At 49.4% G+C, this 121,896-nt stretch overlaps 1 protein-coding gene across 2 annotated transcripts; it reads left to right on the top strand.

Moving 5' to 3' along the window:
* The first annotated feature begins 54,683 nt into the window (after nucleotides 1–54,683).
* Unc5b (unc-5 netrin receptor B) lies at nucleotides 54,684–121,390 on the top strand. 2 transcript variants are annotated; one of them, XM_021652826.2, is made up of 17 exons: nucleotides 54,684–55,052; nucleotides 102,009–102,233; nucleotides 104,123–104,266; nucleotides 104,590–104,693; nucleotides 105,555–105,735; nucleotides 106,421–106,588; nucleotides 107,160–107,324; nucleotides 107,528–107,560; nucleotides 109,615–109,809; nucleotides 110,068–110,457; nucleotides 110,907–110,994; nucleotides 112,078–112,246; nucleotides 112,342–112,575; nucleotides 114,667–114,816; nucleotides 115,426–115,590; nucleotides 116,617–116,798; nucleotides 118,554–121,390. In XM_021652826.2, exons 1-17 carry the CDS (start codon nucleotides 54,974–54,976, stop codon nucleotides 118,717–118,719), a joined length of 2,838 nt encoding a protein of 945 aa, XP_021508501.1. In that variant the 5' UTR covers nucleotides 54,684–54,973; the 3' UTR covers nucleotides 118,720–121,390. The 2 variants fall into 2 exon arrangements, with proteins under 2 accessions (XP_021508501.1, XP_021508502.1); XM_021652827.2 differs by lacking the exon at nucleotides 107,528–107,560.
* Nucleotides 121,391–121,896: the final 506 nt, after the last annotated feature.

Consider the following 121,896-nt stretch of genomic DNA (forward strand, 5'->3'; position numbering starts at 1 on the left):
AGGCAAGAGGATGTCAAAGACAACCGAAGATCTCATAGCCTCTTGAGAAGAACAAAGATGTTCCTGGTGAAATGTCTCAGGGTGGCAGAGTTGAGATTGAAAGTACCAAAACACAGAAAGGAAACCAAGGCATAGTTCCAGGACCTGGGCACCTGTAAGAAACAGGCAGAGCAGCTGGAAACCTGTAGGGAAGGGGAAAAGGGAAGGAGAGATCACAGAGGATGTTGAGTCACCTGTTCCACACATTGTGATAAACTTGTGAAAATCCATGGTCCTGGGACCCCGTGGGTATAGCCAGAGACTACTCAGCATTGTTGTTTCTAACCAGAACTTCAGCTGGGCCATCCAGAACTGAGTAAAAACTGCTAGATCAAAGTTAGCTAAATGGCATGACCTTAGCAATCACTAGCCCCAACCAGTGGATCTGAGGACTGAGGATCTGTGTAGAGCCAGAAGCACCATTGTGCCACCAGGCCTGCCCCATCTCTATTCCACCCCCACGACCAATATCCAGGTACCCTTGAGCCCTGGTTCTCAGGCATAGGACACCTCCCAGGCCAGCTCAGGATTTCTCTGACTCATGCCTCTGTTGTAGCCCAGGGCTGTCATCACTTAGCACCTGTGATCTGTCACTCACTACCTCCAGCTCCCTAAAGACAATCCTTAAACTCTTTTCATACCTCCAGGCTATAGCAGATAGTTACTCCAGCAGATGGATATCAGGAAGTCTTTCTCAGGTTGGAAAGGTGAACAGACTCTTAAGTGACGTAGTTCATGGTAATAATCCTGAGGCATCTGGGACAGCACAGGGCTTCCTAAGTGGCCTTGACTATTGAGTGCAAGCAAAGTGAGGGAGAGGTCAGAACAGTTCCCAAGAATGCTATGGCTAACAGCAGGGACCTAGGCTACGTTTCTACCCGAGAACAAATGGGCATTTTCTGTGAACACACTGGCCCCAGCACCACCTCTACATAGAGAGAGCAAGAGAGACACACAATGTCAGAGTCAGCTTTGAGTCAGAAGTGATGCGGCTTCCACCACATCATGCTGAAGGTTGTTGGTGAAACCAACATTGCAAGGGGACTGGGAACAGTAGGCACAGATATATGGACACTGAGTATTGTTAAAATCAAGGTATATTTGAACACATGAACACGTGTCACAGCTACTATGTGTTGGAACAGAAACAAAAACCTTACCATACCGGCCAGTCCTGAGCAAAGTCAGCTCTTGGGGACCTTCCAAGAGCTGAAGGGGACCTTCCAAGGATGGCAATGGTAGTCTCATGCTCACAATAGCTGTTAGTTGGCTAGAAATACCAGAAGAGCAGAATCTTCTGGAAGCCAGCAGTTTTCATGAAAAAGCCTTTCATAAATTTCCTCTTTGGACACTGCTTACCAATACCAAGGTGAGACCTATCAGTGTGGTGTGCCAAGCCTAAGCAGTCTATGAGGAACACCACCTCAGCAGCCTCCAACATGGGGGACATCTGACTCAAAGCATCAGCACTTAAAGCTAAGGCCAACAGCCAGCCTTGGAGATCCCACAGGCAGAAGCCAGCCTGACAGAGGCCCCTGAAATACCTCCTCCCGAGCCTTGGCCTCACAAGCCATGGTGCCACACTGCTGCCCTTCACAGTTTTCATCTGGAATGTGGATCAGGTTGTCCATCCCCTCTGTAGTTACTGATGAACCCATGCTACCACGTGGACTTCCCACATGGCTGGGGGTGAGAACCAGCAGTTTTGCTCTGAGGACAACCTGTTGCAAAGTACTTGTCCCTAGGGGAGTCCTGTGGGAATCAACCAAGAAGACTGTAAATGCCAGAACTGCTGAAGAGCTCTTAGTAAAGAGAGGCTACCAGGTGTCAGCTGGGTCCTGGGGAGCAGGCTCCGTGTTCCGATTAGTTTAATTGTCTATTGACACATTTGGGGAGAGAGAAGGTCAACTGAACAATTACTTCCAATCAGATTGCCATATGGGCATATATGTGGGATATTTCTTGATTGCTAATTGATGAAGAAGGGCCCATCCCACTGTGGGTGGTGCTATTCCCTAGGCAGGTGGGCCCACTCTGTGTAAGAAAGCTAGCTAAGCATAATGCCAGCCAGTAGCATTTCTCCATAGTTTCTGCTTCAAATTCCTTCTTGCCTTGACTTCCCTCAGTGAGGGACTGTGACCTGGAAGTGTAAGCCAAACAAATTCTTTTCTCCCCAAAGATGCTTTTAGCCAGAGTTTTATCACATCAACAGAAATGAGACCAGAGCAGCTAGTGAAGGTACTCAAGCCAGCTCAAATGTGGCAAGCATGGCTCTGGCAGGCTTTGCACTTATCCCCAATTCCCTCTGCCTTGCTAAAAAACATTAGATCACATTCCTAAAGCTAGCCCCCAGGGTCTATCCCCTTATTTGGCCACTTCCTCTACAGGAAGCTGACTACCAAGATCCAGCTATCAAATTAGTGAAGTCCAATAGTCAAAAGCCCCCACTAGTTCACCTTATTAATCTGTCCAAAGAAAATTGAACACCTCATCCTAACACAGGGTTTCCCATTTTAACTTTGTAAGTGGCCTTTTTCCTGTACCTTGTTTTTCTCCTCTTTACACAGAGGCAGTCTTTTTGGCTTTTTGTTTTTAGAGACAGGGTTTCTCAGGCAGAATTCCAGGTAGCCCTGGCTGTCCTGGAACTTACTCTGTAGACCAGGCTGGCCTCAAACTCACAGAGATCTGCCTGCCTCTGCCTCCTAGGTGCTGGGATTAAAGGTATGTACCACTATTGCCCAGCCCAGAGGCAATCTTTTGTCCTCTGGGACAAATATTCATTTCTCTTCTCCTTTGTTCCTCTCTCCTTCCCCCTCATCCTCTAACTCCTGTCATTGTCTCTTATTACCTGCCCTCTGTACCTCTAGGGCAAATAAATCTTCTTTGTGCTGAGAACTTTGTCTTGTGGTCCCCAGCTAACATTTTCCCTTTCAGCTAGGCAGGATGTTTACATATAAAACAAACAGGTAGAATGTTTACTGGTAGAGCAACCCCAAAGGGGTGGAGAGGGAGTGCTCCCTCGAATACTTATGACTCACCATGTCTGCTGAGGTACATTTTGATGGGCCTAAACAGGAGCAGGAAATATATTTTTTCTTAATTTGGTTATCACTGTGTTTTCCAGAATGTATAACTCCATATCAAATATGTGTGAACCAAGACTCTTCATACTCATCGTAGAGATTTTCCTAGTGTAGACACCTTGACCCACACACTATTTAACGCATGCATCCTATCCCTTTTTGAGGACACATTCCTGTGTGGGTCCCATTTGCTTCAGTATTCCTTCAGCTTTCTGAAAGAATGACTCTTACTGCTGTGGAGGGCCATTGAAATCCAAGACAGGGGAAGTCCAGCCCACGTCCCTGTGAACAACACAACACACTAAAGAGGTCGCTAACCAGAATTATGCTGCGACCCAGTAGCTTTTTTTCTAGAAAAGAGAGTTGATTTCAGTAAGGTCTACCCCAGTATGTCCTAGTTTGCATATGTAAATTTAAAAGTCTATCAAGTGGTATTCTTCTAAATGAGCCTCCTATTTAGGAACTAGCAGATTTAGCAAGCCAGGAAAATGTATTTTACAAGATTTTAAAGGCATTCCCTTAAAGTCTAATAAGAGAATTAGCTTAAGACCATAAACTATTTGAAGTCTTACTTATTTCTAGATTACACTACAAAGTCAACATCATCTCAAATTCTTTTATTTAAATACAAACTTACTCTAAAGTCTATATAGAGAAAAAGGTCTACAAATGAGTAAGTCAACCACAAAGCAATGTGAAGGGGATTTGTCAGTAGGGGCCAGAGAGACAAAGCTAGTGAGGTCTGTGCACAAGGGTACACAAACCAGAGCAGCAGGGCCAAGATGCACACATGTGAAAACGGGACTCACAAATCTTGGTCCAAGGACAGAGTTGTTTAAGTAGGACAGGGAAGCCAGCTCACCACAGAGGGTAAAGGAAAGAACACTGACTACCACACCACTATATGTAAATCAGGCGTGGCAGCACACCTGAAATCCCAGAACTTGGAATGGAGAGGCAAGCGAATTGGAAGTTCAAAGTCATCCTCCATTACACAGCAAGTTAAGAGCCATCACTCCATGCATCTAATCATCTAAGGAAGCTTCTGAAGTTTCTTAGACATAGCCATTTTTTGTAAGAGCTTAGGTTTATTAAAAAAAAAACCTAAAAGAAGGGGATTGAAGTTATACATTATATAGCTGTGGGCTAGGAAAGAACTTTGTAAGACTAATGGCATAAACCCATAGAGCAGAGAAATGAATTTGATCAGAATAAACAAGTCGCTTCCATTGAGCTCAAAGTAAGGTTACAGAAGCCAGAATGACAGGTACTGTCTAAACTCAGTGAGGGGTCAGCAGCTATGACCCTCAATTAAATGCTTTTTTTTTTTTTTTTTTTTTTTTCATAAGAGTTGCTTTGGTCATGGTGTCTTTTCACAGCAATAGAGCAGTAACTAAGACACTCTGCCATTCAGTGTCTTTTTTGATGGTGCACACCTGTAATCCCAGTACTCAGGGAGGCAGAGGTAGGCAGAACTCTTGAGTTTGAGGCCAGCCTGGTCTACAAAGCAAGTCCAGGACAGCCAAGCTTCACAGAGAAACGCTGTTTTGAAAACAAACAAACCAAACCAAACCAAACAAACAAACAAAAACAACAACAACAACAACAACAAAAGAAAACGTTCTTTAAAATGAGACCAAGGAAAGCCAAGAGAAGAAAAGGCAAGATCAAAGCTATTCAAAGTGTTTCTTAAGAAAATGCTCTAAGTCAGAAATGCCAGTGGCACAATGGAATCTCTTCCTACCAATTAGGTGGCTGGGTGCTAGATAGCTGGATTATGTGGAATCTTAATAAGGATTTAGGGAGATAGGAATATGGGGGCCTTGCCCTGGGAATATGCCCTGGGCAGCTATTCCAGAGAACAACCTGGTATCAATTGTTAAGTTAAGCAATCTGACTCTTCTAAACAGTAGAAACCAAAATATTGGTCCTCTAAGCAGATAAGGCAAGGTTGTTTTCAGTGCAGTTTGTACTGAGAGATGGAGGCATCTGAGTGGACATGCCCAGAAGAGGAGCAAGGAAAGGCACAGTGAGATGACCTCTGTGGTGGTTTGAATAAAAATAGCTTCCATAGGCTCATATATTTGAATGCTTAGTCACCTAGGAGTGAGACTATTTGAAAGGATTAAAAGGATTAGGAGGTAAGGTCTTGTTGGAGGAGCAAGGACATTAGGCTCCCATGAACAGGATGAAGTCCCAAACCAGGTCTCAGCATGAGCCATGCTTTGCCCCATCTGTAGCTTCCTGTGAACTCCTTCAGGTGCCCCTTGGTTCACCTGAGCCTATCCATTCTATCATTTTCTATTACTGGGGGTGGGCTTTGAGGTTGCAAAAGCTATGCCAAGCTCAGGGTTTCTCTCTGTCTACCTAAGGATCAGGATGTAGCTCTCAGCTACTGTTCCAGCACTTGCTTGCATGGCATGTTCTCCAGTGTGGTGATAATGGACTAAATATCTGAAACTGGAGCCCTCAATTAAATGCTTTCTTTCATAAGAGTTGCCTTGGTCGTGGTGTCTTTTCACAGCAATAGAACATTACCTAAGAGAGCCTGCCATTCAGTGTCTTATACACCAGTTGGCCAACAAGCTATACACACACAAGTATGTGTCAGAAAGGGTCCATCTGGAAAGACATAGCACAACGAGTTAACATCTTATAAAATATTTCTTTCCCATTGGTTCCTAAGGGAGTTGTTGGCACCTGAGGGAATTCATAGAAAGCTACAGGTGGACAGTGACAAGAAATGACAAGACTGTCCTAACCCAAAGAAAGATGGCTATAGGTTGGAGAACCAGAAGACAGACAGGCACAAGAAAACCAGTTCAAAAGAAGCCTTCTGTGCTGTGGCACTATAAACCTCTCATACTACCATGTGGCCATCAAGTAGTTCCTCTAGATAACAGATATTCTGTGGGTCTCCATCTTGGACCTGCTTTCAGGCCAAGGTCCTGCCCACCTCAGTATAAACCACTACATGCTGAGTCAGGAGAAACCAAGCATACACGAACTGAGTTTGCTCACACTGACCAGCAAACCTACATGCCAGCTTGAGAAGGCATCATAATTAGGAATCTTGCAGTTCAGGACTCAGGTAGCCTCAGCTGGAGGAGATGGTCCTATACCCAGTTGGACATTAGGCTCCCATGAAGAGGATGAAGTCCCAAACCAGGTCTCAGCATGAGCCATGCTTTGCCCCATCACTTCCTGTCACTGCCCATCTGTAGCTTCCTGTCAACTCCTTCAGGTGCCCTTTGGTTCACCTGAGCCTATCCATTCTATCCCTGAGTGCCAACACCAGATTCCACCGTAGTAGCCTTTATGTCCTGTTCCCAGGGATTGAAGTAGATCCTGGGCTTGTCACTTCTTCCCAGGTACAGCCTGCCCACACCTCTGGGTGGTATGACTAGTTCAGTTTTAGAGAGGACAGAGCTACGTGAGAGTAGTCTAGGACTCTCTGGCATTGACTGCCACTGATGCTTCCATGGTGAGTGACTATGCACTGACTTTCAGGAAGTCTGTTTATCTCTGCTGCCACGAGAAGTCCAAGTTCTACCACAGGTACATTTTCTGCTGCTTATACGGATCTCATGTCCCTCATGAGCCTAGGACAGCAGAGCCAAATTTCAAAGTCTGAGCATTCAATGTCCTTACTAGATCTGTGAGTCTGACTCAGTGGAACCCAAGGCCTGGGACACAGGAAGGAGTGGACTAGACTGAGACAGCAAGAGCAGAAGGCAGTCCCAGCAGGATGCTCAAAGGGTTATCTCACTCCCACAAGCTGAAAGTAGGGACTTAGGGAGGCATGTGCCATATCCACCTCTAATACAGGCTTCATTCTTTGTCTACAGAAATTTTTACATGGGATCTCGGACCCTGACTAAAAGGGAACAGATCCATGGTCTAAAGGAGAGCAGAGTCTTATCAGAACCAAAGCTTTCTTGGAAAATCACTGGGCCTATGCTCAGCTAAGCAAGAAGAATCAAGCCGACAACAATCTCCATGTGAACAGCGCAGCTACAACTTGTCACCTTGGTTGCTGACCTTGGAAGTGTCAGGTAGAAGAGATGAAGGAAGGAGAATCAGGAGGGCTGGAGAGATGGCTAAGTGGTTAACAGCCCTGGCTGCTATTGTAGAGGACCCATGTCCTGTTCCCAGCACCCGCGTGGCAGCTTCATAACTATCTATAATTCCAGTTCCAGGGTTCTGGCCTCTGCAGACACAAGGCATGCATGCCGTGCACAAACACACTAGATATAAACATTCATACATGTAAAATAAAGAAAGGGGAGTCAACTCTACAAGACAAACACTGGATACAAGGAAGAGCAAAGAAGCATGCCCGGATTCTGAAAATAACCACTCTTGGAGGGAGACCCAGAACAGAGAAAACCTTCACAGTGGAAAAACTCCACAGTGCTGTAGGTCCCACAAGTGAATCTGGTCAGGGGCAGTCTTTAACCACTGAATGCCAGGAATCATCACTTCCAAGAGAGGCCTGTGGCCAGCTTCCTGACCATCCCTTTAGTCATAGATAGCAAAGCAGGTGAGGCAGGTGAGGCAGTCTACAGACAGGATGGTGTTTACAAACATGCTTAGTCCATCGTGGAGGCCAGCATTGAGATGGCAAAGCAAGTCGGTCTGTTCCTCCCCAACTCTAAAGAAGCTCACAGCATTACTACTTGTAAGCAAGTCGCCTGTCACATACTATGGTGGTTTGAGGAACTGCATAGGTGAACGAGATCTGCGGCTAGGTCCAATATGTACATCTATTTCTTTCATTGCAATAGAGTATGTGCATTGGCAATGCCTTTAACAAATGCTTGTGGGTATCATTTCAAGAATTCATCACATGGGAGAGGCATTTCTGTTGTGGATCTCCTGAGAGAGTAGGAACGATTGGTATTTGTAGTTGTACATGGATAAAGGCGATCTGGGGTGGTATGTTCCATATGAAGACAGCTACCGTCCCTCTCTTTCATAATAATAGTAGTGCATGTGCAGCGTTGAGGAGCCCATAGCCATTAATTCCTGAAATATTCATGTTCATTTATCCTGTTCTAGAAACATCTTTCCCATAGGAAGTGTCATCTATGGCTCCTGCGAGAACAGCCAGCACCTCTAGAGAAAGATCAGGGATGCTCTTTAAACCATCACACATGGAAATCTCCACATGAACACAAAAATAGATGGACATCTCCCAGGGCATATGGAGCAACAGCAGACAGTACAACAACCACAGATTTCAAAAGAGATTCCCCCGGGTCAGGGCTACCAGCCTCAGGGATAGACGCAGGAGAACATGAGAGCCTCCAGTTAGACATGACTACACCCCCCCCTGGCCAGGCTGAACCAATGACAATCTCAGTAGTCTTACCAAGAGGGCTGAGAGCGTGGAAATAGAGCCATCTCAGACCAGCCCTAGAGTTCAAGACAAAACCCAAGAAAACAGGGACACTGTCCAGGGAGATCAGAGATGTGGCAGGAAGGGCCCCTAAGTGGAGACATAGTCAGAACACAGAGCTCCCCAACAGGGAAATGAGGCTGAGAACTGTAGAGTCCTAATTGTTTGAGAAAAGCTAACAACAAACCAGAAGGAAGGAGTAGGTCTGTCACCCCATGACTTCTCTAGAGATGGCTACACCACTGGCCACCATGGGCCTTGACTCCTAGGATACTCTACGTGTTCTGAAGGACAGGAAGGTCTGATACCACTGAAGGTCATTGAAGGGCTCCTAGGGAACAATCCATAGAACTAAAGAGCTTGCTGAGAAATCACACATTTTGAACTTAATAGATGATAGACCAATCTCATGCCATCTAGCTACCATGAGTCACAGGCTGGTAACCTAGGGAGAGGAGAGAATGGGCTTATACTAGATGAGAACACTATAGTCAAGCTCCTGGTCTGCCCCAGCAATGAGACTCAGCTTCCCCTGCTACAGCTACAGGGAGAAAGGGGACTACTAAGACCATGAGTGATCAAGTCTTCCAAAAGAAAACAATCTGGTGTCTTGGACAATCTTCTGGAGGTACACCTTGTGTGTGGCTTCTACCTTAGCTAGTAAGTTCTCAGCCCCTGCTCCTCCGGTTGGCTCCCATGTGAACCCTGGACCTGGTCTGTAGCCACAGACTCATCCTCAGGCTTGGCTACACAGGACCAGAAAGTGTCAGCCTCAAACTCAGCTGACTCTCGGGCTCTACACCACCACAAAGTTCTCACAAGTTAGCAGGGTACCACACATCTGTAATCCCAGAACTCTGGGAGGCAGAGGCAGGCAGATCTCTGTGAGTTCAAGGCTAACGTGGTCTACAAAGTGAGTCTAGGACAGCTAAGGCTGCAAAGAGAAACCCTGTCTCGAAAACCAAACCAAACCAAACCAAACCAAACCAAAACAAAACAAAACAAAACAAAACAAAACAAAACAAAACAAAACAAAAGTTTCCACAAGGCTCCAGGCTGTCTTGGCTTGGTCTGAAGACACTGCTGTGACTAGCAATTGTTGGAGACACCTGGGATCTAGTATCCCAAGACCTGGGATGGTCTTGTTCTTCCAGGCACAAATAAATAAACCTTCTCCCAGCCAGAATTCCCCAGTAGACCCCTAAAAGGAAGACTAAAGTTGAGGTGGACTAGGAAGAGGTTGTAACACTGGGCCAGAATTTCTTCCATAACTAAGTGGAACCTCAGAAGCCTCACAGCCAGTAACATACAAGACTAATCAACAAGGAGACCCACTCCAACTGAGAGATACATCACAGATAACTCTGCTCCCACCCATGTTTGAGAAGGGATAGGAGTGAGAATGGAGGCACATGCCTTGCCTTCTCTGGTTTAGTCTAGAAGGACAATTAAACTATAATCCTACAAGACAAAACGGAGTCCAGAGATAGGACCAAGATGCCCCTTTATTGGGAATAGGAAAGTTGGACAGTCAGGGATAAATAAATCTCAGAATCGCAGGCCAACTTTGAGGAGATATGAGATTGTTAAGATTCCACAAACAAGAGGACATCTCTACCTCTAGGAAATGACAGGCAGGGCACCTGAAGGACAATCTGATGTCTTTCTTCCTACATGTGCTGGGCAATAGAGAAATGCTTTGGCCATCTAGTAGCTAGAATACTTTATCTCTGGGCATGAAGCCCAGGGAGCAACAAGGCCAGACAAAGACAGAAAATGGAGGAAAAAATCCATCTGGAAGGATTCCTAGCTGGAAGCAAAGCCAGGTATCAATTGTCAACTGCTGGAGACACTATGATCTATGATCCCTATGTCACAAAGATTATCTGGTCTACCTAGGCTCCAGTGAGTAACCCATCTCTCAGCCAGGTGCCTCACGCCTCAAGCTCCACTCTGGCAGAAGCTAAGTACCAATGGCTGGTTGTAAGTGATATGAACTCAGTGACTGGCACTTTCCTAATTACCAGCTGCCTTCAAGGCCCAACAGGCTCCTGGAGACCTTTCCCTTTACAGAAATAGTTACTGTCCCTGTGGCATGCCCTACTGTTAAGCTGATGATGATCTCTTATACCAACAGGTCTCAGCTTTGTACCTGGACCAGGTCCCAGAGGCTTCAGATTGAGACTTTGAAGCCAAGGAGAAGAATTTCAAAGCTGATCTGAACTCAGCAGAGATAACTAAAGTGAAGGCCTTGCAGGTGCTTGGAGGCAGTTGATGGGGCCAGAGAAGGTAGGGCCCAGGCCTGGCCCAAGTGCGGATACTAGGAATGTCAACCTCTCTGAGGCCACTTCCACACGGGATCTGGTGGAAAGCAGCAATGCTACGCAGAAAAACCACAGATGGACTTCCAGGACCTGAAGAGGGCAAAGCTGGTCAGGGATGAGCTTCCAGAAGAGGAGACATTACCATGCCACACCAAGGCAAGTTCATTGGAAGCTTTGGTGACAAAGAGCAAGGGAAAATGGTGAGCCAGGAAGACAGGGGTAATCCTGAAGCACATCATACTTTCTAATGTTGTCTATACAACTGACCAACCTGACCCCCTGCCATTTTCTAGGGTTGTGTCACCAAAGCCAAGGATATCAGACAAGACAAGTTGTAGAATTAGCACCACAGACCAGAGTTAGGCTGAGGCTGGACAGTTAACTGAGCCTCAGTGTGGCCTCTGGCTGGAGCAGAAGTCTAACAGCCCTTGCTGTACCTGTATTTGAAATTATAGCTTTACACAGGAAATCAAGTTAACTTGATGTCCTTAGGGTGAGCTGGAGTCCTCATGATAAGAAATCAGACTACAGGCATGTTTGAGCCAGTAGCAGTTAGGGTGATATTTCTCTACAAGAAAATAAGGCCTTGGCTAAAATTCTCTCTGAAGCTAGGCTGGAAGCCTGAGGCAGAGCCTCCTCACAGCCTTTCAGGAAGCTGCCTTCGAATCTGCCTCTGCCCTCTAGAACAGAGATGCCAGTCTTCTCAGGCCACTTCATGCAACTGTGGTTTATGGTGCTCGATGTCACCTCCACCAATTTAACATGTGCAGGAAAAGACTGGTACACAGAGCTTGACTGTGATAGCAGGGTCAAGCTCCGCTCCCACCTTCCTCTCTCAAAGAATGTCTGGGGAAGACCCCTGAGGCTAGAATACTAGAGAACCCAGACCTGACTTTGAGTCATTTGATAGTTGAAGTGGGGCCTAACTTAGGATTCACGTTCAAAGGTCAATAAGATGGCCTATAAGGACCTAAGAGAGACTTCCCTGGAGTCAACAAATCCTGGACTCAGCCAAGGAAAGAACAGAGCCTAGGCTCTAACTCTGCCATGACAGGCTCCAGCTGTCATGGCTCTTTCCTCTAAGAACCCCAGGATGCAGGATCAGGCAGAAGCAGAAAGGCCAACTCTTACAAAAACAAGACAGAAGAATCTTTACAGCCTTCAGTCAAGACAGAGCAAAATAAAGAGCCAGGACATGAGCCATGAGAATGTCATAACTGATCCACGGGGCTTCTGTCATCTCTGAGATGATCTCAGCACAGAACAAGGGTGAAGACCAGCCTGTCTGGTCTTGGAAATATATAGGACCAGGTTTCATATAAAGCATCAGATTCAAGAACAGATGAGAGGAAGGTCCTAGCAGGATTCATCTCTATACACAAATGACCATTGTATGAAAACATGAGGCCTCCAGCATGAACTCAGGCCCAAGTGTCTTACCTCACAGCTTCCATGGGTGTCCCAGCTGTAGTTGTCTGGGCTGCAAGGATAAGACCTTCAGTGTCTCCAGAACCAATCCAGAGACACCTATGTGAGGACCAGAGTTTTCAGGGCTGCCCTGGAATTGCTACAGAGGCTCTGAGACCATTGCGGGCTGTGTACAGAAAGGTCAAGTGTACACTTTCCTTCTTGAGGAGTCATGTAATCACGCCGGGTTCTGGTTGTAGGAGGGGTTGGGATTAGATATAAAAGAAATACCCACTAATACTGGCAGAGGAGAGCTCACTGAGGTGTCTGATGTAGCTGACTTGGGAGACAGTCCACTGCCACTTTTCCCTTAGCCCTCCAGGCCGCCGAGTAAGAAAAGCCAAAGCTACTTCCAAGGATATGCATCTGACTAGAAGCTGAAGATTGGAAATCTAGTCCAGCCTATTTTATAAGGGGCCACCAGGCTATGGGACCATTGGCCATGAAGCACATTCTCATTGCACTTCTAGCCTACAGAGGAGTCGATTCTTGGCTGAGAGAGCCTGACCACAAACATAGATATTCTAAGAACATGGAGTCAAACTTAGCCGTAGTAGCACCTTGAGCCTAATGGGGCAAAAGTCTCAACCACATAACCTAAGGCACAAGAATGGGGCCTGTGGACCTATCTATTAAATAAAGAGTGCCACTGACAGTCACAGGAGGGACCACGGTAAGAAACTGCACACTCTCTGGTCTCGATCACATGCTAGCCCCCCCCCCAGGGGCTGCTTCAAATTCTCTGCTACCAGCCAACCAGGGAGATGGATCTATATGTGTCTCCTGTCAGCTGACCTGCAATAAAGCTTTTTCTTGTTTCAAAAACCAGTACCACCATAGGGGCTGGAGAGATGGTTCAGAGGTTGAGTCCTGGCTGTTCTTCTAAAGGCCCTGAGTTCAAGTCCCAGCAACCACATGGTGACTCACAACCAGCTATAATGTGAGCTGATGCCCTCTTCTGGCATGCAGGCACACATGCAGGAAGAACATTGCATAAATAATAAATAAATCTCAAAAACAAAGCAAAACAAAACAGTACCACAGTAACAGGCATCCAGCCCTCACTCTGAATCATAGGCATAGTACCTACAACTGGTTCTTGAAAACCCCAGATGCCTCACCCTCTGCTCACTGCTGAAAGCTGCCATGAAGAGATCAAAGGCACCTACCTGGCTGTGGTAGGTAGACCTCACTGAAGCCGTTAGATCTCTGTTTCAGCAATAAGGCTATGAGCTGACCCCACTCCACCTCTTTCTCAGCACTTGCAAGCATAGGACTGCCTGATTGACAGAAGTAACTGTCTCAGGTGGGAGAGCCCAATACAGGCCACAGCCCAGGAAACACTGCTGAAGACGAGCACCAGACCAAAGACCCACAGTGTGGTCAGGGATTCTACCCTAATCTCATAGCACCTGGGTAGAGTGGCACTTAAGCAAAGAAAAGAGGTTCATGAGGAAAGTAGTCAAGTAGTCAGTCAGAGCCTAGGGAGCCTTGCTGACAGAGATCCAGCAGGGCAGCAAGTTCAGCTCAATCTAGCCATGTGCTACAGAGCCCAGTACAGCTTCCACCTACACTCTACACCCAGATCATCCCAATCAGAGGCCCAGCATGTAGCCCAGGCTGGAACTGCACACTCCCCTAAGGTTCTCAGCAGCTACACACCCCCACAGCCAGATTCCAGCATCAATTAGCACCATACCTTGCAGTACCTTCCAAGGTCATCCTCTTATGCAAAATGATCACAGACAATGCAGAATAATTCTTTCAAGTCTGCCAATACCAAGGTCTGGTGCAACTAGGGGAGTATGAACTGAATTGAAAGAGAATTGACTATCTGGGCAGTGGTGGCCTTTAATTCCAGCACTCACAAGAGTGGCAGCCAGATCTCTGCTGCCACTCTGTGAGTTCAAGTCCACCCTGGTCTACAGAGCAAGTTCCAGGACAGCCAAGGCTACACAGAGAGCCCTGTCATGAAAAATCAAAGAGAAAAGGAGAGAGAGACAGAGGACATATAGGCCATTGATCAGTTAGGTCCAATTAAATTAAAGAGCAGGCATGTTCTCCTATGATGAAGCTAAGTCTGAAAACACAGCAACATTCAAGCAACTGCTTATATTTTCTTCTGAAGACATTCTGAGACCAGAGCCGCACTCTAGGGAGAGAAAACAGTTCAGAACCTGCCTAACTCTGCAGGCTTCTCCTTCACCTTCAGCAGGCTTGGAGACTGAGTTGTTCTCCAGGCCTTTGCTGGCTGTTCAGTGTGAACAGAAGACCAAGCAACTATCTCATGACCTCCCTGATGGCTAGAGTACACCTGACCTCAAGAAGCAAGATAAGAGGGCTGCTTTCTAAGGAGCCAATGGGGTTTCAATGGCTGCTTCAACCCTGGCCACTGTGTGGCCTTCACAGGTGGGGATTATTTTGAGTAGAAGCAGGATATCCATAAGGAGCTGACACATGATGTGTTAGAGGTCAGTGGCAATGCTGTGCCACCTCCCTACTAGAGAGGAAACAAAGACAAGAGCCATCCAGTGGACCTGAGTTTCAATAGAAGCATGTTCTATGCCTTACCTGGCAAGTTGTCCCTTCCCTGTAGCCATGATGTCACTGGCTTCACTCAGGACAGATCTCAGAGGTCAACAAAGGGAAGTAACAGTGTGTTGTTTCTCAAATGTGATTAGAGTCCAAGAAACCGATAGCTTTCAAAAATGCCCCAAGATACCAGGTAAGGCATAGCTTGAGGCAGGCAAGAACTTCCAGAGTGAAGAATGGACCCCTTAGGAACACACAGGACCACTGGCCTCCTGGTTTCCACCCTTATCACTCTCTTTTTTCCTGGGCACAGGTATGCAGGTGCCATTCTTCCTGGGCTCTGGGCTCTGAGGCCCCAGCAGTGGCTACTGCTTTGTAAATAAGCACAGAGGAGCCATAAAGAAGGAAAATGTCTCTCAAACTGTACTCAGCCCTTCAGCCCCATTAGAACTGCCCCCTCTGGAGTAGGGAAGAGTCTAGGGAACCCTCAGAGAGCTTCACTATGACTTGGTAGAGATTTTCATTCTTCAAAAATGTTCTTAAGAACTGTTCAACTGGCACACGCGTTAGAACTGTGTTACGGTGGTGGTGTTGAAAATACATTGAGATGGGTGTGCATATTCCTGAAATTTCCTGTTCTTAACAGCTAAACTCACATCCTTTAGCATTTCCCAAAGTTCACTTCCCTGCCTCAATCCCGGAACCTTCTGCCAAAGGATAACAAACCTCCTAAGCATGGCTTTGGACTCAACTTCCTTTGAAGTCACTCAGCTGCTCTGAGGCTTTACAGTTTCACTTTTAACACACAACATTGGAAAATGAGTCATCTCAGAAACAATAAGTTAGTCAGGCTTAAAGGCAATAAAGTGTTGCATGTTCAGCAGTACTGACTCATGTATCCTGTTGTAAGAGCACTGGCTGTCTTAATAATGCATCTCGGTGGCTAAGAATTTGTTCTTTCACCTCTCAGAATAATGGAGATATTCCTGGCTAGAATCCCAGCGCTTGTTGAGGGGCTCAGCCTCCTTCCACATGGTGACTCTGCCCTCCATTGGGTCCTTGATCTTCACTGTAGATAAGCAAGAGAACGAGATTTGGGAGGCTTTCAAGTAGGAGACATTTCTTGGCATAGTCAGTTGACTAGAACTTAGCACATGTCCAGGTCTGAATGTGAGGTAAGCGACAATACAGCTTAGCCTATGGCTTTAGGAGCCAGGACCAACATGTCCCTGGTATAGGAGTACCATTTTTTCTGATTTGCTTTAAGTTTATTTTTTTAGTCAGGATGTCGCTAACGAAGCCTCGGTTGGTCTCAAACTCACCAATATTCTGCCTCAGCCTCCCAAGTGTTGGCACCAGACCAGTCTCCTCCTTAGTACTCTAATTTTAAACACTGATATTGCAGAAGTAACCAGAGGTTGCCTTCTTTAAGCCTGATAGTATTATTCAGGGAAGGTTTGTCTCCTGCCCCAAAGCTGAAAATTACACTGCAGGAGCTATACAAGTTAGTGTCCACTAACTCACTGTGTGAGTTCATATAGAGGTACTCCATTTTGGGTGGAGTTTCTGCATATACAATGCCACATCTAGTCACTGCTGAATGGTGGTCTCCACAACATCTGCTGTAAAGAGATCCATTGCTGCAAACATAGCATTCTACTCTGCTTCAGCGGGCAAAAGCTGTAGTAACTAACACCAAATTTGTTGGGCCAAGGTGTAAGAAGAAAGTTGAGTTCTTTCTGGCTTAAAAAGATAGATGATCCTGCACCTAAGCTCAGGGAAGAGGAGGAAAGACTGTAAATGCCAGAGGAACGGAAGTTCACTGTGAGATTATGTCTCCTAGAAATGTCAGAGAAGCTACACGCATGTACTCTTACCATGTGGCTGCCTGAACAAGGGCTGAACCAGAACAGCACCAATAGACATGAAAAGAGAAAATCGCATGGGCCCCAAAGCCTAGACAAAGAACTACAGGCAACTAAGAAATGTTGAGAGTGGGGGAAATAGGCTCTCCCAGAGATGAACCTCACAGTTGGTTATTCAATACTAAGTGGTCAGCTCTAAGATCATATGCATTCAAGTAACATTATATAGGCTGAGCAGGTTATGTTTACTTATTTAGGAGTGTGTCTGTGTCCGTATAACAAAGACAAAAGAGAAATGAGACAATGAATTTGAGAGAAAGAGAGAGAAAAAAAAAAGATGCTGTGAGTTAGACCAAAAGTGGAGGACTTAGCTTTGAGAGAGGACAGAAGGGAAACTACAGAGAAGGAAAGCCATTTGGGCCTTATGGTTAATTCTAATGGGCCGCCTCCCCACTTCCTCTCAAGAGGAATGTTTTACTGTGAACAAGCCATCAGATACCCATTTTGCTAAAGTCATCTACCCGATGTCCATCCCGATGTATTGAATCCAGCCTCGGTTACACTGATTTAGCAGCCTCTAAAGGCTGACAAGCTACACACTTTTGTAAGCCACACAGATGCCCCCATTCAAGTCTCCCTAGCCCTTTCACGTGTGACCACCAAACCCCTGCCTCTCTGCACATTCACCTATGCTGTTTTTCTATCGAGTATCCAGCTCCTTGACACTCTATTATGGCACCTCTGACATCTCTGCTGTTAGCTGTAACTATTCTTCCTAGCTGGGACTTTCCTTCCTGACACCAGCTACGGAAGAACTTCTACTGTCCAGACCCTACTGTCGTTAGTCCAGTGGCCCAGAGGCACCATGAGCCAGGCTTGCCCAGTATTAAAATGATCCTATTTCCTGTGAGTCTGAAACTGAAGTGTCTCAAACACTCCCCAGCCCGCATGACTGTGCTTCTCCTGGCTGTGAGGCTGAATATTTGAGCCTGTCCCTGTGTCCTGTTTACCAGTCCCTGTGACAGCTGACATTCCATCTGCTTTCCCTCTCTCCATTGAATGTCACCGCTATGCTAACTGGTTTCCTCGCTTATGCTTAGCCCAAACTCAATCCCCAGGGCCTCATCTATTTTGCCAGAAAGATCATTAAAGCTTAATCCACCTGCTTGCTTCAGTGGCTGTGTATACCTAACTTGACCTTTAGCTCTCTGGAGTCTGCACATAAGAAAAACCAGTAGAAGCATCAAATAAGAGTTGGGATGTCATGCTGGAAGCTCACAAAGGCCTAAAGAACAGATATCATCGTGACCCAGACCACGGGAACCAGGGACCCACTGCCACAGTTTCCTTCCAACACACTAAGGAGGCCCAGATCCTAGAACATCCCTGCAGGCATGGACTCATCCTGGGTTGCCAGCAGGTACCAGCAGGTGCCAGCATCAAGTGCCTTGAGTTGGCAGAACCCAGTTATGTTTCTCCTAGAAATATGGGAGACAAGTTCTCCATCTTATTATAATATTGTCACTAGGCTGTAACATGGAAATAATTCTGTATATTTAGCTTAAGCATTCATCAAAAATGGTAGTGAAGTGTAGTCTCCACCACAGAGCAGAGACCCTCCCTCAGCATCTTATCTCAGCCAGGAAGGAAATCATCCCAGAAGGAAGTCTAAACCATAAGAAATAAAAAACAAGAACCCTGTCTTAGAACGGCCATCCGAAAGCAGAGCTAGGAGCCCTGTTTTGTTTGGTTTCATTTCCGGGTTATCTCACTCAGGATTAGCTGCCATTTAAATTTCACAGTATGTCTTATTTAAAACCTGTGCTTTTGAGTCGGGCGTGGTGGTGCACGCCTTTAATCCCAGCCTTCAGGAGGCAGAGGCAGGCAAATCTCTGTAAGTTCGAGGCCAACCTGGTCTACAAAGTCAGTCCAGGACAGCCAGGGCTACACAGAGAAACCCTGTCTCAAAAAAAACAAACAAACCAAACCAAAACAAAAACCTGTGCTGTTGAGTAACAAGTAGATGGAAGAAGAAAGGCTTCAAAACTAGCCCCATTCACCTTAGAGGGGTGAAAACACAGCACCAACTCTGCCAACCATGACCCTGTTCAGGTTTAGGATCTCTGCTCCAGAACATTTTTCCTGATCCCTTAGAAACGTGTGGTGTTGAAGACTACATCTCTTAATGGGACATCTCCAGGCTGGTGGTCAGAGTCTGGGTTTTGTCCTGAGATCCCTAGCTTTGTCTTTGGATTCCTAGGCTGTTTAACACCAGGACAGAGAGGACTATGGAAGTCTGAGATAGTCTCCATAATGGTGACAGAAAGTGAAGATGCTCCTATCATCTGTAACACCTCACTTCAATCGCATCTGATCACTGGCTAGTGATAGCAGCAGAGAGCCTTGTCACTGGCCCATTCTTAGTTGAGCCCATGGAGGCCCAAGGTACAGGATAAGCTCAAGCCACCAAAAAAGCTTCCAGATGGTGAATTCCAAAGACCTCATCTAACTCCAGGTCATCCTAGAGATGAGAGGGCTTTCCCGCCATCTCCTTAGCCTTCCATTTTTCTCTGTGTGTATGTACACTATCTTAATTTGGGTTTCATTGCTGTGAAGAGACACCATGACAATGGCAACTAGTATAAAGGAAAACATTTAATTGGGGCTGGTTTACAGTTTTGGAGGTTCAGTCCATTATCATCACTGCAGGAAGCATGGCAGCGTGCAGGCAGACATGGGGCTGGAGGTGCTGAGAGTTCTACATCGTGATCCTCACACAGAAGAAGGAGCCTGTGTGCCACACTGAGTGTGGCTTGAGCATATCAGACTTCAACACCCACACAGTGACACACTTCCTCCAACAAGGCCATACCTCCTAATAGTGCCACTCCCTATGGCCAAGCATCCAAACACATGAGTCTAACGGGCCATTTCTATTCAAACCACCACATATGCCCAGACCCTATGTCTTTTTTCCATAACCTCCAAGTGAGAGACAGCTGCTGGCTGCCTCTCCCAGAGAGATGCCAAAGCAGCTCCCAAGGCTAAGGCTGAGCCTTGCCTTCTGAGAATTCTCTAGTGCAGCCTACACTGCACTGAGCTCAGGACTGTGCTACCCATCTTATCTTTATCCTCTGGGTGATGGGGTCTGCTAGACTCAGACAGCTGTTCTTTCATGACTCAGATAATCTCTTTCTAACAGAACACAGACTTCTGGGGTCCTGGACATCTTGGCAGAGCCAGAAACTTAAAAGGAAGAGAATGCAACTCACATTTGGGAAGAAGATGGTAAAAAACCTTCCAAGGTCATACAGCCTTGCCCACAAAACAGAGGGCACAAGAATCTCCCAGAAACATGCTGAGAGAGTCAGTAAATTATACATCAAGCTCTGCCCACCTTCTTCAGTGACCTCCTTGCTGTTTTTTGATATGCATCTACTCCTCATGACCAAAGTCCTCACAAAGCCACATTATTCAAAGCCTCATTCTCTAGTAAGTATTTGAGGGGCAAGGTTAGACCTGGTCTCCACATTGAAGATGCTGCTCTCCCCACCAGGATCACACCTAAAGAATGGGATGAAGAGCTGAAGGGGAAAAAATAAGAAGCCTTTGGGTTGGGGTTGGCTGACCCAGGGAAGGGACGGCTCTATCCCAGGCCAGCAGCAGCTTGACACAGCATGAATAGATGCAGGATCTTGATATCTCTGTCTCTCTAAATGTGCCATGAGGGACCCCTCTTCTAAACCACAGTAACAAAGGCCCCCCAGCCTTTATGAAAGCATCAGGCCCAGGCAGTCCAGAGAACAGAGGTGGGAAACTCAGCTGTTATTCCTTGACAAGGAAACCAGCATCTTACCAACTGTGCTCTGCAGAGCTGGCCAGTCACATCCTGATGCTGGCCTTCTCCACACCTCTGCCTGGCAGCTAGGGGAAAAACTGCCCCCAGGAAGCTATTTCCATATACCCTCTTTATGGGTGTTCTACCCTGTCACCTGGAGATGGATGGGTAGAACACCCATCCATCTTTAAGAGTTCAATCTTTAAGAGTTGAAGTCTGGCCTTCCCCACAGGCTTCAGTGGAGAGTAGCCAGCATCCATGGGAAGTAAGTGACTGGGAGCAAGCTAGGTCAAGGTGGCTCACTAGATCACAGAGGTAGCAACAGATGACAGGCTGGCTAGGGGGTAAGGGTAGCATTGGAACCCAGGGAAGCAGGAAGATGGGTGAGCAGAAGGTACAACTGATGTAGGAGAACTTACTTGCCTTCCTCAAAGTTGGGACTAACAAAATTCCCAGAGGAAGGGCAAGGCAGATGATGGAGAGGGGAGCTTAGATGGACAGAGTGGGTACATTTACTTTCCTCATTGCTAAGACAAAATGCATGACCAAGGTAACTTATGGAGAGTTTATTTTGGCTTATGATTTGAGGATCCAGTCCACCATGTTGAGGGGAGGCACAGACAGCAGCAGGAGCATGAGGGGACCTTGCATTCACAGTCAGGAAGCAGAGACAGGCTTGCATTTTCACACAGTCCAGAGCCATAGTCTACCAAGGCTCTTCCCATCTCAACCAATTTAATGTAGATAATCCCTCATCACCACACCCAAGGGCTTGTCTCTTCCACGATCCTGTCAAACTAATCATTAACATTAATCATCACCACTACCATCCAGAGGACAGTTGTGCCCAAAGATAGAAGCCAGGTAAAATACAGGCCAGAGACAAGAAAATCCCCATGCTCTAGGAAGCCGGCTTGGAGAGACTGTACCTCTTTGTGAGGAGTGGTGAGAAGCTGGGATATGGTGGAAGAGCTCAGCAGCCCTCGGGAAGGGGGAGGAGCCTGCCTATTGACAGCAGGCCTGCATCCAGAAAGCAGAGCTAAGAAGGGCAGCAATGCAGCCTCTTAAGAGAGTTACAGAGGCAAGATGTATCCCAGCAACAGAATCACATCTCTGCTACACCCTACCCCTGCTTCTTCCCTGCTCTGTGACCCAAGGCCACATACATCTGTAGCCTCACCTCTACAGATGACATTCAACTGACACCTGTAGTTGACATCTACTTGGTGTCAGGTCTCTTCAAAGGAGCTCCCTGCTGTGCTAGACTAGGGACTTTGATATCAAGTGGGATCCTCCATCATTGTCTCAGGAGTCATGTGACTGTAATGGTTAGCCTGCTTCCCAACATCCTCGCTATTGCTGACTCCCAGGGAACTCTTCAAGGACCAGGCTCTGGACCTCCCCAACAGGCATTTTGGAATAGGGCCCACACACCAGAACTAGGTGGCCTCAGGGGTTCAAAGGCTACCAAGAGATTTCACAGTGCCTACAATTATTCCGCATGAAGCCAAACCATGGCTTAAAGGCCCGGAATATTCTCCTCCAAGGAAGGCTTTGGTTCCAGTGTTAGACCTAAGTATGTGAACCTGGGCTGGGACCATTTCTGGAATCCTTGCCCTGATATCTACTATAGCTGTCAGCCCTCTGGAAGCTGGTGGGAGGTTGCCAGGGGCTTTGCTTCAGCATCCAAAGCCAACACTGTCTCTATCTCTAGCTAACCTCTAACTATCCAAGATCACCCAGCCCAGCATATAGACAGGCAGGCTGCCAAAGGCACTCAGACTTTAGACTCACAGCCTCATCCTATCTCCCAGTTCCTGTTTCACAAACTGTCAGCCTCCTTCCTAGGCCATACCAGAGGCTACCAGAATGCCAGCTTCCTTCTTTTTCTTCTCCAGCCTGATCCTGGAGCTGGCTGTGCCCCACTAGCTTCTTTCCCATCCCTGACCACTGGATAACCTCATGATGAGGACAAGTGGTCTTTTCACTAGCCCCAAAGCCACAGCTAGTCAACACTTTGTTGAGGTGACATCAAGTATCAGATCCTTACTCCCATCAGTCCTCAGCATTCACTTGTCACAGAGTCTCCCCCAGCCCAAGCTGGGCAGGACTATTTCCCTAACCAAATCAGTTCTCTTTGCTCATGGACAAGAAGTTCAAGAGGCACACTGGCTCACCCAAATGTAGATTACTTCAGCCTCTCACTGGGGACTTGCTTTAGTCAGAGATTTGGATAGAGAGACACATCCTCCAAGGCAGGAGGGCTGGCAGAAGGTGGGTGGGTAAGCAGGCAGTGGGCAGCAGGTAGGCAGGCAGGGCTCTGCAGGAAGGTTTTTACAGACAGCTGCGCCTGCCTTCCTCTCGACCAGTTGTCCTGGGCCCTATGGTGACACTAGAATCACCTGGAGGCTTAACACATGATTGCTGGGCCTTGGCCCTGGAGACACTGATTAGTTATGTCTGGACAGGACCTACAAAACGCTCTCCCAAGTGTTCCCAGGCAGCACCCAGCATGCTAGTGTGTGTCCAGCATGTTGAGAGCTACTGTTCTTGATTCTCCAGAGCTGTCTGGCCAAATGGCTTTAGCATTGGGGGAAGGGTGGTGGTCTTCCAGGTTTGTTCATATTTTACTATTTTATTTTACATTTTGTATTCAGTGTGTGTGTGTGTGTGTGTGTGTGTGTGTGTGTGTGTGTGTGCGTGCCTGTGTGTATATTGTGCCTTGGTACTTGTGGAGCCAGAGAACAACTTATGGGAGTCGGTTCTCTCCTTCCAGCTTGTGGTTCCAGAGAACAAAGACAGCTTGTCAGGCACCTTTAGCCTTGGAGCCACCTCGACAGCCCAATTTAATTTTTTCTGAAACAGGGTCTCATGTGTCCCAGGTTGACTTCAAATCACAATGTAGCTGAGGATGATCTTGAACTTCTGATCCTCCTGCCTCCACAACCCTAATATATGCACCACCACACGGGTTTATGCAGGACTGGGGATAAAACCAGGGCCTTGTGTGTGCTGAGCAAGCATTCTACCAGCTGAGCAATACCCCAGCCCATTATTTTGTTTTTAATTGACACTATAACTGTACGTATCTGCAGGGTGTACATGATGTTTAAGGCATGAATATATACACTGCAGTGATCAAATCAGGAGAGTTAGCATATCTGCCACTCAGGCACCCACTGAGTCTTTGTGGTGGTAACATTTTTAAATCCCCTCTTGCAGATTAATTTTTTTATACAGCATTGTTAACTATAGCCACCTACAGGACACCTGTGTGCTTGGCCCCAGCCTCTGGCACTGCCCTTCTCCCTCTGCTTCAATATGTGCAGCTTTGTTCAGTTGCACAAACGAGTAAGAGTAAGTGCTATGGTTGGTCCCTAAGACAGCAGTGCTGCTGTTCTTGTCAGTGGAAAAACAATGCTCGGTGCTTCCTGGATCACAGTCCCTGTGATAGAGAAGCAAGGTACAAGAGGGTGCAAGCATGGCCTATGCTTTCACTGTGAACTCAAGAGATTGGGTTCTAGGCCCAGCCCTTGGCTCCCTGGAGAAATCAGTGTCCTCCTAGATAGATTCCTGGAATCTAGTCTTGCTTCAGTGCTGTGGTGGGGCCACCATCCCCAGTTCTGCCAACACTGAGTAGATGTCAAGGTCTGTGCTAACAGGGTGAAGTCAAAGCCAAGGCCCCGTACTCAGCGAGGGTGTGCTGCCTGGCAGGGAGTGGCAGGGTGGCCAATTGGGGATCTACAAAGAGATGAACGACCACCAAGAGTTGTGGGTGGATGATGGCTCTCTGTGGTTCCTCCTAGACCAGACTAATGAGAAGATAAATGGCCGGTGGGGAAGGTTGCCTCAGCCGTTATGGGGAAGTGGGTCTCTCAGTCTGGTCTTGCTGTTTGTGTAGATAGGGGTTAACAAGAGTCTCAAGGGATATGATGCCTGAAGGCCCAGGCATCACTTATCCTTGGTGACTCTGGAAGCAGTTGCCTGGCTCAGGAGGAAACATTTCTAAAGAGCACCTCAGCAAGGATCTGGGAAGATGGAGCCCCTACTGGAGAGGATGTAGTGAGAGACAGATCAGGGATAAGGTAAGGTGAACTGTGTTTTGAAGAAACTCAAGCAAAACCGAGGAGGGTGGGGCAGGGAAAGAGTGTTCATGGTCAATGGGAAGCCATTAAAGGTCTTTGAGGAAGGGCATGGTATGATAAAGCTGAGGACCAACTTCAACAGCCAATGCTTCCTCCTGCTTCTTAAATTTTATATTTCAAACCTGACAAAAAGCTGGGGCCATCATTCTCATTCTAGAGCAATGTTTCTCAATCTGTGGGTCTCAACCCCTTTAGGTGTCAAAAGAGGTTTTCACAGGACTCACATATCAGCTATCCTGGGTATCAGATCTTTACATAACAATTCATGATAGTATCAAAGTTACAGTAATGAAGTAGCAATGGAAGAATTTTATGGTTGGGGGTCACTGCAACATGAGGAACTGTATTAAAGGGTCTCAGCATTACAGAACCACTTCTCTAGAAAATTCGGGGTTAGGAGAAATTCTGGTAGAGAGGAAAGGGAGTTGGGGTGCCCTGTGCTAAGAAATTAAAGGAACAATAACTCACAGAGCTGGCTCTTGCCTCTTTGAGACAATCGAGTGTTCACTGCATGGCCTTGGGTCAAAACATGGCTCCTTCTACCTGCCAGGAATGCAGACAGCGAGGAGGCATGCACCAAAAAAAAAAAAAAAAAAAAAAAAGCAGAACCAAGTATAATGTTGAGCCCAGTGGGGCAGGAGGTGTTGAGGAGCTGGGGAATTGGATGATGGGAAGAACATGTGAACAAGATCACTTCCTGTTAAGTCCCAAACCTGGGCCAAAGCGCCAGGGCAGGTGGAGCAAGCACATCCATTTTTCATGCACCAAGCTCAAATGTGAGAAATGGGTCGCAGGGGTGATGTGGAGCAGAGAACAGATGAAACATTGATAAAGAGCCAGGTTAATATTTCAGGAAGGGCTGGGCCACAGGTGTGCAAGAGAGAGGCGCGTCGCCTAGATATGGTGAATCAGAAAGGAAGCGACTGTGTGTGTGTTTTAAAGGGAAGCTGCCAGAGAACTAAGGGGCCCAAGTGGCCCGGATTCTGGCCAAGATTTGTCCTGCTCTGTGTCTGGGCCCCATCATTAATTCATCTGCTTTTTGAGGTTAGGCTACAACTAGACCCTGACTTGGGTTATTCACGCACGGCTCTGATCAGGTGGATGCCGTAGACTAGCCTAAAGATGATAAGGAAGAAGAGCTGCGGTAAGCGTGAGACTCCAGTGACTCACAGCTTCCTGCTGGCTCCCAGGCCCAGCTTAGCCTGAGAAGCTGGACTTCCCCATGCTCAGTCCTAGGCGTCTCCCCCAGGGGCTGCTGAGTTGCAGCTTCCTCCTGGGAGTCCCATTCTCTTCTGGGAAGTAGGAGTGCTGGTACATGGCACCGTTCTCAGGACCAGGGTGTGTGACTTTCAGCTTTCTGTGGACATTGCAGGGTGTGTTGCTCAGGGTGGGGAGGGACAAGTTTAGGAGTACCCTGGAGCTTAAGGCTGGGGCCTCACCGGGGTCTGTACACTCTTGGGAAGCTTTGCTCATATGGCCCCCTTGGACTGCAGCCTGCAGTCCAGAGCCTCTTTGGCTCCAGGGGGCAGAGACCCAATCACTAGGTTCCCTGAATCCAGAACAAATTCTAGGCCACTCTGTGCTCACTAAGAAATTCCTTTCTTAGGAAAACACAGACAGCAACCTGTGTGGGGAGTCTAAGTGGTGGCAGGGGCAGGTAGCCTACAGAAGGGTTTGCTTGAGGCACGCCTCAGAGACAGCTGCAGATTTTTCTTCCACTCTGATTTTAGTTTTTATTTATTTATATTGAAAATCATTTTCATCAAGATATTCTCAACACAGTTTCCCTTCCCGAATCTTCTCCAAATCTACTCCATCTCCCCAAGCATCTAACTCCACGCCTTCTTTTCTTTCTCTTTAGAAAACAACCAGGCAAATAAAACAAACCAGAATTGTTTTTATAAAAAAAGAAAGAAAGAAAGAAAAAAAGTATAAAACAAGAAACACACATACAATTCACAATACCCATAAAAACACAAAAATCAGGGGGCTGGAGAGATCACTCATTGGTTAAGAGTACTTGTTGGTCTTCTAGAGGGCCAGGGTTCAATTCCCAGCACCCACAACCATCCATAACTCAAGTTCCGGGAGCTCCAATGCCATCTTCTGACTTTAGTTGGCACCAGGCATGCACATGATGCACAGATATATATTCAGGCAAAACACTGATGTACATAATACAAACAAAAACTGAAATACCACAAAACCAGAAACCTTAATATACAAGCAAAGGACCAGTACAATAAAAAGACACAGAGCAATATGAGACAAAAAGATGATCTACAAAAATACCATTGAGTTCATCCGTGTTGACCACCTACTGCTGGATATGGAACCTGCCCTTAAGGATTCAACATAAATTTTAAAATAAAGCTTTTACATTGAAAAGCTACATCTGAAGTGAGTATGGCTCCATGAGTGGGACCCATGAGCTGCTGTCTCCAGTTTAGACAGGGCATGAGGCCCCTCTCTCCTATAGCCTCACACAGCCAGCCCCACTCACAGCACAATCCCTGCCTGTCCTCTACAGTCAGCCCCTTTCCAAGGAAGCTTACATGACAGCCTAGTACCTGAATAAACCCCAGACTTTTGTCCAGCCCTGGCAGCATGCAAAGTGCTCCCCCAGCTTCCTCCATAGAGTAGAGCCTTCGGGGAGCAGAGCAGGCAAGGCCACTGGCTCACAGGTGAGGTGGTGGGATTTACGTGCCTATAGCAGGGCTGAGCTTGTGGGTGCTTTGTGCCTGGAGGTGGAGTGTTTAAAAGGAGAGGCAGGAGCTGGTTGGCCCTGTTGGAGTCCTGCTTGGTCCCACAGAAGAAGCTCTCGCCACTGTACTAGAGTTTGGCCTGCTCTACTCTTCTCCTGAGCCCTGGGAGTCCTGTTAGGGGAGCTGCTGGGGGGCTAGACCTGGTTCCTTGTACATTAGGAGTAACACAATTGTGCTCAGAGCTGTAGAACATTATCGTGTGTACATTATTGATAGCGATTCTATCCTGCCAGCAATGAATTATTGACAGGCCAGAAACATGGCTGGTGAGGGGCTCCAGAGCAGCCAGGGCCCTGGGAGGGGAGGGGGTAGCAGTGCCTCAAAACTATGGGAAGGTGTGTGCTTTAGCCGGGAGTACCCAGGGCCAAAGAAATGTAAACATGAGTGTTTCTCTCAGCCTCTTACCCTCCTCCATGTTTCCTTGCCCAGTCTTCTCCCTTTTTCTTTCCCTACCCACTCAGCCCAAGTCCCACCCTCCCTCCTTTTTCCTGCTCCTCATTTGTGGGTGTGGAAGATGGCCACTGATGACTACCTCTGTGGACTAGCAGCCATCCATTGAGGCTTGGGGCAACTCTAAGTGCCCAGATACCCAGGGGCAGGGGTTACCAGATACACAGAGAGGCCTGATTTAGCAAGGTTGTTGAGACATCTGTCATCAGTCAGTGGAGGTAGCCAGAATCCCTATTATCATAGGCATGGATGACACTCTGGTCATTTTATTTTTCTTTGTTTAGTTTTGTTATTATTGTTGTTACTTGGCTTTTTTTGTTTGTTTGTTTGTTTGGTTGGTTGGTTGCTTTGCTTTGGTTTTTTGAGAAAGGGTTTCTCTGTGTAGCCTGGCTGCCCTGTAACTCACTCTGTAGACCAAGCTGGCCTTGAGCTCACAGAGATCTGCGTGCTTCTGCCTCCCAAGTGATGGGATTAAGGTGTGCAACACCAATACCCATCTCCCCTTTATCTTTTGAGACAGGATTTCATGTAGCACAGGCTAGCCTCAAATTTCTGATCTAGCTTAGGATGACCTTGAGTTCCTGCCTCCACTTCTCAGGTGCTGTGATCACAAGTATTCACCATACCCAGTCTCACTGAGCTCTTAATAAGTGCCAAGAATTTACATATTTTCTCTTAGTTTTTCTAGCAAGGCCAGGGGAGACGCATTATGCTCAGAGGCATGGATTGATGAGGTGTTTGTTCAGGGTCACAAGTTCTGAGACAGGGTTCCAGCCCAGAGAGTCAGGCCCCAGCTGTGTGCGTGCATGCGTGTGTGTGTGTGTGTGTGTGTGTGTGTGTGTGTGTGTTCAGACAGGGTGTCACGTAGTCCAGCTGGCCTCAAACTTTCTTTGTAGCCAAGGATGATCTTGAACTGCTCCTCCTGCCACCTGAGTTGTGGCACCACACCTGCCATTCCTGGATGGTAGAGCCCAAGACTTGATGCATTCTATACAGTACAGACTGTATGCGCTATGTCTGCAGTCCCTGCCTGCACTTGACCAGCACACTGGCTGGATGAGTAGTTGTCCCCCAGTGGGGAGATTAGGAGCTGGTTTTATTTGCCTTTTTTTTCTCCCTTATCTCTATTTTCCAAATTTTCTACAATGAATATGCATTGCTTTTGTAATCAGAAAAAAACACACATAGCAAATTATATTTTTAATAGCATTTTTTTCTCCTCCAGGGTCCCTGGATGGCTCTAACTAACCTCTCCTATCACCAGGACCACCTCTTTTGGCAGCCCAGCTCTGTCTCAGGCAGGAGGGGGAGAGGCATGTCCTCCCTGCAGTTAGAGGTTGTCACCATGGTGGTGCCACCTTCTCTCTTCACCTGGTCCAAGCTGAGAGCTATGACCAAGACATCAGAGGGGCAGATCTCTCCCATCTCTGCTAGGGCTGGCTGTTTCCTTTGCCTCCTCAGGGAATGGGCATCCCACCCTACCTCTATCTGCATACAGCAGCTGGACTGGCAGCTGGGCTAAGGCCAGACTAGTCCTGTAGAAGGGACTCTTGTGTGCTATTTCCAGCACCCTTTCCTCTGTCTCCTGCTGCCAGGTTGCCCTGGGCTCAGCAGCATTCCCTCACAGGGCTGCTCTAAGCTCATTCCGAAAAGCCCAGGAGAGAAATTGCTTGGTGCTTCTCTGTTGCTGGTTCTCCTGAACAGAGTAGAGCAAGCAGGACCCAGAACCCACGATAGGAGTCTTACTGAGAGAGGCTGTGTGCTGCCTCAGGCTGTCAGTGGTGAACAGAAGACACCCTGCCCTCCATACTCACATCTATGTCCCCAGCCTCTGTCATAAGGCTGATGTCAAGGATTCCGGGTGTTACCAAGGAATGGTGTTTCCTGTCTCACAAAGGCAACTGGCCTAGGTGGTCTTGAAGTATTGTCTAAATTCACTATGAATGTGTGTGAGTGCATGTTCATAGGCACACACACACACAGAGAAAGAGAGAAGAAGAAGAAGAAGGAGAAGAAGAAGAAGAAGGAGAAGAAGAAGAAGAAGAAGAAGGAGAAGAAGAAGAAGAAGAAGAAGAAGAAGAAGAAGAAGAAGAAGAAGAAGAAGAAGAAGAAGAAGAAGAAGAAGAAGAAGGAGAGAGAGAGAGAACATTCAGAGGACCAGATAAGCCAAATTACAATGCATCCCTCCTATAGAATGCCACTGCTGCCCCTCCCCCTTCTCCTTCCTCTCTTCCATTTTCCTCTCCTGTCCACCCCTTCCTCTCCCCTCCCTCTTCCCTCTTCTCTTTCCCTTCTTTCCTTCCTGGGTCCCTCTTCTCCTGCTTTTATCCCTCCTTTTGCCTCTCCCTTTCCTCCTTTACCCTTCAAGAGACAAACATCTTGATATATTGTCCAGTCTGCTCTCAAACTGCTGGGCCCAAGGAAGCCCTTTACTTCAGATTCCCAAATGGCTGGGGTGACAGACAGGGCCGGCTTTCCATGGTATATCACACAGGTGTTCCCACACAGTAGGATGCTAGAGTGCTCTGCACAGTAACTTGAATAACACTGTTGTCATGATACGAAGTGCGCACATGGTGCGCACATCCGGTTTAGTTTTAAAATGAGACATTTCAGTCATGTTGGTGTAAATCGACCTGCCTGTGTGATCTTAGGGACTTACTGAGAAATGTCCCCCAAATGCTTAGTATAGGAAGTGAGATAGCAGCAACAGCTAGGGAAGGTCAGGCCAGGGACAAATGGACATACCTTGGTTGGTCTGTATGAGGCCTTTTCTGCCCATAAACAACAAAACTATAAAAACGGACTGAATGGTGAGGCACTGAAGACCTATCAGCTATGCATCAGGGGTGGAGCAAGGCTGTGGCTGATTGCATTTGCAGGAAGTCCTGTCCAGCAGTGTCGTGCTCTACTAAGCGTCTTAAGAACAGATGGCCCTGGGGCATCTGGACAAGCCTGGCCTTGGTTCTGGGAAAGTTGTACTACTCATTCAGTACCCTGGGACATCTCTAGGGTGGCCTCCCTCTCTGGACCCTTCAGTCAGGTTTCCACTCTTCCCTGGATCTGCCCTGAGAGACACATCTCAAGCATGCTCTTCTGGGGGAATATCTTTGAATTGATATGTGTTGGGCTGGTACAAGGTGTCTGTTTCCTCATCTTAGTGTGGTCGCATACACATTTCTGAAAGCATGGGAGATGAAGGACTCACGAATAGACCTGGGAAGAGGTGGCCCTGTCCCATCTGAAAATGCATCTGTAGTCAGGCTGTAGTGGTGCACATCTTTAATCCCAGCACTCCGGGAGGCAGAGGCAGGCAGGTCTCTGAGTTTGAGGGGTCTACAAAATGAGTCCAGGACAGCCAAGGTTACACAGAGAAACCATGCCTTGAAAAACAAAAACAAACAAACAAACAAAAAACGAATGAAAGAAAGAAAATGCACATTTAACTCTCTTGTTTTTGCAATGCCTGGTGAGTTCTAGGAACCATTGGCTGGCAGCAGCTGCAGGGGACCCACAGAGAGTGAGTATTTCCCCCAAAAGGTTGAGGACATTGATCCATTTGACAGCCAGGCTCACAGGACACCCTCCAAGTTCATAGGACTGAAAAAGAAGAGACCTCCCAAAGCCAGGAGTGAGAGACAGGGGGCCAGTGTTTCTTTGGATGGGCAATCAATAGAGGAGGGACTAGGGACGAGAAAAGTCCTGTGATTCAAGGGGTCTCAGTTCCCACTGGACTGAAGATGTCCAAGGTATGACCAAGTGACTGCCCCTGGGCTGTTAGGGGCAATACAGGTGTGTGTTAGGTTGTGTAACTCACCCCAACTATCTCTTCAAAGGTCACTAGGCAATCTTATTGAGTGTGTGGGGAAACTGAGGCTCTGAGAGCTTGGAGGACCCAGAACTGGAGTGGAAGTTGCAGAGCTGCTGAAGTAGTGCCCTGCCCTGGAAGGGCCAGCCACTAAGCTGGTATTTTCTGGCACCCGGCTACTCTGTCCTCAGCCCCTAAGGGGTTCAGATCTCTGAAGATGGAGAACAAGACTAAGGAGATCTCACACACAAGCCAGCTGTAACAACCATGTGGTTGTCTGTTTGCAGGCTTGGCCTGATGCCAAAGGGAGGGGCAAATAGAGGACAGGGGCTGAGACCTGGGCAAATGGAGGGATAGGCTGTCCATGCTGTTGATGGACAAGTCCCCATGAGCTGCAGGGACAGGAAATAGCACAGGCCACAGAGAGAGACAGACTATTAGGCAGAGACACATCTGGCCCAATTCCTCCCACAGAGAATGACAAACCAAGGTTCTTATGGGAATGAGACCCATGAGGATGTAAGGTCTGAAGACGGCCCTGAGGACCAAGGACACTTGGGAAGCTGTCTGTGAGAAGAGGCTGAAGGTGGTAGCCAAGGACCTTAGCAAAGGTGGAGTGGAGTGGGGGCATGTTGCCAAAACAACAGCCATGGCCATTAATGGCTATTAAGCACCTGATACAGGACTGGAGTCATGAGGGACCCCAGTTTCCCATTCTATTTAATTTAACTCATTTAAAATTAAAAACAGATACTTGATTCACTTATTAGAAAACTTTTTAATATGTTTGGAAGAATGTGAATACTTTATTGAGGTAAATTTTATGAAATCTAAACACTGATCAAATAATTCTAATGAAATGATAGTGTCCAAATTGCAATGAGGTTTCAAGGACAGCACCAAAGGAATATAATAACCAGGAATCGTTTTTATATTGATCACGTGTTGAAATAAATTATATTTGGAACATGGTAAAAATTTACCCAAATTAACGCCACCTTAAAATTCTCTTTGCTTTTAATAATGTGACCACTAGGAAATGTAAACTTGGAGCTGAAGAGATGACATGTAAGCATGAGGAGTTTGATCCCCAGAACCCACTTAAAAAGCTGGGCATGGTTGGTGTCCTGTGCTTTGCAATCCCAGCGTTAGGGAAGTAGAGACAGGCATATCCCTGGGGCTTGCTGGCAGCCAGCCTAGTCTTCTCAATGAGCCCACTGAGAGACCCTGTCTCAAGAAAACAAGGTGGACCTCACCAGAGCTTGTCCTGTGGCCTCGTCATGCACATGTACACACATGCCTGTCCACCCACACATGCATATACACATGAACCACACACACACACACACACACACACACAACTATAAAAATTGTCTAGATAGGTGGCTTCCAAGAAACAACTTCCAACTATCACCTCCCTCTGGTGTCTGCTTTGGTTTTGTTGGGCTCTGACCTTTTCTTGATTATTTTCTTGTTTCTCTTCATGTCTGGTTTGCCTTGCATATATTTCATAACAAGCACATGTATGTTCATGCTTGAGATCAAACCATGAATGTTCTACCTTACATTGTCCATGATTCATTTCATCACCTGTTTGCTGATTCTTTTTCCCAGTCTTTGTAGGGTTTGTCATATGCTGGAACTATTTCCTCATTCTAAAGCATCCCTAATACCGCTGATAAGAAAGATCATGTGTCACTAGCGTTGTATTTACTACTCAGCAGTGCTGAAGATCTAATACTGGCTTTCACTGTCTCCTTAGAGTATGCATTAAGTGGCTCCTGTGGATGTGACCCTAGTCACCTATAGTCACGATTCCAAGGGCATGTAGCAACAACAGGAGGGGAAAGAATGCTTTGATTCTAAGCTTAGACGTATACTTTATTCAACTGAGTGGTGGTCTTTAATCCCAGCACTCAAGAGGCATATACAGAATGATCTCTGAGTTCAAGGTCATCCTACAGAACAAGTTCAGGACATCCAGGGCTACACACAGGGCTAAACTCTGTCAAAAGAAAAAAAATGTATACCTAGAATTAAGGGATGCAATGTAAGGGGTCTGTTTTCAGGTTCTGATGTCTCATTCCCTCTGATGTCTACAAGCCTCAGACCCAGAGAATTCCTGTGTGTGGTGTGGCATGAAGACCGAGCCTCAATCCCTTTAACCTAGGACCAGCACATGCACAGGACAGAGGTCACCGCCTGCCCACCCCTCCGCACTTCTTGACACCTTGGTAGCCTGCCTGTGGCTGGATGTTGGAGGAGGCACCTAGGAAAGCACAAAGCTGGAAAGTTCCACAGATGTGACCCATGTCACACCTGTCAGCTCTGATACTGCAGAATGGGGACACAGCCCAGTGAAAGACAACCCAGTTGAAACTGGATATGTCTGCATTCAGGTTACCAGCTCTAAAGCTCTAAAACCTGCCTGGAACTGCCCAGATCTTCCCAGTGAAGGGAGGCTAGTCCAGTCCATCTTAGGCTAGGAGAGAAACCTGATTGGCTGGCCTGGCCTTTTGCATTCTCTCTCTCTCTCTCTCTCTCTCTCTCTCTCTCTCTCTCTCTTTCCTTCTTTCTCTCTCTCTCTCTGGATTCTCCTTGCTTGGTTTCATGGAGCAGCTTCTACCACAGCTCTTGAAGTCACCTTTGAGCTGGTCATTGTCACAAAGAGAAAACCCAGGGACAAAGTTCTACATGAGTCCCTTATCTCAGATCCAGTGTCCATCAGACCTCTTTGGGGGGGGGGGATAAGTTCCATGGTGCCATCACATCTAGACATGTGAAGTTAGGCTGGGTGACTTCACAGGTGACTTCACAGGCCAGCAAAGGATTCAAACATTCTCCTTCCTGTTTCCCTTCAAACACTCCTGTTTGAACACAGCCCAAAGTGGGGTGCGGATGTAGCTCATCAGAAGAGTGCTGCCTGGTACAAGGAAAGGTCCTGGGTCCCCTCCCTAGCACTAAAAACACAAAACCAAAACAAACCATAATGGGAAAAAAAAAAGGACAAAAACCAAAAAAAAAAAAAAAAAAAAAAAAAATAGAATAAACCCATTTCATCAGTGCATTCAGTCAACAACCTCTACCTTGAAGCATACTAACATTTCTTCTTTAACTTCTATTGTGGGTACTGAGTATACCCAACCCCCACAGACCAAGTTCTTTTTATAGAAGATCCCAGACCACCCAGCCCTCCATGCCTGAGTCATCCCAGGGACACTGCACATGCTGCTTGTGCAGCCTCATGGAAGAGCACCCCTGTCTCTTCCATATTTGCAAAGCCTCCAACCACTCACATTCCTGGTCCATGCTCACTGTGGTCCCCAGCCTTTTACCTGTCAGTGGTGAGATTTTTTTCTTTAAAGAGGCCACACTGTATAAACCAGCTTGCCTGAAGGAGGTGAATGGGGAAGGAGTCCCTTGCCTAGCTGTCCTTCTGTAGCCACTTCTGGGCTGTTGCTGGGAGAAGCTCAGGGCTCCCTGGAATACAGTTTGCAAATTACTGTGCTCAAAAAAACCCAAGAGTCAGAAAAGCTGTGGGACATAGGCTGCCATCTTGCTATGTAACAAGAGGTGCACGGTCTTGTCCAAATAAGGGCATACATATGGATAGATCTGGAGGTGATTACAGTCCTTCCAGAGAGGACAGTCGCTATTTACAGAAGCAGGACAGCGACTCCACCATTCCCAAAACAGGTCGCTCAGGAGGCTACACATTCCTTCAGGTGGTTATCTTCTAGGAAATGAGTCACTACATGCCAGAAAGATGTCAGTCCCACTGAGACATTAACTGTCCCCACTTGCAGAGACTCACACCTATATATGACAAGGTCTGAGCAAAAGAGAGAGTCCAAAGGAGCCAAGGGCACGCAGAGATACAGCACAACTTTATACACCATGAAAAGGTGTGGGATAGACAAGTGGGGAATGGTGAACTACAGCTCTTGTTACAGTGATGTAGCTGCCTTTCAGTCATCCATGCTGATAGGAACCCTTTACTCATGCTCCTGTAAGTAACTCCAATGAACTCTGGTTCACCAACTTGGACTTTGATGGTATTGTTACTTTGGTCTATTGTCATTTCCCTATCTGGGAATAGTGGACATTTGTTCATATCTCCCTAAGCTAGTGCAGCACAGTAGCCACCATGCCTGACTTAGCCATACTTTAGAGTCTTTCATTATATGTTCTGTTTATCATGAAGCCCTGAAGGCAAGAAAAAAGTCCAAGAACCATCCAGTCTCTCATTTCACAGTCAGGAAAGCTGAGACCCAGAAGGGAGAAACAGCGGCAGCTTGGTAACCTTCTACTGCAATTTATTCTCATTGCTGTACATGTTGGCTTAAGTGTAGTTCCTGCCAGGCATCGTCACGCCTTCCTCATTGCCTGGAAAGACCTGGCAGAAGATGTACTAACACAGCACAGGACCCAGCACACAGCAGAGCTTAGTGGACAGCACTACCATGAGTACCAGGGCTGATTCACCTGCCTGAGTCACACCGGCAGCTAGGCCTCCTGGGGCCCTGTTCTCTGTGTCCAAGCATCAGCAATTTTCAAAGCAGTACTGGAAGAGGGGGAAATAAATGATGGTTACACAGTCACTAGCAGGTACCTGAGGATGTACTGTCTTCATAGCTGAACCTTTGTTTTCCCATGTGCTTTTTCTGCAGTTGGTCAATGGAGAAATAGTGACTGTTCAATAGGAAAAGACCAGACCAGCCCCAGAACTCTATCATCAACAAGAAGAGGATGTGTTTGTGCAGCCAGAACACAGTGTCTGACAGCATGAAGAGGCCGCAGGACAGAGGCCAGAAGCCCATGGTGGCAATAGACAGTATGACCCAGGGCATGGAAAGAGCTAGGCTTTGGGTCTCAGACATATATATCACATGACGCAGCTGAGTTATCCAACCAGTAGCAGGTCATCTGACCTCCAGGAGCCTCAGGGTCTAAGTCGATCTTGGAGCATCCTCCTGGTAAAAGAGGGTGTCTTACTCAGGGTTTTGTTGCTATGAAGAGACACCATGACCACAGCAACTCTTATAAAGGAAAATACTGTGGCTGGCTTACAGTTCAGCGGTTTAGTCCATTGTCATCATGGTGGGAAGCATGGCAGCAGGCAGACAGACATGGTACTGGAGAAGCAGCTGAGAGTTTTATTTCTGGATCCACAGGCAGCGGGAAATGACTGCCACACTAAGCATGGCTTGAGTACTTGAGACCTCAAAGCCCACCCCCTAGTGACATACTTAAGCCACACCTACTCCAACAAGTCCACACCTCCTAATAGTGCCACTCCCTATGGGTCTATGAGGACCATTTTTACTCAAACTACCACAGAGGAATTAGGAAAAATACCATAGTGACAGGTACACTAGCTATGGCCCAGGGAGGATACAGGAATGTATGCTTCCCTGTAGGTACAGATGCCCTGCGGGAGGGCCAGAGGTGATTGTTTAGAGAGTAAGAGTAGGACAGGATTGGGGGATGATGGGGCCAAAAAGGAAGAGAGGGATCTTGGAGCTGCTTTTCTGAAAAAGCCTGGTGCAACCCAGGGCAGGAGCACTCAGGTGAGGAGGCTCAGAGAAGGCAGTAAAGCACTTGTATGTGGCAGCATAGGAGGGCCAATATGAGTAACTTTTTCAGGGTTGACAAGAGGGCTAAGCACTTGCTGGCAAGTCTGACCACCTGAGTTCACTCCTCGGGAGAGATAGGAGAGAACAGACTCTTTGGAAGTTGTCCTCTGACCTGGACACATGCATAGTGGCACAAGTACCCACACGTGCTCCCACAATCAATATAGTATTTTAAAAAATCAATCAATCAATCAATAAAATAAATTTTAACAAATAAAGAAGTAACATTTCTAGGGATGGGACAGATGATTCAGTCAGTACAGTGCTTGGCATGCATGCGTGAGGACCTAGGTTTAATCTCCCAGAACTCACATGATAGAGCTGAGTGTGCGAGTATACACTTAGAAGCCTACCAGTGCTTGATGAGGTCCCAGGCCTACCCTAACATGGTATACATACTCAGTGGCTTAAACAGACATACTACATCACAGTTTAGGAAGCTCAAAGTCTACACTCAAGGCCAGGCTGTGTTCCCGACAAGTCTCCAAATCATGCTGGCCTCTTTCCCAGCCTCTCTATTAGCCAACTTCATTGGTGATGGCAGTCTGTTGGCCTTTGATGGAGCATCCTGACTGTTCACCTTCATCCATGTGTCTTCACACTGCCTTCCTTGTATGCAGCTGTGTCCAGGTTTGCCATGTTTGTAGGGACACAGTCACATTGGATCAGAGCCAGCCAATGACCTCATCTAAACATGGATGAAACTGTACAGACCTGTTTCCAAATAAGGTGACAATCCAAAGCAAGGGATTCAGTGTGCCTCTTGGGGTGGGGTAGGGGAGCAGAACATAGGTTTGAGGAAAATGTCAGCTGTCCACCTCAGCATGTATGACTTCAAATGATGACGTTGATGCAGAACAAGTAAAAACGATGGGGAAAATAAAGACCCTACAAGGCCCTTTGGCGCCAAGAGATAGAACTAAAGAGGCCTTGTCAGGAAAGGGAGAGTTCTGTTTTGGAAGGATGTAGTAACTGCCATTTAGGGGAGGGTCCTGTCCCAGCGGTCACTATGATGGCCACAGTGCCCACTCCCCATTCCTCATGAACAAGCATGAAAGGCAACATCACCTATTTCAATGTGCAAACTGAGTATGGATGGCGAAGTCTTGATCAAAGCTGCATAGCTATCAAGCAAAGGAGGCCTGTCATCCCAGCTCAGGCTGCTAAGACGGGGGGAACCACAAATTCAAGGTCATCCTGAGGTACAGAGTGAATTAAAGGCTGGTCTGGGAACTTAGTGAGACTTTGCTAAAATAAAATGTAAATAAAAGGACTGGAGATATAGCCCAGCAGTAGAGCCTCTGCCTAGAATCCACCAGTGAGGAGCTGGGGGTATGGCTCAGCGGTAGTGCGCTTGTCTGGCAATTTTGAGACTCTGGGTTCAGTTCTCAGTGGCAAAAATAAATAAATAAATTAATCAAATTACAAAGTCAGAAGAACCAGACAGAATGAAAACCCTGGCCCCACGACCTCTGTATTACCTGTTAAACTACACAGCTTTTGAGAAAGACAGTGGCAACATGCTGGACTTTCCCCAGCGCTGGCTTTAAGGTGCTGTCAGAAAGAAAAAGGGGGTTGACAAATGTGATATCATTAGCATCCATTGTTGGTTTTAAAGAGTCCTCAGCACACAAGGACTGGGGTAGTGTGTTTTTCACATGTAAAAAAGGGCACTAAGATACCTTCATTTTACCAATTGAGTGGGGAAGGTTGAGCGACAGAACAGGAGTAGCTGAGGGTGCTCACTCTTAGCACTTTTTTTTTTTTTTTACATTTTATTTTATTTTGTGTATATGGGAAAGGGTGTACACATGCCCTGTGTGCATGTCCTCCAGTGTGAAGGTCAGAAAATAGCCTTCAGGGGTCAGTTTTCTTCTTCCAGCACGTGAGTTCTGGGACCTGAACTCAGGACCTCAGGCTTGACAACAAGCACCTTTACCTGCTGAGTCCTCTCATCAGCCTGGTGCTCAGCTATTCAGGTTTTAGCCAGGTCCTTCAGGCAAGTGAAGGACCAGAGAGGCAACCAAACTGACAAGAAGTAAATAAAGCCCTCTCTACTAAAAATGACACACTTCTCTGTGCAAAAAAGAAATCTGATGAATCGACAGGAAATCTAAAGGAATTAATGTTTCACAATGTTGCAGAAGAATCAATGTTGCTAAGTCAATTGTGTTTCTGCATACTGACAACAAACAGCTGAAATTTTTAAAAATTTAAGTAGCCTGTGCCATAGCACTGAAATATAAGGTATGTAGAACTAAATCTGACAAAAGAGGTGACATTTCTGAACAGACCATATATAACGTTGCTGATACAAATTAAACACCTAATATCGTTAAGATACATATCTCAGACTTGATGTAGAAATGGAAGGCAATCATAGTCCCAGCAGGCTTCTTAGCTGATATCCACAGGCTGTCTTGAAATTTACAGGGAAATAGCACAGGGTCTGGAGTAGTCAGACCCCTTACAAAAGAAGAACCAAGCTGGAAACCTAATGCTGCAAGATTTCAAGATCGATTAACAAGGCAGCGCAATAAAAACAAAGCAGAGTAGGGTAAAGACAGATGGATGAAGAGGCAAGGTGTCACCCCACACATGGGTGCAGAACAGAGTTCTAATCTGGATGCAAGGACAGAATGGTCTCTTCAACAAATTATGCCAGGATGATTGGATCTTTAAAGACAAAAAAAAAAAAAAAAAAAAAAAGAGGAGGATGGAGAGAAAGAGTTGGGGAGACAGAGGACAAGGAGGACGAGGAAGAGAGAGGCCCATAACTTAGAGCCTTGTGCAATGTTCAAAAAAATGTAACACAGGGGTTAAGAGTACTGGCTGCTCTTCCAGAGGACCCGAGTTCAATGCCTAGCACCCACATGGTGGCTCACAATTGTCTATAACTCCAGTTCTTCTACCTCCTCAGGCACCAGACAGATACATAACATGGGCAAAACACTCATACACATAAAAATTAAAGCAAACACAGTAACTCAGAATGGATCACTGACCCAAATGTTAAACCCACAGCTATACATTTTCTAGAAGAAAAAACACATTTTCATGGAATTTTGTTTTCCCTAGTACAAACCTGAAGTTTGTACAAAATACCCGAGGTCTGGCTAGATTATAAATAATAGAAAATAGAAATACATGTCTTATAGTTCTGGAGAATGAAGAGTTCAAGGTCACATGCAGTGTGTGGGCAGTGTCATAGTTAACTTTTTTTTTTTTCTTTTTTGCACCTGGTAGAAACAATAATGCTCTGTCCTCACTTGGTAGAAGAGATGGAAGAGACAAGAAGGCCAAGATAATTCTCTGGAGGACAGAGCCCTGCTGACCTAATGCCTTAAGGCCTGTTACCTTCTAAACTCCTGCATAGCCTTCTGATGCCATTGCCTTGGAGACTAGACTTCAGAATATGAACATTAGAGGGGTGCAAACGTTATAAACACCTTCCACCTTGGATCTAGAGCAGGTGAAAATGGCCATTCCTGGCTCTTCTACCCAAGTGATTTTAGACAACAGAAAGCAAGAAAAAGAAATATCCTGCAAGATGATTGGGAAGGAACAGAAAATGCCTTATTTAATTCAAAGGCAATCAATTGTGTATGTCTGGCATAGAGAGCAAGGAAAGGCAAGGGAAGTCCTGAATGAATGTATATTCTCAACGTGACAAGAGTGGCAAAGCCCACTCATATGAGGCTCAGAAGGATGGCAAAGCCTTCTGGTCCAAGTGCAAATGTTGACAATGTGTGTAGTAAACATCCATCATAGCTTTCCGTCCCCAGATGCTAACTGCACGAAGACTGTTCCCCAACAGAGACTGCTCCTGCCGATTAGCTAAACCTGCCTCATTGTTTGCTTGTGCCAATCCTTCCTCCTTGTTCAGTTGTATGCAATAGCCCTGCCTCCCTGCCAGCCTGTGTAAAATAAATACTCAGAGCTTCTGAGGTACTCCATCAGAGAGCGCAGTCTACCAGGTCCCACTTTGCTAAGTCTCTCTGTGTCTGTCTTGTCTTTATTCCCTCCATGCCTTACTCAGGTCAGTCTCTAGAGCCAAGCTGGGTGTGGCAGTGTGGAATTCAAAGCACTTAAGAATGAAATGACCAGCACTGTTTAGCTGCCACAGTCAGATGAAGGGTCTACAAGCTCAACAAATAGAATTAATTGTATTCCACACACAATTAGGGCATAAAATTTAAAACATTTTGCTAGCATAAACATTAAAATATATTAATAATTGTAACAGAAATCTCTGTCCCGAGTTATAAAGCAACTCTGAAAAGAATATAAGAAACTAAAGAGAGGGGCTGTTTGTGTCTGGGACACTGGGTGCTAATATGTAATGTTAATAAATTGATGTCTATGTTCAATGCTATCTTACTGGAGTACCCAAAGTTATTTTTTGTTGATAATAATATTAATGTTTCTGGGCTCTGAAAAACAGCTGACATTCCTCCTCCCCTTTTTTTCCTGCAACCTCAGCTCCTTGTGTGATTGCATGAAGTAGCATTTGGGGTCGTCAGTTGAAGGCATTCATTGAAATTCTCAATGGACCCCCAGAATTAAAGTTCAGCTCAGGTGGGAGAGATCCAGAAAGAAGAGAAACAGATCTGAGGAACCTAGTCTAGTTGAATAGGGCCCAGTCTAGGAAATTTCCATTTGGGAAAGAGTCAAAGGTCCTCTGATTTTGGGCAGGTGATTAAGCAGAGACCTGATGCCTGCTAAAGACTCGGGGGCTAGCCATAGGGGTAACAACCAGCCAGAATCCCAGTACCTCAGGACATAACCCATCTTGTAAAAGCCTGGTACCTTTCCATGTGCCGCTTCTAAGGCAATTAATTAAGCCACAGCCCAGGTGCAGGCCCTGTCTACCTAGGGAAGCTCTGAGCTCAGCTGGCTCTGGGTCCAGGACAGACCTTCCATCACAGCTAAGCTGCCAGCCAGCATCTTCCCTTCCTTGTTCCAGCCCCTTTGTCTGCCCTACAGGACCCAAGTTGGAATGAATCCAAATTTCAGAGTTCCTCACTGAGGCAGACAGGCCCACCCTTCATTCTGGTCATGGGATCCATTACGTGCCAGTGAATGAGAGTCTTGAGACCAGCCCCATGACCTTACTGGGCTGAAAGGCCGATAAGATCTCTAATCTAGTCTTCCAGGGGCCTCCACATGTGATTTTTAGATGTTCTATGTTAATAAATAATAAAGCCTGATGGTCATGGGAAAGGCACTTGAGGTACACAAGCAGCATCATGAATTATGTTTTCCTGAGATGTGCATTAAAATACCACATGTGAGCTGTTAAGATGGCTCATCCAGTAAAGATGATTGCTGCGAAAGCCAGGTAGCCCAAGTTCCATATCCAGAACCCAAATAAAAGGTGGAAAGAGGGAACCTACCTTCAAAGTTGTCCTCTGACCTCCACCTGTGTCCCCTGCCACAATAATAAATAAAATTTAAAACTTATAAAACATGGCATATAAAATCCATACGGGTCATGATTGTCTATCTTATGGAGGTCACATACTTTTTCATGATTAGGAACCCATTACGATACAAGTGTTACTCATTTGAGGGCTGGAAATATGGCTTATCTGGAAAAGGTACTTGCCACCAAGCTTGAAGCCTTGAGTTCCGTTCCTGGAACCCAACACAGTAGAAGAGAAATCCAGCTCCTACAGGCATAGGTTGTAATGCGGGAGTGGGAGTGGGGATGCACACAGGAAAGAGATAAAAAAGTGTTACATGGTCATGAATAATGCCCATTTTGTTACATGATATCAAACCATCAGACAATTGTTCCTTCCTTTAACATGTTGTGACATAAGTTTGTTACATATTTTGCATTGTATATGGACATCATATTAATGGACTTATCTTTTTAGCACAGGAAAAACAATTAAATTGAGGAATTATCATCTTGCCATTGACCATGGACTCTATATACTAAGCAATGTCTTTGACTGATTTATATTTAGACAAGTGCACATTCCATTTATATTAAGATTCATTTTTACTGTAAAAACTTAACAAGCTGATTCCAAGAAAAACAGGAATTTAGACTATTAAAATAATATTGAAAGCTGCAAACAGGGTAAGAAACCTGAAGATGAACTCTAGACCTCTGTAAGACCAACAAGATGGCTCTTGCCTCCAAGCCTGAAGACCTGATATTGATCCCCAGGGTCTACAAGAAGAGAACTAACTCTTCTTGAGTACCAACCAACTCCAATTCCTCTGACTTCCACACATGGGTCATAGAACATGTGCCTCCCCCACTAAATGGATAAACAAATAAATAAATCTAATTAAGAAATCATAATCTACAATAACACATAGGAGTGTGGTATTAGGGTGGAGTAAGGTACCACTCTTGAAAGTCCAGAACAGAGCATAGTTCACTGGTTTGGATCAAAGTGTCCACAGAAACTCAATGGGGGAGGAAAATCTTTCCAAAAGATGGCTCTGGAGTCTCTGGCTAATCATGTGGAGCAAAGGCCACCTTGCCCTGTTCATGAAGGTCAATTTGGACTGCATCACACACTTAAACCTAACGCTGATTACCTAAAAGAAAACACAGGAGACACAAACTACCAAGATCACAAAAGAAGCATAAAGAACTGATCTCTACCAAACTAAAAATTAGAAGTAGTCAGAGGTGGAAGCAGAAGGATCAGGGGTTCAAGGCTAGTCTTGGCTTTGTAAGACCCTTTCTTTCTCAAAAAAGAAAAATGCTGAAACACTGGTGTTTTGAAAAACAAAAGACTCGTATCACCTCTAGCTGACACAGGTTTTGTATGCAGGGTATTTAAGGAACTCCTGCAAATCCGAAAGACAATAAACCCAATAGAAATGAGGCAATAGATTACAACAGACCCTTCATTAGAAAAATTGTATCAAGTGGCTGATAAGCACAAGGAAATGCACCCAACCTCAGCTCAGCAACCAGTGGGGAAGTAGCAGCTAAAGCTAAGTTGACATCACTTTCCTCTGCTGGCTAACAGGGAGGGATAGTTGGCTATACCAAATGTTGACAAGGGTGCGGGGCAACTGGGCTCTCACACACGGATGATAGGGGTATAAAATGGCAGTGACTTTTTAAATTTTTTACCAATTTTATTTTGTTTTTAAAAATTTATGGGGGATATGGAAGGATGACTCAGTGGTTAAGAGCACTGACTGCTCTTCCAGAGGACCTGGGTTTAATTCCCAGCACCCACATGGCAGCCCACAACCATCTATAACTGCAGTTCCAGGGGATCTGACTCTCTCTTCTGACCTCCATAGCATGCACACACATGCTACACAGACATACATGCAGATGAAACATTCTTACGTATAAAAATAAAAATTTAAAAACTTTTAAATGATGTTGTGTGTGTGCCATATGTTTGCAGATGCAAGTGGAGGTCAGAAGAAGGTGCCAGATCCCCTAGAGCTGGAGTGGGTGTGAGCTGCCCAATGTAAACGCTGGGAACTGAACCCAGGTCCTCTGCACTGTCAGCAAGTGCGTTTACTGCTGAGCTACCTCTCCAACACTTTGGCAGTGTTCTAGAAAGCTAAATATATACTCACCCGCTGACCCAACCATTTTCCCCATAGATATTCACTGCAGAGAAATGAGAACATATGTCTACAAAAAAATTGTATTTGCTCAAGAATATTTGCAGCAGCTTTGTGTGTGCTAGACTGAATTGGGAAACAATCCAAACGTCTACAGCTAAATGAACAGGAGAAAAAGAAGAAGAAAAGGAAAGGAAAGGAAGGAAGGAAGGAAGGAAGGAAGGAAGGAAGGAAGGAAAGAGTAAAAGAGAAAAAGATGAGGTGCACTCTAATAATTAATATGGCTAAGAAATAACAAAACATGAACTTGGGTGTAGGTGCTATCTGGGGATAGCTCAGGGTCACCTGCTATCTTCCACAGCTTGAGTGTGGTTGGGAAGGGGTTGGGGTTCTCTGAGAGAGTGGAGGTAGGTATTCCTGTCCTGATTGGGTTCTTAGTCCTAGGTGCTTGTCCAGATTCCACAGAACTTCACATTTAAGATCTGCATTTTCCTGTGTGTAAATTACACCTCAACTGTATTTTTAAGAGAGAAGGGGGTGGGAGTCGGCCCTGCCAGGAAAGACCTGAACCTGGTTATAATGGTTTTTTGACCCTTCTTTGACCTTGGCCTTCTGCACCCTTCTGAACCTTCGGGTTCAGTGAGCATCCACACTCAGCAGCATCTCTCCATATCTTTTTTGTTTTGATTATTTTATTTTATGTATATGGGTGTTTTGCCTGCATACATGTATGTGTACTGTGTGCATGCCTGGTGGCTGTAGAGGCCAGACTAGAGCGCTGGGTTCCCAGGTACTGGAGTTACAGCCAGTTGTGAGCTGCCATGTGGGTGCTGGGAATTGAACCTGAATCCTCAGAAAGAGTATCCTGTGTTCCTAGCCACTGAGCCATCTCTTTCCATCCCTGTCTTTTTAGATCTTAATTTCCACACAGTTCCTTGAGTGATGGGACTATCTTTGGTCAGTGGCCACTGGAAAATTTTTTTTTTTATAGATACCTTCATTTGCAGCCCAAGTTTTTACTTGTTGAAAATATCTTATCACACAATTTGTCATTTCAAAGAAATGAGTAAGTTCTGGAAAGCAGAGCCATGCTCAGAGGGAGCATAAACAGACACATATAACGACAGTGCAATCCTTCTTAAACATGCCAACCAGCATACCCATTTCAGAACAGCCCATCCACAGCCATGGATGAAAGCTAGACAGGGCCAAACCCACAGTCCAGGGTTGAAGAGATCTTGTGACAAATGAGCAAAGCTGAGGGAATTCTAAATATTCAGAAGCAGATGCACTGACTACATAACTTCCAATGAGAACAGATTCCAGTGCTGACAAAAGATGGGGAGCTTCCTCAGGGTTAGAGTTCAGAAAGGAGGGGTTTCACTATGTCTCCCCTTCTCTCTCTCTCTGGCATAATTTATTTTCTCTAAAATGTACTTAAAGTCACTAAACTGTTCGCTTATCATAGTGAGGCTTTTTAATGTATGTTTTTAGCAAAATGAAAAGTAAAATGGTCTCTGCTGCCAGCACATCCCAAGGGACTGTTCTCTACAGGAGGCTCTCCTTCTCCCCGCCCTTCCAGAAAGTGCCTGTGAATCAGCTCAGAATGGCTCCCACTGGAGGATGTGTCTGGTGCTTGTCCTGAAAAAGACAGTCCCTTATCTTCAGTGCTGGCTCAGTCTTCAAGAGAACCAATGACAGTACTGGGAACTCAACTGCAAGGAACATGGCAATGGAGGTTGTCTCTGCTCCAAGTCTCTTGCCTTTAGTTTAAGCTACAGCTATACCTTTGGTGACTGCCCATCTGCCTCAGTGCAAACCATACAAAACCACACTCCTCCAAGAAAGCTACATTTTGCAAAGAAGTCAATTTAAATATGAACCTTATAATGGATTATTGCCTTCTCTGAAAAGGATAGGCATTGCACTTAATTTGATAAACCATCTTTTATTTCGTGAACAATATTGGAAGTGTCATATAAGCAATACTGAAATTGGACATATTTGGCAGAGCAGAAGGAAGCTGTATTCCAAGAGCTGAATTCTTTTCTTTTTTTTAAAGATACATTTATTTATTATGTATCCAATGTTCTGTCTGTATGTAGACCTGAATGCCAGAAGAGGGCACCAGATCTCATTATAGATGGTTGTGAGCCACCATGTGGTTGCTGAAAATTGGACTCATGACCTCTGGTAGAGCAGCCAGTGCTCTTAACCTCTGAGCCATCTCTCCAGCCCCTAAGCTGAATTCTTATAGTTTTGAAATATAGCATAAGGTTACTCTAGATGGTTTTCTTAAATAAGGTATCTCACTGTTTACCTGAATGCATTGAAATTGGAATGTCTCAATAGTCAACTGTGAGAAAGCAGAAAAGGTCTGGTGTCTTTTTTTTTTTTTTTCTTTTAATAACTCCCACTCATGACTTATGAGAACCTGATGGACAGGGATGTTCATGAGAACACAGTATGTCCACAACAGAGACCTCAGGTAAGTCCTTTTCATTTGGGAATTTTACTTTACTTTCCATTAAAAAAAAAAAAAAAGATTTAAAAGATCGTTTTTATCAATGTGAGTATGTGTGTACCTGCTTACTTGTATGTGCCCATAGAGGACATAAGATCATCCTGGAACTGGAGTTCAAGCAGTTGCGAGCTGCCTGGTGTGGCTTTTGAGAACTGAACCCGGGTCTTCGCAGTAAGTACTCTTAACTGCTGAGAATAATTTTTTTCTCTTGGCATGCCTTTAACTTCAGCACTTGGGAGGCAGAGGCAGGTGGATCTCTGTGATCAAGGCCATTCTGGTCTACAGAGTGAGTTCTAAGATAGCTGGGACTATTCTCTCTCTCTCTCTCTCACTCTCTCTCTCTTTGTGTGTGTGTGTGTGTGTGTGTGTGTGTGTGTGTGTAGAGTTAGAGGAAAACCTCACCATCCAACTTATTTGAGGCAGTCTCTTGTTACATACACAGGGCTAGCTGGTCCTTGAGCTTCCAGGATTCTCCTGTCTCTGCCTCCATCTTGTCCCAGGAATGCCGATTTACAGATGTAGACTACACATCTGGCTTTAAGTGGGGATGCAAATGCAGATCTTCATGCCCTCATCTCAAGTACTTTACCCATTGAGCTGTCTTCCAGCTCCTTGGTTTCCATTTTAATGTGCTCACAATTAACATCTATCACCAAGAACAACCTAGCTGACTATTTGGGAAAGCATGTCCTAAATCAGAACATAGGGTTTTTCACAACCCTTCGAATTGTGTCAGGGATCATGAGCTCTGGAACCAGCTGCCTGGGTTTGAGCCTAAATAGGCTCATTTAAATCTCAGTTTTTCTGCTTTTAAAGTGGGGATGATCATGGCTCCCCATCTTGCTCATTACAGTGATTGGAGTCATGTGATGCTTCTGGCTGGATGCTTCTGGATGCTTTGCATGCTATCAAATGCATTCATCAGCCAGTGTCCTTGTTTTGTAAATGATGACCACTTCTGAGCACACCAGTCAATGCCTTGCTCACAGTTGTGTGCTGAGGAGTTCATGGAGACTTCGAACTCAGCATCCAAACCCCAGTTCAGCACCTCTCCCCAGCCTATACCCTCTCATCATCTCACCATTTCTCCAAGTCACCAAAGTTGTGGACAAAGTACAGGAGACTTCTTTCTCCTTCTATGTATTCTCCAGGTACACTCCCTTTATCCCTGAGACAAGGTCCTCTTGTTCTAAGACCACTCAGTGGTCACTTCCTTCACTGTCCATCCTCTCTCAGATTTTTGTGCCATACAACCCTAAAGATGCTCCCTGGCATAGTACCCATGAGGCCTTCTTCAGTCAGTCAGCAACTGCGACTCCCTGCTGCCTCCCTATCTCAGCTCTAGCACACGGGGCCAACCATGGCTGGGATGGCCCCTTCCAGGCTTTTCCTTCCGCTGATGTCTGGTCACAGGCTCTGGAACCAGTTGCCTGGATGTGAGCCTAACTAAGTGGTGTCATTTAGGTCTCAGCTTTCCCCAACCCTCCACTTCTGCCTCTCATTTTTCTGCCTCAGGGCCTTTATCACTGTCATTTAATACCTAGAATCCCTCCTCATTAATTTTCATTTCCCATATTTACAGCTTCGTTTTTACCCCTGGGTGTATCTCTCAGCACCTTGACTTTAGGACAGCGAACCCACCTAGGCTGTGTCAAGGCATTCTTGCTCATAACCAGTGCCCGCTGTACAAGCTGAAGTGTGGATAGGAAACATCAGAACGCCCTTTCGGAGATGATTGTGAATGCGTGTTAGACATAACAAAGGGGACTGCCTAAGGGACACGGGGAAGCTGTCTGTATTATACTATAAACTTTTCTGCAAATCAAAATCTTCACTAAAATAAAGTTTACTTTCATAAATTATCAATAAAAGAATGCTGAAGCCCAGCATGGCACTTGCCTTTAATCCCAACAATTGGGCAGTAAGACCAAAAAGATCAGGATACCCAGTCTCAAAATAAAACAAACTAGAGACAGTGGCTCCATGCTGGTTTTCCTCCTGCCTGGGGGCTGTCTCCTTTCAGCCCATGAAATCAGGAGAGGCTCCAGACAAGAAGTGTACTTGGAATGGCACTGTGCAGAGCTCACACACCCTGGGGACCAGCAGGGAGCTAGTTCAACTTTAATTCCAGAGAACAAAGGCTGTATACCTCTTTGGGGAGTGGGTAGGGGCTTCAAGAATAGGTGTACATAATTGGTTGGAACTAGGCACTTCAAGCATGCTTGGTTTGCATTAAACAGCACACTCCTATCACATGAATGGAAACTCAGTACCTAATCATAATATAGGCATGGGAAGGGGAGAGCTAGCAGGGAGCTGTGTCAGAGTCACATATCAAACGTGGTTAGGGGTGTCTGTGTCTAAAGACACTCTCCAGGTGAAGTCAGGCAGAGCAGGAGGTCCTCTGGGAAAGAGGAAGTCCTGCCTTTAACGCCAAGCTCAGAATGGCTGTGCTAACTAGTCGAACTACAACCTCACTCAGCAGGGTGCCCCCAAGAGCGCCACACAACTTTTAGGAGTCAGTGCTCTCCTCCCACCCTGTGGGATCCTGGGAATGAACTCAGGTCTGTCAAGCATGGGAGCAAGTGACTGAGCCATGCCACCAGCCATATTTGTTCATGTATCGTGTGTGGTATATGTGCTCATGTGTGTGCACTTGTGTGTGCATGGGTGTGGAGGTCATTAGGTGTCTTCCTTAACTGCTCTCCATCTTGTGTTCTGAGAGGGGAACTCTCAATGAACCTGGAGATGATCCATTGTGTAGACTGTCTAGACAGGGAGCCCCAGGGATGCTCTAGCACCCAGGGTCTAGAATCCTCCAGAAGCACAGGGATTTCAGGACTCGCAGAGCCCTGCTTTTTACTGGGTGTTCTGGATCTGAACACAGGCCTTCTTGGTTTTGCACCAAGTGCTTTACTGGCTGAACCATCTCTCCAGTCCCCTTATCTCAGTTTTTTAAAAAGTTGAGTTTCAGCTTGAGACCCACTCTGTTAGGGTGGGACTCTCCATTGCCCTTCCCTTGATCTCGGTCAACTTACTTATCTGGGTCTCATTGCCTTCATCTGTAAATGGGGTCCCCGTAGCACCTGCCTTGTACATGGTTACATCTGAAGGACTTAGGCCAGGGTCAGCTTTGGCTCTGCTAATATTGCAAACTGAGGACCTCAATTACTGCAGCTTACAAATGTCTAGGGGTCCTTCTGCCCCAGAGTAATCAGGAAAGGCCTCTTGAACTTAGCTCTCAAATCTTCCCACTCAAGATCCCGCATACTCCCAAGGAACAGAAATCTCTCTTGGGGAGGGTCCCAGAAGGGTGGACCCGGGACAGTTCCACAACCTATTCTGCCTTGCAGAGCTTACTGCGGCGCTGAGGAGGTTGAGGCCGCAGTGCGCCGCCTTGTGGTACCTGAGAGCATGGCCGAGGCTAGAGACGCCACGTACAAGCTGCCAGCCGCTCTTGCAGGGAGCCCCAAAGGCTGCTTTCAAATCATAATTGTTTTGAAATAGGTAGCTGTTATTCAGCTAGATTAGAGTATGTGTGCACATTCCCTTTGGTCCTGAGAAGTGGTTATTATTTTCCTTTTACAGCGGAGGGGACTGATGCCTGGAAAGGGTAACTGAATGGCTTGAGATCTCCCAGCAGGTAAGAACAGTGGAGAGTGGGATGGGGGAGGGCATAGGGACAGGAGTCTAGGAGTTACATCCATCAGCTCGTTCCAGTCCTACATACTATCCTGTTTGAAAGATTTGAGAGTGGTTCCAGAAGCATCTGCAGCTTCTATTTAGGGTCAACATTGGCCCAAGCTTTCAAGCAGTTATAACCCAACAAAGTCTGCCCTGCCTCTAGCCTCAAACATACCCAGCCCCTCCCCCCCAGCCCCAAATCCCCATAGGCATTCAAGACTTAGAGGTGGGGCCTTGGGGCTCCTTCTCATAAGCCTTGGGTCAGTAACCTCTCATTTTCTCTTGCCTGAAAGCATCCTACAATGTTCAGGAAACAGCATTAACGATGCCATGATAAATAGGAAAAACAGACACCAACTTTGGCATTCCAGTGCCCTTGCTCTTGCTTAACTAGAAGCAGCTCCCACCTAGACTGAGACCATGGCACAGGGTGTGGAGACACTTCTGGAAATTTCTGTACAACTTCTCTACTGTGTAACGCCTAGGGCTGAGGGCCTTGCACATGGGAGGGCAGTGGTCATTCTCAGTTGAGGGCCAAGATGAGGTTGCCTGGGATACAAGGGGGGCTCTCTGCAGGTGTCTGGGAAAGTCATCTTCCAGAGATTAACAGACAGAGGAGCCCAGGGGAGATGTGGAAGATTCCCTCAAGAGAGACAGACCTCTGGGAACAGATGTTAAGATTAGAGAGACTACTGTGGTGGTGCACGCCTTTAATCCCAGCACTTGGGAGGCAGAGGCAGTCAAATCTTTGTGAGTTCAAGGCCAGTTTGATCTACAAAGTTAGTTTAGGACAGCCAAGACTACACACAGAGAAACCCTGTCTCAGAAAACAAACAAACAAACAAACAAAAAAAACCCCACCAAAAAACAAAACAAAACAAAAAAACAAACAAAATATATAATTGGAGAGATTGTGTGGTGATGAAAAACAAAGGGAAGCGAAAAGGACACATGAGTCTTGAAAGAGAATATAGCTCTAATTGTTATGTAGTTTCAACCCTGTTGTAAATTTATGCATTATTTATTTATTTTTGTGTGGTGGATAAGTGAATAAAAAATGTAATTGACAGTCAAAGGGCAGAACCTGAAGGAAACTCTATGGCCTCAGAATGGCCATTCTAAGTACAGAGATGTTTGCTTAGATAGCTAGAGCTGGGATGCTTTTCTTTGTGAGTTAATTAGAATAATGTGATTTTGCTTTTGTAGAGAGAGATTCCAGACTGAAGGGTAGAAAAAGGCTAGGTAGGAGGGAGGAAAATGCTTGTTATCCCCCATCCCTCTCTCCCTAGCAGGAATTGAGTAACTTTTAAAGAAAAACCTCTAATATCCCATCAAGGAAGAGTGACCCTGCAAAGTTTACTGAGCTCTCAGGCATAGCCCCGCGTCCTGTGCCTCAGGTCTGAGCATGAGATGTGAGTGTTGGTACCCATGCACCCACGTGTGTTTCCTGCCAGTCTTTAAATATCCAAATACTTGTTTGTCTTTCCAGTCGGACGTCAGTGTGTATGCCTGGAGGTGTGTTTGGGGTTTTTAATCTCATAGGCTTTGGTCTGTGGGTGTTTTTCTAGGTGGATGTCTATTTGTACATAGGGTGTCTCAGGAAAGGTCGTCATGCACCTGTGTGTCTCCATTGTATACTTACTTGTAGGTTCGTTTGCAGGTTTGTGTTCAGGGGTGTGTATGGTTGCATGCTTGTAGTCTGGGATGGGTGGAGCTGACTGGGTGTGATCAGCCACCTTTGCTCTAGCTGTTCCAGGCCGGAATAAAAATAACCCATTTACCTTTGCCCACGGAAACCAAGTCCTGCCTTGGGCGTTCACTCCTCCCATAGTCACCCTCCTGGCCCTGGGTGGCCAGCCATGATGTGGGGCATCGCCTACATCCACTGCCGCCTATAGACTTCCGGTCTTCAGTATGTGGAGCTGGGATAGAGGGGGTGTCTAGAAGTCCTGCTTTCATGGCCCCCTCCCCCGCCAACAGAGCCAGGACGGGTCTTCTTGCTTCTCTGCCCTCACCCTACTGACCTTCTGGCCACCACCTACGGCTCCCAAAGCCTTTCTTCTCCAATCTAGGAATAACTCGGGAAGACTTGATTCTTTTGAAATCCCTACCACTACCACCAACTTCAGAGCCTGTCTAGGTTGCTGTCTTCCTGAAGAAGCAAGCTGCCTCCATAGTCGAAAACTTCCACTTCTGCAAAGAGGAAACCCTGCTTACGTGGTCAGGGCTAGGCGGCAGCAGGGAGACACTTGGTATCTGTCAGTCCTTTCTCAAAGCAAATCTAGGCCTGAGGGAATTACTGAGGAGACTCCAAGTGCTCCTCCAACCCCCCCCCCCCAATGTCTCACTAAGTAGCCCTGGCCTCATACTCACAGAGATCCTCCTGCTTCTGCCTCTTGAGTGCTGGGATTAAAGGTGTGCTCCACCATGCTCACCAGAGGGCTTTTTCAGTCTCATCTTCCCTTCACCCCTTCACTCAGAGCTGTGTCATCTTTACATCTCTGTGCCCCAGTTCTCTCCCTTACAAATCCAGAGCATATGGTACCTACTCCAGAGAGTTGTGGAATTAGCTGAAATGATGCCCATTAATGGGCTGCCATCTGATTCACAAATATCCCCCAAGCCTCATCTGGTCACATAAGCTTGTGGGCCCACCTTTGGATGATGAGGACTTCCCCTAAAGAATCTTGGGAATCGAGGCCACCATTTATACCTCACTTTCTTTCTATCTCCTACATTCTCTTCCTCCATTCCCTTTGAGACAGCTAAAGCATTACTCCCCATTGCACAGGTGACAGTGATAAAGACAGTTAAGCAGCTCCTTCAGGGTCACAAGTCTAAAGAGCAGAATCAAGTTTACACTGAGCTAAACACAGCAGCAGGCCCCACCCCACACACCTTCCTTTATCACTTGGGTAAGTTTACTGTATCCTAGGATGAGACATCCTTCTGGAGCCCATGTAAAGAGTTCTGTCTTAAGTCATGTAGAAAAGTAGAACCAATCATGATTCTAACTCATACCCAAATATCCACAAATGTAACTACCCCCAGCCGTCCCCTTCCTCTGCCCGAGCTCCACCAGGACATCGGTGTTCGAGATTTTACTTAAACCTCCCCACCCGTTTGAGACAGAATCAAAAGACAAAAGCGAAAGCTGATTTATATCCAAGCTGAGAAGAGCACGAATGTTTATTTTCTTTATTTTTGGAAAGAAAATTCGGTTGACTTCGCTTTCAGCACACCGGTTTTCTAGTGCTCTGGAGCCTACGTGCTTCAAGGATTCCCTCTGATTGGCCCCAGTTCGGGCGCGCCTACACAGTGGTAGGGTACCCCCTTCACTGGGCCCCGTGACCCCGCCTCCGCCGCCCAGGCCCCGCCTCATAGCGCGTGAGGCCCCGCCCCGGCCCGCTGACTCTAGGGCGAGCGCACCGCGGCGCTGGGCATTGTGGCCGGCGGCGGGGCGGGCGACGGCGCCGAGCCGCGGGGAGCGGCAGGGCGCGGAGAGGAGCGCGCACCCCACTCGGACAGACTTCGCGGCGCGGCCGCTGCGAGCGCCGCTGAGCGCACTCCGTAGGGATCGCGCAACTTCGGAGCTGGGCGCGGACGGCGCTCGCAGCTGGGGAGCTCGGAAAGGGCGCACCGGAGCCGGGAGCCCCAGCGGCGTCCGACTCCCGGAGCGCTCCGAACAGCCGGGTGGCCTCCCGGCGCAGCGTAGCTGCCGCTGCGCCCACAGAAGGCACGGGCTGGCGCTGCCGGGTGTCTGTGAGGACGGCGAGGCGAAGGCGAAGGCGGCGAGGCTGGGGCCCGGGAAAGAACCCCGAGGGAGAGGCGCCCCGGCCGGGCGACAGGAGCATGAGGGCCCGGAGCGGGGCTCGGGGCGCGCTGCTGCTGGCGCTGCTGCTCTGCTGGGACCCGACACTGAGCCTAGCAGGTAGGAGCGCGAGGGTGTGGGACACGGGGATGCGGACCTGAAGCGTCCCAGTGTCCAACAGCAAGTTCGGGTGGTTCTTGGCGGAGTCGCTGCGCTCCGTGAGCGCAGTGGACGCGCCCAAGTTAAAAGGCAGCTTCGGTGCTCGGGAGAGGGGGCAAGTCGTTGCCTCCTGGGATGCCATGTAAACCCGAAGCTCCCTGCTCCTGCCTCCAAGGGATATTAGCTTGCTCTTGGAATGGGGTCTGATTCACTTCCAAGTGACCCCTGATTACCACTGAAAAACCGTCGCTACCAGGGCCAGGTGTGTGTGTGCGCCTCGGTTTCCCTGCAACTTAAGTCTGAGTCCGGGCTCCTGTGGGCTGTGCGCGCAGCAATTCTGCGGGTCACAGGGAGAGCCAGAGACTGCAGATCCCTGGAAGCGCTTGTTTCACTCAGCCTTTGGGGAGCGGAGGCCCTGAGGCTTTGGCTACTGAAGGGGGAAGGGCCGAGTCCTGCACAGCCTGCTCCCCCGAAGTGCTGCTCAGGCGGGTTTGGAAGGGTTTGGTGGTTGTTGGATTGTTTCTGGGTTAGTAGAGAGTGGAGGGATGTAATGTCCCCTGTCGGCTTTCCCAATTTTAAATGGGTTATTCTTCTCAATGTCCGGGGAATAGACCAGTGAAATCGCCTCTGCAGCACACCTGGGCCTTGCAAGATACCTTAAGAGGGTTTGGTGGACTCCTAAGTTTTTAAGGTCTGCAGTCCTCCTCACTCACCGCGATCGTGGAAGTAAGTGTCCTGCAGCAGCTCGGTTAGGCGTTGCAAAGTGGGCTGCGTCTTCCTTGGAAGGAAAAAGTACACACTAGCGCCAACCTCTCTGGTACCCAAGCAGGTGAACTGCTGTTAGGGTGACTTGACACCCGGGGCTGGGTGGGAGCCTGGAGGGACACACTGAACAAAGACCCCTCTAAGCAAAGGCTGAGAATGGGGCAAGAAAACTGTAACAGTGCATGAGCTGACACATATCTCCCCACCCCACCTTCCTCAGCAACGATGACATCCACCTTCCCCTCCTCCCCACCTTTCTTCAAGAGCTAAAGGGCCCTCCTCTGGAATTAGTGATTCCCACGGCCAGAGCTTGCTTTTAGCACATCCCCCACTTTTTATTTTTCCCCAAGCCTTGTGCTGTAAAGTTACAACACTCAATCATTTGATCCAAGTTAATTATGATTTGGGCAGACTGGGGTATTTAACGCAGTGTTTGAAGGTAATGATGGGGAAGGGGGGAGGTCTTGTTTTAAAGGGTGCAGTTAGATGTGGGAGGTGCTGGATTGGGTGTTAGTTTCTGTTTAAGGTGTCTGGGGGTGATTGGAGGGTAGAGTGAAGTCTTTGGAAATGGCACATGGGCCAGGTTGCATCTTGGGAAACATTTTCTTTTTCATATATATCAGCTGAGTAGTGGGATCCGGAATAGATGGGAAGATTTCTGGGGGTGGGACTCCATTTGGAGAAAAATGGGACTGGTGGGTCTGGAGTTCGCTGGGTGGGTGGGCTGGACCAGGAATGCAGGAGATGGCCTGCGTTTTCTGCTTAACAAAGCATTCAGTTTCTTTCCCGGAAGAAACCCCAGGCCCAGGGCTTTGATGGATTTGGGCACGAATGGTGCCCAGTCAGAAATGGCCTCTAATACCCAGCTTTGATTTCTCACAAGTGAGCAGAAGCGGTGTTGGAATTGTGCTCATTACATAGCACGGTGGGAGCCGCCTGCCCACCAGCCTGGAGAAGGGCCAGCTGCTGGGGTCTGCCTGCAGCCTGCCTTTGCCCAGAATATGCTGCCCTTAGGAACCTGCCTTCTGGAGGGAGAGCATGCCTCTTCCTCCCACACTGCCTGGTTCCTCCAGTGCCACAGGTATGAGGCATCTTTCCACCAGAATGCTCTTAGGGTTTTTGCAGTGGCTCCCTCCTGATCCCATTTCCCTGATGGGAAGAAGTGAGGCCAGAACACAAGCTTCCCCCACATCTTGCCTTCGCTTCACGTGGATTTCAGGCCAGTATGCTGGGCTTCTTTATGTTAGGTAGGCCAACTTCAGCTATGGGGACAGGCATTCTACCTTGCTGTGATGGGATGTCTGTTGCTGAGGCAAGAGAGAGATTACAGGGAAGGCTCCAAAGTACAGCCCTCCTTTCTCCCGAGGATATGGCAGTAAGAAGACACCAGCTAGCAAGTGACTGGCAGGGAGAGGCCACTTCAAAAGCACTAGCAGCTTTGCTGTGGGAGTCTCCTTCTACCCCACGCCACCTCATCCAGCCATCCCAAGGCCTCTGGCTGGGACGGAAGGAGCTGAGTGCTGTTGATCAGTCTTTTAAAGGTGCAATTAAAGTGGGAGTTTTCCTAGTGTCTGAGCTGGTGCCGCTTGTGTGGCTTGTTTTGAGTCTCACCCTCAACTCCCCCTGTGCAGCACCAAGCACCCAACCTCACCTAAACAAATGGAAAATCAAGCGTCTTAATGGGCTTTCTCATTAAAGTGGAAGAACTGCACGAGAGGAATTTCTCCTGTAATCTTTCCGCTCTGGCCCACCCCCTTCCCCTCACAATGGGGAATTCCATAGGACCTAACAGCTCCCCTGTTTTTAACTGCTGGAGCTTCGGAAGGTGTTTGGAGTTGCCCAAGGTCACAGTAGAGCTCAGGAGAGTCAGGGTTTGAACTCAGGGCTCAAGGGTCTGCCTCAGCTAGTGTTTCAGGCTCCTTCATGCCTCCACCCTCACCTGCGGGCTGTCCAGCTTCCCCCCCACTGTGTGTGTGTGTGTGTGTGTGTGTGTGTGTCAGGATGCTAAATGAAACTGAGGCATCACCTAGGTTGGACTTGTAACAGGAATGGGAAAAGAGGGTTGATTGGGGAGTATGAATCCTGCTCAACAGAACATAGTGGGTGGGGAATGAGGCCCCAAGACCAGGTAGAAGCTCACCAATGACACCAATCCCAGGCACTGGTCCATAGCTAAGCTCCATGGCCTACAGGGTCAAATGGCAGTCACTTAGAGGGCCACATTTATTTGTAGAGTGGGGGACACTTTGGGAATCCATGTTTCTGCCGCTGTTTGGTTATGGAATGGTAGTATGACCCCCATTCCTGACTGCCAGGGCTAGGATGAGGTTTAGAACCCCAACATCCTTTTCCTGAGCACCATGTCTAGGGTGCCTATGGGCTGCCCTGGACTTTGGGCGACAAGCACAGTGAGCTATATCCCTTCATCCCAGGCAAGGTTGGTGTTACTGAGTGAAAAGAACTAAACTCCCTGGGGCTGGCCAGCCACTGTACTATGCTGGGGACTGTGAGTAGGGTTTTGGGTAGAAAGGAGACATACTGGAGCTCTGAGTTATACAGGAAAGGGCAAGGAGTTGGGTACTGGGCTGCGACTTGAGGTTGGGCCCAGAGAAACTGCTGCCTAGGCAGATGGCCCCCAGGGAGAAGGGAGGGGAAAGGCTGTTGCCAGGCCTGAGCTGGCACTTCTCCTGGCATCCTTCTCCACCTCTCTACCAGCTTCCTAAACAGCTTCCACAAATGGAGTCATTAAAGCTGTGAAGGCAGAATGAACCCAAACAAGTGCGGGCTGTGCTTTTCCCTCTCTCTTTTAAAGGAAATTTAAAATACCATAATGAGAATCATTCAGGGAGAAGCCTGTGTCCGAGCTCGGAGAACCCCGCTCCCCGCTGGATTGGCCGGGATCTGACGCCTGGGCTGGAGCGCCACCTCCTGCCCTTTTAGAGCCTGAACGCGCACGGCGCCTGGGATTCCTCCGCCACTCCCGCCCCCCTACCTCCCCCCCAGCCCGGGCGATTTTGGTGTGCAGCCCTTCCAAAGCCTTTTGGGAGAAGACTGGTACTCTGAAGCCGGCTGCCGGCTGTTCCCAGGGAGTTCGTTGACAGGCCAAATCTGAATGGTAGGATCTGAAAGCTGTGGATCAGAACGGAACTCCGCTGCCGCCCGCGGGCAGACAAGCCCAGGCTGAGCTCCCTAAGCCACAGGTCCCCACCCCCCACGCGCCTTCCTCTGGCTCCTGGTCTTCCCGAGGCTAATGGCAGGGAAAACATTTGCTGAAGTGCAGGCATAAATCAGCTGTCTGCCCCCTCCCTCCTTTTGTTTCCTTTTCCCTCCCAAAGCTCTGGGCTGCTGGGAGCTCCTGTTTGCCCCCTTTCCTACAAAGCCGCCTGATTAGCGGCTCCGGAGCTTGGGGGTTGGATTCAGTACAGTCACCTGGTGCTGCCAAGCACCGACCACACTGCACCAAAGCCATTCCTGTTCCCTGTGTCCACCTTTCTCCCTAGCCAATCTAAACTGGTCAGGATCTGCCCAGCCCCAGGAGGTCAAAGTTGTCGCCTAACAGTTGAGCACTGTGTCCCTCTCCTTTCTGATGCCTTTCTTTCCCAGCTCCCCCAAGCTGCCCCCAGCGCATCACAACTTCCCCAGCTCCAGCAAGGCGGGCCTGTGGGTGTGAGATTGTGCGCTGAGGAGTGTTTGTGAGAATGTGCGGTGGGAAGGTGGCAGGTGGAATAGTTTTCGGGGGAGGGGAGGAAGTGGATGTTATGTCGATCTTAGATGTGTGTGTGTGAGAGAGAGGAAAGAAAGAGGTGTGTAGGAGGGCCAGAGTGTGCTGTGGTTTCCACCTTTTGTAGAGGAGGGTGTGGCATGTGTGCATCTGTGTGTGGATGTTTGAGCACGTTGGGGGTGTGCAATGTCATATGGGTGTGGTTGCATTTTGTTTGGGTACAAATAGGTATGTGTGATGTATTGACCCTGAGTCATGAAAGGCCTGGGAAGCTCCATCCATTGTATCTTGTTGGGGATTCCTCTTCAGGACAGGACCTGCCATTTGCCCTGCAGCGCTGGAAGCCCTCATGCCATGTTGCTGTGTGAAGCAGGGTCTGGCCTGGGTGCTAGGGAAAGCTGGGACCAGAAAGCTGAGGATGAAGTCTTGTGCCCAAGAGGGACCAAGAAAAGTTATTTGTCGATAGCCAAGGAACAAGGGCTGAAGACTAGAGTCCTGCTCTCCTCCTCCGGGCCCAGCTCAGCCAGAGCATGGTTGTGGGGGTTTGCCCTCACATTAGCTGTGGCTCCTGCACCCCATCTTCCTCTGGGAGGTCTCTGAAGTTTTCTGGGGAAGGAGTTTGCAGAGCTTGCATGTGTGGCTCTCTGCATCTTGGGAGGTGTGGCACACACACACGGCACATGTTGATCCTCCCCATTGCTCTTACTGCTGCCTTGGTTAGTTGTGCCCATGCTAAGGACTGCCTCCATTCTAACTCTCAGATGAGATGTGATGCTTGGGGATGGGAGACTCACACCCCAACCTGCGTGCGTGGCACTTGACAGTTTACAGAACCCTTTTCTATATGGACTTCTTATGCCTGTGAGAAGAACCCACGTGGGAAGTGGTTGCTCTCCTGGAAACCTGAAGAGGCAGGCTGGGCCCAGATCAGTCATAGGGGCCCTAACCTTGGCTCCCAAAGAGGTCACAGTCTATAGGGGGACCCCAATGTCCATTCCAAAAATGTTAAATGGATGCTGCAGGAAGGCAACAGAGGAGGGCATAGCAGAGAAATTCTCAAACCCTGGGGTCTTCGGTGGTGTGCAAGCTGCCAGAGCTTCACTCCCAGCCTCCCATCCAGGTTTCAGGGGGAGCCTTGAGGATGCTCCATCCGGTGCCACTGGCTTATGATAGACCCTGGGGCGGGAGTTTGAAATAGAAAGATTTCTTATATCGCTGTCTCTCTGTGTCTCTTGAAAATGAGTGGAGCCTAGGAAGTAGGGATGGAATCCTTTTTCAAATATTAAAAGAGAATTCCCTGCCTGTTGCCCTTGCCCCAAAAGCCTCATTCCTTACATATGCCCTCCCTAGGGTCTTAGCTGCCAGCTAGGGGCCCTGGTGTGACCAATTGGGTTTCTGAGGAGGTTAACGTAGTACCTCACTGTCATTTACTGCCTCACCTAACTGCCATGCCTCAGTTCTCTCATCTGTGACATAGGGCTGGTAATGTCCTCATAGGATTGTTTTGCAGGTCTATGAGCTGGTGCTCAACTCATATGTACTGGTGTAGAGTAAGGAAGACTTTTGTGGGATTCCTAGTTTATAGCAGTCTCTCACTGTTAGCAAGAGAAGGGAGGTCTGGAGAAGGCAGGAGGCTCAGGGCTTAGTGGTCCAGCCCCTCTGGCCTTGAACGTAAGATTGGGTCTTATTATTCCTCTGCTATATGACCCTGGATGATCTCCTTTCCCTCTCTGGGTTAAGGTTGGTTGATCTCACTCCCTATCTGTGTTTGGAGTCTGGAAGAGGTAGAAGGCAGATAGATCTTTAAGGGGTTTCCTGGTTAGCAGTTAGCAGCAGACCGAGGTAGCCCAGACCCAGAACCACTTCACTTCATTTGTGTTTATAGAGGCTCATCCGGAAAGTCAATTTATTGACTGGAATGCCTGTGCGTGCATTATGCAGCACCGGGTCTTAGTTGGTCTGTCTCTGTCTCTCTTTCTGTCTCTGTTTGCCTGTCTATAAATTACCTTCTAGGACTTATGTTCACTTTGCCTGCTCCATAAACATCTTTTCTTCAAAGACTGAGAGACCTGGGTACTGGGGTGGGGGTGGGGATGCTCAGGAGACTGAAGGAGGAAAGGGACCCTATCAAGGCTTACAGGGTCTACAGAGATTCTAGTGAGACAGGCCCCATTCATTCTCGTCATTTTCAGGAGTAAGGGAGACTGATTTCAGGGCATAGGTAAGGATTCCTGGCACACACTGGACATAGGAACCCCTAGCCTGGCCCTACACTTGATACAGGGGCCTATCTTTTCATGGCCACTGCTGTCATTACCATCAGAATTAGGAACCACAGTGTTGGGAGCATGGGGTCAGGAAAAGCTTCCTTGACTCTCCCTTGAAGGATCAGCAGTTTGGGCTATGGAGAGGAGGGAAGGCCTGTACTGGAGGGAAGGGCACCTCTACAGACCCACAGGAAAGGCCCTGGTTATGCTGTAGATTCATGTCTGAAAGAGAAGACTTCTGAGGCCTGGGGTCTCTGCTCAGCACTGAGGAAAAAGGCTAGGGCTTTGGAGCTAACAGGGTGTGATTTCACTCAGTTCCTGGGCCAGGTAGCTTAGCCTCTAGGTGCTCTGGGTTCCCTGGTAAGCCGTGTGACATCATCTGACATCTGGTCCTCTGAAGACCTTTGCCTTCCTGATTTGCCTTGCTTTACTCTTTTGGGCCCGCCTCTGGTGGGGGGATGGGCCTTGCTCTCCTGTGTGACTCTGGGAGAACAAGGGACAGCCCCTGGTGGAAGCATCTTCCTTGACGGGAGAGCTGGGGGCAGGGTGGCAGGGAAGAAGATATCTTTCTGCTTTTGGTTCCCATCCTGCTGCCTGGTCTCTCAGAGGCATCTCCAGCTCTGTTCACCCACTAGTCAGCAATCCCCAGAGGCCCTGTGTGGCGCCCGGAGGCATTACTGGCTACAAGAGATGGAGCTGAAGTAAAGCGGCTGGTAATGCTATCAGAGGCGCCCAGCCGCCCAGCCTGGGGCCTCGGCACCTAGCTTGAGACACAGAGCTCATAATAAGTTGAGTCAGAAATGCCAGGAAAGTTGCTCCAAGCCCCTGCAAGTTGTTTTGTGACATAAAAGGGCAGAGGCAGAGCCACCAGTGACCCAGAGTGAGCTCAGAGGGAACAGCACCATGCCTGTGTCCCTCCTTTCCTTGTCCCAGAGACTGGGAGGTGTGATGAATTAAAATGGCCAGGAGATGGGGACAGGACTGTCAGCAGTGATGCTAAGTGACTGTGGAGCCTGTGTCTGGTTTTACTCCCTGATTTGTCCTAGGACCACACAGTGTCAGGTGTTCAATAGCTGCAAAGTGAGACAGCAAGGAAGCGATGTGCAGGCGCCACTGGCCAGGAGGGAGCTTGACCCGGTGCCTGTCTGCCTGGATGAGTAACTGGAGAGTGGGCGGTTCCTGGTCCTTTGCTCACCACCTCCCCTCTGCCTTGCCTCTGTCTCTTTTCTCCTCTAGTCTTGCTTCTTTCACCAAAATCAGGCACAGTAAGTACTAAGTTAAGTACTCAGTGGCCAGGGCCCTTGGCTAAGAAAGAATTAGTCCTGTAAATCTAATAAAGTCACAAGGAATTAGTCTAGGTGTCCTGGTCCCTGCTGTGTGGGGAGTAGATAACACACAAGGCACATGCAGGGCTCTAAAGTGCTTGCATTTGGTCAGGTGTGGTGACACATATCTGTAACCCTGGGGCTCAGGAGGCAGAACCAAGAGTACCATAAGTTCAAGGCCAGTTTAGTCTATATAGCCAGTTCCAGTTCACCAAGGGCTGCATAGTGAGACTGTTTCAAAATTAAACTTGTATCCGATTTGCATGCCCAAGCCCACTGGTCACTGCTTGTAGCCCCTTTCAAGAACATTGGCTCTGCTGCCTGCAGCAGGTGTAGAGTGAGCAGCATGTGGGGAGGCGCAAGGCCAGCGGCTGAGTCCAGGCCCAGCCCTCCACAGCAATGGCTCCTAGCTTCTTGGCACTAGTGGGGCCTGGTGAGGATAGCAGATTTGGCTGCAGGGTCAGCCTGCTCAAGGCTGTCTGTTGCATATTTCTCACTAATATTCAAGAGCATTCCTAGGAGATAAATATCCCCAGGCCCTTGGCTGAGGCAGCAAGACTCCTGGCTCAGCTACCACCCTCACAGCTGGATACCCACTGGCCCTTGCCAGGAGTCACAAGCTGATCTGAACTTCTGTCTGGCAGCTTAAGCAGCCAGGTCTGCTGGGCACATTGACCCCTGCTGCAAATTTCATCTGGCCTCACATTTCCTCGCTTGCCAGTTTTGGTTGGTCTGCTCTCCCTTCCCTTCCTACTCCTCTTCTTCCCTCTCCTTCCCTCTCTTTTCTCTTCTCCACATCCCCCCCCCCCACACACACAGAGGAACAGCAGAAAGAACCTTGGGAGAAATTGGAAGCCTGATTTTAATCTCAGTCCCAAAGCTGACCTGCTGGGTAGCATTAAGCAGTGTCTTCCTCTAGTCAAATAAGGAGGGTCTACCATCGAAAACACAGGTTCAAGTCCCAGCTCCATGTCTAAGTGCAGTTCCCTGAACCTGGGGTTCTCCTATCTTAAAGTGATAGACCTGGAGATTGTTGGAAAGGCAGAGTGGGATAGACAGGACCATTGAAGAGGGAGCCTACCCTAAACCCCTGCTCACCTTTCTTCTTCCTAGAAAGTACTGCTTGACAGGCTATATCTAAGACCTAAGGTGGAGCAGGGCTCAGTGGCACAAGTTTGTAATCCCTGCACTCAGGGAGGCAGAAGCAGGCAGATCACTGTGAGTTTGAGACCAGCCTGGTCTACAAAGGAAGTCCAGGGCAGCCAAAGTTTCAGAGAGAAACCCTGTCTCAAAACAAACAAACAAACAAACAAACAAACACCCAACAAGACCTTAAGTTAGAAGGGATCATCCTAGGGAGTTTGTGAAGCCATCTTGGATAAGGCCTAAATTGGTCCTTGAAGTGACTTGTACATCTTAGGGGTTATCAGTGGGAGAGGCTGTATTATTTGAAAATTTTCCAGGAGCTTGGAAGCTTTGGCCCAAAGGTCAAGGCACTGTGTAACCCACTGATAACAGAACTCCAGCACTCTGGCTCAATGCACCAGGAAAAGAAACAAAAGTAACGGAGTTAGACAAAGCTTAACAAGTCAACAGCTTCTGCAACTCCCAGAGGTTCTGTGCTTTGGAAACTTGTCTGATCCTCCAAACGCTGTGACCCAGGGGCTGCACTACTCAAAAAGTGTGACAGCAAGGGGAGAACCATGTCACCTTCTTCCATGGCAGAACCTGCCTGCTAGTGAGTAGGCCCTGGCTTCTCACTGGCCTGGCTGAGCCATGACTACTGATCTGAATGACGAATGTTTGGGCCACTTTCCACACATCACCATGCCCCCGTACCCTGGCATGTGCCTTGTGCTCATCAGTATAGGAGACCGGGTGCCATGTCAGGGCAGGTTAGTGTCAGCTCCGGCTTGGATTGGCACGTGAGCCAGCACACCATCTGTTGTGTGCGGTAGAGTTATGTAAGCCCCTGCCGGCCACTGGTTCTTAGAAAATGGGCAGGCAGGCCTGTGCAGTTTTGTTCCCTTCTGGTCCACTATGGACAGGCCACAGCAATCGCAGGCTGTCCAGAGCCTGAGACAGAGGGCCAAGGTTGAGGGTGCTGAGGTTGGGAGGTGAGGGTCCATGTGTATTCCAAGAGATACACAGAACGTTCTCTGAGTGCACACCTGGCTGCTGGACAACACCTTACCAACCCAGTGCTGAGCCTATAGAGGTGACACAGGGCCCCTTCACCCTCTCCTGCTTCCTGCCTTGGGTCAGATGCAGAACATTTGTAAATTATTCTACATCTCAAACAAAGAATGCATTTTCTTGGGGGCTCTGGAATCCCTGAGATCCTTTAGTTGCCAGTGGTGTGCTGTTGTCCAGGTGGATTTGCCATTTGCCCTGTTTCCTCATCTGAGACGTGGGAATAATGTAACCTGCTTTCAAACAGCCCACGTAGGGCTGAATCAGATCGTTCATATGGAGGTCAGAGAAGACATCCCTTAGTTGTGCTTATTATGATCACGGTCTGGTTCCACTCTCTTTTATTTTTTATGTGTGTACAGTGTATTTGTGTGTGTGGTATATGTGCATGTGAGGACTGGTGCAGCTGCTAACATGCATGTGCATTCAGAGGCCAGAGGAAGATGCTGGATGCTTAGTAAGATTACTTGTAGAGTGATGGGCACTGAGTGAACCAAAGGACTTGGAGATGTCCTCTGAAGCCTCCTTGCCAGCCTCAGACAGCCCTTAGCCATTTAAGTATGGCCAGGGGAAGCATGTTTACTAGGGTGTAGTAGCCACAGGAATATGGCAGCAGCATCTGGGAAATACAAACAAGGCTAAGCGACCTTAATGTGCCCGTGGAGCGGGGCCTGGTAAGCCAGGGGCATAGAGCCCCTGGAGGAGCATGCTGAAGCCTGAGAATCTTGCGTGGTGGTCAGTGAGTGTTTTGACACTTGACGGTGCAGCCCACCCTGCCCTGGATCCTTTGGCCTTACAGAGGAAGGGCCAGGGCTGAGAGTCGGCCTCTTCTGAGGGGTCACCGGCAGCAGCATTGGGTAACCAGTCTCCCTGCTTCCAACTTGGCCGCTGTACCAGAGTGCTTGTCCACTGCCAGGATGCCCTGGTGTATGCTGGAAAAGGAAACCAAACAAAATCCCTAGGTGCTGTAGTCCTTTCTTGTCCCTTCCCCAGACTTCTTTTCCAAGGCTCTTTCTGGAGAATTCTTGTGTTTAGGGGCCAGATCTTAGGGACAGAAAACAGCCGACTCGCCACAGAGCACACAAAGGTGCCCTTTGTACCTGAGTAAGCCAGCGTGAGAATCACTGCATGTTGTCCACACATGTCCTGAGGCAGAGGTGTGGGGAGATGTCCCGCTGCACACCTCCCAAAGCTTGTGTTTTCACCCCCAGTGTTTCTCCATGCCTTGTGTATGTGTGAATTCCTGTGTGTGAAGTTGTACATGTGTGGGGAGACCAGAAGACAGTCTGGGGTGTCATTCCTCAGGTATCAGCCATCTCTTTTTGAGACGGGGTCTTTCATTGGTGTGGAACACAGTTGGTAGATTAAAGTCAGCTGTCTCTTAGAAGCAGCCTGTCTCTGCCTCCTCAGTGCTAGGTTTACAAGCGTGTGCCACCATGCCTAGTTTTTTTTTTTTTAAAATGAGTTTTGGAGAGCAAACTCAAGGCAAGCATTCTACTGACTGAGCAGGACCCACCCTTTGCTCTAGGCTCAGAGAGGGAAGCCACTGGTCTCCAAGTATCCAGCAGAGCCAAGGCCAATAGGCTGGCTTCTAGGCTTTCCCCCTAAGGTAGTAATCAGGGATGACTCTTTGCAAGCCTGTTGCCAAGCTAGAAATTGATTTCACTTGCCTGTCCACTGGGTGACCCAGCCTGCTTCTTTTGAGCAGGAACATCTAAAGGCACCCATCTGCCTGGGTACATGGGGCACCTACTTCAACTCAACCATGTTTTATTCTTTTTCTTGATGTAACTGAAGGGTGGACAGCTGGGACCTATGTTCCTGACGAGACTCCAGATCCCACTGTACTTGTTGGAGTACCATTCTTTCTGGGCTTTGGTGGTTTTGAAAGTGTGAGAAGAAAGGCCATCCTACCTTCACAACCTGGGGGAGCCATGGAGGTACGCTGGGTGTGTCCCAGGCTTGTGCTATGGTCAGAACAGGTTGTTTACACAGAGAGCAACTGAGTGACAGTGGCTTGGTGTGGGGTTTGTTGCAAGGGGTGTTGTTGCTGAAGACTCTTGAGAAGGGCAGCAAGCTAGAATTGTCCCCTTAACCCTTTCAAAGCAGAGACGCTATATCCAAGCAGTCCACTTTTCTCTGAGCCTCAGTTACCCTACCTGTTAGACTCGGATCCCTTCTTTCTTTTTGTTAAACACTTTCTAATGTCCCCATAAGCCCAGTAGTCTGTAGAATTTCCCGAGGGGTAGAGAGCAACTGTCATGCCCATTGGCTTTGAGTATTTTATGTCCAGCTAGGTGCCATTTGAACATGGCAGGGAATCACCACAGGTACCCTGTGAAATGTAAGTGGTGCCCATTGGAGGGTTGGATTCCAGAGCTCATGGAGAGAGAAGAGCCCTTGTTGGCACATAAGGAAAACTGCTCCAGTGTGGAATACTGGGACCCCAAGCTTGACCTGACTGACTTCTTTTTGTCATATGTCAGCTCAATTGTCCCCCTCAAAGCTCCTTCTTAAACATCGGTCCACACTTGCTATCATGTGTGTGTACACAGACATTCTCTGATTCTCCATAAGGGCAGGGCTTTGTCCCTCAGGAATGTGTTCCAATGCTCAGAACAGTGTCCCACACAGAGTGGGCCCTAGTGAACAGTTGCTGGCTAAATGTGTCATGGAAGCATCAGCTAGAGGGTGCACAAGTTCACACACCCTGGCATTCTCCACCTGGGTTTACAGCTCTAAGTCTGGCTTAGACATTGGTTGTTTTCAGGGCCCCCAGGTGATTCTAACTTGTGATTCCCCAGCCTTATCTGAACAGTGGAATCCTGGGGCATCCAAATCCATTCAGAGATTCCAGCTTCAGTGGTTGTAGACCTGGGTGCTGGGCCTTTCAGAACTCCTGTGTGGTTCTATTGCACAGAGAAGGCAAAAGGCTAAGATCAGGTATGCTCTGGGCTCTCATGTCCCACCCAAATTTTGCCTTTCTGGGGATGCCTTGTGACCTTAGGCTATTCTTTTGTTCCACAGGGCAAACAGTTCCCTGGTGGGGTAACCTTCTTGCCAAACTCAACTGGAAAACTGTCTGCCTCTCCCAAATAAATGACAGCGTGTTGTCCAGGGCTGTGTTACACCTCTCCCAGCACTCCTCAGAAATGCTGATGGCTCTGGGCACCAGCACCCCCAGCACCTCCATCTTTCTGGCAAGACAGCTTGAGCTATGTTAGAAGCTGTCTTTTCTCCCCTGATAGCACGCAGTTTAAATAAGATCTTCATTTACCAGAAGTTCACACCACAGCTCATGTGTTATATGAGAAGCAGTAATCTCACGTTTGTCGGGGAATGCTGTTCAGGGGTGTGATGGAGATGGAGAGGGCGGGGTATGGGAGGAGAAGCCATCACAGAGAGGCTCTGTGATGTGTGAGGAAGGAGGGACTCATGGAATCCAAGCTGGCAGCCCAGCCCCAGCCCTGGCAGTGCCAGGCTCCTCTTGGCTCTGCGTGGGACTGCTGGGGGAGGTGCCATGGCTCTGGGAGCTGACCTCAGGCTGCTGGAAGGCTTGGAGCCGGATGGGCGCATGATGTCACCACCACTTCCGCCAGTTGGCACTCCCAGCGATGCACTGGGTCATTTACATGTCTTCAGTCAGTTAGGAAGGGACTCTTGGTGAGGATTTATTGGTTGCCGCTGCCGTCTTTAGAAGGCTTTGCTAGAATCCTAATAAGGAGGGCACTTGGTCACTAGGGGCAGACATAAGCCCACATTCTGAGTCTTTTCTGGGCACATCACCAGCCACATAGAAATGAATAAGCAAATTCTAGTTGCAGGGTGTCTTCCAGTTTTCTGTAGTCTTCTAGCCGGGGTAAGAGGTAGGTAGCATGACCCTGCTTGTGCAGAGAAAACTGAGGTACTGGGGATTTGAGCACTTTAGAGGCAAGGCTGCAGTCTTACACCAGGATTTGGGCTAACTCAGCCTACACCTGCCTGGCAGGTTGCTATCACATCTCTGAATGTGGTCTGGAATCTTTTCTCTCCCAGAGTATCAGTTTATTCTATGACCTTGAGCTAGGATGATGCCTCATTTTCTCCCAGAGTAAACCAAGAGTGGGCTTTGATTGTCTTTTAGAAGAGTAAAGCCCTTCAGCCTTTCCTTGCAGGTTTTCAAGTACGCTCCACACTAAGGAGAGGGTCCTGTGGTCACAGCGTCCGCGGTCCAGGCTGATGCACCTATAATAAATATCAAGCTGACAGTTGTTAAGCCGCATCCCCAACCTCTGAATAAATAAAAAGCTGCCTAGAATAACAGCCCGGAAAATGCTGGAGGTTCCTGCTAGATCTCTCAGTGTCCCTTCCACTGGCCAAACCTGTTTGCCTGGACTCCCACCCACTCCCATTGTCTCACCTCCTCTAAGACTCCCCAGGTCCTTGTCCATCACTTCAACCCCAAGGGCAGCCTTCAACGTCAAGGCCTGGCTTTTGTTCATGGCTTTGTGGTCTGTCCATTGCTCCTTACTCCTCCAGCTGCTGCCAGAGCAGATAGTGGGGACCAGCTCTATAGCTGACAGCTGAGGGACAGGCCAGCCAGGCCTTCCTGAGGCTGGGGGTGGGGCATGGAGATGTCCTATGGCTCCCTCTCAGTGATATAAACCAACTATTGCTCCTGGCTGAGGTCACCAGGTAGAACCAGGGCTCACAGATGACCCAAGGATGCCTCAGAACTGTTTGATGTTCTGTGAGTGATGTGTGTGAGTTATCTGTGACTCTTGGCTTTTCTGTTAGTTCAGGTTGTCAGGGGCTATTAAGTCCAGTGTAGAGCCATGGAATGGTAAAGATGGGAAAGAGCTAGTGAACTGGAAAGCCCATTGTGTAGCTAAGGATACTGAAACCTTGGGCAGTGGGTGCGTCAGGATACATGTTCAGGGTTCGCAGTGGTAGATCCTGGATTTGAACCTGGGACATGGGGCCTTAACCCTGACATGAGGAAAAGGCTCAGGAATGTCCTGGCCTGCGAATCCATCACAGGGAAACAGTGCCTACCAGAAATCCTCCTTCTATTCTAGAGCCAGCTGCAGCTGGGGTTTCACTGATAGTGTTCCAGGGACCGTGATGCTTCTTCATGGCTTTCTTGGGGCTGCTGGGTCCTGCCTTTGTGTAGTGTTTTCCTCATGGTCTGTGTGTGTTGGGTTGGGGGAGGGGACTGGGGTGAGTCTTCTAGAACTTTGGGCAGGACTCGCCTGGGGTTTCTGGGGTACAGGAGTGCAGCTAGTCAGAGGACCTAGCTAGTCTGGTGACTCAGACAAGCCTGCCAGTTAGGGACTGCTTGTTCTGGTTGTTGAGAACCTTGGTCCCTCTCCCTTCTTGGCTGGGGGGAGGTGAGAGTTTAGAGCTAGGGGAGGTTGCAGGATGTGGCATCTAGTCCTTTCCGGGTAGGCCACATTCCTGCCTGTCTGGGCCAGAAAGCCCTCCACCCCCCACGTCTGTCCCCTAGGACCCAGGCAGGTCCCCTCTGCCCTCCCAGGCTGTAGATGCACATGCAGCCTCCCACAGGCCTCTTGCACCACTGTGCTGCCTCTGACATTCCGCCCCAGCAGATAAGGATCCTGTCTGGCGCCTGGGTGCTTTTTTCCTCCTTCTTTCCAAATCTGTCCCCTGATTATCTGCAGACAGCCCCTCTCCAGGGTGCCACCAGGGACTGTGTTGAGAGCTCAGAGCAAGACAGAGGTGGGACCAGTTGGCAGCCACCACCATCCCTTCCCCCACCCCCCAGCCCCGCACCCATCTGTGTCTTTGCTGAGCTCCAGAGGGAGGTTTAGCCCCAAGCCTAGGACTGGTTTCCTAAGGGTAGGACTGACTGGCTTTCACTGAGAGGCTTGTATACAAACTAGAGGCTGGGCCAGAACAGGGCAAGATGGAGATAGAGGGTGGGGTCACTTCTGTGGTCAAGCACTCATCAGCATTGGGCCTGGATAGTGCCCAGAGGGGATGTGGTAGAGATTGCAGCCAGCCAGACATCCACATCCTGTGGGAGCAGCTGTCCTGGGAAGGGCTCAGGACACTGGGGACGAGGAGAGGTTGTGCCAGAGGGCTCCCAGAGCCCAGCCAGAGACTCTGGGGAGTGGTCTCCCAAGATAGATGCCCTGGCTTCTGACTTCAACCAGAAGCCCCAAACTTAGAACCCCACTTCCTAACCCCAGAGCTTCTGTCTCACAGGCATTCTACAGAGAATCTACTATCCATTCACTATAGAAGGGAGCACTATGCCCACTGGGAAGCCAGCATTATGGTCTACTGTCTCCTGGTACCTGCATCACAAGCCCTGCCTCTGTTCTGGCCATGTCTTGTTACTTATGTTCTCTGTGATTTGGGGCATATTCAGTCTCTGGATCTCTTGTTTCTGCTGTAAACTGAGGATGTCTTCTGGAAGGGACAGGAGGAAACAGACACCACTTTTCCTGACCCTTCCAGTTTCCCAGAGTGGTTAGAGTGGACACCCAGAAATATGAGTCCAGCCCATGACACAGCTCCAGCCAGGACACTGCACCCCCGCCCCCAGTATAGGGCAGAGCCTATGAGGAGGTGAAAGCTGTTGCACTGAGCTCTCTGCTTGTGCAGGCTTTCCCCAAGACTCTCCATCTTCCCTGCCCCCAGCCTCCCTAGCCCCTAAAACACCCGCTGGGGGAGGGGGAAACTCATCGACATCATCTTTTATGGCTTCCTGGACCTGGAGCCAGAAGGCTGAGAATCTGTTAGTGTGGGCTGGGTTCCTCCCGAGTGCTGCCCTCCCCCACTTTCAGCTCATAAATATAAAGTCTAGGGCCAGGAGGAACTGTCCTTAAGCTGCCATCAGAGCCCCCGCTTAGTAAAGTACCTTTTGGAGACAGGGCTCCTTCCTGGCCATGGCCATGGCCTCTTTGTTGTGTGCTCTGGGTCTCCCACATTTGTTTTGACTTCTGTGCAAAGGAAGACCACTGCCATCTTCTTTGGGAAGATGAATGGGGAGGTCCAGGCCCAGAGGTTCCTCGAGTTTGAGGGAAAGACCACAGGGCTGACAACCATAAGCTCCTGTTTTCATCATTTTTCTCTGTGCCCAAACTGCCCAAACCACATCCAAGAAGCTGCCAGAATTCCACTTAAAATAAGAGAAAGAGTTCATCTACAGCCAGGTGGTGGTGGTGCATGCCTTTAATCTCAGAATTTGGGAAGCCAAGGCAGGCGGATCTCTGAGTTTGAGACCAGCCTATTCTATAGAAAGAGTCCCAGGACAGTCAGGACTACAGAGAGAAACCCTGGAGACACACACACACACACACACACACACACACACACACACAGCCTGTCCATCTTTCACATCTTGACAGCTGTGGAATTAGGGTCTTTATGGCCCAGAGCTGAAGCCTTACGGAGGTAGGGGGGGATATGTGGGTAGGGCTCTAGGACTATCAGAGTGAGTGTAAAGGAAGGCCAGGAACCCGGTGTGGGTTGGACAGTGGACTAACCAGGAATTGGTTAGTCCTTTTGGGTGTGAGCAAATATACCTTGGGACCAAATGCATGTTCTGTCAGAGACCTGTCTTAGTTGTCACAAGCTCTGACAACTGGTTGGCTTCAAGTTGCCCCTCCCATCTCTTAGCTCTCAGGACAAGTTACTAAACCCATCTGAGCCTTATTTTATATCATGCAGCGGAATCCAAAGCATCCTGCCATGTAACATTTCCACAAAGTTCAGGGAGCCCTGTGGCTTGGTGCTCCTCCTGCAGCCTGGATCTGAATCTCACTCTTCCCTCTTAATGATCCTGCCCTCAGGTAGCCACAGTTCTCTGGCCTGTAAAATGGGTAGTTGAGCTCTAAGGTGGGTTGGAGTGAATTAATTGAAGGCCCTTAACACAGGGCCTACTTCATTCTGAGCACGTTAGTGGAAGAACAGCGGCTTCACAGGCCTGTTTCTTATGGGATAAGCGGTGTGCAGTGACTGGGCTGGAGTTCTCTTGACTCCATCCTCAGACTGAGACCCCTGTCTGGAAGCTGGAAGTGTCTTTACAGGGGAGGAATGGTGTGAGCTGGTATGCCAGTACTTATCTTGAGTTCTTTTTTTTTTTTTTCTGTGGCCTGTCAGAAGGTTGGAGTGGGGGTGGGGCAGTGGGAGCAGTGGGAGCAGGCTGTAATCTGAGCTGGGAGATGTGAGGAGGTAGAGGAGAGGCCCTATCTTTCCAGAGGAGTGCAGGAGTGGGAAGGCAGTGCCTGGTTAACATCCAGATAAACAGCTACTGTCACTGATCCATCCCCCCTCCCAGATAGGAATCTGGGGCATCTGAATAAATAACAGTGTGGAAACAGGAAAGCCAGTCCCGAAGGGGGACTTGCTTCCTGTTAGGACCCTAGCCTTTTTCCATGAGGTGGAGTGCCAGGCACTGGTCGCTTGTGAAACTAATGAGTAGACTGTTTCAGGAGAGCCAGGCAAAATCCACCAGGACCCGCTATGGGTTTCACAGGGATACCTGGGGGTAGGGCTAGAGTTGGTCTGTGAGGGTCATTGGCCAGACCTGCTGTTCTGTCTCCCCTCAATGCTGAATATCCTATCATTTCAGCTTGTTCTTGCCCACAGGGCTCATGGCAATCTTCCTGGATGTTCAGGCTCTTCCATGCTTCCTCCCAGGCTTTGGAGGGGAGTGTCTGGGCCTCCGGTGCTCCTCTCTCATCCATGAGCTGTGGAGGGAGAGCAAGGACAGGTTTGAGGTGCCCTTTGCAAGTCATCCTAAGCACACCCTCTACTTCCAGGCCACCTGCAACCTGCGGAAGGTTGGCTATTCTCCTAGCACTGGCCAATTTGTCTTCCCCAGGACATTCCTCGAGGCCGGCTGATGGGTAGCAGGCAGCTCTAGGAATAGTGGCCAGGATTCAAGGAGAATTATTTCCCATACAAGAAACTGCATGAGACAATGGCTTCACCCTTAGGAAAGCCTAGTTCCTCGGAAGCTATTTCTGCAAGCATAGGAACTACCATGGAAATGAGTGAGGTGGGTGGACAAGATAGTTGTGTTACAGCAGGTCTGAGCAGGTAAGGGCTGCATATGCAGGTCTCATGCAGGTCCCTGTGTGTGTGTGTGTGTGTGTGTGTGTGTGTGTTAGTTGGTACCAGATGGCTTCTGGGTGACTTGAAGCTCTGGTTCCTTGGGTCATTTTCCTAAATTTCTGTCCTGTGTTCTCCATGTGATGAAGTGTAGGTCTGGGAGCTGGAGAGTTGGCCCAGTGGTTAAGAACACTTGTTATTGTGGTGAAAGACCCAGGTTTGATTCCCAGCGCTCATTCGGAGGCTCACCACCTCCTCGGGCACCATTCGCACATGTGGTACACAGGCTCACATGCAGGCAAACCACCCTGACACATAAAATAATAATAAATAAGATTGTAGGTCTGGGCTGGATACTCAACATGAGCCTTGTGTGTGTAAGCCATGAGGCCTGTCCACTGGGAACTGCTAGTTCTTGGGCCGACTGGCCTGGAGCTTAGGTTAAAAACAGGCTTAGGCAAGTGAGAGAGATGAATGGTAGGCTCTGCCCCTCCTCCAACTCTGTACCCCTGTGTTTTCCTCAGAAGCTCTACCTGGAGCAGTAGCCCTAGAGATCATGAGCCACACTCCACAGGCAGCGGAATGGAATGCAGCCTTGCTCTCCTGCCAGGGCACAACTATGGGGGTTTGGGGTAACTTAGCCTGCTGTTGGTGTCATGCTCAAATTGCTACCTCTGACTATTACCCCTCCTTAACTCCAGGCCCCCAAAAAGGACACGTGGACTCCTCACCAGTGCAGTCTCCCCATTTCTCCAGGAAAGGGTCCTTAAGACTCAGAGGGAAGGTAGCTAGTAGCCCAGCCGTAGAGGTTGGTGCCATGGCCTGTGGTAGGCCTAGGCTGTGACATGGGGCCAACAGGTCTGGAAGTTGTGGATGCTAGGACCTGGGAGGTCTAGTCTCCCGTCATCTTTTCTGCACCCACAGGCCCATGCAGTGACTTCTTTTTTAGTTTTTTTTGACTTCTCTTTTGGTTTTCTGTTTGTTTGTTGTTTTCTGAGACAGTTTTTCTGTGGAGCCCTGACTGACCAGGCTGGCCTCCAACTCACAGAGATCTGCCTGCCTCTGCCTCCCAAATGTTGGAATTAAAGACATGCACCACCACTGACTGGCCCTATGCAGAGTATGACGGCATCATGCCCTCCTGTATCCTCTACTACCTCACTACTTCTCAGCCTGATGTCTTAGAGACCAGGGGGAGGAAGGGGCTGGGAGAGAGCAGAGATGTGTGTGCATGCTATTCCACCCCCCACTTTTTTTTTTTTTTTTTTTTTTTTTAGGACAAGGTTTCTTTGTATAACAACCCTGACTGTCCTGGATTCACTTTATAAACCAGGCTGGTCTCGAACTCACAGAGATCCACCTGCCTCTGCTGTCTGAGTGCTGAGATTGAAAGCCTGCACCACCACGTGGCCTCTCTTGCTTTCTGTGCTCTTCCAGTACCTAGGTCCATGGGCCAACAAGGTGGCTTTTGTGAGGAATCCCGCCTAGAGGGCAAGTTTTGGATGACCCTCTCTGAAGCTAGCAAGTTGAGGTTTTGTCTAATTTTAGATCTGGTGTGTCTTTGAGTCTATCAAAAGGCCTCATGTGTGCCAGGTCCTGTTCTGGGCACTCTGCCTGTATGGAAGCAAAAACTAGGATCCTCAAGCTGCAGATGAGGCAACAGGGGAGTCGATCAACCAGCTAGGGTTTTGCATCTTGTCTCCTTGCGTAGATGTGATTCTCTTCCATTGGAGGACAGATGGTCCAAGCAGTTCCAAGAAGCACAGTGGGTCACCCAAGCAAGGCAGCCCCTGGAAGGACTATGCACCCTTTGCTGGTGTCCTACTAAAGCCCCACCTGTTGCAGAGGCTTTGAAGGCCTCAGATGCAGGGTGTTCTCACGTGCAGCTCAGCCCTGTGGGTCTGAGAACAGCCAGCTTTTGCGTCATGGAACCTGGTATCATATCAGGTAGAGAGAGGGCACAGAGGCGGAAGTGTGCCATTCAGGCTTATCTCCCTTTGTTCCTGTGCAAGGATGGTCTGGACTAGAACTAGCAGTGTTCCCTGGCAGGGAGACAGCAGGTCTTCTTGTCCTGACCAATCCCTAGGAGATCTCTAAATTACAGGCTGGTAGAGCTGTGGGGGAACTTCCTGTTAGCAGTTCGGAGGCAGTGGGGGGAGTTCTGTGAGTTCAGTGCCACCCAAGGGCACAGGGTCACAGTGGTGCCTCCAGGCTACTAGGTGGGGGTAAGGCCAGGTTTGTTGTGATTTCAAACTCCGGAGTTAGGCCACTGTGCCCCTTACCCTGGGCAGCACAGTAGATGTGACACCACTTGAAGGGATAAATAATCACCCAATGGTGGTGACAGACTTGCATGCACCCTGGCACTCAGAGGATGTGGTAGCCCCACCTGTCAGTCTGCTTGGCTGAGGCTCACAGCCCTTCTTAATTAGCTACCCTAGTAGCTCCCAGCAGAATAGCGAGGGGCTTTTCCTTCCAGGCTTCAGCTTCCTGCATGCCCCATGTCACCAGGGTATGCCGGTCTCATTTGTTCAGATGAGGAAGCTGAGGCACTTTGGAGTCCTATAGGCTGGTTCTGCCCAGGGAGGTTGAGCAATAGGTAGGAAGCACCTGCAGGGGGTGAGGGTGGGGGTTTACAGCTACCCTGCAGGACCTTCCTCTTTGGAAGGGCAAGAGAGCATCCTCATTTGCACTCTGAAACAGGGTAGTGGGTGGGTAGGGGTGGACACAGTTCACAGCAGAAGCTCTTTGCAGCTAAAAGATGGTTGGCCCTGGGGTTCAAAGGCACTTGTATGGTGCCGTCCCCAGCTAGACCATCATGTCCTCTCAGAGGCTGTGTCCCAGCAGGCCAGAAGTCTTCGCTGCCCTGTGTGCTATACCTGCCTGTTCTCTGGACCCCTGGGTCTTGATGTGGGGTAAGTGGCATTCAGAGTCTCCCAGATACAGGAAGTATCTCATTGCACCCCCTACATATGATACTTCACCACACAGAAATGGTGCAGGGTGCCTTGTGTAAAATCCAGCCTGCCTCTGGTCTCCATAGACCAGTGTGAATGATGTTCCTGTCTGCAACCTAAGCCTGTGCCTGCTGCAAGAGGGTTGCTTCCTGCTCTGGGACTTCTCAACTATACGGCAACATCCTAGTCCTAGTCCTGGATGCTGGGGTATGGACTTAACTTCCCCAGGATGTTCTCATGGGCACCAGTAAGGAGCATTGCTCAGAGCTGCTATTAACAAAGGAGGGAACAGATCCAGAGGAGCCTGAAGAATTGTCCTAGGCCTCCCTCTGCTTAGAAAAAAACAGGGTAGTCCCAGCTCTTTTGTCACACCCAGACTCTAGCTTTCCTAGAACAACAGAGGGGATCAGGTAAAAGGCTAACACTCGAGTCACATAAACACAGCAGCCTCCTGGAGAAGAGGAAGGAGGGAAGGATGCTGAGCACAAAGATATATCTGCTTCTGAATGCACCTTTTCCACCATTTTATGAGCTGGGTCCTACCAGGTTCCTATGACTGACTGCATGGGCTTATATGGATGCTTATGTTCATGTGTTTGTGTTGTGAGCTGGGCCACAGGCTTGGCATGCTGGCGTGGCAGTGTGTAGCTACGGGTGACCACTGTACACAGACTTCCGGCTCCTGCTTGCCCCTCCCCTACCAGCTTCCCACCACTTCCCTGTTCTCCAGCAGCCAGATGTCTCCCAGATGTTTCTTGCTTCCTGCTTGGCTCCGTGCAATGGATGTGCATGTTTATTTTGGGCAGCCCACTAAATAATAACCATTTTAAGAAAAGCTTTTCATAACCTTGTTCCCACGAGTCAGAGTTCAGGAAATAATCCTAAGTCTATTCACTATTGTCCTCCAACTCCTTTCTCATCGACCTCCCTTCCCCCGCCCTTGGGGACTACTTTTGAAAAGAATTCTTTTTATACGAGATGGTGTATGTGTTGTCTGTGACTTCAGCTCTCTGGGAAGCTGGAGTTGGTACTTGGGAAAAGTGGAGGGAAGCTGGGGTTCATCTGGGACATCCTTAGAACATAACATCTCTGTCATTGTCACCTGGAAGCTTGTTCACAGTGTGAAGCCCCAGGGCTGCTCAGAATCAAGCCAGAGGCTCCCAGGAGTTCCTACCTCCCTTCAACTTTAGAGCTCAGCCCTGCCTGGTGGATGGAACTTGAGTCCAGTGGGACAGAGCCCGGCATCATAGCCTGAGTGTAGGAAGCTCTTGAGAACACAGAAGCTTGCGGGTTTGAGTTGCCCTTCTGGGTGGTCCGGAGGAAGAGGCAGTCTAGCTGCCTCTGATGATAAAGGACAAGAGGGCTATATTGGGTATAGGTATCCAGAGTTGAAGCCTTCTTATCCCTGATCAAGGCAGCAGGCTGGGTACCATATCAGCCTGGCCACACAACCTGGAAAAGAAGACCTAGTCTCTACTAGCCTTTTTGCCCACCCCCAGCTGTCCTCTAAGAAAGGTCTCACACACCCTCCCTCTCAGTTGAGGGGTCCTTGGCTCTGTAGGGATGCCATGAGTTGTAGTCTGTCCCTATGTGGCCTGGATGGTGGCCCTGGCTCCTATTAAATAGAACAAATAGTGTAGCCTCTAGGGCTGTTCTGTAAATGATCTGATGCCCTGTGTATGCCTGGGGCTTATCCCCTGGCTCTCAGGGAGTTCTGCAAGTGGCTTAGGTGAGATAGTGAATGTCTTAAGGATAGACCCAAGTTGGACCTTTACTAGCTGACAGCTTAGCTGGGGAAATCAGGCTCCCACCAGAAAAGGTTAGGTAAAAACCAGACTCTAAGCAGTCATGGTGATGTGCACTGGTAATTCCAGAATTTGGGAGACTGATGCAGGAGGATCAGGAGCTGGAGACAAGACTGGACTACAAAAACTAAACAAGAAAGATAGAGTAGGGTATCCTGACTAGGGGCTTGGAGATAGAAGGGTGTCCTGTGCCCCGTAGAATGGTTTGAGGGGGCATGGAGAGGTCCCAGCAAGCTGGAGGGCCCCAGGGAAGAGTATCACTGAGGCTTCTCAAAGGAGGAGGGTGGCTTGGTGGCTGTGTAACCCAGGGGCAGGTGAGTTAAGAGTAGGATGGGAATCACCCCTGCTGGGTTGGCAAGAGAGCCTTCCTAAGAGGGGCAGAATGCTCTGTTAGAAGGGGTGCTCCCTTCTGCACTGAGGAGCAGCCAGGCGACATACACATTATCTATCAGGAATCACTGGGTAATCAACTGAGGAGGGAAGAACAGCTACATGGATGAATGACTGACTGATGGTCATCCTGTCAGCCACCACCTTTCTGATCCTGCCCTCTCCCTCTCGGATCATGCAGCCACAGCAGAGTCCACGGTGGCATGAGTCCGGCCCATAGGGGAACAGTGAGCATTCTGCAGCTTCCCTCCAGCCAGAGTCATCCCCATTCCCTTGCCCATCCCCCGTCTGACCAGGGACCTGTCTGATCCTGCCTCTGCTACTCAGAGAGCACTGGCGCCAGCAATGTCTGGGCTGAGCCTTTGCTTGGATTCCAGCATGAACCCAATGTGAGCATCATTGGCCTTGACCATCCACCAGTGGCATGTTCAGGCCTGGCAGGTTGTCCACAAAGCCGGTCACTGGACAGTAATTGAGCCTCAGCCATTTGGCAGAGGTTCCCGGAGACAATCAGGGTAGTTAAGGGACATCCCTGTCCCAAAGCAGAGAAGTCACAGAGATGGCAGGAGTGCCAAAGAGGAAACACCCCAGACATCGGGAATGGCGGTGTGGAGTGGCGCAGCACCATGGGCACTGAATGAGCAAACGGCACTCATAGAGTTCTCAGCCACTGGATGAGCTGGAGAGGAAAGGTGTCAACAGTCCTGCCTCAACTCACTGAGGGCTGTACCATTGGCCAAGCTGTGGATATTGTGAGCGCTTTCCGGTGGCCTCGCCCTGCCCCCAGAACTTTCTGTATTCTACCTGGCATATACTCCCCAGCCAAGGCCATGCTGACTCAAGGACCTGAGTGTAGGCTTTTCCCATCTTTACACCCCTGTGTCCTGGTCAGGGCATGAGCAATGAATGGCTGCATTTCCAGATTGGAACCTTACACACTTCACATGCAGCAGGTCTGGGGAAAGTCTCTCCTCTACCTAGGTGTACCTGGGATGCAGGGTTCTCTGGTGATGGAGGGCTCCCAGTGACTTGGAGGTCTTATTCTGTCCTGTGGACCCTTGGGAGGCCCATCTCAAGCCTTCAGGGAAAGGATGGGGAACTCCTTTCAGGGTATGGCCAGCTACCCTGGCTGTCTTCTCCTCACTGGAGTAATGCAGAGCCCCAGCTTCTAGCTCCAGCTCTCAGTTTCTGGGGTAGGGTCATCCGGAGGCTTCCCCAGAGCCTGCATCCAAGGAACTGGAGTCAGTACACCCCCTTACCACCACCACCACAGCCCTAGGGGAGGCAACCTTGCCTCTGGCCCAGCAGTGCTTACCCAAGCAGGAATGTTCTCCTGGGAGGCTACATGGCCTGGAGGAAGGCTGTGTAGACAGAGCTGGGAGGAGTCCCAGAGCAGAAGGCTAGAAGCTGGTAAGAGGACAGAGGAGGGGCACTTTTCCTATTCCCCCTGAGCTGGCACTTTTTTTTTTCCTATGGGTGTTAAACTCAGCTCTTCCTTCCTTTTTCTCCTTTTCCTGACTACCTGCTAAATAATTTAAATTTGGGGCCTAAAGGACTTCAATTATCCTTTAATTTACATTAGTAATTTATGCATTAGGCAGAATGGACATGAGGTTCATGTAACAGCCCCCAGTAGACCTGTGGAGATCCGCTGATCTCCATAGTCCAAAGAATCTCAGCACTTTTTTCTCTGCAGCTTACGGTCTTTGTTTTAGAAGTGGCTTCCTTGTATGCATGTTGACATGAGCTGGAGCTGGGGGCACTCACCAGTGGACAGGGAGGCAGTCTGTAATCATGTAAACACTCATTGCAGGCAGATACGCAGAGACAAGGGTTTCAGGGTCCTCCCTAGTGTATACACCCTAACAGAAAGACATAATTGCTCACCCCATTGGATATACCATCTGCACGCATGCATCTGTGTGCCACCTCTCTTATTTCCTCAGGTGATGAATATACACATTTGTCCTTTGCACCTGGTGTCCCCACTTTACTACTTCTGGTGGGGGCCACTGGGCCCCATGAGCTATTCTGTGGGCAGGCATTCAGTTCCTCCTTGCATAGCTCTGCATAGGCACCTGACCTTAGGACTGAATGTACCATGACTGTAGGATGGTGGCCACATGTCCAGCTTGCTCATTTGGCATGGGCTGACATCACATGTGAGCTCCACCTAGGCTTCTCAGGCATGCTGCCAGCTTGGGCCTTGGCACTAGAGCCTGGCACAGCCTGAGCTCTTGCCCTGACATAACAGTGCTGTCAAAGGGACCACAGTTGGGATTGTTGGCTCCTGCCTGCCTCCAGAATCTTGCCAGCTTCCCCTGCACCAGCTTGGAAGTGCCCTTGACTTTCCAGGCTTGAGGACAATAGTGACAGAGAGCGATGACCTCACAAGAGCCTGCTTGAGACGTTTCCCTGTCCTTGTAGACAGGCATGGTGGTTCCATTCTATCTAGGCAAGGCTCTTGGATCTGGGGCTGTCCCTGCGGAGTTGCTTCCCAGCTGTCATTCTGTACTCAGGAGAGCCTCTGGCAGAATCTAGGCTCCCTCACAGTCCACAGGGAGGGTGAAGGCTGGTAGCTAGTGGGCAACACAGTCATCTGCCGAGTGGATAGTCCACATTACAGAGATGAAGGACTTGAGCTGCAGGGTTGTATACTTGGGAATCTGGCCATGGTTCCCAGTGCACATGGGGTTTGGCTTTCACCCTGCTGCCCAGATAGAGTTCAGAAGCATTCCAAGTTTCAACATAACCAGGTACAAAGTGTAGGGACTACAGGTGCCCATTTCCCTATCCCCTGGGGAGTCTCTTGTGGTGCCAGCCCCCCCCCCCAAAGCCCAGAGTTGAATCTGCTGAGTCTGAGCCAGCAGCTTGCTGAGGGCTTCTTACCATATAGGAGCCCCAGTCACTATTCCTCAGGATGCTTTTGGAGGGTAAGTACCAGCAAGGCATATACATCAGAGCCATCCTGGGAGGACCCAACCATTGCCTCAAAACCTGCCTACCCTTTCTCCCAGTCTTGAGTGGAGCATCTGAGTGTTTCCTGGAGTCCCAGCCTAGCTCCTGTCTCTGAGCCCAGCCTCCCTGGACTCATGCAGCCTGTGCCTCTAGGCCAAGGGTAATAGTGGCCTAAATGGCTCATGTCAGAAAGTCCAAGGCTGGTGTATTGCCTGTTGCCTGGTGTGTTGAGCTGAGAGTTCTAAGGCCACATTTGGACCTGTTTGTAAAGGTCATCATCACTTAGTGACGTCTGCTTTAGGGTGGGAACTGTCATAGATCCAGGACCAAATCACAAAGTCTTGTTATCACTTCATAGGTTATCCCTGACTCCTTTTCACCTTAAAACCCTTACACATCTCCTCGCACATCCAACTAGGGGACATTACTTATGATGGGTAGCAGTAACTGCTAGTGCCACACCGGGAGGCAGGTCTCCAGGCACACCTGTTAGGGATTGTTAGAGTAAGGGTTAGCCTGGAGAATGTCTGTGAGGGACTGTCTGGATTACATGAACTGATAGAGAAAGACCCATCTTAATGGTGGGTGGACCCATTCGCCACTGAGGAGACCTTGGGTTGTATAAAATGGAGAGGGTAAGCTTAAGCACCAGCATGCATTTATTTATTACCTTATTCTGGTTGTAGATATGACATAAGGGGGTAGGAGAGTGGGATGGAGAAGGGCCACTGGAAAGCGGGAGACCTTAGGGGACCTCAGAGTGTAAAGCAACTTCCCTCATTATCCTGCTCAGCTCTTTGTCCTTATTCTTGAGACAGGGTCTTATGTATCCCAAGCTGGTCTCGAGCTTCTCATTTTTTTTTTCTGCCTCTGCTTCTCTAGTGCTGGATGATAGGCCTGTACCACTAGGTTTATGGGATGCTGGGGATCGAACCTAGGACTTGGTGTATGTAAGGCAGGTATTACATCAGCTGAACAAAGCCCCATGTTCCTTTGCAGCTCAACCTGTGCTCTCTGCTTCTCATGGCCACTCAACTCACTACAGACTCCTTAGAATAGTCCAAAGCCTGGCTCATGCTGGCTTGAGAATAAGCACTGCCATGTTCCTGCTTCTTTCACCAAATCCTGGTCACAGCTGCCCTAGCCGCTCTATGCTGATGACCCCACAGCAAAGCTGGTGCCAGTGTCCACCTTCTCCAGAGTTTGGTACACTGTTCTTCCCCCAACACCATGCCCAAGAGATCCTGATGCAAGGAACAGCAACAGCCGCTCCCCAGGAATGAAGCTTTCCTGCTGCCTCCTCCCCTTATATTGCTCCGTAAGTTCTTGCAGCAGGCCCAAGCATTCTGCAGACAAGGCTGGTACAGATGTCACTGTTCTTCGTTACTGTTGAGGTCTAAGCTAAGGAGGGCAGTGGATATGCATGAGTGTGTGTACATGTGTGCATATGCTGTGTCCAGCTGGTTCCAGGACAACCCAAGGCCTCACCTACTCCCTGGGGCTCTACCAAGCTCCCTGGCACCTGGCTGAAAGCATTTCCAGGGTGCCAGAGTAACTGCTTTCCCCAGGGGCTGCCTAGGGGAGGAGAGATGGAACAGCTGGGTAGAGCATGAGTATAGGGATACAGTGGGTAGAAGCATAGGAACTTAGAGATGCTGTCTCATAGATGTCCCCTAGGAAGTGTTCGGGAAGCACCTGCCCAAAGTAGGGATTACAGGATGGATCCACTCCTAGCTGTATGTATGTCTGTACGTATGTATGTCTTCCTGCTGTCATGACACAGCTGCTCCATCCGTTCTCTGGCCAGGTCCACACTTCCTGGCAATGCAATTCCCTAGTTCAGTAGATAGGAAAACTGATGCTGAGAGAGGGCAGTGATTTGCTCAAGGTCATACAGTCAGTTAATCATATCTTTGGGACTGGGCTCCAAAATGTGAGTCTTAGTTCAATGCTTTCTTCACTATAGCAGGTGGCTATGTAAATTGATGCAAATATTATGCAAATTTGAGTGGCTTCTTACACCCAACACCAGGGGAGTAGAGTGTCCTGGTAGAGCTGATGGAGGAGGGCTGGGATTTTCTCTTTCACAGATTATCAGATCTCACAAAGCCTGAGAAGACCTGGGTCCCACCAGTCTGCTGATCAGGGGGCCACTGCTAGGTGCCATGTCCTGCTGCTGCTGTTGCTGTTGCTGCTGCTGCTGGGATTATGGGGTCAACAATGCCAGGAAATAGCCAGAGGAAGCCTCTGGGATGGGCCCCTAGAGTCTGCTCAATGGCGTGGGCCCAGCCAGGGGAGATTTTTCTCACGGAGTCCTCAGACCCCCTAGGTCCCCATCAAATAAGCTGACCTGAATGAAAAGGAGATTTATTTCCTGGCGTTGGAGTGAGCTTTGTTCCTTGCCCCTCACTTTCCTCCTACCTAGAAAACAATGTGGGTCACCAGAGATACTTTCCTGTGGAACAGGTGCATAGGTTGGGATAGCTGCAGCCCCTGAGCTCCCGCCCCCAGGCTGCCCACGCTGCCACTCACTGGGTAAGCTACGCTTAGACTGTATGCCTAAGGGTCACTTCCCAGACTCTCCAGGTCCTTTGAAACAACACTAGACTCTGTTGTTCTCACAAGTATCTGGGAGTCCAGGAAGAGGTTTATTTGCTTGTTTGTTTATGTTGTTTAGATAACTGTTGTCGCATTTCCCCTAACTGATGGGAAAAGTTCTGAAAAACAATCACTCATAATCCCACCCAGACCTGACTCCTCCTTGCCTGTTCTTACATTTCCTCTCAGGCACATGCCCGGGTTTGTTTTATGGTTTAATCATGTACTTAGTATCGCTCTGATCTCCTCAGGTAACATTCCCCCACCTCCCCGCCCCCGGGACTGTCCTTGAATAATTGCACGGCTTCATAGCTCGTCCTGTCAGACCCGAGCACAGGCTTTGCACGCCATAGGGGTTCTTTACTGCACTCTGCTAAATAACGCCACGGCGAACGTCTTCCCGCTCACGGCTACTGGAGTCCCTTGGGAGAGTTTCCCACAAGTGAAATTGTAGGTGAAAAGTCATGCCCTACTTTATATGCCCTGTCAGGTTGCTTTGTGGATTTGGGGTGAGAGTCACCTGCTGGCTTCATTCTCAGAAGTCCCAGCAGATGGGCACAGGCAGTGGCAGAATCTTCTCTACTCACCGTGCCTCACCTATCGGGGAGGAGGGTAGAGGAGGGACTTGGGGGCTCTCACCTTCAGAACCCCTAGAAGCTGCAGCCTGTAAGGACCAGCTTCCCTGAGCAGGCCACTCCTCGTTGCTAATTAGCGCCATCCATCTGCAGTCAGATCTGGACCAAGCGGAAGCCCTTTAAAGTAATTTGCTCTTTTAATATTACCCCTGTGATCTCCTTTAATTTCCTCAACCAAACTTTGTACACGGAGGAGGCCAGAGGCTCTGCGCCCAGCTAGCAGTCTGAATTTCACCCTTCCCGAAGGCACGTTTGACTTCTAGAAGTTCTGCCGAGGCTTCCTTCACTCCTGGCAGCCTGTACCCCAAAACAAAAGTGCCCTCTCTTCCATGCTGCAAAAGGAGAAGTGTGGAGTGAAAGAGGTAGCTGTAAATAGGGACAAGGCTCAAATTTCCGGGATCACATTCTTTTCTATGAAAGAGAGGTTTTTCTTCTGTGAGCTTGCTGTAATCATCACCCCATCTTCAGGTCTCCATGACTCGATCCGTTCCCAACCTTGGCTCTTCCCCCCTTTCCCCTGGGTAGCCAGGTGTCATCGTGAAGAAGTTTGAACTGTTGTGATCACAAGGGCCTCCTCAGAAGTGGCTAGGTGAGTCACGGATGCCAGCAGCACCCATACAACTGGTCCCTCAGCAGAGCCACAGGCAGCACAGCCACAGCTTCTCCAGGAAGGGAGCTACAGCCGAGCCAGCAGCATTGGTGGTGGTGCAGGAAGAGATTTATGGTCATCTTACACCCCTGTGCCTGCAATTGCCTAATGGAAGCTCACACAGAGAGAAATAACTCTGCCAGGAATGGCTCTAGTGACAGGGGCATCCACCACAGGTTAAGAGTGGGATGGGGAGCATAGAGGACTCAGACAGCAGCTGGAGCCCAGTCCAGAAAGCGTGGAGAGAGAGCAGATGGAGACCAGTGGGGATGCTTGTGTGGCCTTGCCTGGCATTCCTCAGACTAGGTTCCTCAGGCATCCAGTGGAGAGCCAAGAGGTGAACTCAGACTTGAAGTCCCAGATGCTCAGTGGCACCCCAGCCTGTGTGTCTAGGAGGTAAGCTTTGGTGAGCATAGACTATTTCAGTGTCTCATCTGACCCTTCATTGACAGGTGGAAAAGCAAGGCTGAAAGAGGGTCAGGACTTGTCCAAAGTCACACACCACTGAACACAGTCCTGGCCCCCTGCCTCTCTGCTGAGTAGCAGGAGCACTCCAGCCAGCATGGGGTAAGGGAACAGAGAAGATGTGCATGGAGAAGACAAGAGGACATTGGACAGTTGTGTAGGGAGTGTTGGGATAGTTAAGGGTGACAAGGGATGAGGGGGGTTGGGAAGGGGCCAGTGTCTGGGATAGTGTCCTTTTGAGGCTAGTTGAGGAGGACACTGGAATCCCACAACCAAGCAAGCAGCTCCCTCATTAGCTGGAGCAGCCTGTGGTTTCTCTATCAGGCACTGAGGAGCAAGCAAGAAGGGGCTAGACCCTAGATAACACCATATGCCTTTCTTCTGTGATGAGAAAATGAGCAGAGTCTCTGTCCCCACCCCACCCCCACCTGCTAAATGGAATGATTGTGTTATCTCATCGGAAAGGTAGGAGGCTGGGGCCGAGCTTTCTAAGCCCGAGTGAACAAATGGTGATGGTGGATAAGATTCTAAGGGCCAGCTGTGTTCCTGGACTCCTTCCCTCAAAGACCTCTGAACCAGTTACCTAGGTGGCCAGTGTCCCCATGCTGGACCCCACTGAGAGGTGACAGCACCCAGGGCCACCCGCCTAGGCTCTGGCTTCCCTCCTTAAGAGCCCAGCGGACTGTGAGCCTCACGCCAGGTGCTCTTTAGAGGTGTGTGTAGGTTGGGGAAGTGTTGCTTCTGGCTGGGGGCCCAACAGCCACCTGGGAGCTGACAACAATGTGTGCCTGTTGCAAGGCTAAGAGGTGACTATGGCCAGGTGTGCAGGAAACTCTGCCAGGTCACCTGCTCTCAGTGGCTCCCACAAAATACTGAATGCCTGCTCTGCGTTAGTGCCTTGCTGATGGGCCCATGGAGATACACCCACTTAGTAGACAAGAAAATAAAGGCCAGAATCTTAAACAAAGTGTCCTAGAAAAGCAATTGGAAACCTCTCTCCACACATACCACCTTTCAAGACAGGGTTTCTCTGTGTAGCCTTGGCTGTCTTGGACTCACTTTGTAGACCAGGCTGACCTTGAACTCACAGATATCCACCTGCCTCTGCCTCCCTAGTGTTGGGATTAAAGGCATGCAAGGCATCAAGCCCAGCTAATTGGGAACTTTTTTGAGCATCCTTTTTATGCCAGTCATCTAGCTAGTAACACCAAGTGTGATTGGGCTTATTCTACCTCCATGTCTAGGAACTCTGTCTTACAGATGAAGAGTAAGGAAGGCCCAGAGAGGAAAAGTCACTCACCTGAAACCCCACGCTATTGAAGCTAAGGTCCTGTCCTGTGTGTTGGTCCCTTTTTCCTATGGGCAAGGCCTCCCTCACTATCCCTGGGTGGGATAGGTGTCCCCACCAGAAGGAAGTAAATTGCAACTGCACCTAATTAGATTGCTGTATTTTAGCAGCAGAGCCAGACTTCCACCTCTTGGTGAGGCTGAAGGTGCCCACATAAACTGCTTTGTGCTTGTCTCTGTCCACCTACTGCTGTGCCAAGATGAGGAAGGCTTGCAAATCAGGTCAGAGTTTGGTTGTCTCTCCCAGTCTTGTTTTTAAGGGTCAAGGCCGCGGCTGCCCGTCCAAACCTCCCCCCTACCTTGGCAACCTGGCATTTTCCCCAACAGCTGCAACACTTTCCCTAGAACCTCTACTCCTAGCACTTAGGTCTTAGGACAAGCCATGAGTTTAACACTTACTTTTTTGAGGTCTGGAGTGGGGAAAGACTTTGCCAGAAGTCAAATAGCATGGACATGGGATCTCTCAGGTAATTCTTCCCAGACCTCAACAAGGAAAAGGCAAAAGGAGCCAAGGGTGGTTTTGTACCCTGTTCTCCCTGCCCTGTCTCCCAGTCACCAAGGTCCTTACACCTATGTGGCTGTTTCTCTTGAGCTTGGTTTGCAGCCCTGCAGAGCACCTGAGTGATAGGCAAAGATCCTCCTACCAGAAAATGGAGCATTCAAAGCCCCTCTCTCTCCACTCTGTCTAAGAATGACTGCTACCTCCCTATCTAAAGAGGAGCTTGGGCCTCAAGGTGTAGGCCTGTGGGCGTCTTGTAAACCAGATGTCACTAGAGTTCTACAGGGTGACCTGGGATAAGTGGCCATCGTGGGCGAGGTAGAGATGAGTCAATGAAGTAAAAGAGATAATTAGAAGAATTAAAATGACTAATCCCAGGCTTGGACAGCCCTTTACAAGTTATAAAGTACTTTTGCATTCATGAGAATGTAGTGTTCAACTATTTAAGACCATGGATGAGACTGAGGAGCCTAAAAGGCTCAGCCCCACAGCTAGATAGAAAAGTCTGGGGAAGTCTTAGCAGTGTCCTGCTCAGTCCTGTCCTGGTTACTCTCATACCATGACTCTGTTTACCTTAGCAGTGGCCTGGGAGTCTCAACGTGACTCCCATTTTATAGAGGAGGAAATAAGGGCACAGAGACCTAAGACTAATGACACAGGTGGATGGGGCAAGGTGGGGCAAGCTCAGGTCCTGTCCACTCATTTGGGACAGACAGCAAGGCAAGCAGTTCCCAAGGAGGAAGCCATTGTTTGCTGGGAACAACACCTAGGACAGCACAGCTTGGGGTTTGAGCTGAGACCTCTGAGAAACAAGGCAGTGGCCCAGAGGAACTTTTGTCATTGTCTCTGCTGGTAGGGACATGCAGGAGCAGGGCTCTGTGGCCCAGCACAGGAATTTCACTGCCCTTGCCTCTGTCATGAGGGGCTTCTTGGCTCCACTAGCTTCATCAACACTGTTCTCACCTCCAAGATCCAGAGCTCTGCATGGAAAACACACTGTAGAATCCAGTGCTCCATGCCAGAGGCCACAGTCTGAGGAGACATGGGGGTTCTGGGCCCCCTGCCCAAGCCCCACAGAGGAGGTGGAAGCTGCCTGAGGTCAGAGAGCAGGCTAGGCCTAGACTATATAGGCCTCTGATTGCACAGGGTGTGGCTAAAAGTCCCTGTGGCTGGCTGCCCTGTTTCCTAATTAAAGTGTCCTTCTGAAAATACCCTCCAGTCCTGGCTTAGCAAAAGGGAGGCAGTTACCTTCCCTGGTCTCAGGAGCTCTTTGTCTTCCATGCAGTGCCTGTATGCTCAGGACCTAAGCTGTGAGAGTGAGGCTGAGGCTGGCAGAGCTGTGTCCAGCCTGTCCAGTCTCATTCCTCTGGGACAACTCTTATAGACGCTTGAAGCCACAGGTAATAGGCACCCTTTCTCTAGAGTTAGAGGTTCTACTAAAGAAGCTCTGAGAGGTTTCCAGGCAGAGTGGGGGAGGAGAGGCATCTTAGAATCTGGGTCACTGTGGGTCACCTGTGGCAAGTAGGTAATGGTTAATGGCCTGGGAGAGAAGCCCACGAAGAAACTATGGAAGGGAGGGGACCATGGGAACCAGAGCAGAGATGCCAGCTGCTGTGAAAAAGCTGCCTTTGGGTCTGCATCAGGAAGTCCCATATTCACAGGGTGGCAGGCTAACCAAGCATGGAGTCTGGTTACTAAGGAAGTCAAGTCACCCAGTTCCAGTTGGTGGGAGGGAGGGAGGGTGGGGAACCAGTCAAATCAGGGCTAGTGGAATCTCTTCTTCATCGGTTGATTGTTTGTAGTCCACGGCACTCATGCACTGTCCAGATATGCCACTATTAGTGATGTCTGTCATGCCTGGGGGTGTGCCAAACAGAAATGAATTTACCCCTGGAATGACTTTCTCCATCCACACTAACATCTCGGGGCCAACAAGGCTCAAGATGGTGTAGAATAGACCCTGTGATGAAGGGATACCAGCAGAAACCTGAGGTTGGGATTCTAATCCCTGGATCAAATCCTGTGTCTGGTCTTGAACATGCTAAACAAGGTGCCCTGCCACCTAGCAACATCCTGGCCCAAGTTCTTCCTTTTTTAAAGAGGGAGATTCCAGTGGGCCTCCCAGACACCAGCTGCAAACTGCACTTTGCCCTGTACCACTGCCATCAGGGTCCTAGGGTAGAGGCCCCAGCCAAGGATCTGCCCTTAGTAACTATGTGATTGAGACTGACTTGAGCCCTGACCCTTAGCTAAGTAAATAGGTGTGTTGTGTTATCTTGGGGTTGTTGTCCAGAGCCTATGACTCTGGGCCTAGCTGAGAGCCACATGGATGTCTTAGTTGGTGTCCTTGTGTGTCTGACCTCTCTACCTTGGATGGGAATGTTGGCGTGGGTGGGTAGGGGTGAGGCAGTCATAATTTCAAAGCAGTACAGGCCGGGACTCTCAGTTCTCAACTCTCCCAAGACCGCAGCCCCCAGCCTGAGCTGGCTTCTCCATCAACTCTTCATCCCTCCCTTAAACCAGCCCCATAAAAAGGGAACAGGCGGGCCGGGAGTCCCGCTGCAGACTTTGTAATGTGGCTTGGAGGCGGCCCCTGCGCCTTCTAACCAGGCTGTAATTACGGCTGGCACCAGACACCCCCTCATTACCAGGGCCTGCAAGGAGTACTCTAATTACAGCATGCAGGCCCGGCTGGAGTGGCTGCAGGGCCAGGCCACAGAAGCGGCCTGCCTCCACAGGGAGGAACCCTGAGCTGGCTGGGGGTGGGGGCTATCCTTGGCCTTGGGTACCCTCCTCAAGGCTCCTTATTTCTCTTGTCTGTGTGGGAAGGTGAGGCCTCCAGAGCAGAGTCCAGAGCAGAGTTCAGGGACTTCAGTTCTTCACGAAAGAAGCACTTCTTAAGTGTCTACAATATCCAAACATGTCTGGGGATGTGGCTCGGTTGAGAGGGCTGCCTGGCATGCGCAAAGACCTAGCTTTGTTCCCAGCACCACGTAAAACAGGTGTGGAGGTGCAGGCTGATAATCCTAGTGCTCAGGATGAAGAGGCAAAATGTTTAGAAACTCCATGTCATCCTTGTCTACATAGTGAATTCCAGGCCACCTAGGGCCTCAAAAAATGAAAGATGTCTGTCTGTTTATCTATCTGTCTGTCTATCTGTCTGTCTGTCTGTCAGGCTGACTCAGAGGCACAGCAGTAGACAAAGAAGCGCCTTCATGCTACCAGACTTTGAATATGAAAGCTTGTGAGGCCAGGCTGCTTGCAAGTAACCCGAAGAGGTTCCTGTCCCAAGCCTGAAGAGCCTTTCAGTTGTCCCAGTCAGTCTCCTGGGATCCTGAACTTCAGCTGGCACAGCAGGGTCTCCAGGGCTCTGACACAGGGTCTTTAGATTGCTCAGCACACACACATGGTCAGATGTGCTATATGTTGAATGCACTGTGTTCTCTGGGACCCTGGGGTCTAGAGGGGCCTGGATGTGAACAAGGAAGCATGCCAGTGCTCCTAAGCTCGAGGGTGTCACTTGGGCAGGAAAGAAAGACAATTCAGAGGAAGGGCAGGACCTTGGTGGCAGTGGAGGGGTGTTGGTGGTGGTGCAGGGCTTGCAGCCAGAACAGGACAATAAGGAGGAGACTTGCAGGTGAGCCCTGAGGAGGGAGCCAGGAGTCACCAGGTAAAGAACAGCAAGACCATAAGGCAGCCTCTCTCCTCCATATGGTGTCAAGGTCAGACTCAGGCATCCCCTGGTGGAAGCAATAGAATCTCTGCACATCGCCCATACAGCAATGGCTTAGGAATCTATAGATAGATGCACTGTCTAGAATCAGCTCTGCCACAGTACAGTGTGGCGCTCATACACTCTCTCTGAGCTGTGGCTACCACATCAGTTCCTCGCTCTGCCCTGACCCTGAAGACTGCAAGTCCTGTGTCCACCAATGCCATCTCTTGGGAATGGCAAGAGGACTGAGAAGGACCAGAGAGCTGGGGCTGGGAGCTCAAGGCTGACCATTCTATGAGTTTTAAGAGTGGCTGGGAGGAAACAGGCACAAAGGGAATTGTCCTGAGCTCCAGGCACTCCTCAGCTACCAGCTGAGAACAATTGGGGAGGAAAAGCAAGGCCTTTTTGTCCAGGGCCAGGGCCGAGACAGTGACCAGTGACGTGTCTGGGAAAATGCTGGAAGTTGTCAGCTAAAATTAGCCACCTTACAAAACCTCTGCATCAAGGGCAACCCGGCGCTTCTATTGTTTTGAACTTTGGATCCCAGGGGACTTGGGGAGCTGGTGGCCATTCCTCTCCCGGATGATACAAGCCACTCTTGAGCCTCACAAATGTCCAGTAACGGAACCAGATGATAGACTGCCTGAGAGGGAATGTGCTGAGCTATGAAAGGCCACAGCCTCCAGTCAACCTATTTGAGACATTCTCCCTTTCCCAGTGACACTGACTGTGTCCTGTGCTTAATGAGGGGCAGGTGTTGAACTGGGAGGAAGTTAAGGACAGTTTAAAACACATATAGCTCTCTGTTCCTTCTAGGGGAAGCAGCCTAAGGGGCACTGATTGCTCTTTGCTGGTCGTACATCTACTGCCAGCATTGGACACCTGGGTTTGACTCTCAACTCTGCCATCTAGTAACCATGTGACTTACAGCAACTTTAGGTAAAGTGCAGTGATGGTTCACATTGCAAGGTTATGGAAGCAATTTAAGATACTACATATGACTTAGACATTAATGAGGATGGTAGTAGAGATGTGGGGCTCCTAGACTCAAATCTGCTGAAGTTGCCTGGTGCCACTCTGAATGCCTCCTTTTGTGTCCATGTTGCATCATCACCGGACGTCCTACAGTGTGACATCTACTTAATGCAGATGCATTTTCCCTAGGAGAACAGGGAATTTGTACAAGAGCAGAGGGAAGAGAGCTGGTACCATGTAGCAATGTCATTCTTTTGGTTCCTTGTGAAAAGTCTCCTAACAACTGTCACAGGAGTTGACCACAATTGATCTGAGTTGACCCCACACGATACCAAAGGGCTTTAAAAATTCATGTAGTAGAGGGACTCAGGTTTGGGTACTCACACTCCTATGGACATGGGCAAGTAACTGAATGCCCCTGTGCCCACCGCCCACCTTCAAGGACTGGTGGAGGGACTGTTGACCAGTGATTGTTGGGTGTGGAGCCTAGGAATAGCTCTGCTTCCCAAACTCTGTGGCCATCAATCCCGTCGTCAGTGGTGTTGATAACCATGGAAGCCCTCCTACCACCCCCCACCCCCAGCTAAGGGGACTGGGAAGTCAGAGATGGATCCAATGACTTTCTGTCCCCTGGGGCCTTAGAAAGGCCAAGCAGGGAGCTATTATGATCTGAGACCCCTGGTCCCCTTTTGCAGGAAGGGGCAGAGAAGGCCATTATCCAGAGTGACAGTCAGAGGCATAGCCTTCCCGAGGGTCGAGCTCTCACCATGCAGCCAGCAGTCTACTGCTCCAAGTCCCTCTGGGGTTCCTAGCAGGTCTCTGCCCCAGCATGTTTCTGGTGGCTCCTCCAAGACCCCAGGGAATTGGCTCTCCTCTTCCATGCTTCCTCCCCATGGGGAAGTTCTTGGGTTCCTTTTCTGCCCAGCCTGTGGCTCTAGCTCCCTGGGACTCAAGCACTCCTCTGTCTTCGTGCCCTAGTGTTCTGTCACGCTTCAGTCCCCAACTGCCTCAGAGGTTGGTACAGTGCCACTACATTCACTCTACAGATAAGTAAAGTGAGGCCTCAGAGGGTAAGGCAGCTGGCCCAGAGTCACTCAGTGGTCTAGCAGCTGGTCAGGGACTGTTCAAGTGTTTTTCTTCCTTCCTTCCTTTTTTTCACCTAAGAACTCCATGGGTAGGAACTAACGAAGAGCCTATTATGTCTCATGCTTATGCCATGGGGTCATCAGGGATGGGGGCCAGCTCCCTGAAGTGACAGTGGGTCCTGTGACCTGGAGTGCAGTTCCTTGGACTCTTGCTATCACCCCCTGCCCTCCTGCCCTTTCACCTTCCACCTGCAGCTCACTTGGAAAACCAGGTGAGCAGGCCCAGCCCTGAGCCAAGGAGGCCTGATGATTACATCAGCAGGCACAAACAGGCGGGTGGAACAGGGACCTGTGTCCCATGGGGGCTGGCAACAGTTCCATCTGCCCCACGGACTCTGTTTCATTCCCTTCTTCCAGCTTGCATCAGCCTTTTACAGCTCCGTGTCATCACAGAGCAGGCCAGGCAGAGGCAGGAGTTTGCCTTGGGACCCTGGAAACCTGAGGCTGTCTATCAATATATTAGCCTAAGGCAGGCATGAATGCATGCCTGAAATCCCAGCGTTTGGGAGGCAGGAGGATTGCTGCAAGTCCAAAGCCAGCCTGGGACACATAGGAAGACCCCTGTCCAAAACAAAACAAAACAAAACAAAACAAAACAAAACAAAAATACTGTTAGGCACTACCCTGACACCCCTTTGAGACCCACCTATCTTTCTTCTAGAAATAAGAGATTGGAAATCCATAATAAGAGAAGTCAGCAGCTGACAAGGCAGCCCCATTTGGGGGGAGGGGTTAGACTTCTAAATTTGATAAGCCCAAACATCTTGAAGTTGGCAGAGCAAATTAAAATGATCCCATTTCCCAGATGGGAAAATCAAAGCTCTGTGAGAAGTGGACCCTCCAAGGACAGCCATGATTCAGCCATAGCTTCTAGACCAAGAAGGGCATGGGATGGTGGAGCCTGGAGATGAGACATTGCTAACAGTTGTGGGGCATAAGTAGTTGATGCCTGCTGCATGGAGGAAGAGAAGGAGGAGGAGGTGGAGAGGCCATGCCCATGCATGTTTGAAGTTCTCAAATAGTAAAAATTAGTTTAAAAACACCAGAAACCAAACTAACCAACCAACCAAACAAACAAACAAAAACCCAAACCATCAGCTACAATTGTAGAAATGGGGTAGTTTTTATTTTCATATTTATTTTCCCCAAACCGTTTGTTTGTTTGTTTTTGTTTCTCGAGACAAGGTTTCTCTCTGTAGCCTTGGCTGTCTTGGACTCGCTTTGTAGACCAGGCTGGCCTAACAGAACTCACAGAGATGCCTTTGTGCTAGTATTACAGGCATGCTTCACCGCCATGCCTGGCCCCCAAACCATTCTTAATGTCAATGGTGTGATCACTTGCTAATCAAAGCAGACCCAGGAAAGTTTCTATTAAAGGTTTTAATTTACTTATTTCTATGGTGTCAGGGATTGAACCCAGGGCTTTATGCATGCTAGGCAGGTGCTCTACTGATGAGCTTTGACCTTGACCCAAAGGAAAGATTGTTAAAATAAAGTCACTGTTGTATCCCTGGGTCTCTAATGCTCTTCTGTGGTGTGATCTAAGACCAAAACATAACCTCTTTCATCTGTTTCAGAGGACCATGACCAGATGATCTCTGAGAATCCAGGTTTCCAAAGGGGCCCTGCCACCCTGATTCCAAAGAGGCTGGTCAGCACAGCCAGAGAAAAGCCTGTCTCCCCAGTGGGTCCAGCTACACAGACAGGGCCCCAGGCCCTTAAACAGTTTGCTTTAGAGTGACTTAGCTTTAGGGCCTGTACATCAAGGACACTGTAGTATGAGCTAGAATGGGTAGTGAGGCCATTGGAAATGAGATGGCTTCCCAAGAGCCAGGAACCTGACATTCCAAAGAGGCCCTAAGATCAGGGAGGGGTGTCCTGGGGCTGGAAATGGCCTAGATGGCTTTAGAGCAGGAAGGCTGAGTGAGTATCTAAAGTGGGATTAGGGAAGCTGTTGGAGGGATAGTTGAGGACTCTCAAGACCACCCCAGCTGGGAACAGAGTGGATCCAGGGGTCAAAGAAAAAGCCTCAAGTCCAATGGGGTTAGGACTAGCGGGGCCTGCAGGCTGGGAGGCTGCAGGAAGGAGGCATGTTTGCCATGCCCATCTGAAGAATCAGGTGGTTGGGTACCCACAGCATCTGGGTCCACCCAGGACCAGGCGCTGGGTTGGAGGGTAAAAGAAGAGAGTACCGGGAACATGCTTCCCACCTTGTCCCCGTGCGCAGCTGAGTGTTCAGAGTTTGAAATTGCAAGTCAACAAATAAGACAGGGCAGGGAGGTTGGCATCATCTGAGAAGGGAGAGCAGCATTTAGCATAGTGTCCCCAAGGATGAAACCTCTGTCCTGGAGCATGGGAGGGGTCAGGCCAAGAGGAAGGGAACAGGGCTTGAGGTCTTGCCTCTGAGGCGACAGACAGCTATCACCTATGGCCCATAGGATTATTAATAGGGTTGAATGGCAAGAATGCTATGTATCTTGGTAGCTGTGATCTTGGTTGCATCCTCTGATGTTTTTTTTGTTGTTGTTTTTGTTTTGTTTTGTTTTGTTTTTTTTGAGCCTCAGTTTCTGGCCCTATAAAATGGAGACCCAACACAGGCTTGTTGCATGCCTACTGTGTGTGGTGCCACAAAGGTTTTTTTTAATGCTGTAAATGGGATCAAAGGTCATTTTCTGGAAGAGGGTGGATGAGAGGCCTTGGTCCCCTTAAACCTGGAGAGGAGGAAGCAAAACTGTCTTCAGGGCTCTGTCCTCACCAAGGCTGACACTGACCCCAGGGTTCAGGGAGGGCTGGCAGTATAGCTTCTCCCAGTGACTCAGGGACTGTGTTACCTCCACTCTGTAACTAGCATGAACCTTGGAGAGAGACCTCACAGGAGCATCTGGACTCCCCTCAGGTTGCAAGTTCCTGCCCCATTGGCCGGCTTGGCAATGCTAATCCCTGTGGCCATCATAGGAAATGACATCATGGGCACGGAAGGGTTTGTGCAGGGTGTGGGAACAGGGCTGGGTGAGAGGCCTTCTTTGTTAGGAGCAACTTGGTGTCCTCCAAGCTGGCCAGCCCCCATTTGTCATCAGTAACGGGCATTGTAACTGCCTCTGAGGGAGACTGCAGCCTGAACCCCACAGGAGCCAGGCCCAGATGGAGGCAATGCTTTGTGTCTAAGGAGGGGCCCAGCCTGTGGGGTTCGTGTTTTTAAAACATAATAATAAGTTGGCTTGTCTCCTCTAGCTCTGCCCACTCCCCACCGAGCGCAGCAGCCTGCAGTGAATGGGAGAGATTTTCCATGCAGTGGGAGTCAGGGCTGGGAGAATTAGCTGGTGTCCAGAAGCTGAAGAGCCACTGTGATTACTAATGATAAATGTACTCAGCGTGGGGTGGCCCTGCGCGCACCTCCCTTACCCCATCCTCCCTTCCCTGGACACATGGCCTGCTGTACCTTAGATAGATGCCTAGAACTGTGCCAGGGTCCCTCAGACCCAGAGACAAAGGCCAGTGATGGAGGTGCCAAGATCCTTCCTACCAAGCTACAGCTTTGTGCTTGGACCTCCATCCTGGGAGCAAAGTCTGGTAGGTGTTTATATTCTGATGTGGGGTGCTGGGCATGTGCCTGCGTCCTGCCGCAGCTGCGCATCTTTCTGAACCATTGTCCCTGAGCCAGAGACAGAACTCTGATCTGGCTGTATGATGTCAGTTGCACCCCGTTTCTGAGCTGGTAACACACAGGACTCCAGACCAACTTTCTTCAAGGGGTTCAGGTGACAGTGGACCAAGAGGCCTGAGAAGCTCAGGTCTCCAGATCCTCCCACAGGCCAGCCAAAGCCGGAGAACATTCTCCACCTTCCACACAGAGTGCAGCGCCACTGTTTTCAAGGCACAGTTTCATCTGGTTCCTTGTGTGCCTTCTTGGCAGCACCCTAAAGTTAGCAGGCAAGGATTGAGGCCCAAGAGGCAAACCACCTTCTCAGATCTCCTGGTTCACACTAAGGATTTGAACTAGATCAGGGGGCTTTGGGCAACCTGCCCACTCCTGCCCAGCCCAAGCCTGGGGTCTAGGTCACTACAGGGAAGCAAAGCTACTTTCCTTTCGTAAAGGTGACAAGCATGCTTGAGCAACTGGGGTTTGTGGAATGTGCCTGTAATTCAAACACTCAGGTGGCTAGGGCAAGAGGATCACCGATTTGAGGGTACTAGCCTGGTCTACAGAGTGAGATATTTTAAAGGGAGAGCCCAGGCACGCCTTTACTCCCAGCACCGAGGAGGCAGAGGCAGGCAGATCTCTGTTAGTTTGAGGCCAGCTTGGTCTACAGAATGAAGTCCAGGACAGAGAGGGCTACAAAGAGAAACCCTGTCTCAAAAAACAAAACGAAATAGAGAGAGGGAAGGAAGGAAAAGTGCTTGGGCTGGGACCTCTGGGAAGCTGGTCCCTTTTTGGTCTTCTGCCTCTTACCTACTCTACTGCCTTAGGTCCTTGAATCTTTGGAGCTTGTATCTTAACTGCTCGCACAGCTCCTGGGGAGAAATCTGTGGACTGGAAAATCTTGCCATGCCCACTGTCCTTCTCCAGCAGGTACCCTGACATGACACTGAGGTCCCTTGGAAGAGCCTGTGCATCCCTGTCCTCCAGAACAGTCACTGAAACTGCTAAGGAGCCACAGAGCTCTAAGAGACAGTACCTGCCAGGCCTATTAGCTCCACACCTGCCTGTGTTTCCAAGAGAATAGGGACCTTATCACTAGGGGGACAATAGGATGGAGGGTGGACTCAAACTTGGCCTTAGAGACAGGAGACAAAAGAGAGTGAGAATCTGGGGGCTGAGACCTCCAGAGGTGGGTTGGCTGTGTGACCTCCAAGATAAGTGTCATGGTTGGGAGCCTCAGAGACCAGGAGGCTGTGCGACCTGCAAGGTTAGTGTTGTTATTGGAACAGCCTGCCAGTGGCATTTGTGGGCTCTCATTCTGTAGGGACAGGATGCTAGGAGAGGCTTGGGTGCTGCATACCTGTGATCCCAGCACCTGGGAGGTGGATCTCAGGAGGACCTAGAGTTCAAGATCATTCTTACCTACCAAGTGTGAGCCTAGCCTGTGCTTGATGCTAGGTTACATCTCTGGCAGAACAGCCCCTGTACGATAGACTAGGACCCCTGACCTAGTGTTGATATATATATATGGGGAAACAGTAACACATAACACACACACAGAGATATGGGGAAACAGTAGTAGCAGAAGCTGTGATCCAGTTCACTGTTTCAACACTTACATTAGCTGGCTCTCTTTCAGTTGGCTATGTCACTGCAAAGCTGGGCTTTGGATATCAGAAAATAAGGACTCTGTGACTAATAGTAAGAGGGGTGGTGTCCACTCTGCTCTGAGAACTTGAGCTGTGCTCAGCTGGTGCACACATGTCACCCTGTTAGTAAGTTGTTGAAATGGGATAATAATAAGGGTTTGTGTGCATGTGCGCACCATGGGCGTGTATGCATATGTGTGTGTGTGTGTGTGTGTGTGTGTGTGTGTCTGTGTGTGTGTGTCTGTGTGTTGGAAGGTAGGATCCATAGATCCATGCGTGAGAAATAACATTAAGTATTTGTTTCTCTGAGCCTGGGTTACCACACTTTAGATAATAATGTCCAGATTCCCTTTCCCCACAAATATCATTTTTCTTCATGGGTGAATACAATTCCACTTGTGTATACATGTTCTACATTCTCATTATCCGTGCATTGATGGGCATCTGTGCCAGTTCCATTTCCTTGCTATTATGAGCAGAGCAGTGATGAGCATGGATATGACATTATACTAGGTATCTTTCCAAGTGGCAACTAAGCTTTTAAGAATTCTTACCGAACTCCTTCACTCTAGATTATTTAATGAATTCATCACTTGTTGGGAATTCTTTGTGGCCTTGTGATACCATTAAAACAGACTGATCTACTAACAACTAGAATGAGCAGGTGGCTGTGTTGAGGGTGATCATGAGGTGTATCTAGGGACTACGAAATATCCTCCAAGTAGGGCCAGGCAGAACAGACCCCAGGAACCCCAAGTAGTTCATCCTTGGCTGGTACCTGGTTGAAGCCACCATACCTGAACTCCTGATGTGCCATGACTGGGGTGGGGGTGGGGTGGGATCTTGAGTAACTCCATCAGCCTCTCTGAGCCTCAATTTCTCCTATAAAATGAGGACAACAGAACACATAGAGGGTTGTTGCAAGAATTCAATAACTCACCAGCTCAGTGCTTGTGTAGGCATTTGGCAATGAGCACCTACCAAGGGCCGGGCCCCCTTTCAGGCCATCATGTGTTCCTCAAAGCACACTGTCTGGGTCACATTGAAGATGGGTTTGCATCCTATTGGCCAGCTTCTCCCTTACCCATGAAAGCCAGTATCTTTTGCCCAGGTCTTTTCTCCCAAAACTACCCCAGTCTTAGGAGAGTCTCCTGGTGCACAGAGAGAAAGAACAGACACGTTTTAAAAATCTGCTCACGGGGAATCTGTGCCCCCTGCTCCACTGCCCTCAGGGGGGGATTCCGTAGGGTCACATACAGCCTTTTGACCTGAAGGGCAAGGGCATAATCCCTGGTTAGGCCTCCCAGGACCCCACTGCCTCTACAGGCACATGGCTGGGGGAAGGCACTGTGCCCACCCACACATGCCACCCTGCACTTGATCCAGCTTTCCCAGGAGTGGTGCGCACAGCCCCCACTGCTTGTCCTGAGCTGCCGCCTGATTGTTCTGCATTTGTGATGTAGAGCCAATTTTCCTAAGTGAATTGTGACCAATCATAAGCCTGGCCTGCTTTCCTCCCTTCCTGTTTTTCTCACCTCCCAAGGTGCTGTTCTTTCCAGGGACACAGGCGGTTCCATCAGGCCTTGTGGGGGAGGAGGTAGCCACCCTCTTAGCTTTGCTGTGTTCTCTGAAGGGTCTCCTCTGTCCTGCTAAGGGTGTGAGCCTGGAAAGAGGCTGGCTGCAGGATGCTCAGAGCCCTGGGTTTGGCACAACTTCCCCTCCCCCATCCCCCACACCACACCCTGAGGGTCCTTGGATGCCACTATGTCTCCAGTCTGGCTAGCTGGAGCTGGAGAGGGCAGTGGTGGCTTCAGGGCAGAGATGGCCTGGTTTGTGCTTTAACCTCAGCCTGTTCCTTTTTGAGGCTTCGCGGTGGGAAATGGCTGAGGCCAGGCAGAGCCAGGGCAGGAAACTCGGGCAGGCCCAGTGTGGGTGTCCTTGCCTCTGGTCTCCCTGTTTTCTTCAGATAGAAGAAAGAAGGGACCACTAACATCCCAGGACTGGCCAGGCCCACAAAGTCTGTCTGGTCTGGCCTCTGAAACGCAAAGTGGGATGGGGAGGCTGCCGGCTCAGGAGACCTTGTATGGGTGATGGTGCGGTTCCCAAGGTGAGAGGTGTCCGGCTACACTTCATGGTACTTCTTTCCTCCCCCACAGGCGTTGACTCAGGTGGCCAGGTGCTCCCAGACTCCTTCCCGTCAGCACCTGCCGAGCAGCTGCCCCACTTCCTGCAGGAGCCACAGGACGCCTACATTGTGAAGAACAAGCCGGTGGAGCTGCGCTGCCGTGCCTTCCCCGCCACACAGATCTACTTTAAGTGCAATGGTGAATGGGTCAGCCAGAACGACCACGTCACACAGGAGAGCCTGGATGAGGCCACAGGTGAGGCCAGCCCTGCCTGGGCTTCTCAGAGACACCACCCGCCATGATGCCCCTCTAAGCCTCAGTGTCCCCTCAGTTCTCTGCATATTGACTACAACCCGCAGCAGGGGCTCGCCCACCCTCCCACACCCTGGCCAGTCTTGCAGTTGTGCACCAGGCTAGGTTCAACACTGTTTGTGTTCTTCCATAGCTTTCTGTGCGGGGAAAATGGTGCCGTTTTTCAGTTACGTTCCTGATGTGATTGCTTGGCAGAAGTTGTTCTTGCTATTAAAGAAAAGGTTCACACATGTTCAGTGGCCCTTGTCAATACGATTGGGAACAGAAGTGTTTCAGATTTCAGAATTTTTTGGACTTTGAACTTGTCCAGATTATGATTCAGATAGTGCCTCCCCCCCCCAACTAAGAAAAGGAAAGAAAGAAAAAAGAAGTAACATTTAAAATACCTTAAAACCTGCAGTTTCTGCACCATTCTGTCCGTGCTTGTTTTTGGTTGTGGAGTAGTGTCTCGTGATGAAGACTTATCTCAGTTACTCTGGAGGCCGAGGCAGGAGAATCATAGGTTTAAATTTATTTTGCAACACTGTCTCAAAATAAAAAATGAGAAGAGGGCTTGGGATTGATAGAGTGATTCAGTACTTGCAAAGGTTCAATTCCCTACGTGGCAAAAAGATATAATATAATATAATACAATATAATATAATATAATGTAAAATAAAGTATAAAATTGGCTGGCAAAATGGCTTGAAAGATGCCAGAGTTCAGTATCTGGTCCCATGTAGTAGGAGAATGGATTCCAGGAAACCGTCCTCTGACTTCCACATGTGCTGTGGCACACTTGTGCCCACACCTACAGGCACACATTTAAATTAACATTTCACTGCTCCGTGGTGGCACACACCTGTAATCCCAGCACTCAGGAGGCAGAGGCAGGTGGGTCTGCGTTAGAGGACAGCCTGGTCTGTATAGTGAATTTCAGGACAGTTGGGGCTACACAGAAAGCTCTGTCTTGAAAAACAAATAAGATAAAAATAGTAAAGTTTCATTTGGGGAAGTGTTTTAGATTGCAGATTGAGGGTGCTCTGTCCTGTAAATGCTGCATGAATGGCTGAATAAATGGTCTTGTAATGCAGCCCAAGGAAGGAAGGACAGGGACTGAACTTTGGGATTGGGGGGAGGCACAAGGACCCTTCCTGCTGAGTTGCAGTTCACCCTGTTGCCAGGCAGAGGCTCAGCTCTAAACATGTCTCACAGGCAGGCAAGCACCAGTGTCCCTGGATCAGTGAGGGTGCCTGTCACCAGGCCCTGTCTCTGTGGGAGCCTTGGGTGCAATGTCTTTCCCAGAATGTAGGATTAGGAAGAGACCGAGCACAGATGCCCCCAACCTAAGGGAGCCCAACAACCTGAGCTGAGGGCTCTGCCCTGGCAGCCAGGCTGGATTTTCCTTCTCTTGATCATGTCTGTGGTTCTCTTCTTTGTCTGTGTCTGTATCTCTCCTACTTTCCTTTATTCTGACCACCCCTGACCTTTTTTCTCCTTCAGTTTCTGTTTTGCCTTGAAATGCCCTGATCTCAGGCCCACCCAGATAGAAGTAAAGCCACACCCCAGATTTAACCACTGCTGAGTGTCACCCCTGAAGTTCAGTTGGAGGTGTGAGCATGGTACTGGGGTTCTAAATAAAAGACTTGAAAGTTCATTCTCTTCTAAAGTCTGATTAATAACAGAATTAGACACAAGACAGAGCAAGCCCAACGGAACAGTCAGTATGGTAGGCCTGGGGAATGTTCATAGATCCGGATGGAAACCAGGGGTCTTCTGTAGGAGAGCCACAGGCTTGGGTAGAAGGGAGGTGCTGCCTTTCCTCCACTGAGGCCCAGTCTTCTCCCTCCCAGGCTTGCGGGTGAGAGAGGTACAGATTGAGGTGTCAAGGCAGCAGGTGGAGGAGCTCTTCGGGCTGGAGGACTACTGGTGCCAGTGCGTGGCGTGGAGCTCCTCAGGAACTACCAAGAGTCGCCGAGCCTACATCCGAATTGCCTGTATGCCACCCGATTGCCCCACCCCATCTCCTTGTCGTCGGCAGAGAAATACCCCCCATAGCGTGTGCATGCCAGACCACATGAGCTTCTGGACCCAGAGGCTAGGCCTCTAAGGAGGCTTGAGGGTTTCTGGCAGCCCTTGCCATCCAGGAAAGGAAGCTGGAAGCTATGAGGCAAGGTCCCAGAGACAGGGAGGGGACCCTGTTTTCCCCAGGTGAAGGCAGCCTGTAAACAGTTCCTTGAGTGTACACTGCCCTCTAGTGGCCACAGTGGCACTTCGCTCCCATCCAGCACTCACTTGATACCCTTGGAACTCTTCTCAGACCTGCGCAAGAACTTTGACCAGGAGCCTCTGGCTAAGGAGGTACCCTTGGATCATGAGGTCCTTCTGCAGTGCCGCCCACCAGAGGGAGTGCCTGTGGCTGAGGTGAGGAGGGCTTGGCCAGCCAGATAAGGTTCTGCCTCTTTTTGAACCCCACTCACACCCAGCCCTCTACAGGTGCAGACTCACAGGAAGGGGACCCGGGGGCTCCATGGGCAGGCCCCAGTTCTGAGACCACACTTATAGATACTACTGGGTTTCGGTGTATGTATCCAGGTGTTCACTCCATCAGCTAAAGATCAACTTCCTGTTTCCTCACCCATACCCTACACTGGTCTAGGAATTTAAGGAGGACACGTAGCCTTGCACCAAAGGACTGGCCTTTCACTCAGAGCTCAGCTGTTGAGCTCCCAAACTTTGTACTGGTCACCTGGGCTCTTCTACTTTTGTCCTCCTGGACATTGGGTATAGTGGGCTCCTGAGTGATAGTTGCCATCTGCAGTGTGGACAAGGCCACCCTTTAGAGGTGGGAAGGATGGGGTGACCACCTAGGTTATGACTGCTAGTGAGTAGTGGAGCTGAGGAATGAACCCAGAGTCCTGCTGCAGGAGCTGCAGCTTTTAGGAACTTAGGGTGGGGCAGATGATAACATAGCAGCCTATGCATGCTTGGTACTTCTGAGCCCAGCATGTCACATTCACCCCAGCCCTATGGGGTGGGTACTGTTCAGGTTCCATCTTACGGTTGGTAAAGTTGAGGCCCTGAGTCTCCCAAGATCTCACCTGGTAAATGATGTCCCCGCAGTGGTGCTGGAACCTGTTGCTGCTAGGTGTGAACTCAGGCATAGGCATGGCCATAGGCAGGACCAGTTATTCCAGTTGTGCTTGGACCCCTCCTTCCCTCTGCAGGAGGCCCATCCCTAGTGTTAGCAGGCAGACAATGAGCCCTCACTGGCCCCCTCCACAGGTGGAATGGCTCAAGAATGAAGATGTCATCGACCCCACTCAGGACACCAACTTCCTGCTCACCATTGACCACAACCTCATCATCCGCCAGGCTCGCCTGTCGGACACAGCCAATTACACCTGTGTGGCCAAGAACATTGTGGCCAAGCGCCGGAGCACCACAGCCACGCTCATCGTATACGGTGTGGGCGGGTGCTTGCTGGGATGTGCTGTGGGTATATCGGGTGCCCTCTCTGGTGGGAGCTCTCCAGTGCTATGGGGAGGCCTGAAGCCATGCATCCTTCCTACCCTATCCTCCAGGAGGTCAGTGTGCCCCCTGAACTGTATGGAGGGGCCATCCAGGAAGATAAGTGGTTAAGTCAGGTACTCTGGGTCCTCAGCCAGGAACATTCTCTATTTCTCAGGACCCTTTGCCCCCTGCCCCCCCAAAAAAAGACCCAGTTCTCCTGAGTTAGGCCCAAGGCACAGTCACAGCCAGACATCTGACATTTGTCCCAGTAGAGGTAAAGGTGTTATTATTTCTCTAGGCCCCAGGATGGAGGGAAAACCACCGTGGAGGTGACTAGAATGTAGTAGTGAGTCCAATCCTGAGATTCAGTTCCAGGCCAAATCTCAGGTACCCCACCACACACTGGGTAACCCGGTTAAGTGCCAGCCCTCTAGCAACTTCCTTTGCCACTGTACAATAGGCCAGGATCAGACAGTGACTTCCTGGGCCCTCTCAGTGCTCATAGTGGCATCTCAGTGCCCAGCCCCATAGGTGAATGGTTTCCCCAGAGTGGCTGGGTCAGTGAAGGTGGGTGATGGGCTGGAAATACCTGGAGGAAGCCAGCTCCATTCTAACCATGTGCTGGCCCTCCCCTACAGTGAATGGCGGCTGGTCCAGCTGGGCAGAGTGGTCACCCTGCTCTAACCGCTGCGGCCGGGGCTGGCAGAAGCGTACACGGACCTGTACCAACCCAGCCCCACTCAATGGAGGTGCCTTCTGCGAGGGACAGGCCTTCCAGAAGACAGCCTGCACCACTGTGTGCCCAGGTAGGAGCCACAAGCCCACCCAGGCTCTCCTGCCCGTGGGATGTGTGTAGAGTTGGGGCGGCACCTTCCCTCCAGCAGCAGGGCGTACAGAACCAGTCCGCAGTTTATGGTTCTGTCCCAGGCTGCTGGGGACATGGGGTCAGAGTCAGTGAGCTGCAGCTGGATAGGGCTGAGCCTCGCTTCAAGAGCTGTCAGGGTCCCAGAGAGCTCTCTGTGTATATCTGTTGAGATGCCTGTTGGCCACAGCCCCTCATCCTGTTAGCCTCCTTCCTGACTGTCTTGCCCCTTCTCTGGGTTAATCTGCTCCCTTGTGCCTGTCCTATGGTTGTATATCTGCTGTTTCCTTACCAGGTTTTGGTCTCTGTGTGGGGTAACCTTGAACATCTTTGTTCTTGTCCACTGAGTCCAGCTAATTGCCTCTAGCCTGTGGCTGTGTGGATATGGTGTTGGTTTGCTTATTAGCATGTATGTAGCCTGTGGGCGCATGCGTGTGCGTGTGTTTTTGTAACTGCTTCTGTGTTGTCGTTTGAGCACACAACTGTGTGTACATGCATGTACTGTGCTCCCACAGTGGATGGAGCATGGACCGAGTGGAGCAAGTGGTCGGCCTGCAGCACAGAGTGTGCGCACTGGCGCAGCCGTGAGTGCATGGCGCCTCCGCCCCAAAATGGAGGCCGTGACTGCAGTGGAACGCTACTCGACTCCAAGAACTGTACCGACGGGCTGTGCGTGCAGAGTGAGTGCTCTGGAGTCAGGTGACAGACCCCTCTGCCCCTGCCCAGCCTTGGGCCACTGTGCCCACCCTGAGCAGAGCAGCCCATTGGGCCTCTGTCTGGCTCCGACATCCGTCATCTCACCCATACCATGCCCGCATCTCCTTTTCTACCATCCTTTTTCTGTCACCCATGTCATTATCTTTCCCTTTATTTCCCTTGACAGATAAGAGAACTCTAAACGACCCTAAAAGCCACCGTAAGTCCCATTTCATGACTGTCCTCTTTCCTCTCTTGACCCCTGGCTTTCCTTCGCTGGCTTTCCATGGGTGTGGGGTGCAAGGCAGAAAGAGTTGACATTACTTTGTCCCCGTACAACCCCAGAGGATCCCTGCACCTCATGCATGTTGCCACACTTCTGTCACACAGAGGCAAGCAGACTCTTGGCTGACAGAAAGGCCCCAGGATTCCCCCTCCTCCCGCAATGCAGAATAGGAAACTCAGCCTCAGAGAAAGAAAGAAATTTGTCCAAGTACAAACCAGGAAGTAGCAGAGCCAGGACTTGAACCCAAATTATTATTATTATTATTATTTATTTATTTATTATTTTTTTGTTTTTGTTTTTTCAAGACAGGGTTTCTCTGTGTATCCCTGGCTGTCCTGGAACTTGCTTTGTAGATCAGGCTAACCTCAAACTCACAGAGATCTGCCCACTGGCCTCTGCCTCCGAGTGCTGGGATTAAAGGGGTGCGTTAGCACCACCTGGTGAACCTAAATATTTTTGTGGCCAAAGCGGATAGTCTTAATCTTTGTTTTTCCTCCCTGGGACATTCCAGGAGACAGTATCATGCCTGTCCCCCTCTGTGCCCCACACTGCACCCCTAGCAGCTTGGCTACACCTCCCAATCCCTCATTCCTAGGATGAGACAGGTGCTGCTGCCCTGAGTCAGCTCCCAAGGGACTTTCCTGTCCCAAGAGCGCTTGCTGCTGTGACACTGAAAACAATATCAGGGCAATACAGCCCCTCCTTCAGACCAGCCTGTGGTAATTAAAGAACAATTTCAGAGCATTCTGGAATCATAAAATCTTCAACTCCACTCACTGGGAGGCCAGGCCCATGGCTGTTTTAGAGTGTATAAATCACCAAGCAAGTGGCCCCTTTGCGAATGAGGACGGTAGAGTGTGGAGCCTCCAGAGAGGTGGGGGCCAGCCCAGAGGAAGAGTCTGTAGCAGCTTCCCGGTTCCCAGAATGCTCTGGGGGAGCTCTAATGAGGATTGTTGAGGAAAGGTAGAAAGGTAGTGTAGAGCAGTTTTCCAGAGCAGGAAGTCATGGCCTTCTATGCTACAAGGCATGGGTGTGAGGCGTGGGTGTGAGCTCACCCAAAGGTGCAGAAGGCAAGCGCAGGCTACCTCTCCCAGAGTTCCCTGTTTTTAATGAAGCACAGGTGCTTTTTGGGAGCTCCCGAAAGAAGTGAGATCAAAGAGCAGCTATGCCTCCATTTTGGTTGTGCCTGAGCTGGCTGGTGTGATAGTCACTCTACAGGTGACTTTTAAAATTCATATTTCACTTAATTAAAACTAAATTCATTAAAAAAAACACACACACAACTTTTCAGTTGCGTCGGCCACATTTTAGTTTTCAGTAGCCACGCGGGTCTACTTAGGCACACAGGGATGATGTAGACTGGATATGCCCATCCTTCTAGAATGATCTATGGACCCTGCCTCCCTCTGACCTTTCCACACATGCCTGGCAATGAGTAGTTATTTGCAACTGCTGCTCCCTGCCAGAGGAAGGAGGTAGAACCCTGGTGGGCCTCCTCTAGTCCCATCTTTCTTTTCGCCGATCTGCTCACCCCCTGTCCATCCATGGCTTTGCCTCGCACCCCACTCCTTCCATCCTCTGCACCTCCCATTTACTGTGTAGCCGAGGAGACTACTTCAGAAAGTTTTGGGACACTGGGGTCCTTGGTCATATGGAAATTACTGAAGGCTTGGAGAGATGCTTTATCATTTAGGTGGAATTTTGTGCCCTCACGTTTTTGAGCCTCACACCCTTGGCTCCTCAGCAATGAGCCGTGACTGAGCTTGTGAATCAGACCTATTGGTTCTGTCACCTTCAACACTATACAAGAGGGTGGGAAGTAGGGCCTAACTTCGGGAATTTTGTGACAATTTACTGAGGAAGAGGTAGTCTGAGACGGTTACAAGATTAGCTGTCTCACTCACCAGGCTAAGCTTAGAATCTAGGTTTTTTTTTTCCCTTGGGACCCCAAAGGGCCCCCTCCTCACTTAACCTCACTGCTCCTACAGTCCTAGAACCCTCAGGAGATGTGGCACTGTATGCAGGCCTTGTGGTGGCCATCTTTGTTGTGGTGGCGGTTTTCATGGCTGTGGGTGTGGTCGTGTACCGAAGAAACTGCCGGGACTTTGACACAGACATCACAGATTCTTCTGCCGCCCTCACTGGTGGCTTCCACCCTGTCAACTTCAAGACTGCAAGGCCTAGTAAGGACATGGAGAAGACTGGGTAACAGGAATGGTTGGGGGACTCTAGAGAAGTGTAGCTGTCACCAGAGCTGGGGTCCTGACAGCCCCCCTAGGGTACTTCCCCATTTGCCCCAAAGTTCCCTGTGGGAGGTGGCAGTTGAGCCTTTTGTGGCTAGACATGTGGGTGGACAAAAGGCCTGGAGAGAACAGAGTGGGTGGAACCAGTGCAGTGAGGGGAGGGGAAGGTGATTCTGACCATCACATCCACCCCTGCAGGCAACCCGCAGCTCCTCCACCCGTCTGCCCCTCCAGACCTGACAGCCAGTGCTGGCATCTACCGTGGGCCTGTGTATGCCCTGCAGGACTCAGCGGACAAGATCCCTATGACTAATTCACCTCTGCTGGATCCTTTGCCCAGCCTCAAGATCAAGGTCTATAACTCCAGCACCACTGGCTCTGGATCTGGCCTGGCTGATGGAACTGACCTGCTGGGTGTCTTACCTCCTGGCACATATCCAGGCGATTTCTCCAGGGACACGCACTTCCTACACCTGCGTAGTGCCAGCCTTGGTTCCCAACAGCTCCTGGGCCTGCCCCGAGACCCCAGCAGCAGCGTCAGTGGCACCTTTGGCTGCCTGGGAGGGAGGCTGAGCATTCCCGGCACAGGTAGGCCCCTGATTCTATTGCTCAGATTGGAAAGTGAAACTCGGGGCAGATTATATAGAGAAGTCTTGTAGAATACCTGAGATCATGCTTGTCTGGGTCTCTCTAGTCCAGGGAAGCATTGGATCAACAACTTGGAAGGGCCTCACCTCCCTTGTCAGGGTGGGAGACTGGATCTTACCATTAGAGCCCCACAGAGCTGTCCTAGTTTTGAGTCGCAGAAGGTCCAGGGTGCCCATCTTAACTTGTCAAAGTAACAGCTGGCAGCTTTCCAGGGACCTGTTCTGAGCTAGCATGAAACTAGCACTGAGGCCTTCTGACCCCCAGCCTGACCCTTCACCCCATCGTTGTTAGAGGTCCCTGTATCTGTTCAACTCCTCTTCCCCCAGTCACGAGTCTCTCAACTTGGCTACCTCCTCTTCCCACTTCTGATGACCTCTCTTTCTCCCTAGGAGTCAGCCTGTTGGTACCAAATGGAGCCATTCCTCAGGGCAAGTTCTATGAAATGTATCTATTTATCAACAAGGCTGAAAGCACCCTGTGAGTACACACTCCAGCCCTGGCAGTGCCTCCTCCTAATCTTGCCCACACTGGGCACAGGTGTTTCCATTTGCCTCTCAGAGCTTGGTCACAATGTCCAGGGTCCCCCAGAGAAAGCATATTCTAATGGGTAAAACCTAGCTGCAGCCAACCCTCCTTATGTAAAGGATTTGTAAGCAACTGTATAGCTTATGTCCCACTGCTGTGGCAAATGCTTAGTAAGTGCCTAAGGAGGTGGGCTTAATTTGGGCTCACCAGGGTGAGAGCCCCTCCAGGTCACAGGGACATGAAGCATCCGTAATCAGGAACCAGTGAGTCATGAGTTCTGTAGGGTTTCCTTGGCCTTTCCTTTCTTTTCATTCAGTCCGAGTCCCCAGCCTTCAAGTTGTGCTGCCCACATTCAGAGTGGATCTTCCCGCCTACATAAGCCTCTCTGGGAACATAGACAGACATGTCAGGGGTGCATTTCCTCTGTGACCCCAAATCCAGTGAAATTGAAGTGAAGATTATCACAGCTCTGAGAAGAGCTGAGCAGCTCAGTTCAAACATGGGCACAGAAAGTAAACAAGTGGCTTGTGCGCTCATGCACATGCACACACCTCCGCACACTAAATGGCTTGTTGTTGGTCTTTTCGAGATAGGGTCTCACTCTGTAGCTCTGGCCTTTCCTGGAACTCACTCTTTAGACCAGTCTGGCCTCACACTCAGAGATCCGCCTGCCTCCAAGCGCTGGGATTAAAGGCAGGTGCCACTAAGCCTGGCCTCAAATTATGTGTGTGTGTATATATGTGTGTGTGTGTGTATGTTCTGTTTTTGTTTTGTTTTAAAGAAAGAAAAGAAAAAAAATAGTGTTGTATAAAACCTTAGACTTTTGAGGCTGTGTAAAGCTTTGGTTGACAGCAAAAACCTAGAATCTACTTCTTGGTTTATGCCATTTCCCTCCTTCCCATCCCTGGAGCTCTGGCTGTCCCAATGCATGAGGGGCAGAGACTTGCCTTGGCACAGGGCCTGGGTAGAGTTGGGGTTCTCCAGGAATAGAATGGGCCTGCTGAATGGTCTTTGTTCACTCTGCCCCCGCCCCAGCCCACTTTCAGAAGGGATGCAGACAGTATTGAGCCCCTCAGTGACCTGTGGACCCACAGGCCTCCTCCTGTGCCGCCCTGTCATCCTCACTGTGCCCCACTGTGCTGAAGTCATCGCTGGAGACTGGATCTTTCAGCTCAAGACCCAGGCCCATCAGGGCCACTGGGAGGTGAGGTGCTGGGTGGAATAGCTGTCTCTCAGAATGCCCGCCCCCCCCCCGATTGATCCCAGCTCAGGTGACAACATCCTCTTCGTCCTCTGCAGGAGGTGGTAACCTTGGATGAGGAGACTCTGAACACCCCATGCTACTGCCAGCTGGAGGCAAAGTCCTGCCACATCCTGTTGGACCAGCTGGGCACCTATGTGTTCACGGGCGAATCCTACTCCCGCTCTGCAGTCAAGAGGCTCCAGCTGGCTATCTTTGCCCCAGCCCTCTGCACCTCCCTGGAGTATAGCCTCAGGGTCTACTGTCTGGAGGACACGCCTGTAGCACTGAAGGTGGGAGCATGTCGGGGCACTGCAGGGGCATCAGCACAGCCCATCAGTTGCTAACACCCCTCCCCAGGTGCGTGGTCTCTGCTAGGCTTCTTTCTGCCAGTCACCGGCCAGTCACCCTTATTTTCATCAAACATCAGAACAATACTAGACTCTCAGACAGGGACAGAAGCCACAGCTCCTGGCTCTGGGCTGGAGGTGGAAGAAAAGCAGGGAAATCTCTTTGAGGAGGCTAAAAAAGCAGAACTCATACCTAAGCCCTGGATGGCAACTTGTCACTCTGGGTAGAGAAAAAGGGCATCCCAGACCAGCAGAGTGACTTTCTGCCAAGATGGGTGTGCGGCTTAGCAATTTGAACATTGTGAACAGTGTCAGGAGTGTGTATGTGTAACTGTGTAAGCGAGAGAGAGGGCTGGCTTAGAGAGATGAACAGCCGCTTAGTAAGCGTGGACCATGCCTAGTAATTGGAATGCTGTCCAGGGGCAAGGGGCCTAGCTATGACAGATACCTGTTCATAGGTATTCTGTAGAATACCCTGCAGCTATGGTATGTGTGTGTGTGCATGTGTGTAGTGAGCAGGAGAATTGGTGAACAAGAGGCAGAGGTCAGTTGGGAAGCTGGAGCTAAGCTAACCCCCAGGCAGCAGGCAGTGGCCAGGGCCAGGAGATGAGGCTGGACCTTGTGGTTGCCTAGTAGGATGGACAGACTACAACAGATGGGATGAGCAAGGATAGCCTGGGCTTCTAGCAGACGCAAAGAAAAGGCAGTGGAGACCAGAAGTAAGGGAGAGGCAGGGGTAGATGAGAAGATGATGGGCAGAGATGGAGGGAGCTATTATTAGCTGATATGGGGCCCAATGCAGGCACCACTTGTTGTACATACTTCAAAGCCACTGTCCCTTTCTTTCCCAACCCAGGTCCTCAGTCTCATCCTAGCACAATACTAGAGGACATAGAGAGTTGGCACTCTTCTCCATTCTTCCTGCCTCATGGTTCTTTCTGAAAGACTGATGCTTCCTCCCTGCTCTGAGTTGTGGACTCTCCTAGTCACTCTGTCCCTGAGTCTCATGCGCTTTCTCAGTCTGCATGCTGGAGACTGATGCAACATAGATGAAAAAGGCCCTGTGGGAAAATTAGCATCTCTTGTGTACCACTATGACATTCCAAGAGGCCTCCAAAAAGGGGGCGAGCACTGCTGGGAATTTCCTGCAGCTGGATCTGGTGGCACTGGTATTTGTTAGTGCTCATCTTGGCCAGAGGGTGGTGTGAAGATCAACAGGGAAGTTGTCACATTCTGGCCCGATTGCATTCTTTACTTGTTCAAGCTCCATCTATTCACCCATAAATGAGCAGATCTATTCACCTGCTACTGTCCACCACTCAGTATGGTGATATACTTACAGGATGCCCATCTAGCTGTTATCCATCTCTTTACTCATGTATTTTTCATTCAATATTCTTCTGTTCATCCACCTACCCATATGTATATCTATTTATCTGTTTACCCACCTAATCCATCCATCCATCCATCCATCCATCCATCCATCCATCCATCCATCCATCCGTGCATCTTTGTATTTACCTATCCACGTATTTAGCCATTGTACATCTAATCCATCCAAGTATCTAATTCTTCTTCCAGTTCTCCTTTTACCTACACATATGTTCTCTATGTGTATTTGTCTATTTCTCTGTCCACCCATGTATCATCCATCCAGTTTATAGATTATCTATTTATCTACTTTTCCATCCCATCAGTTCATCTGTCTGTCTAAATAAATCTATAGCAATTTATAAATCCATTCATGTATCCCATCCATCCATCTATCCAGTTATCCGTTCATCTGTTTGTCTGTCCACTTATCTATTCCATTGGTCTATCTGTCTGTCTGTCTATCTATCTATCTATCTATCTATCTATCTATCTATCTATCTTCCACCCATTTTTCATTCATCCACTGGTGTACCTGCCCATCCATTCATCTAAAATACCTTCTTAACTAGATCAGATGGGTCTGGCCCCAGACCACCGAATTGTAGTATAAAGGGCCCCAAGGCCAAGGGTAACAAGTCCCTTCCACTGGCCCACCCACAGGAGGTGCTGGAGCTGGAGCGGACTCTGGGTGGCTACTTGGTGGAGGAGCCCAAGCCTTTGCTCTTTAAGGACAGTTACCACAACCTGCGCTTCTCCCTCCATGACATCCCCCATGCCCATTGGAGGAGCAAGCTACTGGCCAAATACCAGGTGAGCACTGGGGAGGGTTGGGATGGGAGATGAGAACACAGCTCAATCCTTTGTAGTGAAGCCCTGCTTCCCAGGTCTGTCTTTTCTGCTATCCCTGTCTCCCCACTCTATATTCTCCATGTTCCCAGCCAATCCTGAATTCTGTGCCACTGACAACCACATTCTCAGCCTCTTTCACCTTCCCATACACTAATGTTCATGCTCATCACCTCCACATTACTCTCCAGGCCCTTTATAAATGCAAGTTGTTGGTCTGGGGCCAGTCCCATCTGAACAAATGCAAGCCCACAGACTGATTGTGGTCATTTAAGGTACTCAAATCCCTCTGCTCCATCTTGCAGCATATGCCGCCATTAAGGGCCAAGGTGTTCCAGCTTGTGTATACACGCACATTCAAACTTCTGTCTTCCCTTCTCACACAGGCTCAGTTCTCAACTCCCTCCCAGAAACAAGATGTCAGCACCACTTAGCTAGCTAGCTTTCCCTACTCTGAACATTTCACAGAGAGACTTGCATTGTTCCAGAGGCCCAGCCCTCCCTAAGGCTGGTCCCTATCCACGTCTCATGAATGCCCAGTCTCACCTGTAGCCCTGACCACCTCTCCTGCAGGAGATCCCCTTCTACCATGTCTGGAACGGCAGCCAGAAAGCCCTGCACTGCACTTTCACCCTGGAGAGGCACAGCCTGGCTTCCACCGAGTTCACCTGTAAAGTCTGCGTGCGGCAGGTGGAAGGGGAAGGCCAGATTTTCCAGCTGCACACCACACTGGCTGAGGTGAGGGTCAGTGATGCCCCAGGAGGCTGAGGCTTGGGCACACAGCACCTCACTCCTCAGCATCTCCTGGAAAAACCCCTCTCCTTCACCTTCCAAATCACATCAGGAAGGGACCAGGATACCATGAGTGAGCAACTGTCGCTCACTGAGCACTGTTCATATGACATATATTACCATTCCAAGTTGTCATGCCCATGGGGAGAGGGTTATGATGGTCCTGTAATGGTCCCCATGTAGAAGGTAAGAGTCTCAAGGACTGGGGCTGTAGCTCACTTGGTAAAATACTTATGTAGCACACAGGGTGCCTTTGGGTCCATCACCAAATAAGCCAGGTGTGATGCTACACATCTGTAATTCCAGCCCTTGAGATGAGGAGGCAGGAAGATCAGAAGAAATTCAAGATTGTCCTTAGCTACACTGTGAGGATAGCTTGGGCTACATGAGACCTCATCTCAAAAAAACAAACAAACAAAAAACAGAAGGTCTTAGGAAGGGTAGTATCAATATACTATACATGGCCACTAGGCAAGGCTGTCTTTGAACCTGGTAAGGACTGGCCAGATTCTCCCAACCACTAAATCCAAACCGGGCCATAGATAAAGTGCAGAGTCCTTAGGTGACCAGCCTCATAGAAAGCACTCCACACAGGTCTTGAGGCAGCTCTGCCCAGGCAGGTCACCTGACCTCTTAGACTGTTTTCTACTTACAGCAAAGCTGTCCTCCTGGGCTAGGTCCTGGCGGTGACTCCTGGGGCATTCTATCCCAAGACCAAGTCAGCATGTGCCCATGACAAATCCCAAGCAAGATCACACCTGGCATGAGGCATTGAGCAACCCTTGCCCTCCAAAAGCAGGCAGCTAGAGAGAACCCAGAGGAGACACTGATAAGTATAGGACCCAGGGCATCATGGGTACGAGGCAAGCACTCTATCAATTAAGCTACAGCCTCAGTTTTTGAGCCCCTATCCAGGCAGGGAGACTGGATGAGCTCCTGTCTAGCACAGTGGTTATTTCACTATCCTTCCAGACACCCGCTGGCTCCCTGGATGCCCTGTGTTCTGCCCCAAGCAATGCTGTCACCACCCAACTGGGACCCTATGCCTTCAAGATACCACTGTCCATCCGCCAGAAGATCTGTAATAGCCTTGATGCTCCTAACTCACGGGGCAATGACTGGAGGCTGTTGGCACAGAAGCTATCCATGGACCGGTGAGTATCCCAAGCCATAGTCACCTCCATTGCCCTGTCTTCAAGGTCTGACAGGGTAGTGGGATGCGTATCCCAGCAGAGCAAGGCCAGTTCCCAGCCCAGTTTCCTTGTGCCATTGTCTGTGACAAATCCACAGCTGGGTTTGTATGCACTGAGTCTGAGATCACTGTCCCTCTCAGAGATCTGGCCTGTGAGCCAGGTGGGCTTTAAGTGATTGCCACCACTCTCTAAGCTCTGTTCTTCCACAGAGTGGGAAAATGCCTCCTTGACTATACCAGGGGCAGGCCCAGCCCTGACACCCGGTAGATGTGGTCATCATCAGGGCTGAATGCCAGATACGCATGGTAACTGTTAAATGGTCACTTACTAGAAATTCTTATCCACCAGCCTTGAGCAGGTATAAAGGTGGCTCAGTTAAGTGCTTGCTTCATAAGCTTGAGGACCTGAGTCCACCTCCCAAGACCCATGGGGAAATATAATCCTAGCACTGGGGAGCTAGACAGGACGATCCCTGGCATTTGCTAGCAAGCCAGGCTAGCTGAATAAATGAGCTCCAGGCCAATAAGAAACCCTGTCTCAAATGAGGTGGATGGTATTGCTAAGAATGACGCATGAGATAATCTTCTGACCTATCCACACACGCACACACACAGACACATGAACACGCAGAGACTAAGAATTTTTAAAAAGACATCCAGTTACTAGTAATGGGAGGAGCTTACAGAGATGGCTACAGACTCTGCTCCAACCCTAGAGGGGCTTGTGCAGCAGGATCGGGCCCAGAACAAAAGTGAGTGTCAGCAAAGAGTGTGGAAGGTCTCTCAGGGTCCCATCATCTGTTGGTGATGATGATGAACAAGATGAGGGTGCTTTGAGTGAGCCTGGGCCGCACCAGCATTGTGACAACTCTTCCTCACTATGGAGTTTCATCCTGCAGTTCAGAGGAGCAAAGACGGAGCTCGGGCCCACAGTTTCAGAGGCTTCGACTCCTGCACGGCTTTGGCCATTGCTGTGCATAGAAGCAAAGCTGACCCTTGTGGCTGGAGGCTATGATGGAGGAGAGTCACTCCAGAAGCGGGATGGAAGGGCCAGGGCGAGACACGCCCCAGTGACCATTCTCCCCCCACTGTGCCCCACCTTCCCTAGGCCCACCCCTTGGCAACAATCTGTTTGGATGTCACATGTGTGTGTTTAGGATGTGTGTGTATGCAGCACGCTCTGCATGGAACATGTGTGGAGGTCAGAGGACAACCTCGGGTGTGACACTTCACCCTCCACCCTGTTTAAGACAGGGTCTCTCTGCTCTTCTGCCCTGTGTGCCAAGATAGCTAGCCAGGAGCTTCCAGGAACTCTCCTGTCTCTGCCTCCCATCTCCCCGAAGTGGAGTCCTCAAGGAACACTGGGATTGGAGACATTTGTGCTATGCATATGGCTTTCATGTTGGCTCCAGCGATGTGAACTCCCTTTTACCCACAGAACTATCTTGCCAGCCCTTACTCAGATTCTGAGCCCTCCATGGGTTTATCTGTTGGTGAAGGCAGACGCTCATGATGCAGGCACCTGCTCAGAGTCCCACCTCTAAACCCTGCTTGTAGGAGATTGGGAGATGGGATGAGTCTTAGACAGTGCACTGACTTGCGTAGGGTTGCATAGCCTACAACTGGGGGACATGGATTCAGACCCAAGGCTGTGAGTCTTCCCAACTCGCAGGCTGATCATGTCAGGGAAGCCAACATTTCTCTTTCCTCTCCATAGGTACCTGAATTACTTCGCCACCAAAGCTAGTCCCACAGGCGTAATCTTAGACCTCTGGGAAGCTCGGCAGCAAGATGACGGGGACCTCAACAGCCTGGCCAGTGCCTTGGAGGAGATGGGCAAGAGCGAGATGCTGGTAGCTATGGCCACTGATGGGGACTGTTGAGTGCCTGTGACCAACAGGCCTGCAGGGACCAGTAGGAGACAGTGCAAGAAGGCCTGGCAGCCTCTCCATGGGGATATCCAGCCTCTGCCTTCCCTGGCTCACAGCTGGAATGGTCCCTCACCCACCCTCCCTGCTGCAACCTTCAGACCACCACCAGCCTTAGAAAATCTCTGTGCTCTGCTGCCGAGAGCCCGGGATCCTCTGTCCCACTGTTTCCCTGGCTCACCCTGGGGTGTGCTGAGGCCTCCAGAGCAGCTGAAGGCCAGAGGCGTTTCCCCCACAACAACTCCACCTTGAGTCCGGTGACTTTGGGGGCCCACAGCGTCCTCAGCTAGGAACCTCTCTCCTATCTCTGGTCCTTTGATAAGTCATGTTCAGATCAGACAAACTGCTTTCTACTGTCCACAGTGAATGAAAGAGAGAAAGAAAGAAAGAAAGAAAGAAAGAAAGAAAGAAGGAAGGAAGGAAGGAAGAAAGAAAACAGGAACTTCAGAAGTCTGTGACTCAGGCAATGAGTACGCAAAAAAAAAAAAAAAAAAAAAAAGAGGAAAAAAACGTAAGGGAAGAAAAAACCCAGTTTCTTAGGAAACGCAAATGATTTATTATCCAGATACTTGGATAGGTCCTTTTTAAGAAAAAAAGAAAAAGAAAAAAAAAAAAAAAAAAGGAAAGAAAGAAAAGAAAAAGAGACTTTTATTCTTGAGTGTGGTCAAGAGTGGGTATGCTTGTGATTTGGGCCATAGATGAGTGCAGTCATAGCCACATGTGTGCACAAGTGCATGCAGGAATAGGTGTGATCAGTAAGAGAATGCACAGGGAAATGCTTTGCTCTGACAAGGCCTCAGTTTCCTCAACTGTGCTGTTTTAGCCATGGCACTGAGTTCTAAAATTACAAGCAGAGGCTGGGGCCTGGCTGTTCTCCCACTCTCTAGAGCCCTGGGTAGATGCCCTTCTGTGTCCTTGGGTTTCGGAGAGTCAAAATGAGGCCCAGTCCAGCTGTGACCCAGGGAGACTGTTCAGGTCTATCTTACTCTGGTGATTCCTGGCCTAGAGATGTGGCCCAGAGGTGAGGCTCTTACTGAGAGGGAGGAGGTCCTCCAGGGATGGCTTTGTGTCTAGGCTGGCACTCGCCAGTCTACACCCCTGCACCTCTAGTCCTCGGTTTACCCGCTCATCCTCCTGCTGGGGTCAGGAGATATGAAGGTAGCCATTTTAAGTAGTTATACCTACTCTTGGCCACAGCCTATTCTGGGATGTTCCACAGGGCCACAGGTGGAAGGGATGAATCCTTGTCCCGTTAGCCCACAGGCAGTGACAGAGACCAGGACCTCACTGTAGGTGCAGAGGTCCTATTGAAGGGGTACTGACCCCAGAGTCAGGCTTGCCCTAAAACTTCCCTGAACTGCCATTGAGACTAGCCTGGTCATGTCCTGAGCTTTGAAAGTTAGGGCCTCTGAGAAGGAGCAGGTTTCATGGTCACAGACCCAGCAAGCCCTGGTTTTCCTGCCACCGCTCCTGAGGTGGGCCTCTGAGACGGAGACGGAGGTGTCCCTCAGCTTTTTCTGCCAAAGATGCCCATTCTTGTGGGCATAATCTTGCTGGTCACCATTAGCCCATGTGCAGAAGGGACGACCAGAACCAAGTTGTAGCTGTGCTTTGTGACTTCAGGCACGACTGTGTTCTCCAGGCTTCAGTGTCCTTTTTATTCTGGGACGCTCCATGAGGTCACTTGGGTTCCCATACTTTTCAGGGCTTCAGATGGGAATCAAGTAGGGAAAAGCTGATTATGGTCTGCATGCTCTCCTTCGCCCATCCTCAGAAACCTGCCTGTCTGGGCCCTGACAGGAGTACTCAGTGGGTCCCAGTTTACAGCCTGACTTTTAGAAGGTGTCAGCATCTGGGGCAGAGAGGCTGCAGCTGGATCCTGGGGTAGGGCTCAATTGGACAGTTTGGTAGCAACAGCCTAGGGGGTGTCTGCCCACTCTGGGCTGAGCCGGGGCTGTTTGGGTTGGGTTTCCCACTCCTGCCTCCAGTGAGATGGAGCCTCCCCTTCCCATCCCTGACCAGCTTGGTGTTGCCCCCGGTTCTGCAGGGTATTTGTATGTCATCATGGGTATATGTGTGTTTGCCAGTGTGTGTGTGTGTGTGTGTTTACGAAGACTCGTGTGTATACCTGTGCTTTTCAACTTGGCCACATCAGGGCACCCCTCCCAGGACTCACACACCTGTCCCCCACATGTGGACATGGCCTCTGCCCAGACTTGTGCCACTGGAGGTGGGCATGCCTGTTTGCTGTCCCCAGTCACAGGGTCAGTCAGTGTATCTCTTATGTGCCTCTCCTGCCCTCTATCAATGGGGCCCAGGCTTCTGAGCTCTGGGCAGACACCTCCTGAGGGATGGGGACCCTCCTCATCCCTGGATCTTCCAGGGCCCTCTGGTCCCCATCTTGAAGCTCCCAGGCATCTGAGTCAGCCCCTTCCACCTACCCTCAGAGGGAGCTTGGATGCAGGGGTGTGAACATGGCTCTGTGTCTGTGGGGATAGCCCCAGCCCCACCCTTTCATTCTGTAAACAACCTGTAAATAGCCTTTAGCATTTCTCTTGTAAGGAGATTAATTTTTATGAAATAAATTATATTTCCTAGTCTAATAAAAAAAAATCCAGGTCCTGGTCTCATGTGTTCTTGGTGTCTTTTAGTGTCTGTTGGGACTGACTATCTGTGTTTCCCATATTTCCACAGCAGTGCGGAGCTCCGACCTTTGATCCTGCTCAACAACCTCATCCCATAGAAGGGAAAATAGGTCAAGAGGGCAATGGGTTTCCTGACAGTTGCACAGCAAGTTAGGTCCCCTTGATCTCTCTCCTTGTTCACCAGCCAGGGCTTCAAGCAGAGTATAGGGGGGAGGGAAGATGGAGTAAGATGGGTAGCCACTTGCCTTCACCCTCAGTAGGGTGTGCCCCAGCTGAGGCTGAGTGGTCAGCTGGGTGCTGTACAGGTAGGACAAGAGTGACAGGAGCACGCTAGGAGTTTGTGGTTGGGGACCAGGCGCAGCTCAGCGGTTTACACCACAGACAAACACCACTGCTGCGAGGGTGGGTGCAGCTTTCCCACGCAGATGACAGACAGCATTGCATGTGCTGCAGGAGTCCCCCAGCTGGTGAATCAACGGACCTGTGT

This window comes from Meriones unguiculatus, chromosome 16 (assembly GCF_030254825.1).
Source record: "Meriones unguiculatus strain TT.TT164.6M chromosome 16, Bangor_MerUng_6.1, whole genome shotgun sequence".
Lineage (NCBI taxonomy): Eukaryota > Metazoa > Chordata > Mammalia > Rodentia > Muridae > Meriones > Meriones unguiculatus.

Coding starts and splice junctions, on each gene's coding strand:
- Unc5b (XM_021652826.2), top strand. CDS start 54,974: ATGAGGGCCCGGAGCGGGGCTCGGGGCGCGCTGCTGCTGGCGCTGCTG. Junction 55,053..102,008: donor CCCGACACTGAGCCTAGCAG/GTAGGAGCGCGA, acceptor CCTCCCCCACAG/GCGTTGACTCAGGTGGCCAG. Junction 110,995..112,077: donor AACAAGGCTGAAAGCACCCT/GTGAGTACACAC, acceptor CCCCCGCCCCAG/CCCACTTTCAGAAGGGATGC.